This window comes from Muntiacus reevesi, chromosome 3 (genome assembly GCF_963930625.1).
Source record: "Muntiacus reevesi chromosome 3, mMunRee1.1, whole genome shotgun sequence".
In the NCBI taxonomy this organism is placed as follows: domain Eukaryota; kingdom Metazoa; phylum Chordata; class Mammalia; order Artiodactyla; family Cervidae; genus Muntiacus; species Muntiacus reevesi.
In genome coordinates, this window is record NC_089251.1 from 9,024,011 (window position 1) to 9,166,140 (window position 142,130).

Genomic DNA, 142,130 nt, shown 5'->3' on the forward strand with positions numbered 1-142,130 from the left:
CCCTGGGTCGGGAAGATCCACTGGAGAAGGAAATGGTAACCCATTCCAGTACTCTTGCCTGGACGGAGGAGCCTGGTAGGCTACAGTCTGGAAGGCTACAGTCCATGCGAAGAGTTGGACACGACTGAGTGACTTAACATCACTTCACTTCAATAGAAGTTTGTGGGTTTATCCCAGAGTGTTGGCCTGAGCCTGCCCCATGCACTTCAAGACTGCAACCCTATAAACATGTTTCTAGGGGACCAGCAACCCCCTAGATAAACTCAGGTACAGGTTCTGGACTGAGACAGCATGGGTCTTAGTCTTGACTCTGCCACTGGTTGGGTTGGTTCTGCAGTCTTGAGCAACACATTTGATTTTCTAAACCTCAGTTCCCTCATCTGTAAAATGAGGATAATAATAGCATCTTGGGATTTCTGCTTTTGGCAAGATGGTGAACTGGTACTCTGAAAGGCCCTCCCACTAAAATGCAACTAGATTCTGCATAAATTACAAAAATAAAGCAAAATGGACCATTGTTTTTAATGAATGCATTGCCGGGTTTGTTAGAAAGTAAGGGAAATCTCTAAAGACCAAACATTGTCTGCCAAAAAAAAAAAAAAAACCGAACAAGGCAATGAGGAGCTAAAACTAAAGCATGACGTTGTTACTAACAGGGAAACAGGAAAGTCAAGTTAAATGTTGAGATAAGCACTGTGGTAGGCAAATTAAGTTTAGGGCAGAGGCAAGGTGAAAGAACTTAACTTGAGATGCCTGCATTGTGCCAGGGTCTCCTAAAGGTGCCTAAAGCAGTTTGGGGTTAATAGCAGCCCCAAATAAATGCAAATACCTTCAGTAGGAATGTAGCTCCAATTTAGGCCCTCAGGATTCCCACAGATTAAATTAAAAATGAGCTAACAGTGATGGCCATACTACAAGAAAACAAGCCACTATGAGTGTTAGTCAGCAATACAATAAGCAATATGCTGAGACATACTGTTCAAATATTTTAAAATATTAAATATTTAAAAAAATCCAGCTGTGTGTTGTCTATAAAAGTCACTCCTAAAAACATAAGGACAGTAAAAGGCTGAAAATAAAGATATCCAAAATGATACATGAGAAAAAGTATCAACCAAAGGAAAGTTGGAGTGGCTTCATTAGTATCAAAAAATAGTCATCAGGTTAAATATTACTATAAGAGATATAGAGAGTTCCTAATAATGATTAAAATTTTAATGAACTTGAAAGATAAAACAATTCAACTCATAAAATAGCATCAAAATATACAAGGGAAAAATGAATAGAACTACAGAGAAAATGGATAAATCCATGATTGTTATGGAAGATTTCAACATATCTCTTATAGTTCTTGATATGTCAAGAAAAAAATTAAGATATAGAAGATTTTAACTACATAATTAAAAAACTTGAACAAATAAGTGTAGGTAAAATCCTAAATCCAACAATGAGAGAATACAAAGGGTTTCATCCATACATGGGAAATGTGTAAAAAGTGACTACATGCTAGAACATAATACAATTCTCAATACATTATAATAATCTGGTATCATACAGATCATGTTTCTGTAACCTATAATGCAACTAGATTAGAATCAATGATAAAACAATGCATAAAAATATTTCCATGTGTTTTTAAATTAGAAAAAAAAAATCACACTGGAAAAGTTTAAAGTCCTTATGAATGAAAATATTGCATAGCAAAACTTTTGTAATGCAGTGTAAGTGGTAGTTTGAGGGAAATTTAGAGCCTTAAATGCTTATATTTTAAAAAAAGAAATCTGGAAATTAGCTAAGCATCCAACTTAACAAAAATAGAAAAAAAAAAAAAGAAATAAAAGGCCTCAATGAAAGTAGAGGAAAGAACATCATAAGTTAATAAAATAGAAAAATAAAGATGTAGTAGAAGGACTCAACAGGCCAAAATTAGTTCTTTGAAAGACTAATAAAGTAGATAAACATCTGGCAAAGTTTAAAAAGAATTTTTTAAAAGGCATAAATCAATAATATTAAGGATGAGAAAGGAAATATTTCTACAGCTAGAGCAGAGATTTAAAAAAGAATGCACTATACAGCTTTGTATTAATACATTTAAAAATAGGTAAAATGCACAAATTCTTTGAAACACATGACTTATCAAAATCAGCTTAAGAAGAAAAAAAAAATCCTGAACAGTCCTATAATCACCAAACATGATTGAATAGGTTTGCTAGTCCCACATAGAAAACATTAAGCCCAGGTGATTTCAAACATGTGAAGAACAGAAATTACAATTTTATGCAAATTCTTCCAGAGAATAGAAAAGAGGGAACACACATCAATTCATTTTGAGAAACCAGTGTAACTTTATTACCCAAACCAGGACAACTTTATTCGTGTAACTAAATGCAAAAAATCAAGAAAGAGTAGAAGACTGAGTCCAACAAAATATTTAAAAAATCACGACCAAACTGGGTTTATAGGATGAATGTAAGGAGTGGTTTAATATTAATATATACCATATATTAATACAGTATTATTGTTATTACCATATTATAATGTTACATATAATAGATACTTATTACATACTAGTATGTATTATATAGTCTATAATGATATTAATGTATATAGAATTGTAAATATGTGCAGTGACATTAACAGGTTAAAGAAGGAAATCTATGGAGAAAGATCATTTAATCACAATCAACATTCTTTCATGATTAAAATTCTTACCTTCCTAGGAATATAAGGGAATTTTCTTAATTTGCAAAATTTAGCAAAATCATACTTATTAATTAAAGATAAAAAGCATTATACTTAAGAAAACAAGCTAAGGATCTTAATATCTTCCTAGTCAACATTTTAGTGAAGGTCCTAGCCAATGTGTTTAATATTTAAAAAGAGCAAGAAAGAGAAGAAAAGGAAGGAAAGAAGAATGATTAGAAAGAAACAAAACTATCACTTCTAGGTGAGATGATTATCTACATTAAAACAATCCAAAATGATATACCGAGAGATTATTAGGATTAATGAGTTTTCAAGGTGGCAGAATATAAAGATAATATTCAAAACGAAACTGCTCATCTCTACACTTGTTTATAAAACAATTCAGAAAAGACAACATTTAGGATAGCAACAGAAAGTAAGGGATCTGAAAACAAATCTAATCAAAGATGTGCAAGACCTGTTGCAGAAAATGATATAACTTTACTGAAAGACAACAAAGAAGACCAATAAACAGGGAGATTTATCTTGTTCGGGACTTCCCAGGTGGCTCAGTGGTAAATTCACCTGCCAATGCAGGAGATGTGGGTTCGATCCCTGGGTCAGGAAGATTCCCCTGGAGAAGGAAATGACAACCCACTCCAGTATTCTTGCCTGAGAAATCCCATAGACAGAGGAGTCTGGTGGGCTACAGCCCATGGAATGGTAGAATCATGACTTAGCGACTAAACAGCAGCAGTTATTCTGTTTAAGGAGAGAAGGACTCATCGTCCGTATTTTACAGTTCTCCCATATCGATCTACGGAGTGCTTGTCATTCCAATCAAAACCCTAATAAGATTTTTTTAAAATATTTTTTTCAATTTTTTAAGCTGTACCTTGAGTCATGTGAGATCTTAGTTCCCAACCAGGGCTCAAACCTCTGCCCGCTTCAGTGGAAGTGCAGAATCCTAACCACTGGACTGCCCGAGGATTCTCCCCAGTAGAATTTTTAAAAATACTTTACTAACTGACTGTAAAATATAAGTGGAAGATCAAAACCCCAAGACTAGCTGTATACTCCTGAAGAAGAAATAGTGGTTAAACATGCCTAAATGCAACCAAGACATATCAAGTGTTAGGAGTTAAGATTGTGTGGTATTGGCACAAGATTAGACCCATAGAACAATACAACAGTAATAAAAGTTCACATGTGTAGAACCTGATATGTGATAGAACTGGCTTTTCAGATGACTGGGAAAGTATTAACTATTTGATGTAAGGTGCCTAGACTCTTGATTATGGAAAAATATAAAATTGGATCCTTATCTCAACCTGCACCTCCAAATGAATTCTTAATGGATTAAAATTTTAAATGTGAAAGTCCAAACTTTAAAATTTAATAAAAAATATAAGAGAATACCTTTATGACTCTGGTAGTGAAGGATTTTGTAAATAAGGTGCGTACGCACACAAAAGCATAAACCATAAATATATGATGGATCAGACTACATTCAGTCGGTTCCGTCACTTAGTCATGTCTGATTCTTTGTGACCCCATGAACTGCAGCATGCCAGGCTTGTCTGTCCATCACCAACTCCTGGAGCTTGCTCAAACTCATGTCCATCGAGTCGGTGATGTCATCCTACCATCTCATCCTCTGTTGTCCCCTTCTCCTTCTGCCTTCAATCTTCCGCAGCATCAGGGTCTTCTCCAGTGAGTCAGTTCTTCTCATCAGGTGGCCAAAGTATTGGAACTTCAGCATCAGTCCTTCCAATCAATATTCAGGACAGATTTCCTTTAGGATTGACTGGTTTGATCTCCTTGCAATCCAAGGGATTCTTAAGAGTCTTCTCCATCACCACATTTCAAAAGCATCAAATCTTTGGCACTCAGCTTTCTTTTGGGGCTTCCCTTGTGGCTCAGCTGGTAAAGAATCTGCCTGCAATGTGGGAGACCTGGCCTCGATCCCTGGATTGAGAGGATCCCCTGGAGAAGGGAAAGGCTACCTACTTCAGTATTCTGGCTTGGGGAATCCCATGGACAGCATAGTTCATGGGGTTGCAAAGAGTCAGACATGACTGAGTGACTTTCACAGGTTTCTTTATGGTCCAATCTCTCACATCCATACGTGACTACTGGAAAAACCATAGCTTTGACTAGATGGATCTTTGCTGGTTAAGTAATGTCTGCTTTTTAATATGTTGTCTAGGTTTGTCATAGCTTTTCATCCAAAGATCAAGCATTCTTTAATTTCATGGCTGCAGTCACCATCTGCAGTGATTTTGGAGCCCAAGAAAATAAAGTCTTGTCACTGTTTCCATTGTTTCCCCATCTATTTACCATGAAGTGATGGGACCAGATGCCATAATCTTAGTTTTTTGAATGTTGAGTTTTAAGCCAGCTTTTTCACTCTCCTCTTTTACTTTCATCAAGAGGCTCTTTAGTTCCTCTTCGTTTTCTGCCATAAGGGTGGTGTAATCTGCATATCTGAGGTTATTGATATTTCTCCCGACAGTCTTGATTCCAGCTTGTGCTTCATCCAGTCTGGCATTTCGCATGATGTACTCTACATATGAGTTAAATAAACAAGCTGACAAGATATAGCCTTGATGTACTCCTTTCCCAATTTGGAACCAGTTCATTTTTCCATGTCTGGTTCTAACTGCTTTCTTCTTGACCTGCATACAGATTTGTCAGGAGGCAGGTAAGGTGGTCTGGTATTCCCATCTCTTGAGGAATTTTCCACAGCTTGTTGTGATCCACATAGTCAAAGGATTTAGCATAGTCAATGAAGCAAAAGTAGATGTTTTTATGGAATTCTCTTGCTTTTTCTATGATCCCGTGGATGTTGGCAATTTGATCTCTGGTTCCTCTGCCTTTTCTGGATTTAGTTCAGGTTGAACATCTGAAAGTTCTTGGCTCACATACTATTGAAGGCTAGCTTGGAGAATTTTGAGCATTACTTTGCTAACATGTGAGATGAGTACAACTGTGTGTTAGTTCGAACATTCTTTGGAATTGTCTTTTTTGGGGGATTAGAATGAAAACTGACCTTTTCCAGTCCCGTGGCCACTGCTGAATTTTCTAAATTTGCTGGCATATTCAGTGCAGCACTTTCACAGCATCATCTTTTAGGTTTTGAAATAGCTGAGCTGGAATTCCATCACCTCCACTAGTTTTGTTCGTAGTGATGCTTCCTAAGGCCCATTTAACTTCACACTACAGGGTATCTGGCTGTAGGTGAATGATCATATCATTGTGGTTATCTGGGTCATGAAGATCTTTTTTGTATAGTTCTTCTGTGTATTCTTGCCACCTCTTCTTAATATCTTCTGTTTCTGTTAGTTCCTTACTGTTTCTGTCCTTTATTGTGCCCATCTTTACACGAAATGTTCACTTGGTATCTCTAATTTTCTTGAAGAGACCTCTAGTCTTTCCCATTCTATTGTTTTCCTCTATTTCTTTGCATTGATCACTTGGAAGGCTTTCTTATCTCTCCTTGATATTCTTTGGAACTCTGCATTCAGATGGATATATTAAAGACCATCTATTCCATAATTAAAGAGCTTCTATTCCATAAGCTAGAAGAAGTTATTTGTAGCACATATAACTAGCAAAGAATTTGTATCTAGAATAGAGTTTTTACAAACAACCTTAGAAATAAATACACCAAAGACAAACAACCCAAAAGAAAATTGAGCGAAAGACATAAACAGGTATATCCCAAAAGAAAATACACAGATGTAGAATGCACATTTGAAAAGATGCTCAACCTCACTAATAGTAGATCCTTTGGGGCAGATCAAAATGGGTAAGTACTGTCAAGGATGTGGAGCAATGAGAATTCTTCTTTATTTCTGTTGAAAGTGTAAATAGTAAAATCACCGTGGAAAGCACTGTCTGACAAAGCTGACCCCATGCATATCCTGGCAGCCCAGCAACTCCCCACAAGGTTATGCTCTTGAAAGACTCTAGTATGTGTGCATTAGGACTTATGAAGATGGACACTCATTGTGGCTCTGTTTATTTTAATGAAAGATTGGAAAAACCCAAATATCTGCAATAGGAGAATTCATAAGTGGAATATTGTATAGCAATGAATAATGGCCACATGCAGTAATATGGATGAATGTTGGCAGCAATATTGTATAAAAAATGGAACTAGTAGAAGACTGTACATAGTATACTACTAGTATAAAATTCAAAAACATAGAAAACTGAAAAAAACCCACAATTTTATGGGATCAGGAATTAGTTTTTTTTTAAGCAAGGCAGTGATAAACACAAAATACAAGATAGTGGTTTTCTTTGGGATGAGGTATGGAGAAAGTTGGCTGGAATACACAGGAAGGCTCAATGGTCTTGGGTATGTCCCAGTTCCTGTGTTTGGTAATGCCCTAGTTGGGTTCATTGGTATTTATCTTATTACACTTCACAACTTATATCAGTTATAAGTTTTGTGTGTATATAAAATATATCAAAAAGAAAAATGAAATCCAGTTGTATATTTAAAAAAATAAGGAATAACAATGACAAAAAACCCCCACCAAATATTGTAAAATAAAGGGTTGGACAGAGACAAAGATATTAATAGAAAGGGAAAGACTAGAGATCTCTTCAAGAAAATTAGAGATATCAAGGGAATATTTCATGCAAAGATGGGCTCAATAAAGGACAGAAATGTTATGGACCCAACAGAAGCAGAAGATATTAAGAAGAGGTGGCAAGAATACACAGAAGAACTGTACAAAAAAAATCTTCACGACCCAGATAATCACGATGGTGTGGTCACTCACACTCACCTAGAGCCAGACATCCTGGAATGTGAAGTCAAGTGGGCCTTAGGAAGCATCACTACAAACAAAGCTAGTGGAGGTGATAGAATTCCGGGTGAACTATTTCAAATCTGAAAAGATGATGCTGTGAAAGTGCTGCACTCAATATGCCAGCAAATTTGGAAAACTCAGCAGTGGTCACAGGACTGGAAAAGGTCAGTTTTCATTCCAATCCCATAGAAAGGCAATCCCAAAGAATGCTCAAACTACTGCACGATTGCACTCACCTCACACGCTAGTAAAGCAATACTCCGAATTCTCCAAGCCAGGCTTCAGCAATTCGTGAACCGTGAACTTCCAGATGTTCAAGCTGGTTTTAGAAAAGGCAGAGGAACCAGAGATCAAATTGCCAACATCTGTTGGATCATCGAAAAGGCAAGAAATTTCCATAAAAACATCTATTTCTGCTTTATTGACTATGCCTAAGCCTTTGACTGTGTGGATCACAATAAACTGTGGAAAATTCTGAAGGAGATGGGAATATCAGACCACCTGACCTGCCTCTTGAGAAACCTGTATGCAGGTCAGGAAGCAACAGTTAGAACTGGACATGGAACAGCAGACTGAGTCCAAATAGGAAAAGGAGTACGTCAAGGCTGTATACTGTCACCCTGCTTATTTAACTTATATGTAGAGTACATCATGAGAAACGCTAGGCTGGAGGAAGCACAAGCTGGAATCAAGACTGATCGGAGAAATATCAATAACCTCAGATATGGAGATGACACCACTCTTATGGCAGAAAGTGAAGAACTAAAGAGCCTCTTGATGAAAGTGAAAGAGGAGAGTGAAAAAGTTGGCTTAAAGCTCAACATTCAGAAAACTAAGATTATGGCATCTGGTCCCATCACTTCATGGCAAATAGATGGGGAAACAGAGGAAACAGTGGTTGACTTTATTTTCTTGGGCTCAAAAATCACTGCAGATGGTGACTACAGCCATGAAATTAAAAGACACTTACTCCTTGGAAGGAAAGTTATGACCAACCTAGACAGCATATTAAAAAACAGAGACATTACTTTGACAACAAAGGTCCGTCTAGTCAAGGCTATGGTTTTTCAGGTAGTCATGTATGGATGTGAGAGTTGGACTATAAAGAAAGCTGAGCACCAAAGAATTGATGCTTTTGAACTATGGTGTTGGAAAAGACTCTTGAGAGTCCCTTGGACTGCAAGGAGATCCAACCAGTCCATCCTAAAGGAGATCAGTCCTGGGTGTTCATTGGAAGGACTGATGTTGAAGCTGAAACTCCAATACGTTGGCCACCTGATGCCAAGCGCTGACTCATTTGAAAAGACCCTGAAGCTGGGAAAGATTGAGGGCAGGAGGAGAAGGGGACGACAGAGGATGAGATGATTGGATGGCATCAGCGACTCAATGGACATGGGTTTGAGTAAACTCCAGCAGTTGGTGATGGACAGTGAGGCCTAGCGTGCTGCAGTTCATGTGGTCGTAAAGAGTCAGACACAATTGAGCGACTGAACTGAACTGAAAGTACACACACACACACACACACGTGTAGAATGTAGGGGTACCAACATTATAATCAATGCAGAATTCAAGACCAAAAGCCTTAAACAGAGCAAAGAGGAACATTAGCTAATGAAGAAAGCTACATTTCCTGAGAAAGATAATCATAAACTTTATTGTATCAAGCAACACAGCGGCCAACTAATATAAAGCAAAAACTGCAGGGGAAAAGCCTCCGTAGTTTGTCTTAATGCTCTTCCTGCTCAGTGGGAGGAGAGTTCGCTCTTCCATGGTGCTGGCGGCCAGGCCCACTCCTGAGCAGGTGGCTCTGAGGAGTCACCACAGGTGCCCACCTTTCCGAGGGATTAGGAAAGGGTTCAGTGAGTATGGCCAGGCTCCCAGAGATCCCGGACCAGCCTTCAGCTCAGCTCCTCTACCTGCTTCTCTATTGGCCTCTCCCGTGGATGACCCCTACTTCTTCCTGCTTCTTCTCCTGACCTGCCTGATACTCATCAACTTTCTAGGCCCCTAATCTAGACTGGCCGTGTGAATTTAGGGAGTGGCTGCACCACTCTGAGCTCTGCTGTTCCCTTCTGGATAGCATGAGGCAATGATGCATGAGACAGGTCCTGCCTGTGATAGACGGACCAGCCATGAGAGGGACGGTGGCTTTCTAGTTGGCAGTCTCCGTTTCTCCCTGCTTCTCTTGTCCTGGCCTGTCTGAGCCAACCTGCAGGCCAGCACCTGGGAGGCAGCTTAGGACGGGCCACACCTCACAGCCCTGCTGTTGAGTCCTCACTCCTATTGTCCTGGGACACAGCCTCCACCTCTGTCTCTCTGGCCATTCCAAGGCACTCCTTGGCTTGGAGCCTGGTCTGGTGAAGTCCGCCCCACCCCCTCAGACGGGCAGAGTTGCATAATCTTTGGGCTTTTTCTGTCTGTCCTGGTTTTCCTTGTAGGCAGAGTTGCTTGTTTACACTGCTGAGTTGCTCTCAGGATCTGTCACTCACCAGTTCTGTGAAGTTGAACAGGTTCCACCTGTCAGAGCCTCAGCATCTTCATCTGTTGAATGGGGATGATAATACTTTGAGTGAAAATGCAATGAGATCATATCTAGAGGCACTGGCCTGTGATAAGTACTCAGGACTCAGCAGCTATCATTATTGTTCTGGTTATCATCACTGTTAGCATTATGACTTATTGTTGGCAGAGTATTTTTATAAGCAAAAAAGACCTGTTGCAGTTAAGTTGCTTTCTTCCAGAGTTGCAGCTTCACTTTGCTTTGCAGAGCAGGTTTCTGCTCATGTCACAGTCACTCTGTTTGTGGACATTTTTCTGATGGGTATAACTTGATTATTTGCTCATTAGTAACTCGGCACCAGTAACTCACTTTTTCAGTTGAACGCTGTTGCTTATGAAGTACCCCCACTGCCTGGCCCTGCGGCACAGCCATCCGGTTCCAGCTGTGGGTAAACCGGAGAGGACTCCCTTCCGTGTGTGTGGGACCAGAGGGGACCAGGCAGGCACTTGTGGCCAAGAGCTCAGATGGCATAGCTACCAACATCCCTGTAATTTGTGCCTTGAGGCTCAGGCCTGGCTGACTGGCAGGGACAAGCTCCCACTGACTGTGCCCCGATGCCTCCTCTGGCATGGTCCTGGGGGCCATGGGAGGCCCAGGCGTCTGTCAGTCTCAGAGCATGGGGAAAGGAAGGCTGGTGTCACAGGAAGCCCAGCTCCTGGAAGCCTCCCTGTCTTGCCAGGCCCCATGCGAGAGCTTTACACTGAAGCTTTAATGGGTAGGTGGAGCCTTGCCATTGCAGTGCCAAAGACCACGCCACATCCACCTCTTTCAAGGGCTTCCCTGGTGGTTCAGATGGTAAAGAATTTGCCTGCAATGTGGGAGATCTAAGTTCAGTCTCTGGGTTGGGAAGATCCCCTGGAGAAGGGAGTGGCAACCCACCCCAGTATTCTGGCCTGGAGAATCCCATGGACAGAGGAGCCTGGCGGACTACACAGTCCATGGGGTCACAAAAAGTTGGACTCAACTGAGCGACAAACACTTTGACTTTTCAAGGCCCTCAGGCCCCTCTCGGTTGAGTGTTCTGGGCTGAGTTAGCTTCTGGGCTAGGCAGAGGGAGGGGTATCCATGAATAGCCAGCCCCACTGTTTGAGCTCCTAGGGTGGGCTGAACACTGTGCCTGGTTCACTTGCTCATGTGACCCTCACGATGGCTTATGCTCATCCCTCGGTTCACAAAGAAACCAAGGCTGGGGGGTGGTTAAGTGACTTGCCCAAGGTCACGTGGCCGGCAAGTGGCAGAGCTGGGACTGGAACCTGACAACACTGCACTCACTTCCCATCCTCTGAAGCTGGATGGGGTGGGGTCCCCTCAAACACCAGAGCCCCAGGCACCCACCAGAACAGTTGCCCCTCGTTGGTAGACCGCAGGAACTGAAATGATCAGAATGAAATACTGACCCTCACATCCGGGGCTCCCAGCTGTGACCTGCATCCTATGTTCTGGAAGCATCCACAAGAGTCATTGCACACTGAGGGTGGAGCTGGATCTTGCCCTGGTGAGGGGGTCCCCTTCGTGTTCCTGTAAATGAGGCTTTCCTGGGTCCTGAAGGAGGGGTGCAGGGGAAGGGGCCCGGCGGGGCGGTGGGGTGCTTGGCAGTCCTCCCCTCACCCCTGTGCTCCTCCTTCTGGGCTCAGGGAGGGTTGATTCCCCAGGAGCCAGGGCACTGAGGATGCGCAGCTCGCTGAGCCTCCATTTCCTTATCAATAAAATGGGGGTAGTGCCAGTAGGTGCCTCGCAGGTGAGTGTGAGGAGTCAGACAAACAAGACTGGGAATCTCTGAAGCAAGAAGATGCTGCTCTTTCCCCCTCCCTTTCCCCTCATTTTCTCCTCTTTTGTCTCTGTCACTGCCCCAGCTCTGGTTCAAATCCCAGTTCTGCCATTTCTGAGCTGTACTGGCCTCAGGAGTGTTCCTTAACATCTCTGAGCCTACTTTCTTGTTCTATAAAATTAGAATGCTGAAAAATGCGTGGTCTCGTCCATGTAAAGCTCTCAAATGGGGTTTGGCATGCAGAAACGTCCCAGAAGGAGAGTTTCTTCCCTCCTGCCTTCTCTGGCCATTATCTGAAGCCTGCATCATCTCTGGAACCTAACCCATGCTTCAGCTCTCACTTGCCTGACTCCCGGTCGCCACCTCGTGGCCTGATGGATGACTGCAGGTTCAGAAGAAAAATTCAAATGAGCTTCCAGTATGTTTTGGGGATTTAGTATTCAATAGCAAAGTACCCCCAAGGGACTTAAGGAATGAAAGCAGGGTGCTGCCCATAGAAAGGCGCCTGGATATTCTGTGCGGACAGGAGATCTGCATGAGGGACTCCTGCCCTTTCTTGCTGTTAATAGAATTTGTGCTAGGAACTTCCTGAGCGTCATTCCATGGTTGATTTGGCTTCGATTGGGGCAAGAGTTTTTCAAATGAAGCAATAGGGGTTTCTGGAACAATGGTGGGGCACATCATGGTCTCCAAGGAGTTGAAAGTTATATCTTCTTTATTGAAGGAATGGGTCCAGAGGTTTTTCGCTTTTATGATCCCTCTTTAGGCCACAAATAGGCTACTCCAGTGGCTCAGAGGTAAAGAATCTGCCTGCAATGCAGGAGACATGGGTTCGATACCTGAGAGAGGAAGATCCCCTGGAGGAGGGCATGGTAACCCACTCCGGTAGTCTTACCTGGAAAATCACACGGACAGAGGAGCCTGGCGGGCTACAGTCCATGGGGTCGCAAAAGAGTCAGACGCGACTGAAGTGATGGAGCATGCATGCCAGATACAGGTACTCCCCATATACCCTCTCCATTACTCAAGTTTGCTCATTTTATTCTCAGCTAAATCAATGGCGTGGGATGTGTCAGGCATCCTCCCACTGCCAAGGGGCTGACTGCCCCTGGCATGCCCAGCGAGGGCATCTCACCTCCTGTCATCTCTGGCTTTAGGACCCTGGGTATGCCCCATCGCTCTGAGGTTCCCACCTCTGAGCACTTGTTCTGCTGTTCCCTCCTCCAGGAGTCTCCCCCTGATTTCCCAGGCACAGCTGATGAGCCCCCTTCCCCCAGTTTTGAGGCCTTGGTGCTTCTCTCCGAGCTCCTTCTTATCTTCTTCCCAGACGGGCATGGGTCCTGGGAGGGTCTGCCGTGCAAAGGGTGAAGACCAAAAGGGATGAGCAGTCTGGGGGCTGTCTCCAAGCCCCAGGGGCTGCCCCGCAGTCAAAGCCATACATAGAGCCCCCTGTCCATCCATCAGTGCCCAGGGTCAAGGTCTGCCTGGCAGGGGGTCTGGGACACTCAGAGGCCAAAGAGAGCATCTGAGGAGAGAAGCGTTGGCCCGGCAGGGTGAGAGGAACTGCAGAGAGCAGAGACTTCACTGTCAAGTGGACTTGGCGATTGCTCCCACCCCATGGGGCTTCGAGGAGAAGGTGGAACAAGACATGTGAGGCTCAACACAGTGTGGGGTGCACGGCGAACACTCCCAATGGCTACACTCAGAGCATTGAGTGGAGCCCCTCGGTCACCTAATCCTCTGCTTCAGTGCCCGCCGAAACTTTTAATAGGTCAGCCATGGGCAGGCAGGCAGGGCAACTGCATTGCCCGAGCCCAGGGGGCGCCCCTCTCATCCTGGTGGGGGGCTGCGGCCACTCTCCTTCAGACCATCCTCCTAATGCCTATTGGACCACGCGTCTCACCACCCCCCTGTCCTGGTGGATTTGCATTCTACCAAGCTGTTGCCCAGACCTCACCCACTCCAGTCCAGGCCTCACACCCGAAGTTTTCTCAGGGAAGGTGGCAGTGGTGAGCTCCAGAGACAGGACCCAGCTGGGCCTCACACCCTTGAGGACCAGCTTTGTAAGGTGCATTCAGAATCACATTCCTCTCCTGGGACCACTCCTCTCCTCGACTCTAGACCCTCTCCAACCCCAGGTTCCTGGGAAGAATCACCTTGGAGCAAGTTGCTGCTCTCCAAGCCTCAGTTTTCTCTTCTGTACAATGGGATAAGAGCTGTTCTGGATTGTGAGGGTCAGTGGGCTGAAGTCTATGACGGCAGTGGCACAGACTTGGCTAGTATTGGTCCTCTGGAAAGAGGGGCCAGGAGAGAGACCTTGTCTCACACCCTCTCTTGTCTCCAGACCAGGCCTACATTTCCTCCCTCTCCCCTGACTTCATGTTCTGGGCTGGGGGGAGAAGACAGGCAGGCGGTGGATTAACACAGTCCCCTGTCCACCCCCCACCCAAACATTTTTTAGTGACAGGATTTTAAACGATTGCTGTTGGCAAGATAGCTGTCAGCTCACTGCTGGGGGGTGGGATGGGGGAGGGGGGCTGGGAGGCGCCTCTCACAGAAGCCCAGGCCTGGGACTTGGGTGGAAGACCCAAGTTAGTCCTGCCTCCATGCTGTTGCAGTCTGGACCAAGCGACTCGATTTCTCTGAGCCTCAGTGAGGCCATTCAGAAGGGAAGAGTTTTCTGGGTCCCTGGGCCTGACCTTGGAGGACCAGGTTGCAGGGCCAGAGTGTGGGCCTGGGGAGGCAGCCGGGGTGGTGTCCAGGCCGTGGGTTTGCAGCCGAACCTGGTTTTGAGCGATTTCTGCTGCCCCCCATTTGCTTTGTCGTACTGAGCTAGCTGGTCATCTCCTCCTTCTGAGCCTTGCATTTCCCTTCTGAAAATAGGACCTTGGAGGAGTCAATGAACAAGCCCAGAAACCCGTGGGGCTGCGGGTCGCCCGAGGCTGCAGGAGAAGGGGGGGTGCGGCCGTCCCCGGGGGCGCTGGTGCCCGTGGGCAGAGAGAGAGACGCTCCAGGTGCTCCCAGGTGCTCCTGGCTGCGGGAACAGGGAGGGGACTGAGAAGGAGCAGCCAGGTGGTGGGGGAAGGAGCAAAACATCGGGACTTCAGGTCTGCGGACTCGGGGCCTCCTGGATGCACAGCCAGGCAGAGATGTACGATGATACACCCAGGAGTGGATGTGCAAATGTCTTCACCCCTGCACAGACACAAGTCTGAGACTCCTGAGCCCGTAGGTAGATCTAGGCAGCCAGTTGCACACCAGACAGTGATCGTCTGCAGGCACCCAGCTTCCTGCACAACCTACCCAGGCAAACCGACCCACGGAGCCAGCATCGGCACGTGCTTGTGCATGCGCACATGCTGGTCTTCCCCAAGGTACTCTAGGGAACCTCGAGTCCTCAAGGAATATAGTTTGAAAACCAAATTCCTTGAGTCTCTGCCATCTCCACACCCCACCCGACCCCACCCTAACCCCCAACTCCCCTGGATCCCAGGGCCATGTCAGCCCCGTGCCCTCGTGATTCCTCAGGATTTGGCCTCAGCTTCATTCTCCCGTGTTGCAGTCCCCCGAGCGATCTCACCCACCTTGTGCCTCAGTGACCATCTACCTGGTTGTTGAACACCTGGATGCTCAGGTCTGGCCCCTTTGAAGCTCGTGGATGCCCCAGAGACCCTCAGCTCCCCGTGCTCCAGATCAGAGTGCTCCAGGTACCCCTGTCCCAGCGATCTAGTAACCTCAATGTTGCCTTCACTCCCCTCTCTCACAGAATCTCCAGGATCTTACTTCTTTCTCCCATTACCACCCTAGTCAGAACCGTCATCATCTGTCGCCTAGGCAACCCATTGACTCCCATCTTTGTCCAGTCCACCTGACCTACTTGGATCCATTCTCCACTCAGCAGCAAGACCCTGGATGGTCTGGCTTTGCCTCTGGCCTCATTTCTTCTCTCCAGGCTCCAAACTTAGCTATTCTTGCAGTTTAGGAGAGTCACAAGATTCTGCCGGCACCTGAGGTGTTTGCATAAGCTTGAAGAACTTGCAGACACTCCTCCTCCTCCTCACCCAGTCCCCTTACACCAGCTAACTTCCCATCTCAGCTTAATATGCAGTTTCTTCCAGGAAGCCTTCCATGATGCTCCGCCCTTCCAGATGAGGTTGGGTACCCCTGTAACAAGGCTGAGCTCACATCACATCATCTATCTCCGTGAGGCAGGGACTAATCCCCAGTTCTCAGCCTAGTGGCTGGCACTTAAGGGGCCCCTGTAGTGGTTGGTTGAGTGTCTTGGGGAAAGGGATGATTGAGACGGGAGGGAGGCATTTGTTTCAAGGATGGAGATGTGTCGGGGTTGGGACAGGACAAGGATGGGGAGGTGACGATTATAGGATGGAACAAGGGAATGTGTTGGGCAAGACCAGGTACCCCAGGCTCTCCCTTCCTGACCTGCTGACCCTGGCACCCACTGAGAAATCTGCTGACGTCTCAGGCAGGACTGGCTCAGGCCCCACACAGCCCCTCCCCCAAGGAGAGGCACCACAGGCGTGTACAGGTTGGTTTATTTACAAATATACTGATGTCTCGTCTTTTTCTGTTGTTTCCATTTTCTGCTTTCGTGGGAAGAGGCAGAAGGTGAGAGTGGAGGGCAGGGTGGGGGTGGTGATGTGGTAAACGCTAATAAATAATTTAACAATGACAAGTTATTAAATAAAATGTGTCTGGGGATGGCGGGTGGACAGTGAGAGTCTGTACAAGGAGAACAGGAATGGCCGGCGGCCCGGTCCCCACACCTGGCTGGGCTGGGCTCCCGTGGGACGCCGGTGGGGCGGCCGCAGCAGAGAGGCCCACTGGCAATGGCGCCGTCCAAGGGCCAAAGGTTCGAGGGTCCCTCCTGCTCCCCCAGCCCCCAGGCGGCGTGTCTGTCAATGTGGGTCTGTGAGCCTTCGTGTGTGTCTGGCTGTGTGTGTGTGTGTGCGCGTATCTGTGAGTGTGGATCTCCCCCTTCCCCACAGGGAAGAGTGAGCCCCAGAGCTGCAGGTTCTCCCAGACGGGAGGTGAGAGTCCCATCCCAGGTGGTGCCCAGAGCTCAGGCTGGGGCCTGGCAGAGGTCAGCCAATTCTCCTTCCCCCGAGCCTCACTGCTAGGGCCTGCTCATCTGGACATGGTGGACTCCCCACGTCACCGCCTCCAGGAAGCCTCCCGAGATGCCCAGCCCACCAGCACTGGCTCCTTCTCTATAGCCTCTGCTGGGCCCGTGATCTGACCCTTAGAACCAGTGTCCCTCTGTGCGGCCTCCCTGGAGGCCTCCATGGTGAAGGTGGTAACACTCCTCGTGTTACCAGGGGCAGATTCCTTCCTCCCTCTGAGCCTCAGCTTCCCCACAGGGAAGCATAACTCCGCTTTCCTCTGACACTCCCCTCCATCCATCACTTTCTCCCTCTTCCTCCAGAGAACAGTCTGTCACATCCCCCTTCCCTTGGGCCTCCCACCCAGGCACCACGTGATGGTGGTCCCACATCACGGCAGGGGTGGGGGTGGTCAAGGCCACTCACCTCCCCCGCCCCAGGTCAAGGCTGTGCTTTCCTACATGAAGTGGACAGAACCCAGTCATCTCAACTCGCCCCAACCCCAGCAAGCCTGACTGGTCCCATGTGCTTCTGCTGGGTAGCCTGCTCTGAGCCTCAGGTTCCTCATCTGAGAAATGGGTCCCCAACAGTGTCTGGAAAAGCTTGGGACAGAATGTGTATGTCTCTCCTCCCAGGAAAGAAGTCCTCAAAAGGGGCCCTACATCTTGCTCATCTGTGTCCCGACACCGAGTTGGGCAGAGTGGTCGTCAGAGCCTGGGGGCAGCAAGCTGCAGGAGAGCGAAGGAGTTAACCTAAACTGGCTGGTGGGGTGTCTCTGGCATGGGGACCTGAGGGCCCTCTGGCTTTGACAACCCGCGGGTCATCAGCACGTGTCCTGTACCAGCTCCTGGCAGGGGGCAGTGTCATGGCAGAGGCAGAGCCCAGGCTGGACTTGGGGTTTCTGCGGACCCAGTGGGGGGCAAGTCTCCAAAGAGGAGTCACGCATGTCCCCCAACTCGGAGGCCGTTCACCAGGCACAGAGCACGAGGAGCTGGCGTGGTGTCCCTATTCTCTGCCCCAGCTCTGTTCCTGACTAGCGGAGAGGCCTGTCCCGCCCCTCTCCTGGCCCCGTTCTCCAGCTGCGGGATAACGGGCAAACGAGTTGATCCATTCCTGAGGTTCCTTTCAACATAAAGAATCTGGGAGAGAAGGGCCAGGTCTACTGGGCAGGGAGCATCTACCCCAGACCTGTTCCAAGTGCCCCCAGCATGACTTGACTATATGGGCCCAAGAGGAGAAAAGGGACCAACCCTCAAAAGGACAGAGTGGCTGCCTATGGGACCAGTGGAGACCCAGGACCAAGGATGGCCCAGAACCTGGGCCGGCTGAGGCTGCAGAAGGACGCGGGACGTCGGCTGAGACCCTGTGGAAGTTTGTGGAACAAGAAGAGCCCGGAAGAGCCAGGCTGGTTGATGATAGTGGGGAGACTGGGTTATGTCTGTTCTACATGTTTAGAGGGGAAGCTGGAGCCAGGCTGGGGGGATAGGGGTGGGGGCTGGGGTGGTACAATTTTAAAAGGAAGAGCTGGAAAAGGAAGGGCTTTTAAAAGGAAGCCTGGCTTCGAGAAGTGAGGACAAAGCCTGAAAAGGGACAGAGATGAGATCAGCAGAAAAGGCAGCTGAACTTGGGGCCTGATGAAGTAGTGAGCTCCTCGTCACTGGAGGTGTGCAAGGAGAGGCAGGAGCAGTTTGGGTGAGAGCCTAGCATCAGATGGAGTGCCAAGGGGGTGGCTTCTGAGATGTCTTCCCACCTGGAGGCTGCCAGGTGGCCTGATTCCGCCTGGTCCTGGGCCCCTGACCGCCCAGGCAGTCCCCATCTGGGAGGAGGCGAAGATATATCTGCATCCATGTGCTCTGAGCTCACCTCCTCTGCCCTTCCGCCCGCCCGTCCTATTGCTGTCAGAGGGGCTCCCTGCCCCACCCCGCCGGCCTCCTTCCCTTTCCTGACGTGGCAGGGCTGACCCACAGAGGCCTCTCCGTCTCTCAGCGTGTCTAGTTACCCGTGTGCACATCCGCATGGGTGTGCCTTGAAGCATGTGCATCTGCATGTATGTCTCCATCCCTTTGAGTCGGCCTGGGCTCAACCTTCCCGCCCCCGGTGCCCCCGTGACTCCCCCTTCCCCAGGGGAGAGCCGTGGTGGGCCTGGCCCACCTGCCAGGCCCATCCCCACTCCCGCCCCAGGCTCCAGGTAGAAGGGGTGATCCTAGGCTGGTGGGCCTGCCCCCAGAGGTGGGGGGAGGTGGGTGCAGTGCAGGGCCCAGGGTACATGGGTTTCTCACGCCATCGTCTGGGGCATGCACGGGGTGGGGGCCTGCCTTGACCTAGGCCTGCGCCATGGAGGTGGCCTGGACACAGAGGGAACGTTTAAAAAAATAGAGAGAATTTAAGCTTCCCATAAAAGAGATGGGGAGGGGGAGGGAGGCGATGGAGGCCAAGGTGCGGCTGGGAGGCGAGTGGCTGTCCGAGAGTTCTGGGTCCCTGGGGGTGACATGGTCTCTGGGGGCAGGACACAGTCCCTGCCCAGGCTGCGCCTGTCTGCCTGTCTGGCTGCGCCCGGTGGGCACGTTAGCCAGGCCCGGTTGGCCGAGGGGAGGGCACCGTATGGCTGTCTGCAGAGTCTGTGCAGGCGGTGGGGTTGGGGGTGGTGAGGCAGCGACTGCGGCCAGCGGCCCCCTCTCCAGGACCCTTGCCCAAGCGTCCGTGCCGCCAGGCTGGCTCTCAGGAGGCGAAGTAGGAACTCTGCATGGAGTAGAGCCTGTCGATGGGGTTCCCCACGCGGGCCTGCAGGGAGCCCACGTCCGAGGAGCCGAGAAAGCAGTCGCTGAGGCTGGTTAAGGAGGTATCGCTGTCGATGTCGTGGAAGATGGAGTCGTTGCCTGGGGATGGGGTGGGGGTAGGCAGAGGGGGTGGGCGTCAGCACCGGGGGGTCCAGGAGGGGACTCCTGGGGGCCCCACTGGCCCTACAGGCCGTGTGGCTGGAGGTGAGGGAGGGACAGGATGACTGCCGGCCGGCGGGGGGTGTTCGGGGGCTGTGGGTGGGCGTCTCCAGGGTGCCCCCTTCCCGACAGGAGAAGGCAAATGGGCTGTGCTGGAAGGGCCTGCCAGGTCAGGCTGTGGGGGCAGGGGCCGTGCTGGGCCGTGAGGGGTGGGGCAGCTTACCATAGGGGTTCATGTGGTCACCTGGCATTTGGGGCGGCGTGAGGCCCTGCTGGAAGGGGTCGCTGCTGCCGTAGGGGCTCTGCTCCATGGCCACGATCTGCTGCTGCGGCGGGGCCAGCGGCGTGTAGGAGGCCATCATGCCCTCCATGCGACTGGACAGGACCTCTGGGGAGAGAGCACGCCCTCACTGACCGCCCAGGTTGTCCTGGCCTAGAGAGTACCTCACGGATGTGCCCCAGGAGTCCCCCATGGCTTCCCATCCCACACCACCCCCACCCTGCTACCCAGTCCAGGCTGCCTGCTGCCGTCCCTCTGACCACCTCCTTCCCAGCCCCTCCCCCTGCTGAGGTTGCCCGTGACCGTCCAGGGTCGCTGAGCCTCGATATCTGACCTGCCCCCAGACACACACACACTCCAGCGCCTCTAGCAGAACTAGTTTATCCAAAGTCAGAAGATTCTGGTAACAGCCAGGAATGACTCATTACACGTGGGTGCACTGAGTGCCCTGCACCTGCCACATCAAGGTGGAGCCTGCACCTGGGTCAACAAGGCTCAGGGAAGGAGGGCTCCCTGGAGGAAGGGGCCTTCCACCTCCATGTAACTTCAAAAACCAGCAGAGGGTTTGACCAGCCTAGCTAGGAGCAGGATGCCAGGCTGAAGGGCACCAAAGGCAGAGAAGGGAGAAACTGCCCGGTGGGAGCAGGGAGCCCAGTCTACGAGGCTGGACATGAGGACAAGAGAAGGTCATGCCTGGGGAGAGAGATGGTTCCCTGGGGACCCGAGCTGAGTCAGGGGTGGGGTGTCCCTCAAGGCTGTAGGAAGCCAGTGGAGGGTCTTGGCTGTGGAGGGACTGCGGAGAAAGGCTGGGAGGGTGGAGGACAGAGGCAGGGCCCATCAAGAGGAGACAGGTGGGGCGAGGGGCTTGGGTCCCTATTAAGGTAGATGCAGGAAAGTCTGAGAGGGGCATGAGGGACCTGGGAGAAGAAATTACTGCCCAACTGGGTGACTGAGCAGATGCAGTGCTCATGTGACAGGACAGGTCAGCGGCGACTCCCGGGTTTCTGGTGTGGGTACTGGGTGGGTGGGTGGGGCAGGGGTGGGGAGCAGCAGGGGGTGTTGTGTGCACGTGGTCCGGGAGCAAGGGCAAGAAGTGCAGTGTGGGCTGTGATGAGCTAGAGGGGACCTGGAATGTTCTTGGGGAGGCTGCATCCAGGCGGCAGCTGGGACCCCTGGAGAGCGAGACACAGTGTAGGAGCAGGCTGAGACGCCCACGGCCATGGTGGCAGCCCCCGAAGGCTGGGCTGTCTCAGGAGAGGGGGCAGAGAGAAGACACGGAGAGCTGGGCTCTGAGGACACCCGTGGCCCTGAAGCCCTCAGAGTCCTGGGCTGCCCATCAGTGCCCTGGCATCTGCCTCAGGGCACTCGTCTCCCGTGGGAGCAGACAGCAGCGGCCCCCACCCCAGTCCAGCAGTCTCAGGGAACACCTGGGCCCCCCTCCAAGGCCTAGAAGGCTCCACCGGGGTCCCGCCGGGGTCCGGGAGGCCAGCCCCAGTCCAAGATGTGGAAACAGCATTTGGGCAAAGCTCAGTCTACCCTGGACTCCTCAACACCCTGCAGACTTTCTCTGGAGATTTCTCTGGAGGCTTCCGCTGAATTCTGTGTGGGCAGGAGGGTGTGTGGTCATGTTAAAAGCACAGATTTAGGCTCCCGAAAGGTACTTCCCTGGTGGTCCAGTGGTAAAGAACCTGCCTGCCAATGTAGGAGACATAAGAGACTCAGGTTCGATCCCTGGGTTGGAAAGATCCCCTGGAGGAGGGCATGGCAGCCCACTCCAGTATTCTTGCCTGGAGAATCCCACGGACAGAGGAGTCTAGAGGGCTACAGTCCATGCGGTTGCTGAGTGGGACACAACTGAATAACCGAGCATGCATGCAGGAGCCCTACACTCAGGGCCAAAGCCTAGCTTTGCCCCTTACTAGCTGAGCGATCCCCGCGAGTCCCTTCGTCTCCTGAACCTCAGTCTGCTCATCTGAGAGGTGGGCGGTAACAATGCCCCTCCTCTCCGGGATCTGTGAGTTAAGTGAGACGGAAGCTGTTGAATGGTGAGGACCGTGCCTGGCACACAGAGAGGGTGAGTGCGGAAATTCTGTCCCCGCTCCGGGCCGCCTCCCCCGCATTTCTCCTCCTCCTGCGTCCCGCGGTCCCCACTGCCTGTCCGCTGACCTCAGCAGGTTCCCAGGCACCGGCTCCCTGAGGTCTGACCCCCGGGGTGGGAGAAATTTCCTGGGAGTCCCGTGACAGACTGAGCCCCGCGCTGGGCCCTTGGCTCACCTTGGCCCAGCCGCTGGGAGTTCTGCTGTTCCTGCTGCTGCTGATGCCGCCGTGCCAGCTTCTTCATCTGCAGGAGACATGGTGCGTGCCAGCCCCGCCTTGGCCCCCACGCACTCCCGCCCCCCCCCACCCTCATCAGGCCCCCAGCCTTCTGCCTGCCCGACCCATCCCTTGCCCAGCAGGGTAGCCGGTGGCTGGTCCTCACCTTTGCTCTTTGGTTCTGAAACCAGACCTGGACCACGCGCACGCTGAGGCCCGTCTCCGCCGCCAGCGTCTCTCGGACCTGCCCAGAGAGAGGGAGACGGGTCAGGCCCGGGGGGTGGGCAGGCGCTGGGAGCTGGCAGGTCCGGGGCGCTGGGCGGGGAGGTGCAGGGACCCCCAGGTCCCCTCAGGAGTCTGGAAAGGCAGCGGGTGTGGGGGTGTCAGCCCCCGCCCCACCCCGGCCGCCCCTCACCTTCCGGCAGGGCTTGGAGGAGACCTCGAAGGAGGCCTTGAAGGCTCTTCGCTGCTGCGTCGTGAGGATGGTCCGGGGCCGCTTGGGCCTCCGTGGGTCCTTCCCGTCGTCCCCGCTGCCCTTGCTCTGGCTGCCCTGCCCCTTGGCCGGCTTCATGTCCCCGTCTTCATCCTCGCTCTTCACTGTGGGGACACGATGCAGCGGGTCAGCCCGTCTCCTCAGGAACCCGTGGCCTGATGGGGTCCCGTCACCTCCTGCCAACACCTGGCCCGACCCACCTGGGCCCTCAGGGTAAAGACCGCCCCCTCCCCCTGGCCCACAGGCCGCGCCTCGTCTCATCTCTCATCCCTGCCCACCCACTGCCCCACCCGGTCCGGCGTGTTCCCTGCCTCAGCAAACGGTCCTCGGTCCTTATCTCAGCTCCCTGGGGAGACCTGAACCAAAGCCTCCAGACCTGCCCTGCTGACCAGACAGGCAGAGGAAGGCACCCTGGTGAGCAGGCGTGCACACACGCTGCACACTCAGATGCACACGCATTCAGAAGGGCAGAGAGACAGGCCCACATGGGGACAGGTTCGGGCACTGCAGAAACACACAGGTGCACACGTGTGGCTGGCACACGGAAGGGAGCACAGCTACGCGGACGCTCACAGGCGGCCGACCTGCCATCAGGCCCATGGCCCTCCTGATGAGGGATGCTGGCAGCTGTGCTCAGTCTGGCCCCGGGCTTCCCCTGACCCGACCTGCCTGGGCCTCCGGTCCCTGGGGGACCCCAGCCCAGCATGCCGGCCTTCGGGAAAACCAGTTCCCATGGTACTAGCCCAGCACCGGCTGGGCCTGGGGACCCAGAGAGGAGACTCCAAGGAGCTTCCAGGGACTAAGGATTGACGAGCAAAGACACACACACTCCGGACGTTCTCACTCGGGCGTGTTTGTGACCCTGACGTGTGCATGCACTCACACACACATGCATGCAAGTGCATGCTTGCAGGCAGGGACATACAGGCATGCACACGTCTGGACACACACATATACCCGCATGCAGAAGCATGCGTCTTCACCCAGCAACACCCACACCCACTTGCATGCCTGAGTTATGGGTCTCAGAGATGCTGGCCCCAGGCAGACAGCAGAGCCTCCCCCACCCCACATGTCTCCTGCTGCCCCCAGCCCATCTTCCTCCGAGCATGAGTCCCTGTGGAGGGGGGCCTCCCTCCGAGAACCCCTTCCTAGGCCTGGCAGGAATGTGCCAATGGCACCTGGCTGGCCCCCATTCTCCCTCAGGAGCCCAGGCAGCCTAGCCACCACGGTGCCCTGCCCAGGGGCGGGCAGAGGGACAGAGCATGGGCAGCTCATACCCCCCTCCAAGGGCTCTGGCAGGGACATGGTGCCTTTGTGCGGACAGGTCCTCTGACCATGGGCTCCAGGTTCCCCACAAGGGCCTGGCAGACCAGGGCACCTCCTCCCCACGCCCCCTGCTCCAGTCTGTCTTTGCCACCCCCAGGAATGACCAGGTGCCAGCCTGCTTCCTGACTTTTTCCTCCATATTAACTTGTTCCTGGTTGGCCCTGCCCTTCCTTCCAGGAGAGCTCCAGACTGGCAGTCTTTGGGGGGCTGGAGCAGGGTGGAGAGGGGCCTTCACCCCAGGAAATGGAGGATTTCCCTCCACCACCAAGGACTCCAGTCCCCCCACTGCTGAAGACTTGGGGGGGTGTGATGGAGACAGGATGCAGCAGAGCAGATGCCTGCAGACTAGGTGCTGGGAGAGACCCCTGTGAGGTGGGACTGCGGTGGGGTCACAGCAAGGGAAAGAAGAGGGGTGCTGGGCCAGAGAGCAGGGGGCATGCGTTCACGTGTGTGCAAACCACAGTACATGTGAGCACATGGGTAAATGTGTAGCCAGATGCTTACTGCACGAGTGTGCTAGGGCACGTGTACACATGTGTGTTTATATGGGTGTGGGCTTTGGCATGCTTGGGCATGCAAGCACATGTCTGCACGTGGACACGCATCTGTGTTTTTAGATTCCTGGGCGTGGGTATCCACACACACGTTTTATGTGCTTGTGTGTGTGCCTGTATGATCACATGCATCTATACCTGTGCGTGATCATGTCCAGGTGCGTTTGTGGGTCTGTGGGGCCGTGCACACGTGTCTGTGTGTACCCCACATGTGAACACCTCCATGCATGTATGCACTGCACTGTCTGTCTGGGGTACGGGTCCCAGGGTCAGGAGCGGGTTTCTCCTGTGGGGCAACCCTCCGCGGCGTCCTTGCCAAGCTCCCACCCACCACCAGCCGCTGCTCACCGGAGTCGGACTCGTCGGGGCTCACGGAGCTGAGCAGATCCTTCTCCTTCTCGTAGTCACCCTTGCACAGCAGCTGGCCCTCCTTGAGCACAAACTCGTCACCCTTGCGTAGCTGCCGCTCACACACGCAGCAGCAGAAGCAGCCCAGGTGGTACACACACTCTAGCGCCCGCATCACAAACTCGGTGGGGGCGATCTTCTCCATGCAGCCGCTGCACTTGGCCGCGAAGAGTCTGTGGGTACACAGAGGAGGGGCATGTTGGCTGGGCTCGGGAGTCCCTCCCAGAGGCACTGCCCACAGAGCACCTCCTCCTGCCACCCAGACCCCCCTGGCCCAAGCGGGAGAGGCCCTCTCTGGGCACAGAGCCAGATAGTGAGAGCCCTACCCCTTGGCTGGCAGGGTGCCCGACGACCCCAAGATGGGCACTGGGCATCCTGCCCAAAGATGTCAGCTCAAGAGCCTGCCGCTCAGAGACAGAGTGGCCACTAGAGGGCAGAGTGCAGGGCCGGCCTCCACCTTCCCTCAGAGTGCAGGGCCGGCCCTGCCCTGAGCAGAAGGACCGGCAGCCCACAGGTCCCATCTGCCCTCTCTCCAACACCTGTGTGTCTCCTCCCTGGTCCCGCCTCTCCCCCACATCCAAGTGATCCCCAGCCTTGCCCAACCCATCACCCAGCCTGGCTCCCTCCCCTCCTGCCTGAGGGACTGCCCCAGTGTCCTCCCTGGTTCACAGCCTCTCCAACCCTTCGACTCACCCTCCAGGATGAGAACCAGAGGGGTCTGTCCCAAGCACACATGTGATCACACTGCCTCCCTGCCCCAGACTCATCCCTGGCTCCCTTGTGCCCTCAGGAGAAACTCCAAGTTCCTGAGTTTGGCCCTCAGGCCCTTCACAGTCCCACCTCCCCTCTTAACCCCTGTACTCCCAGAAGCTGCAGCTCCACGGAACAGCCTGAAGCCCTCCAGGGCACCATCACTGTGGCCCTCTGGCATGCTCTTCCTCTGGCCCTTGCCTGGGCCACACCTGCTTATTTCTCATTTCAGCCTAGGAATCTCCCCATGAACAGATAGTCACAGAACATGTGTGCAGTATCAGCCGCTCTTCTAAGCGCTCTGTGTACAGAAATGCATTTCATCCTTGCAACAACCCTACGAGGCTGGAAATATCAATCCCATTTTAGAGATAAGAAAACTGAGGTGCTGGGAGGCAGGCAAGTGTTCAGGATCACGTGGGTAGTAAATGATGGAGCCGGGTCCTGATCTGGTCCCTCCGTGACAAAGAGGATCCATCTTTCATCTCGGGAGACAATGCTAGGGGTGGGGGTGGGGGTCTTCGTGACTCTGGCGAGTGAGTACAAGGGTCTGAGCAGGACCCCGCCCCGGCCTGCACCTACTGACCACTCCTCCTGGCTCCCCATCCCTGTCACGTGCCCTGCTCTGTGGGAACTCAGCCTCAACAACACTTTGATGGAAAAATTTATGAAGAATCAAATTATTGCTGCTGGGAGGGAATTAAAACCATTTTTCATTCCCCGCGTCCCCCGGCCACGTCTGCGGGCGCCACCTTGGGAGCACTGCGCGCATCCCATCCCTCTTTATGGCCCGCCATCACAGGCACAGATTACAGCTGCAATTCTCTACTAATCGGTTCTGGAACAGAAACGGCCATAAATGCGAGGCTCTCGGCCTGCCTCCCTTCCCGGGGCTGCCATCCACACCACCCACGGTGAGCGGGTGGGACACAGTGGGCAGGGCCAATCCCAGCTCTGCCTGCTGCCCTGGCACCGGCCAGGGCACTCAAACTGGGGATGCCCCAGCAACCCCTGCCAGCCACCTCTAGTCTACCCAGCAGGCTCCTACTCATCCTGCAATGCCCAACTCCGACGTCACCTCTTCTGGGAAGCCTTCTTTGATGCCCCAGTCTGGGGGAGGTGGCCTCCTCTGTGCTCACCTCCAGCCTCAGTTCCCTCTACTGTGAAACAGGGATGTCAACATGACTTTCCTCAATGGCTGTTATCAGGACTCAATGGGGCTGAGCATGTAACTCAATGAATGAGTCCCACATCAGAGTGATGGCGCGTGGCCCTGTCAGCTCCCAGTTCCACGGAGGTCCACCTGATCCACCAGGAGGCCTCAGTGTCTGCAAAGCCTGTAAGTGAAGGCTTAGCTCAGGCAGGCAGGACCCCATTGGTCCACACAGCACATGGCTTCACCAGGGGAACAAGAGCCAAAGTCAGCTCCAATTTGGCCCTCTGGCTAGAGACCTTTGTTCAGGCTGCAACCCACCCAACTGTCCATGGCGCCCTAAGCAGAGGCCCCTAAGAACCGGGCTGGCCCTCCAGCTCTGCCAAGGGGCTAGGGAAGAAGCCAGGTTTGCAGAACCTGCTGCTCTGACATGGGGAACACTTCTGTCTTGCTCCTCTCACTGCCTGTCTCTCCCCCTCCCCACATTCTACCTCCTGACCTAGGGGCCCAACAAGGGCTGCAGCCTGGCCTCTGTGGCCCACGGGCGGAAAAGTGCGGGGGCATCTCTGGGTCCACCTGGGGCCCCAGGCCAGGTTGGCACGCCTTGGGTGGTTCCCAGAGAAGAAGCCCTCTGAGTCTGGGGGAGGAGGTGGCGGCAGCGGTGGGGGGGTGACCTGCATTTGCAGGCGCTGCCACCACGCAGGCTTCGTTCAGAACAGCCGCACTAATGCCTTGGCAGCAGGGGGTCGATTGCTACTTTCTCCAAACTCATCAACACAATCTATTATTAATACTTCTCCAAAGGCTCGGTGCCGCCATTACGGAGGCAGCGCCAGCCACTCGGGGCATCATCTGTTATCTAGATTGCAAAAACTCGGGAAATAAAACAAACTGTGCACACTTTATAAACGGAATGGGCCATCCGTTTGGTCTCCAAGCATCTCTCCACCCAATAAAACATCGGGGGGGATGCATGAAATACTTGCTCCCAATTATGGGGCTGCCTTTGTCTACCATGCCAGGGTGAGAGCTACAAACAGCATGTGTGGGAGGGGCTGGGGTGCCAGCGGGAGCCCCTCCTTTCTATGAGCCCCTACTCCCTCCCTGAATCCCTCCCATCACACAGGATCCGTGGAACCAGCCATTGAGAAGCAGCCCCAACCAGAGGCGGGTGGCAATGGAATCAGATGGACTCAGGTTCAATGCCTGTTTCTGCCGCTTGCTGGCTTGTGAGTAATTTCCTCCCTCTAAGCTCGCTTATCTGTATAATGGACTCAACAATGCTGCTGGTTTCTCAGTGTGAAAATGCAGAGTTGTCAGGTTAAAGCTGTGAGCACAAAGGGAGTGATGGGGGGACTGGGGAAGCCGCTCTGTGAACACTGCCTGGAAGCTGCAAATATTGACTGGAGACAGAATAGCTAGGGCTGAAAAGCTCCGCACCTCCCCGCCTCCCTTCCCCTCCTGCCCCAGAGGCTGGCATGAGGGGCCCCCAAAGCAACAAGGGCCGTGGGTTTGGAGCCTTGGACCTGCTCTTCCTCCCTCCCAGCTCGGGGACCCTGGGCAAGTCTGAATCTCACTCATGTCCCTCCTCGGTAGGAGCAGGGCTGGGGGCCCCAGATGGGTGCTTCTGCTTCCCGCACTGGGGCTGCAAAGCCTGGATGCAGCAGGGGTCACGGATGGTGGGCGCTGTGGGGCGGCTCCAAAGCTCTGGCCACGGTAGAGTTACCTGTGACTTCCCCTCTAGCGGTCATGCCCTCTTGGTGCCAATCTGCCTGCCCTGGCCCCTCCCCCAATCCAGAAGCTCCAAAGCTAGACAAAGACTCACTCGTGAAAGACTTGGGGCCACATCACTTGCTGCCAACCCACACAACCTCTTCCCCATTTTCCACGTAAACCACCTATGCTTTCCACACGCTGTCCCCACAACCTAGAAGGCCATTCCCCCCACTCCCAACCTTTGGCTGGCAAACACCTGCTAATTTGAAAGGATTTAGCTTGGGCATCCCTTCCTCCCAAAGCCCCCTCCTCCTTTCCAGTCGCAGACACACTTCATGTATTTCCAGGTGCACCTTCCCCCGGGCCACCTCTGTGAGCCCAAGTCCCCGAACCCACTAAAGGTAAGCAGTGAATGTTTGCTGAATGACCGCTGAACCAGCCAATAGAGTGCTGTTTAGCCTGTGAGGCAGGGCAAGCCCCACCCACCTGCCCTGGGGAGACAGGGCCCCCTGGGAGAGGAGCTGTGTGGGGAGGTGGGGGTGCTGAACCGGGATCTTGGTGTTCCCTCCTGTCTCCATAACTTTTCCCTGTGTGACTTTAGTCAAAACATTTTAATCTCTCTGAGCTGCAGTTTTTTCATCTGGAAAATGGGAATGATGGTACCCGCCCATGGGGCTGCTGGGAGGGCCAAACCCATGTAAAGTTCTCAGCCCTCTGCTGGCACTAAAAGGCATTCCATAACAGCTGGTGTCTGCCCTTCTCCTGTTCTGTGTGAGTCCAACATGCTTTCCTGAATTGCCCTTGCCAGGATCTCCTAGGAGTTCCTGGGAGCAGGCTGCCTGACAGATCCTAACCATGCTTCCTCTCATCTCCATCCTGGATTCTGGATCCGTCCTTCTAGCTTCTGTCTGGAGGCTGGACAGAGCACTCCTGGCTCAATCCTCTGGCTGTCTCATTAGTATCATTGATCTCAATTAACATCTAGCTGCATCACCCCATTAAGTCCTCACAGAACCCTAGAAGGAAATCACTGTTTCCATCTCTGTTTCACAGATGAGCGCGGGAAGGTGCAGAAGGCAGGTTCAAGGTCCCGTGGCAGCATCACTATACACGCCCTCTTCGCACTGTGCATCCAAACGTTTCCGTTCATCAAGTACCCTGGCCTTTTGCCATGCCCACGTCTGTCTGCCCTCAAGGCTCTGAACACTCCAAGTTTTTATCACTTGACATAAGCCCAGCACCTACTAGGTGTGGCTGGGTGTGTGTATGTGTGCATGCTAAGTCCCTTCAGCTGTGTCTGACCCTGAGCTACCATACAGACTGCAGCTCTCCAGGCTCCTCTGTCCATGGGATTCTCTAGGCAAGGTGGCTGGCTGGGTTTCCCTTAAACCAAATTGAATATCTCCCCCTGCAGCAAACATATCCCCTTCCCCCAGGATCATCTATAATTGCAAAGTAAGAAATTGTAATTGTAAGAGTAAGGACACCCTTTTCAGGATGTCCTTCCCTTAAAGTGTCTCAGCCTAGGACAACACATCTCCACCTCCTTTGAGGCTTATTTGTTTAATGCTCAATGTATTAAGGTCATAAAGCTAATGAACAAAACTAAAAAAAACCATTTTTTTTTCGGGAGCAAGTGAACATAGATTACAAATCTGATTGATTAATTTCTCTTAAATTCTTGATGGACTTTCCTGACGGCTCAGATGGCAAAGAATCTGCCTGCAATGCAGGAGACTGGGGTTTGATCCCTGGGTCAGGAAGATCCCCTGAAGAAGGGAATGGCAACCCACTTTGATATTCTTGCCTAGAGAATCTCATGGACAGAGGAGCCTGGCGGGTTATGGTCCCTACAAAGAGTCGGACACGACTGAGTGACTAACACTTTCAAACCATTGATACCTGCAGAGATGCATGCAACACAGGTGATTGTTTTTACCTCTGATAAAACTGGTTTCCTAATGTCCCAGGGTCCCTCGGGGTTCTCCTCCTGGGTCTTCAACCCCAGATCTTAGAGGCCACACAGCATGCACTAGGCTTGGAATCCTGCTTCTGTCATTTCCTCGCACTGGAATCCCACACAAGTCCCTTCTCCTCTCTGAGCCTCAGTGACCCCATCTGTCCAGTGGGGTCACAGCTGGGCACACGAGAAAGGCTTGATAAGTGCAGATCACGATCACTGTCATCATCTATCCAAAGCTTTCTAGCACCAGTTCTCTCTCCTTGGTGAGGAGAAGGTCCTCTGCCTCCTCACTGTACTGCTATTCCCGGACCCCCGTCACTGCACTACAGTTTATGTAGTGCTACATAAAAACAGGGCTACAGTTTATGTAGCCCCTCGCTGGGTTCTCAGTCCAAGAGCTCCCAACAGTTTTAGAAGAAGCCCAAAGATCTAATCATGGCATTCAAGGCCCCCACTCTACCCTGCCACACCTGGCCTTCGGTCCTCTGCCCTAGCTGCCACGCTTCTCGTTGTTCCCAGAACACAAGTCCCTTCCAGCCTCCTTAGCACCTAAAATTCCATCTGACTCTACGATCCATTTTCTCAAACCCTTCCCTTTTTTTCTTGTTGAACTCATCTTCAGACTTCAAGACACAACTCAAAGCACCACCTCCTCTCTGAAGCCTTCCCTGATGCCTCCAGATCCAGATATTTGTGTCTCTGAACTCCCCACTGTTTTAGAAAGAGGGAACTAATTCAATCCCCTACCCTTTGCTCTGGCATTGAGCTGGTGGGCAGTGACTATTTGTCCAGTGAATGAATAACCCTGGGAGAAATGAAATGGGCAGTCATTTCAAGGTAATAAGAGAAGGACAAGAGAATATTGGACACTCTGTTTTTGGGGGAGTCTGAGAACACTACCAGGAAACAAGAGAAGTTGAACTTGCCCTCATGTGCCCCCTTCACAACCACACAACCTGGAGTCCAGTGTCCCAATTTTTTATTAACAAAGTTCCCTACATGCCTCCTGTTAGGCTGGGAGTCTTGCAGTAACAACTCCTACCCCTGCATGGCACCTCCATCCATGGTACGCATGAAAAGCCCTATTGGTATAAAATGACTTCTCTGACCTTAAGTGATTGGGCCAAGCCTGGACACCTGACTCAAGGTGGGCCAATTGGACCCTCTGTCCCGTGTCTCATCCTTCTTCCTGCTCATTCAAGGGCCCTTTTAATGTCCCCTCCCCCCAATCCTCAGCCTTATCCTCAGAAGTGTGGCTTTCCATGACTTCAACACCAGTTATGTGGCTTTGAGTCATTTACGTTCCTTCTTTGAGCCTCAGTTTCCTCTTCTGTAAAATGGGGGTGTTAATCCCTCTGTCACCTGGTGATGTGAAAGGGCTGAGCCCAGAAGGCATCTCAGGAGGTGTGTGCCCCGTCTCTCTCCCCAGTCTACATCTCACGTGGTGCCCAAGGCAGCACTGGAACATTCTCTTCTGCCCTTCAACTTCAGTCTGAAGCCCCCATCACACAGTTGGGTCTGAGTTCTCCCTGAGGTATGTGCTTCTATGAGACCCTCACCCAGGTCACACTGGGGACCAGGCAGCATTTGAACCTGGTTTCCCTTAGAGCAGAGGTCCCCAACCTCCGGGATCTAATCTAATGCCTGATGATCTCAGGTGGAGCTGATGTAGCAGTACTACAGATAAAGGGCACAATACATGTAAAGCACTTGAATCATCCTAAAACCTCCCCCCACGTCCCGCCAACCCCTGCCTCAATCTGCAGAAAAATTGTCTTCCATGAAACCGGTTCTGGTGCCGAAGAGGTCAGGGACCACTGCCTTAAGGGCCTCTCCAGGCCCAAGTCCTACAGTCCCTGGAAGTAGTCCCTCCACAGGGACCAGGAGGCCTGGCACTTGGAACTGAAGCCCCTCTGTCCCCCCTTCACGGAGTCACCCAAGCAGGCTGACTGCCAGGCTTGTGCAAGATGCTCTCCACCGGTGGGAGCTGGCAGAATGCGACATGTGCTTTGATGGGGTACACTCAGCAGGCAGGGGGCGGGACACAGAAAGGCATGCTAGCCAATCTGGAGGAGAGCTGGGGGCTTCCTGGAAAAGGTGATATGACAGCTAAAAGTACCCGGTCCTAGAGGCAGAAGGAACGGTCTGAAGAGTCCCAGTCCCAGCTCTGCCTGACCTTGGGGCTCGCCACCTTTCCTGTCTGAACCTGTTTTCCAGTCTGAAAACTGGGATCACAGCCCCCGCCTCACAGGTGATCATGACCCAGTGTTGACCCCTCTGTGCCACACCTCCACGGGCTGGGGTAGGACCCCAGGGTGGACCCGCCACAAAGCGCCAGGACAGACCCCAGGTGCTGAGTGCTCAGTAGGTGACTCCTGTCAGAATGGCTCCTGGGACTGTGGTGTCCGTCTGGGGTGAGCTGGTGTTCACAGGAGCGGAAGGGACAAGACCCTGGACACTCTCGGGCCGGGCTGCGGATGCTGGAGGCTGCCTGGCCCTCGGAGGAGCTGATGGGGTGGGAGCAGGCAGGAGGGGTTGCCTGACCGCCTCCCTCCCCGACTTGTTGACATCTCCCCCACGTGCCTGCCGCGTCCTTATCATTCCGGGCGTAGCTGTTTTTTATTTTGAGACAAAAAGGGGCCTGTTGATGGGGATCCAACTCAAACCAGCTGCAAACATCTGCTTTGATGCGGCGGCGGCGGCGGGCCAGGCGGGCGGCGGCGGGAGCCGCAGGCGGGGGCCCCGGTGCGCGCGTCAATCACGAGGCTGGAATGCTTGGCGGGGCCGGGAGCTGGGACCCGCGGCGGCGGCGGCGGCGGAGCGCGGGCCTCTCCGCAGCCTCGCCGCGCCGGGGCCGGGCCTGCCGCGAGGGCTGCCCCGGCGCTTCCTGCGGGCGCACAGACCCAGCTGTGCGGGGCCGCCGGCTTCACGGCCCTTTGATCCCGGCCCGGGGCGCTGTCGGGAGCCCGCAGCCCGGGCCTGGAGGTCAGGGGCCAGGGGCAGGGAGGGACAGGTCCAGCTGGGAGCCCGGGGTACCATCCGGGGGCCAGCCCGAACGGGCCTGCACACATTCGGTGACTCCACACATTTATGTGGCACCTACTACATGCCAGGCACTGTCTGGAGGCTGGGGTTGTGCAGTGAGTCAAAGGGACGGTCTCTCCCAACCATCCACCCCCTCCTCCCCCTCTACCCCACCTCCAGCTTCCAATTTGAAGAGTGAGGGGACAGACAGGAGATACATCTCTAGCAGAGTATAACAAATAGTGACAATGATGAATCACAATGAAGCAAAGAAAAGTGAAGGTGGTGGCCAGGGGGGTTCTCAAGAACAGTCTCAGGCCTTACTAACATATCTGGGGGAAAGAGTTCCCAGCAGAGGGAATAGCAAGTGCAAAGGTCCTGAGGCCTGAGTGTACCTGAGGTGCTGGAGAGAAGGCAAGGAGATGATGTGGCTGGACAGGTGAGCAAAAGGGGAAGGACTAGGAGGTGCAGAAGCATTGGGGTGGGGGAGGGAGAGGCAAGTCACCTGGTGTTTTGGAGATAGGGTCTTGAGCAGAGAGGGGTTGTGATCTGATTTGCATTTTAACCAGGTTCCTCAGACAGCTGTGTGGGGGCCCAGAGATGCTTTGGGAGTTCATCGCAATAATCCAGGCAAAAGATGGTGTCGGCTGAGACCAGGGAAAGTGCTGAGAAGTCACCCTTGCTGGGGTGCATTTTGAAGGGAGACAGGGACACGAGAGGACGTGAGAGAAAGGATAGAGGTGTGGGTGAGTCCGAGATCCGGAGGCCTGAGCAACCGGAAGGATGGAGTTGCCACTAAATGAAATGGAGACCAAGGCAGGGTCGGGGAGGGTAGCCTCAGGAGTGAGGTTCTGGACCTGTTACCCCGAGCTGCCTTCTGATGGCCATGTGGCCGTGTCCAGAGGGCAGAGGCCCGTGTGATTCTGGAGTTCAGACAGAGATCCGGCCTGGAGATGCCGTGTGGAGCTGCCAGGATAGACACACACACACACTCATCATCTGATAACTAGTCTCTCACCTCTGGGGCTCTGACCCCTGGGGGACTAGGGGCAAGCCCCAGGATTTTTTTTCCATTTGAGGACACTGGGGCTTCTCTGGGGCCCAGATCTGTCTTGGTGACATCCGAGAGAGACAGTCAATGGTGCAGGGCAGGTGGAAGGTGAAGCATCATGTCCTTCTGACCATGCCCCCCATCCCCACCCCCACACACTTGCCCTCCAGCCAGCGCCTAGTGCATCAGGGGTCGGTGTCCTCCAGGCCAGGCCCTTGGATTGATGATCTTTCCTCTCTTGTCTGCCCTTCACTGGCAAATCGCATTCATCTGATGGCTCATTTATTTACTCATCCACCTAACATTCACTGAGCACCTACTACGAAACAGGCCCAATGCCTTATCCTCCACCTGCTCATCAAACCCCCCTGAGCTGATCCCATGTCGCCTTCCCCCATTCTCACTGAGTCACCAGTTCCTGGCTGCTAAATCCAGCAGCCATTATTATTGTTATTATTCCTTGCTAAGATTTATTAAGTGTTTTCCTACATCCCAGGCCCTGTGCCTCATTTGCACACAGACTCCTCCCCTATAAGACCCCCGAGCCACAGGCTCTGCCACTCTTTTCACAAGACAGGGAAGCAGTGCTTGGAGAGAGTACCACCATCGCTCAGAACTGGCAGAACTGGGTTCTAAGCTAGGACGACGGTCTCCCTGCTTGATGCCTGGACCTCCCTGAACCTCCCTGTGCGTGAGGCCCTCTCTTGCCTCAGCCTCATCTTCCCTGCCTGACACTGCACTTACTCCATCAGCTCAGAGCTGTGGGCCCGTGACCTGGGCTGGGCCTGGGGGAGCCGAAGGTCCAGAGGTGAAGGGCTGACAACACAGGTGCAAGATGAGAAACCCCACCCCACGGGATGGAGAGGCCTTTAGGATTTCTCTCCAGGGTCCCGTGTTGCCAGAACAGGCCGGGCCCAAGGCTGTGTGCCTGGGAAGGGCTGAGTGATCTAGGACAGGGCCTGAGAAGGTGTAAGGTCAGAGGGGTGGGGGGCAGGACTGGGTGGGGGGGCTGTCTTCCTGGAGAAGGGGGTTACAAAGAGTGCAAAAGGCTGAACGGGGCAAGTGCAGGCTGGGACGGCAACATGACTGTGTCTGATTCCAGAGTCTGGGCTCTCTGTAGGCAGCGGCAGAGGAGCAGAGAGGCCATTCTGAGAGGGAGCGGCTGAATAAAAGCAAAGGCAAGAAGAAAACGGAGGCCATTTTCAGGGTTAGGGAGACAGTGGGTCAGAAAGGTTGCAGCGTAGGTGAGAAAGGAGAAGGGTCAAACCAGAGGCCTTAAATGTTGGGCTAAAGAAGAGAGAGAGGTCAGGTTTCTTTTGTTTTCATCTACTTGTCCTTCCATCTAGCCATCCACCCACCACTCACATAGCCTCTCAGCCAGTTATCCATCTATCCACCCATCCCCCACCCATCCACCCTCTCAACCATCCATCCCTCTGTCCACCCACACACATCCGTGCACCCATGCATACATGCACCCATCCATCCACCTGCTGGGCTATCTGCCCATTTCCCATCCATCCAACCATACACACACATCCATCCATCCAACACATACTCAGGCATTCACTCTGTGCCAAATACTGTGTCATGATTCCTCCTCTTGAAAGCAGAAAGTGCCTTTTAAGGCCTTACTGTAAGGCTTGTTGATTCTGTAGTGAAAGTTGCTCAATCGTGTCTGACTCTTTGCAACCCCATGTACTATACAGTCCATGGAATTCTTTAGGCCAGAATACTGGAGTGGGTAGCCTTTCCCTTCTCCAGGGGATCTTCCCAGGGGATCGAACCCAGGTCTCCCACATTGCAGGTGGATTCTTTACCAGCTGAGCCACAAGGGAGGTCAGTTGATTCTGTAAGCATTTACCAAATACCCACAAGGACGAAGCACCATGCTAGGGGATGAGAAATCCATGGGGATTTCACTTCCTCTCAGTGAGCTCCTGGTGTCATGGGGAACAAGGTTTTCCTGGAGAAAGGAGCTCTCGGAAGGAGAAATCCCGGGTACCACTGGAGAGCCTCACAGCTGGCCACGCTGCCGGTCTCGCCCCATTGTTCGGACCCCAAGGATTTGGACTCTCTATAAACAGACCACAGCATTTTAATTAGGGTTATAACAACATTGATAAACTTCCTTTGAGCAAGTGTTTTCCGGAACAAACTCCATTAAGGCAATTTAATTTTTTGAACAATTTTCTTTCTAGTGCAGTTAAATAATTTACAACTTTTTCCATTTCCATTTTTATTTTACTAAAATTATTTTCATTGAGATAAATTATTCCCCATGAAAAATTTTCAATAATGGTTTGCTTCATTGTCAGCTTTGTGCTTGTAGTATATCCTACTGATTATCAGGATTTGACTCTTCGGTTAATTTGTAGCCAGTGACATACTTTTACCAAGGGTTGTTTCACTGCTGTCAGTTGTATTTTGTACTGCTTAATTTACCAAGTTAAATTTCCCCCCAGGCTCAGGTAGGGTGGTTTTTAATGTTAACAACAAAATTTCCAAAGTTTATGACCACAGATTTTACCAGGCGGCCAATGAAAACCCGCTCAGGGTCAAAACCGTGGGTCAAGACAGCCTTGTGGTGTCATACAGGGAGGGCGACTGTCCAGCTTCAGCTGGGATCCCACAGACCAAGTGTTCTCTTTCTCTCTCAAAGACCACGACCCCTCCCCGACACCTCCCTCTCCCACTTAAACTCGCAGCCTCTGCTGGCTGTCTCTACACTCCGGACATAAGTCTGAGTTTATCAAAACAGCCCTTAATCAAGCTGGTACCCAGCAGCGCACTGCTCAGCACAGGCCTCCAGGGGCAAGAAGAGCCATCTCCTCCCTTTTTCCCTACCCTATACTCCTTGATGCAGCCAGAGAGAACTGTTAGCTCAATCACGGAGAGCCTCACTGCCCAGTCTCAGGAAATCTGGACCAAATCCCCTCCTACTCCTCTCTGTCTCACACACCCGTGCGCTCCTGCTGTCCAGTTTCTGAACCACACCCTGGCATCTGTTCCCACTGTCACTTTCAGGAACCAGGGCACCCTGTGCTCAGGGCTGCACGCATAGGGGCCTCCCCAGTGCCTCCGGACCCCCCTCGGAGGCGGAAGTCCCTTCCTTAGGTGCCCCAGCCGGTTGGGTAGAGCCAGGGCCCCGTGCCAGGCAAGCCTGGCTGGTAATCACCCCTGCCCTCCTGGGAGCAAGGGCCCTAGCGTTTGGGAGCCTGAGACCTGCTCCCAGCCAGCGGCCCGGCTCACTCTGCAGAGACACCGCCCCAGTGCGGGGGCAGAACGGGTCCGGGGCTGAAGGGCTTGAGCGGCCTGAGAAGTGGGTGGAGGAGCAGACCCGGGAGGGGGAGCAGCTGGGGCAGGTCGGAGGGGATTTTTTCTGGGGGAGGCGGCCCTTGGGGGTGTGGGTGGCGTTCATCCCCTCTGCTCAGCCCGGGCCCCTCGCTAGGGAGGAAGAAGAGGCTCCGGGAGACCGCCTCCGCTCCCGGGGCTCCGCGCTCGCTTGGGCGCCGAGGCCGGTCAGGGCTCCGGTCCCCGCCGCGCACCGCGCACCGCGCTCCGGCCCAGCCGCCCGGCCGCCCGTTTAGTGGGTAACTGATCGCCCCGCGCCCCGCCCTGGCCGCGCGCCGCCCGCCCCAGCCGCTTAATCACCGCCCGCCCGGCCGCATTAGCATAGTAATGGCCTTTAAATTGAGCCTCTTTGTTTTTTAATTAAGCTCCCAGCAGGTACAGAGAAGAGCGATTATTGAGGAAGCTGCCAGCGCTAATCGCCCGCAGTCATTTGACAATTAAAAAGCACCGGGCTTTAACCCTTTCCCCGCGCCCTCTGCCGTTCCCTCGGCATTTATCGAGCGCCGACTGTGTGCACGCCTTCCCCTTGGGGGTCCGCGGGCTCCGCCCCTAGAACTGCAGAAGGACCCCCGCCCACGTCTGGATGTAGCTAAGGGCTAGTACACTGAGGCGCAGAGAGGGCAGGTTATCTGGGCCAACACACACAGCTCAGCCTGGGGACTGGCAAATCGGGTGCTGGAGAGAGAAATTCGGCTGCCTGGGCTTTGCGCCCAGCAATGAATGCCCTCTGCTTGGTGCAAGGGCCCCTTGTCAGTCCTGCGGAAATCCTCCTGCTTTAAGGCCCAGGTGGAGCACCTACCAACTCCATGGCAACAGCCCTCCCTTTGGCAATTAATTTTTTTGTTGGAGTATACTTGCTTTACAATGCTGTGTTAGTTTCTGCTGCACAAGGAAGGAAATTATCTCTGTGTTAGTTGCTCTGTCGTTTCCGACTTTTTGCGACCCCATGGACTGCCAGGGCTCCTCTGTCCATGGGACTCTCCAGGCAAGAATGCTGGAGTGGGTGGCCATTCTCTTCTCCAGGGAATCTTCCTGATCCAGGGATCGAACCTGCGTCTCCCGCATTGCAGGCAGAATCTTTACTGTCTGAGCCAACAGGGAAGCCCAAATCGGCTATATGTATACATATATCTTCTCCATCTTAGATCTCCCTCTCACCCACCCACCTACCTCCTTGGAATTCCCAGAACACCCTCTCTCTCCTCCTGCTATTTCACCCTTTCCCCAAATACCGATGTGGTACCTACTGTGTGCAAGACGCAGTGCTGGGTGCTGCGGACAGCTGTGGACAAGCCAGAAGTGGGTTCTGCCCCACACGGACCTACAAGCCGAGAAGGGAGGCAAGTGAATAGGAAGACGGCACGATGGTCCAAGAGCCAGCCCAGGCTGGGGGCGTGTCAGAGAAGGCCACTCTCTGGAAGACAGAGGTATGAGCCAGGGAGGAAGGAGACTCAGCCAGGTGAGGACGGGGGAGTGATGGACAGTTCTGGCAGCAGAGGAAACAGGGCATGCAAAGGCCCGAAGATAGGCCAGCATCAACCAGAATAAAAGTCGCGGAGGTGGAGAGGGGGTAGGAGACTGCAGAGTAGCAGGAGCCAGTGTGCAGGGTCTTGGAGACCACTGACTTTTAAAATTGGGGGTATTTTTAAATAGTTGGACGTATTTTTGAATAGGTAGCGCATTGCATGGTTTCATGTTCAAATCTAAAAAGAGTGTTCACTGCAGTCTCCACCACTCTGACCCTAGTCCCTAGCGGTGCAGGTCCCCTCCCCAGAAACCAGCCCAGTCTTCTAGTCAAGCCCCCTTCCCAAGACATCCCACACAAGGAATACACAAGCGCCAGGAGGATCCATCATTCCCCTCCCTCCACTTTCTTAAAAAACGAGGACTGGCTGGGGGTTTGGCTCAAATTTATATTTTTTACTACACACTGTAGCCCTGGTATCTGCGCCACCCCCCCCCCCCCCCCCACACACACACCCTCTGGAGAGAACATCCAAGTCTTGGCCTGGAGTACCTCCTTTTACAGCTGCTGGATACTCTATTGTACGAGCAAACCCTGATTTATTTAACCCATGCCCCGTTGATGGCCTTGTGGGCCATTTAAAGGATTTTTGTCTTAATCTCAAGAGCCACAGGAAGCCATTGAAATGTGTTAAGTGGGGAGTGGCTGGAGCGATTCACATTTTTAAAAGATCATTTTGGCCCCTGAGCAGGGACCCAGGGTCGGGGGAGCACAGAGCAGGAGCAGGGAGACCAGCTAAGAGGATCACTGTGGGTTCCCTGCCAGTGAGAGGCGCAGGGGGGCCTCCCAGGCCAGGGGGTGCAGGAGTGTGAGAAGGGAGCGGGTTATTGTGAGAGAGTGATGTAGGACAGGAGACGGACTGGGTTCTGGGCTGGGTGGGAGGGGCCCGGGATGGCCTCCTTGCCCCGATCCTGCCAGATGCCTCCTGGATGCAAGAGATGGGGTTGGGGACACGTAGTGGTGGACAGGGGACAGCACAGAGACGCCAGGTCTGAAGGCACCCTCGTCTCGCAGTATGAAAAGCCGGCATGTCTGATTCATCATGGGGACTGGGATCTCCCTCCATGGCAGGCTTTGAGGACCCCCACAGCCAGCCTCGCATCCCATCTCTGCCTGCTCTCACTTTAGACAGGCATGCTGCTGCTGGTGGCCCCAAACCCCCCTTGCTCTGCGCCAGGCTGAGGCTGTGTTTGTAGAGGCAGGGCAGCCCTGAGAACGCCCGGCAGCTGGCCCCTAGAGCAGGGGTGTGGGGGTGAGGCAGAGGGTTCTGGATAGTTTCTGCCCCTGGTCACCACTGTGGGGGGGCGGGGACACCCTTTTCCTCTGCCCTTGGCTTCCTGGTGGGAGTTGGGGGGTAGACTCCATGGCCTGGAGCCCGCTAACCTTTTCCATGACTCGGAAGACATGCTCCTAGAGGAGCTGAGGTCAGGGCAGCCAGAACCACCCTCTGCCACGCTTAAACCCCATGGAAGGAGGCAGTGAGCACTGCAGACAGCGAGGGGTTAACAGTCGGCCCACCCCCATCTATCAGCCAGCATCTCCCAAACAGACGGACAGACAAGGCAGCTGTCCAAACAGGCCTGTGTACCTGGCCACAGTCGCAGAGAGGACAGGGCAGTGGCTGTTTACTCTGCTTCCCTCCCCCAGTACAGTCACACACACACACACACACACACACACACACACACAGATGGCCCTCCACCCCTGCCCTCCCGCCACCCTGGAGAAGATTCCTAAATGCAACCAACCAGGAGAAAAGGATGTCCTTGATCTGGGTGGAGGGGCTCCAGGAGTCGGTGGCTGAAATGGTAGCCCCAGGCTCCACAGACACCCGGGGCCCCACAGAACTCCGTCCCGGGCGCCCACTCTCTGCCCGGGAGGCTCCTGGCAATGCTCCCCAATGCCTACTTTCTCGCCCAGAGTGTTTCTCAGGATCTGGAGACTTGGAGAAGCTGGTGTGTCTGGGGAATCACCTCCTCAGATCGCCTACCTGGGGACACGTCTGCCCGGGGTGGGCTCCATAGGGTGGGCTCTCCAGGCATCTGGGCCCCACACCAGCCCTGCCCTCCGCCCCGATCCTCACAGCTCCTGGGCAGCCCCAGCCCAGGGTCCCAACCCTGATTCCTCAGAGGCCTCAAGAGAAGCTGACCTCTCTTAACTGGCCTCCAGACGGGCGTCTCCAGCTCCCCGAGGCCACCCCCAGCCAGGCTGCCCCTCCACCTCAGCGACCCCTGGGTCCTCCCTCTCCCCTCACACCTGTCACCACTTCTGATTCATCATCAGGCTCCGTGTGGCTCTTGAGCGAACCCTCCCGACGGGGGGCCAGGGGGCGCTGAGTTGTTTAGGGGACTCGGGTGTGGCAGGTGCCCGGGGCGGGGGGTGGCGCTGGCCACCGGCATGCCACGCGCTCCTCTTACTCTCCTGACGGCCTCACTCACTGCCTCAGGTCCCCTCAAATGCCCATCCTCTTGGGAGGGGGCCCCGCAGGGTCAGGCTCTCCCCCTGCCTCGGCACCAAGAGCGCTGTGTGCTGAGTACCTGGGTGCATGCCTGACCCTGGGCCACATCCACGCATTCTCTCTCACTTCCCCTCAATCCTGTAAGGCGGGGGAGATGACGACCCATTTCACAGATGAGAAGACTGAGGCCCAGAGAGGCCATGTGCCTTGTGGCAAGCCTCACAGCTACAAAGTTGCAGAGCCGCAAATAAGAGAGAAGGTCTGTGTGTGACTTGGCAAAGGACAAAAAGAGCCGCGGGCTTGGTATGTGAGCAGAGCTCCTGGCACTGTGCCTGGCACAGGCGGGCAGTAAGATGTGCTCAACTCTGACAAGTCCCTATTGCAAGGTGCCCCAGGGAGAGGGGTCTGTGGATCTCATCACATCAGGTCATCACTTGACACACAGCTGGCATTACTGGGGTGGAGGGGCGCGTGATAAACACACACTCCCGCTTACCCCGCATGTTCTGTGTCCTGCTTGACTGAGACCTCAGACAGGAAGCTCTTGTCCGGGCTCATCTTGCCAAACACGGTGCTGCGGGGACTCTGTCCTAGGCTGTGTGCCCCCACCCCACCCCCGGAGGCCAGGCCCCGGATCCCTCCTCGGCACCCCCACCCAATGTGACATCTTTACGGCACATGCCGGGCCTGCGAAGGCCTGGATGGGGTGAGGGGGGAAGGCAGGACACCTCTCAAGTAACGGATTGTAAATTCCTGGGCCCCGGCTTCCATCTCTAACAACCTCCTCCCGGGGTTCACAGCGCCTGTCCCTTCGCAGCCAATTTAAATGAGGGGTCCCAGACCTGGGCGTAAAGCATTCCAGACTCGGGAGAGGGGGCAACTATTGTTTCTCTAAGGAAAAAAATAAAATAAAATAAAATCAACTGGGTCTCTGCAGCTTCTAATGACTCTCACATGTGTTCCCGCCGAGGACAGCCCTCTACAGTGTGGGAGCCCCTCGGGGGCACAAACCCTGCTCCTCCCCAGAGTCTGGGAAGGAAGGGCCCTGATCCCCATTATACGGTGGAAGAGACTGAGGCTGGGGGAGGGAACAGAGATCCACTGGGTCCTGGCCACCCACTCACAGAGGGGACCAGGGGACAGCTCGCTCAAGGTCACCAGCCGGCGCATGGACGAGCCAGGCCCCCGTTAGGCCGACAGGCCCCCATGGGATTTGAACCGCCACCCTTCCGGCCTCAGAGCTGGAGACCTTTACCCTGCTCAGAGTGGCATCCCCCAAGACCAGGAGCATCCGCTGCCCCCTTGGAAGGGGCCTGGTCCCCACAGCCCTGCCCCGGGCTTGTCCCCTTGCGGCCCAGAGCTGGGGCCTGAGAGCATGAAGGCTGGTTTTTAATAAGGAAGATGAATTTTCTTGGAAGCCCGGGTTTGGAAGGAGGGGGCAGCAAAGGCTGCGACTGAGGCTCTCCCGGCCCTTCTGGTGGGAGGGCAGTGGAGGCCTGGCCCGCTGGGGGCTTCGGCTGTGGGGGGCCGCTGCCCCGGGCCCGGAGGGAGCTGGCTCTGAGCGGCCTGAGCTCTCTCCTCGCGTAAGCCCACAGGATATTACACTGCCTTTGTGTGCCTGGTGACCCAGCTGCTGGTTATTGAAAAATTCCACCGCTCGGCGCAGGGCAGGCCCGCTGACCCTTCATCCCGGGACGCGCCTATCTTTCAAAAGATACGGGATTAGAGGAGCAGACCCGACCTGGAGCAAAGCCCCGTCTGGGGTGTCTGTGTTTTCGTGGCCTCTCGGGATACTGACTGGAGTGGGCTCTTGGCGCAGGATTTAATTAGTTGGAATCAGCCTGCGATTACTGCGGCGACTATTTACCCAGCCACTCTGCAGTCTGAGCCCTGCTCGGAACAAAGATGGGCCCCTCAGCCCCACTGGCCCGGCCAGGGGCCCCAGCTGAGCCCCGGCCCAGCTGCTGGGAGGGGAGGGCAGCCGGCCTGGCCAGGCCTTCCGCTGGCGCACCTCATTTAGCTGATATTTGTGGGTTTTCGCAATGCAAAGCATCTACGTGGGGCTTTTAAAAAATTAAAGCATCTCGAGAAATTTATGGTTGATTTCCGCGCGTGGTCCCCTCCCCCAGCTCATGGCTTGGCAGCGGTGGTGGAGCAGAGCTGGGTTTACCGGGATGGGGCTGAATCCTGCCAGTTCGAGGGTGAGCTGGGTGTGGACGTGGGCCCGGGATGTCCGGCTCTGGGACTGTTGGGGAGGTGTCCCTCATCCCCAACTTTGCCACTGGGATGCCCCCCTGGTTACGTGTCTGTCTGTCCTGCACTCCCCACCAGACAACCACCGTGGCAGCAGTGAGCTTGGTCAGGGAGAAGAGGTCTAAGTCCATACAAGTCTCCTGTGAGCTCAGCTGCCACCATGGAACACAGGACTCCACACATGTACAACCCTTCCTGTATACACCCTTGTGCACATGCCTGGGTTGCATGTACCAATAGTCTACGGTGCCCCTCCCCCCATATCCATCTCCCTAAGCCTGACAACATGGATGTGCATGTTGGCACTACATGGGCACATCACATATCCGTACACGTGCACACACAGCCACTCACAGCCACCTGAACATCTGTGTCCACCCCACTCTGCCCTTCACACACGACTTCACACACACATGAGTGTCTGTGCCCCGGTGCACACACATACTGTCTGCACAGATTTATATGAACACTAACATGTGCCTTCTTTTAGGCCTGCACACCACTACATCTACAGGCTGGTCTCTGAGCATGTTCACACGTTCCATTATTGAGTACAGACGTGGATGCACGTACATTCCCACAGAGGGGAGACATTGTGTAGGCGTGTCTAGCTGCGGGAGGCGGTCGGGGCTGTTCCAGGAGTCTGCCCTGAGCGGGCTGTCACCAGATTGAGGGCCAGTTCTGCTGGCCTCCGTTCCAGGAGGTTGAGGCACAGGCCAGAGGTACTCTTGGGAATTCAGATCTGGGAGACCTTCCAGTGGCCAGTACCTGGAAGAGCTGGCAGGCTGGGGTCCCTGTCAGTTGGGCAGGTCCTGCCTGCAGCTGTCAGCAGTCTCGTGCCCAGGAGCCCGGCCCTCAGCCTCCTCTGCTGGCTTCCTCCCCCTCACCGGCCTCCCTCACCTCTGCCAACGTCTAGAAGGCCCTGGGGAGGTTGGAGGCTGTCATCCTGGGGGCAGAGAAGTGGACTACCCGGTTTCCAAGGGACTCTGGGCTCCCTTTCTGCCCTACCCTACATATAGCTGAGTCCCAGCTCCAGTGCCACAAGGCTTCACAAGTACATAGACACACACAGACACACACTCATAACCCACATACATACCTACAGATACATACATGTGGACACAGTCACACCTAAGGTGACTGAAATGCCATCTACTTGCACAGGGAACCCTGTGTGAACGCACAAAGGCATACACAGGCATCTGAAGACACAGAGTGTGCATAGACACACACACAGGACACAAAACCCCAGGCATACACTAACACACAGGAATATAAGAGATGCTGGACAAACAAGGACACAGACAGACACATGAAAACAAAGACACACCAGCCCACACAGGCGCCCAGCGACACACCCAGACATACTGGAATACACTTTTATACACACACTGTAGGCCCAAGTGAAGCTCTTTTTTTAGGAAAAAATGTCTAGGAAGCTTTGGCTCTCCTGAAAGTGGCTACAGGGATAATGCTGGGTGGGACGGGGGGCCCGACAGCGTGGCTGGCCCGCAGGCCAGGCTGGTGGTGGGTCCAGGGCCTCAGCTTGCTGACTGCATCCTCTCTGCCCGGGGTTCCAACCTTCCCCATCCGCATACCCTTGCAATTTCTGCCCTCATCCCCATTTCTGCGCTCTCGGTCCAGCACTGGTTAGGCCTCCCTGCCCTCCATCTGTCGCCCCTTGGCCCAGTCCCATCGCAGGCACAGGGGGTCCCGGTCCTCACAGGAACCCTGCTGTGCTTTCCTACTGCTCCTTGCACACGTGGTCACTCTCCGCCCTTCACTCCTGCCCGTCTGCTCCCTGGAGTGCCTGCCCACCTCCGCTGCTGTGCGGGCTGCACTCTTCCTCCCCATCCCTGCCCTCGGCCTGCGGGGCCAGGGCTGCCCAGTGCTCGAGGTGTCCAGAGGGCCCCCTGGCTGGACCAGACTCCAGGCCTGTCACCATCTCTAACTCATTTCTCAATGGTAAACAAGACCAACTACATCTAGGTTTTTTACTCAACACAGCATCCACGGTAGTCTAAGAAAGGAAGAAAGATGCAAACTCACTCTGTGGGTATAGGGAACTGGCTCCCTGAGAGCTCCTGGCTCCCCACGGGGGTATCACTCCCTGCTAAGCATCACCCCGGGAGGGCCTGATACCGGGTGAGAGTTGGGGGCACAGAGGTGGGGGCTTCTTTGGAGCCCGTGGGTTGTGGATTCATCTTAGCTTTGTGACCCTGAGCTCATGACTACCTCCAGAGACTCAGTTTTCTTCTCTGTAGAATGGGAGGTTGTAATCTGCCTTTGCAGGGTTCTGGGGAAGATACAAGGAGCGTGTGAGTGCTGAGAGCTCAGTGCTCAGGAAGGAACCACCACACCCAGTCCAAGACCCAAGCCCCCAAGACCCAAGTATTAGTACTGAGGTTCCTGTGGGTCCCTGGCCCCAAGAAGAGCCCTGTCCCTGAGCCCCAAACTTCCTCGGCTTCTCTTCCTCTCCCTCCCCGTCCTAACCTGCCAGGACACTCAGCCCTACCCCTCTACCACCTCCTCAACCTACCCACCTCTCCCCATCCCTAGCCAACCAGGCTCCAAGGAGACTGTCCACACATAGCCTGGTTTCAGCTTTCTCCACTTGTGCCAAACTACCACTCAGATAAAAGCACACAACACCTTCTAGACTTAAGGGTCTCACTCATTCATTCCTTTAACCAGCCAGTGTTTCATGAGCAGCTTCTATGTGCCAGGACTATGCAAGGCGCTTGACAGCGCCCTCAGCCTTTTACGGTCAGCCATCCCTTTTTCCTGGGAACCGTGAAGGCGCATGGTGCTGGTCCCCAGCGCCCCCCAGCCCGCTCCCACATCTGCAGGTTTCTGGTTTTCCACCTGCTTCTAATGCCAGGACCCCCAGGGCTCCGTCCCTTTCTGAGCTCGGTTGTCACTGATGCCAAATGCCCTCAAGCCACCACCTCCAGTTCTGCAGCACTGACCCCTCCTTCAGGCCCCCCTCCTCCTCCCCTGGGCTCCAGATCCCGTCACCCACCTGCTTCCTGGGCTGCTCGGAGCTGGTGCCCCCGGGGCAGCACCGCCCAATGTGTTTACACCCCAGTTCCCGTCATGTGGCACATGTGCAGAGAGATCTATGTACCAGGATGTTTGCTGACGTATTGTCTGTGTGACAGCAAAGCGCTGGCTGCAGCCCAAGGGGCTGTCAGTGGGGGAAATGGGTCAATAAATCAAAGCTCACCCATTCCCTGGACTGTTAAGTCGTGGTTACAAAGACAGAGGTAAATCCACACACACTGACACGGGCAGATGTCCTCAGCATGTTGCCAAGTGGAGCTGGCAAGGTGCGGAGCATGGCGGAGAAAATATGGATCCCGTAAAAATGAAAGCCAACCGCATGTGCATAGGACAAGCTCGTGCATTTGGAGGAAAGGTCTGGAATGTTCCCCATCAGTCACTGACCTCCTCTGAGAAAGGGGTGGGGGAAGGGGTGAAGACTGTCCCACTTTGCTTGACTTACCTGTGCTTGGTTGGGATTTACTGATCAAGCAAGAAAGACTTTTATAACATAAATAAGAAAAAAAAAATGCCCCAACTCCATTTGTCTTTCCCCCAAAGCTCATTTCATTTGACCAGCTCTCCTGGAGGTGACTACTGTGTTCCCAGGGCTCCCCATATACCCATATATGTCCCCATATACCCACCCTGCTGGGCCTTACACTGGCCTCCTGGCCCTCTCTGCCTCCTCTTGGCTCTTTGGGGATGAAAGTCAAAGGGTGTCATGATCCTCAGAAGCCCGCAGTCTGAGCATGCCACTGACGTCCTCCTCAGCCAGCCCAAGCTCTCTGTCTTTTTTTTTTTTTAATATTTATTTATTTATTTGGTTGCATTGGGTCTTAGCTGCAGCATGCTAGATTTTTTGTTGCAGCATGTGGGATCTAGTTCGCCAACCAGAGATCAAACCCAGGCCCACTGCCTGCGGAGTCCTAGCCACTGCACCACCAGGAAAGTCCCTGCCCGTGTTTTTAATACGTGAAGCACCCAGAGTGGTGCCAGCTCAGAGAAAAGGCCAGACACCTGAGCTAAGGTCCTCACGGTCGCGGCCACTTCAACAACTTCTCTTTCCCACTTCCAATCGTCCTTTTGTCCTTTCTTTCTTTGCCCTCAGTCTTCTGCCCTCTCTCTCCCTCTCCTTTCTTTCTAGAAGTGGACCTGAGGCTCCAGCTGCACAAAGGCAAGCTCTCCCTGATCTGGCCCTGCTCGCTTGATCGGCTTCACTCTCACAGCTACTCCATGCTCTGAAATCCCTGCCAGTCGGCCTCACTCACCGCCTGTGCTCCCCACATCCCTCTTCTTGGCCTGGCGGGACCCCTCCAGGATGGTCAGTTGAATGCTTTCTGTCCTTCACGACTATTCAATGGGCACTTCCTCTAGGGAGCCCACCCATGCCCCTGGCATCCTCCTGTGGGCTGTCATAACAACCTGGGCCCCCGGGAGGTGGGGAGCCAAGCAGCCCAACTGGGGTTCAGATCTGGTCTCGCAAACCTCAGTTTTCCCATCTGTAAAATAGGACAACTCTAGTAGCTACCTCACAGGTTGTCAGGAGGGTTAGTGAGCTCCGATGCAAATGCTGCCTCTCCTCCCATCTCTTTTTCACCAGCACACTGCAGCCTCTCAATGCATGGCTCCCTCTGGGTTTTGGTCAACACTTGCATTAACCCTGGAGACAATGGTGCCGCCCTCAGGGAGGGCCCACGCCCCCCTCATTGGGCATGTGGGGGTCTCTGTGCAGGGGACACAGCTGAGATGCCCCAGGCTGGCATGACCTGGCCCCGAGAGGAGGCGGGCTGCCCAGGGGCGGGGCAGGGGCAGCTGGTGCCTGATCTGTTCAAAGGCCAGCGATTCTCCACGCTGGTGATGGGTGGTGGGGGGTGCTGGGCAGGCCCACTCCTGCTGAACACACACCACCTGGGGAGGGGGTGATGGGGACCAGAGACTTGGCGACCCCGCCCCTGCAGCCCAGCACGGGGGTGGGGGGTACACCGAAGGGGCCTTTGTTTCTCTGGAAAAGAGGGGCCGCCTCCCTTCTCCAGACAGCCCTCCCGGAGCAGCCCCACTGCCGGCTGCCGCACCGCCCGGAGCTGGTTGAGCCTTTTTTTGCCAACACTCAGTAAATACTCAATACTGCATTAAAGCAATAAATAGTCATTTTAAGGAAACCGAGACTCAATTTAGCCACCAGAGTCAGGAGCAGCGGTTAGGAGGGCTGCGGAATGTCAGCACACAGCTGGCAGCCCCGCCCCTGCCGACTCCCCCCCCCACCCCGCGCCCCAGGGTGAGGGGACACTGAACAATGGGCTGTGCCAGGCTGTGCCGCCCCTCCCCCATTAGGTTATGGGGGAGGGGCGACAGGGGCGGGGTGGGGGGTGGTGGTGGATGTGAGTAGGTGGGTAGGTGGACTGGGCTCAGGCAGCCCCTGAGCTGGAGGAAGCCAGAGAGGCCAAAGGGCCTGGTGGGAATACCCCCTGCCCCCAACCTGGGGAAGATAATATTAAAAATGGCATAGGAGCAATACCGCTGCAAGAAAGCATCCTCACAGAGTGGGCCCTTGCTCAGTGACAAGCACCACGCTCAGCACTGAAGAGGCAACATTTTATGCTTCATCCCCTCTAATAAGATGGAGACCTTTATCCCCATTGCACAGGTAGAGAAATTGAGGCTCAGAAAGGCAAATTACTTTGGTCAAGGACTGGAAAGATTCTGCACAACTTGTGCATTTATTAAGCACCTAGTATAGATCCCCTGGAGAAGGGAATGGCAACCCATTCTACTAGTCTTGCCTGGACAATCCCATGGACAGAGGAGTCTGGCGGGATACAGTCCATGGGGTCGCAAAGAGTTGGACACGACTGAGCAACTAACAGCATAGGCCATGTCACATGTTCTATCTCGTGACACATCCTCATTCTACAGACAGGGAAGTGAGCCTCCAACGGGGGAAGGGACTGGAAGTGATGCAGCTCAGCTCCCCGATCCACAGGAGGAAGAATGTGCTACCCCCCACTCTGAGCTGGTCCATCTGATCGGGTCGGGGAGTGTGCTGGGCTGAGTGGGGGACTTGCGGGGGGGGCTGGGGCTGTGACATGGTCTCCAGAGTTATGCGGGCAAAACAAACAAGGCTCCTCTGTGAAGGGCTAGGGGATTTGTGTTCATTGCCGTGGAAACCACACAGAGCGTTGGGGGGAGGGGAGCCGGCGGGTGCTGTAAGACCCCCACAGCCTCAGACCTGGGGCCAGCTGTGGGTGGCCTGGAGGCCGCTGGAGGCCAATGAGAGGTGGCTGGACAGGTGTCTCTTCCACCTGGTGTCTCCTGGGCTGGGTGGGAGGCAAGACCCTGGCACAGGATTCAGACCCGGTTCTGTGGGCGCTGCTGGCACAGGTGGGTGGAGGAGCCCCGTTGGCCAGGACGTGCCAAAAATACCAGGAGAGATAAGAGCAGCAACTTCTACTCACCAGGCTAAAAAGAGGCCCACGCTGGGAGGCAGAGAGGCTGGGAGGGGATTTCCCCACAGACGGCCTGGCCCGCTGCCCCTGCGATGTGGGTGGCCTGGTCAGGGATGAGCCCATTTCATAGGCAGGACGACCGAGGCCAAGGCGAGGATCAGGGCCCTGGCATGTGGTCTCAGAGAAGGCTCTCTCAACGGTGAGGCCTGGCTCTGTGCCAGGCACTGCCTGGCAAGTGATCTGCAGGTCTGCTTTCATCCAAAACAAATCGGGGTGATGAGGATAACAGCACCTCAGTTGTTACCATTTACATTATCTGCCAGGCACCCTTCTCAACATCTCATGTGTTTCATCCCATTCTAGAAATGAGGAAAAAATTATTCCCACTTTACAGATGAGGAAACTGAGGCTCACAAAGGTCCCTTTCCCAAGGCAAAGTGACAGGTCTTTCTGACTTCAGAGTTGTTAAACCTTAGGTTGTTCCCTTGAGGTCACTGCGTCTCAGAGACTGGCCCCAGGTAACACAGCCACAAAGCCAGGATTGGAACCCAGGGTTTTCTGACTCCCAGGTCCAGGACCCTTCTTCAGGTCCCAAGCGGGTCACCACAGCAAGCACCGTCCTCCTTGCCAGCAGTGTGTGAACTGTGCCTGTTTGTTTTTCCCATGTGGCAGCCCTGCCCGCACCCCAGCCTCCTCCATCCGTGTCTTTGAGCTGAGGATGCCAGCCTCGCTGCTCGTCCCCTATGACACAGCCCCGCCCAGAGGGAGGCCAGGCCAGGGCCTGGGGCTGCCCCCGTCTAGACACTTCTCGAAACTCTCGAGGGCCTGGCCTGGCCGGGCCCAACAACAATGGGTCCTCTGTGCCCAGCGCAGGGCCTGCTCTAACAGGCCGCCCACCGGCTCCCGGCCCAGCCCCAGCCCCACACACTTCCGCAGAACCTCCCCAGGCCCCCGTGGTGCCCACCCTGGGAGCAGGCATCCTTCCCCCTGAGGGCAGGGCGTGGGAGTCGCACGGCAGCGAGACCAGGGAACTGGTTCTGCAGAATTCCCAGCGCCGTGCTCCCAGGCTGGGAGCCAGGAGGTCTCCAGGGACAGGAACCAGGCCAGACACCATGTGCAGGCTGGGACATTTCAGTCCCTGCCACGACGCTCAAGCCAAGAGGCTCCTGGCCCCACTTCACAGCTGGGAAAAGTGAGGCTGAAGGGAATTCTCTGGCGTGGTCACTGGTAACTATAAATAAATGCACATTTCCTGGGCAGGTATGTTGCTGTTTTGCAGCTCAGTCGTGTCTTTGTGACCCCCATGGACTGTAGCCCTCCAGGCTCCTCTGTCCGTGGGCAAGGATACTGGAGTGGGTTGCCATTTCCTCTTCCAGGGGATCTTCCCAACCCAGGTAGAGTATTATTATTAGTAGTAGTATTAGGCTCCCACGCCCTGAGCAGTCACTCATGCCAGGCCCCCGCTAAGCCATCTCTCTCAATCATCACAGTCTCCCAACACAAGATTCTATATGAACGCCATTCACCAAAACACAAACTTAGGTAAAGTGACCCTCGTAAGGCCATACAGTAGGCAAGGGATGACTGGCAGTGGTACCCAGGTCTGTCTGACTCCGGGCTTCTTTAACCCACAAGGTGCTGGGGGGAGGCGCCTGCGGGTGGGGGAGGGGAGCAGGGAGCCCGCAGGTACCGTCCCTCCGCGCCCAGTGGGCCTGGTGCGGGGAGAGGCCTGCTTCCAGCCCTTCTGCCTCCACAATCCCCACATTGTTGATTCATTAGGTAATTTCCCTGGAAGCACCAGCTGTTCGGAGGGTGGGGAGATGAGTGATTGAGGTGGCTGGGGGCTGCAGGGCCACTGGGCCGGGCTGCGCTGCAGGCCTGACCGGGGGAGGGCAAAGGTCGCGGCTGGCCAGGTGTCCTCCTCCCGGCTGGGACGGCCACACCTTGCAGGGACCCCTCCTAGGATACTCGGAAGGACGGGCCAGCCCCTCTCACCGGGGCCTGGCATTTCCAGGTGCCTGCTCAGGGCTGGGCCACAGCCCCACCGCAGGCTGGCGGGCGGGGAGGGGGGGCAGGGACCCCAACAGAGCCCCAGGCCCCGGCGGCCCAGCTGAGTTGGGGCAGGCGGGGCGGAGGGATGGGCGTCCCAGGGCTGCCTCTCCATGGCCTGCGGGCTGGCCCATTAAACCTGCTCTGCTGCCCAATAAACAGACAGCAACCATGTGCTGCGGCTCAGCTTCAGCGCCTCCCACCCGCCAGCCCTCTGCCCACCCGCCAGAGCCGCTGCCCGGGAGACGACTGACTGACGAGCTCCTGGCGAGAAGCCAATGGAACCGCAAAGGGAGCTCAACTTGGGGTGTCCACACCCCCAGAGGTCACCCTGCTTGGTGTCCACACTGGCCTCAGAGCTCCCTCTGGGTGGGGTGTCCACATTGGCTGCAGAAGCCGCTTTGGGTCAGGGTGTCTACACTGGCCTCAGAGATTGTCCTGTATGGAGAAGTTTTTTGACTCTTGGTTCCCTGGGCTATTTCCTTCCCAGGCTAGATCTTAGATCCTGGTTTTTCAGGGACATCGGTGGGGTCCCTTGACTGGTTCGGCTCTCCTGCTGTGACTCCACAGCACCTGTGTGTCCCCCGTGATGACACCCACCGAAGGCCCCGACACTGCCGGTTTCATTGCTTGTGTCCCCATCCCAACCCGAGAACCACAGCGGGCATGGAGCACAGCTGGCTGGCTTGGTTACAGCTGCAGCCCCGGCCCACGTGAGATGCTCAGACAAGATGAGCGTTAGATGAAGGAAGGAAGGCACAGGTAGACAGATCACCTGAATGCTCACACGAGCCAGGAGATCACTGTGACCTCTAGGATTTCAAGTCCTGCTATGGTGCTGACTGTTTTCTAGACTTTGGTACAAGCGCTTTACAAACACGAACCCAGTTAACCCTCACATTGCCCTGTGGAGGCAGGTCTTGCTACCACCTTGATTAGAGACTTGAGTATAGATAAGAAATCAAGGACTTCCCTGCTGGCTCAGACAGTAAAGAATCCGCCTGCAATGCAGGAGACTCAGGTTCAATCCCTGAGTCAGGAAGATCCTCTGGAGAAGGGAATGGCAACCCACTCCAGTATTCTTGCCTGGAGAATCCCATGGACAGAGGAGCCTGGAGGGCTACAGAGTCAGACACGACTGCGTGGCTAACACTGCTCCTATAGATGAGACAACTGCGCCACAGAGAGGTTAAGTAACTTGCCCAAAGTCTCACAGCGGTCAACCTGGGGTTTGACCCAGGATACCTGGCTCCAGAGTCTACGCTAATTGCTTTATTATTACACTGGCCTCAGAAATTCCTTCTTGGGCAGCTCCAAGAAGGTCTACACTGACCAGAGAAAGCTCATATTGCCTTGGCCACACCAAGACAACCTCTAAGGTTAGTGGAGGCGTTCACAGAGAGGACAGCCTTTGAAGCCAGTGTAGACGACCACGTAAGACGACCTCTGAGGCCAGTGTAGACACCCACACACTGGACCATCTCTGAAGTCAGGCCAGTGTCTGCAGCCAGATGACTGAGCAGGCCCCTGCGCTGACCTGAACGTGGAGGAGGCTGGCTGGGCCAGGGCCCGCACTGCTTGGGCGGGGAGGAGGGGCGGGCGCCCGCAGGCCTGACCGGTCGCTGGCCCAGCTGGGGCGCAGGAGGGCCTGGGTAGGGGGGGTGGCGTGAAATTACCATTCGTCACTGAGGGGCTGCTGCTGGAGGGAGCCTTCCGGGCCCAGCTGGGAGGGGGTCAGTGGGCGCCCCTGGATATGTCCCGCCCGGACCCGGGTCCCTCCTCACCACCTGCCCAGCACTGGTGGCCAGGACAGGAACCAGACAGGCCTGGGGCACGAGTCGCCTGAAGCTGTCATGCTCTGCAGGGGCAGGGAGTCCATTCAGACCCGTGACAGGCCCTTCTGGGACCAGACAAAAGGCACCAACCAGCTCCCAGCAACAGAGAGGGAGGAGCGTACGTGTGTGTGTGTGTGCGTGTGTAAGAGACAGCATGTGTTTGCACTCATCTGTGTGTATATATGTGTATATCTGTGTGAGTTCTGTGTGTATAGGGGAGAGGAGGCCCCAGCAGACCCTCTCTAACACCCTGGCTCCAGCCCCAGGAAGCACAGCCCCTCGGCCCCCTGAAAGGCTCCTGCCAGCCCCAGGTTGGGCAGGCCCAGCCCATGGTGACACACCTCTAGGTGTCTCCAGCCCCCAGTAGAGACTTTCCCACCCCCGCCAGGAAGCGCTCGCTCCCCATTCTCCAAACTAGGCTGGAGAGGGGCAGGGGGGCTCCCTGGATTGGGACGCCTGGCCTTTCCTGCTGCAATTAATGCAAATGACTTTCCAAGGTTTTGGCTTGATAATTTGATTATTTGTTCGGCATTTATCTTAAGCAAAGTGGATGACAAATAACTGCAAACTAATGTGATAAAAACCATTTATAAAGCTGCCTGGTTCGGGGGGCCTTCCCCTAACTATTTATGACAAGGTAATAACGCTGCCGCGTGCGTCCGCCTGGCTTTAAATTGGTTACTTAGAGGCATGATGGATGAGGGGCGAGGCCACCTTCTTCTGAGGAAAGCTCCTGATTTCTGATCTCATTTCTGGGGATAATGAATTATATCTAATTAGTCCTTCCCAAATCTAATCAGGAGGTGGGAACTTGGACCAGGGGGAGGGTGCTGGTGGGCGGCAGGGAGGGCAGAGGGTCAACAGGCAGGGTGCCCCCAGGCCCCTGGAGGCCTGGCTGCCTGTGGGAGGGGGGCAGGCCAAACTGGAGGATGGCTTGCTTCCAGATCCCCCCCTCCCCTTCCCTCCCCACTCCCCCCATGCCCCGGCCCAAAGGATCTCGAGCTGACAAGTCCCGCCCTGGCTGTAGACCCTTCCCCACTCTCCCTGGACTCCAAACCTGGCACGCGGTGCCCTTTGCAGGCTCAGCACCTCCTGCCCCCATTGGCCTCACTGCTCACCCCTCTCCCAACTCCTCCAACCCCTCCACCCTCTCCTTAGAGACAGTCTCCTTATTCAGGCCTCCCTGACCTTTGCACTCACGGGAGCTTTCCCTCCATGCCCTCCACATCTAGGACTCTGCAAGGAGGCTATCATGTCCACATCAGGTCCCGTAGCCCCCTCTTCCGAGAAGACTTCTCCTATCCCACCGTTCCTTTCCCCCAAGTGAAGCTGCAAGGCCCCTTGTCCATCCCTCCTCTGGACTGCTGGCCCACGCTGGACCTTGACACTAGATGAAAGTGGCACCCCTTCTTCTGGCCCTGAACCCGGTGGAAAAGTGTGAGATACATGTCAGTCTCCTAGTCACCCCCTTGCAGTGAAAACCACCTGTCCTAGCAGTTCATAAGCAGCCATGGGGGCTCTCACAGCACTCAGAAAACAGCCTCGCGGCTCCCTGGGCTGTCTGACATCTCTGGGTGTCCCACGCCTAACATGGAGACTGGCACACAGCGTGTCCTCACTGATGTCTTGCTGAATGGATGGATGCATTAAGATCCTCCCACTTCCAGAGTTCTGGCTCCAGAGCTGCAGGGTGTCCGTGCCGTGAAGTGAGAAGGGCTCCACCAGGAGGACACCCTGCTGCTCTGCCTCGAGAGGCTTCTGGGATCCAAAGCCCACGGCTCACTCCCTCTCCCATGTCCCCAGCCCTGCCCACTCCAGGCAGGCAGCCCCTGGTAACCCGTCCCAGCTGGGCAGCAGAGATGAGCAGAGTTCTGTTTGCAGAGAACTGAAAGTATGGTCAGGTTTCCAAGCACGCTTTGCCTCTTCCGGGCCTTTTGTGGGTCATCAAATACCTGCCCAGTCTTTAAAAACGCCCTCCAGTGTTTCTTCGGCACTACCTAACCGTGCCTGTGTTCTTGAACATCACTATTTTCCTTCACAATCAGACAGTCTCTCTTTTGGCTTGAGGGATCACCGACCTGGGACCGAACCTGGGCCCCAGGCAGTGAATGCACCAAATGCTAACCACCAGACCGCCAGGGACTTCCCACAATCGGACAGTTTTTGGTCCACTTGGCCAAACTGGTCATGCCTACCTTTGTGAGAAGGTTTCTTCCAACTAGTAGCAGCGCTTTTATTTCGACCATTTCCCACTTGTTTTACTTTGTGTTTATTTATCTATCTTTTGGCTGTGCTGAGTCTTCATTGCTGTGCGGGCTTTTTTCAGTTGTGGTGAGCAGGGGTTACTCTCTAGTTGCAGTGAGTGGGCTTCTCATTGCGGTGGCTTCTCTTGTTTCAGAGCACGCGCTCCAGAGCATGGCCTCAGTAGTTGTGGGGCAAGGGCTCAGTTGGGATCTTCCTGGATCAGGAATCGAACCCATGTCTCCGACACTGGCAGGTGGATTCTTTACCACTGAGCCGTCAGGGAAGCCCTTGTTTTACATTTTTTTTTTTTAAAGCTCAGAACAAAGTGTAATAAAGTAGTCCCTCCAAAATGCATACAAGCTGATTAAAAGGTGGCAGTGGGGCCAGGTGAATGGCTGGGAAGTGACCAATGCCACTTCACAAGAGTGTGACTCCTTCTCCCATCAGGTGATGGGCAAGAGTTGGATCAAGGATGGAGGGTAGTTTTGGGTACCAGCACACCACATCTCCAAATGCGGCCACAACAAATGGGAAGGTCAGAAGGTCTGGCGTCCCTCCGTCTCAGTGGCCCAGTCAGGGGTGATTCTTCCTCCCCAGGGGACTTCAGCTATGTCTGGAGGCGTCTTGGATTGTCATGGCTGGGGAGTGGTGATCCTGGCATCTCGTGGGTAGAGGCTAGGATGCTGCTGAACTTACGGGACCATCCCCCACAGCACAGAGCAGCACTGCCCAGGCTAAGAAACAGCCTGGAGGCCTGACAGCCGAGGGCATGGAGGCCCCCACCCTCCTGCTGGGTCATACCCCTTCCTTGCCTGGCATACGACCCTCAGAAAGGCCTTCTCTACGCAGCTTCCTCGCCATTTGTCCTTGTCTGTTTGACACTATGTGATGGGGGGTAGACAGTCTCCTCTGGAGGTCTTGGTCAGTATTTCACTTCATCAAAGGAGCCTCTGATGGGCAGGCACCAGGCAAGGACTGAGGGCTTGACACCTGCCCACTTTTCATTCCTCATACAAGATACCTGCAAAAACCGAGTTTGTTAACAGGAAGAAAAAAAAAATCTCTCCCAATGAATTTATCAGCCTCTTGTGGTCAGACCTCGGGGATTCTCTACTCCATCCTGTTTCCCCTTCTATCTCAGCTGCCAGGATGCTCAGAGCTCAATGGAATCCTCTTCTAGGGAAAATATAGGCTTGGGTGCTTAACTTCCCCTGCATTCTCCAGGGAGCTGAGCCACTGCTTTTAAGAAGCTGGACGCCTTTGAGGAAGTAGCAGGTAAGCGTCATAAACAAAGAGACACAGCCCTCTCCCTGAGCAGCCAAGCCAGTCACTCTGTGGATCACTCGCCCCTCGGTATCACATTCAATGACTGGAATGGCAGCATCCAATCTTGTGACTCTGCTAAAACCCGTGGATTGCGCGCTTTGAAATGGTGGATTTTATGTCGTGTGAATTATATGTCAGACAAAACAGCAGCAAAACCATTTCCCACTGAGGCTTAGAGAAGTGACGTGATTTGCCCAAGGTTGATTCAGTCATTCAACAAATAGTTTCTGAGCAGCTTCTGTTCTGGGAATGAGGAAACAGTGAACAAAACAGCAAAACCCAGGCTTTGCTGGTGGCTCAGCGGTAAAGGGTCCGCCTGTGAATGCAGGAGACACAGATTTGACCCCTGGTCCGGGAAGACCCCACATGCTGCCGGGGCAGCTAAGCCCGTGCGCCACGGCTGCTGAGCCCGAGTTCGGGAGCCTGGGAACCACAGCTCCCGAGCCGGCGCACCGCAACTACTGCAGCACCCTCACCTCGAGCCCGCGCTCCGCAACAAGAGGAGCCACCACAGTGGGGGGTCCGCGCACCGCCCCTGGAGAGCAAGCCCCGCTCACAGCGAGAGGAGAGACCCGCGCAGCCACGAAGACTCAGCACAGCCAGAAATAAATCAATGTTTCTGTTGTTCTTCAGTCTCTCGTGTCCGACTCTTTGCGACCCCACGGACTGCAGCACGCCAGGCTGCCCCATCCGTCACTCTCTCTCAGAGTTTGCTCAAACTCACGTCCATTGAGTCGGTGATGCCATCCAACCATCTCATCGTCTGCTGTCCCCTTCTCCTTCTGTCTTCAATCTTTCCCCAAAAAACAAATAATTAAAAAAAAACCATAGCAAAACCCCTCCTTCCAAGCTCCTTCTGCTGCGCAGAGCTTCTCAGCTGGTCGGAGGCAAAGCCAGGATTCCTGTCTGGGACGTCAGTCAACCCTGGAGCCCCCCTTCCATCTGCCTGTCTTCTCTCCTGGGACGGAATTACCTCGCACTGGGGAGGTGACCCACAATGACTGGCGCCCTCGGCAGCCCCTCAGCCCCACCCACCAGCACTCCATCTTGCTTGTCCCCTTCAAGAGAACCAGCTGGGTGTCTGGGGCAGTGAGGGCACTTAGACCTTCCTATCAATGGGGGCCACATGTGAGTGCTGGAGGGCAGGTCTGGCACGGGTCCTCAGGGCCGAGCTGGGGACACCCTCCAGGTTCTGACTCCAGGCCAGGGCATCTTTGGGAGCCTCCAAAAAGTTAACTATCCCACGACGAAAGCACAGCTTTAGCCCATTCGTGCCCACTGCTCCCCTGGCCCCTCCGGGGCCCTGCACAGAAGGTATTGTGACCCACCGTTTCACAGGGTGAAGGGACTTGTCCATGGTCACCCAGCAGGCAAAAACAGACCCAGGGCTGTGGGTCACAACTGCCCCTACTCTTCCATTGGCCTGCTTCATTTCCTGGAGCATGCTCCCTGCTCGGCATCCAGAAGGCACTCAATAATTTACTAATCTTTATTTCCTTCTCCAGAGACAGCTGCTCAGGCCTTGGCCCTCAGATCCCAGGTAAGAGTAGTCACGGGGGAAGGCCCGCTTCTGGGACATATGGCTACAGTCTGGCAAGAGCAACTTTCTCCCTCCACTGGCTACCATCCCCGGCTGTCTGTCCCCACCTGGGCACCTACGACCACCCACCCACCCATCCACTGATCATTCACACAAGCTCGATTTGGGGGCCTGCCCCTAGCCATATAGACACCAGGCTCTCAGCACCAAACCAGACACCAGGTCTGCCTTCAAGTTATTTGCCATCTCTGGGGAAGACAAGTGAGTAAACAGATTGTGACAATACATAGGACGGGGGCTGAAGTCCCCCAGCCAAGGGACAGCAAACCCAGGCGGAGTGCCGGGGAAGGCCCCCTGGATGTGGCCCTCCAGCTAAAACCTGCAGGAGGGGCGTGGTTACCTAGGAGAAGGAGGCAGCAGTGGGCGTGGGGTCCCAGCAGAGGGGAGGGCTTGGGAGGGTGGCATTTCGGGGGCCGGCGAGTAGCTCAGAATGAACACAGAGTGCAAGAGAGTGGGAGCCGGGAGGTGGGCAGGGCAGAGCCAGACTGTTTCATGTTCTTATGCTAACAGTGGGGCTGCGGGACCTCTGGGAAACGTGGTGATGGAGCTGATGCTGTGGTGGAGAAGGAGGGCCTAGTTACAGCTGCCACTGTGGGTTGGTGGGCGGGCAGGGCCCAGCCCGGAGCAGGAGAGCCCAGCTACAACAGAGAGATGGGGCAGCAATGGGAGAGTGATGGAAGGTTGGAGAGAAGCGGTGTGTGTGTCAATCACTCAATCGTGTCCGACTCCTTGAGACCCCATGGACTGTTGCCCACAGGGCTCCTCTGCCCATGGGATTCTCCAGGCAAGAATACTGGAGTGGGTTGCCATGCCCTCCTCCAGGGGATCTTCCGGACCCAGGGAACAGACCCAGGTCTCCTGCAGATTCTTTACCGTTGGAGCTACCCGGAAGGGAGAGTTCTAGAAACGACTGGGGTCAGGTGAATGTCCAGGCCTTGATGACTGGATGCACAGGATGAGGAGTGGAGATGAGGGGCACCAAGACAATATGCTGACTTTTCCGTGCGGGAGCCTGGTGGACAGAGGGGCCATTTTTTTTAAGAGAAAACAATGAACCCCGGGGAGTTAGGGAGTGGGGGTAGGAGGGAGACTGACGTGGCTACAGAAGGACGGTGGGAGGCATCCTTGTGATAGAATCGGTCTGTGCTTCATCTGAGGTGGTGGATTCGGAATCCGCGCTAGTGATCAGACTGCCGCGAGCTCAGTCGAATGCAGGTAACGCCGGGGAGATGGGAATGGCACTGCGGTCCATCTCCAAGGCTGTACTTCAGTGGTGCACAGTCACCACTGGGAGGAACTGAGTAAAGGGTACAAGGGATCACTCTGTGTTATTTCTTACAACTGCCTGTGATTCTACGATTATCTCAAAATAAAAAATTAATTTAAAATCATCTACTTAAAAAAAATAAAACCAAAACCAGGGGATCAGGGGCTTGGGATGCGGGATGGGTCTCAAGCTAAGTCAACTTCCAGCACAAAAGGACCCAGGCCCCATGACACCCTTGGGCCCCCTGCTCTGCCCCAGCCTTCAGGCAACCTGGCCCTGCAGCTGGTTTCGCTCTTCAGTCTTCCCTGGCCCTGGGCTGGACAGTCTCCCGCACCTGATTTGGCCTCTCCCTGGGGTTCTTTCCTCTCCATAAACGTGTCCAGGGCCACACCTCAGCATCGTGTGCCTCCTCGCTCCCCCTGTCCTCGCTGTACCCATGTGAGCTGGGACGCCACCTACCTACCCACCCCCTGGTTCCCACGGGAGGGTGCAGATGGGCGACAGCATCACCGGGGAAGCCGAGTCCCAGGCGCAGACCTGAGCCCCTTCCTTCTGTGGTCTGTGCAGAGCAGGTCCGCACCGTGCCCACCCGCGTGCACAAAGTCACATACGGGCGGGAGGCGTGCACAGAACCACGCACAGCCGTGCGCGCACACACAGAGACACGGAGACACACAGGGCACGCCAACCTACGCACGCAGAGACAGCGGAGGTGCGGAGAGATGCGTGCACACCCATGGAGGAGCAGTGCGGACCCGCGCAACCCTGGAGCCCAGACCCGCCCAGGCTTCATCCCCCCGCCCCCCCCCCCCCACCTCACCTGCAGGACGGCTTCCCTGCCAGGTGCAGTATCACGCCCCAAACAAATCCCAGCTGATAAGGACACTGCCTTTGAACAGGAGCCCTCCCCTGGGCTGTGATCAGATAAGCGCACGGGGAAGAAAGAGAAAACCCCCTGCTCTTTCCTCAGACTCCTGCTGCGCTGCTGCTCCCCGCAGAGGAGCTGCCTGCGGGCCTGCAGCCCCTGCCCCCCCTCTCAATCATGCGAGGATCACAGGCAGGTGACAGGCCGCTCCTCCGGTTTGGGTTTCAATCCAGGGGAGCTGCAGCCTTGGGCAGCCTAGCTGGGGCCCCTTACACCTGGGTCTGATGGGCCACTGGGGGGGCCTCTGTGGTGAGGACCCTGCCTCAAAGGTTCTGGCTCTCAGGGACCCCCAAGCTTCAGGCACCCTGGCTTGTGGCTTTGTGGTGTTTTTTTTTTGTCTCAAGGGCCCTGGTTTATAGGATTCCCCTATTTTGTGGGGTCCCCTAAGCTCACGCCTTGGCTTGTGCAGTTTCCCGTTCAAACTACATTGTGGGATCCATCTGAAACTCTGGCTTGTAGGTCCCTGCCCCACCCCGAGGGGGCTGGTCTGCGGGACTTGTGGGTGTGCACCTGGCCTTGTTAAACCCTCAGCTCAGGGCCTGGCTTTGTGGGTCCTCATCTCCGAGACCTGGGGAACTCGGTCCTGTTCTCTGAGGCTCTAATCTCTGAGCCTTCATCTTTCAGGAGCTAGGTCTTCAGGATCCCGTCCCCCACTGCACCCCCCCACCCTGCCCCGCACAGCCAGGCGCTGAGACCCAGGAGGGGCCAGGGGGAGAGGGGTCAGGCGAGCAGGTTAAGGGGGCAGTGTTCCCACGGCCTGCCTGGGGCTGCGGCATAATTAGAGGTCTCAGGTGTGTGTGTGTTGCGGGGCGGGGCTGGGCTGGAAGGGCCTTCGTTTTGTTTATCTTTCACAAAGACCCCCTTCAGGGGGCCACTGTCCCCCTTGAGACAGCTCTGCCGCTCAGCTCTGGGTTGCTCCCAGTTCCCTGCGCCCCCTCCTCACACCTGCCAGCTGCCGGCAGGACAGTAGCCCTCGGGGGTCCAGGGACCTGCATGGGGTCTGTGGCTAACAGGCCGGGGCTGCCCTGGAGCCCAGGGCGGTTCCGAAGCCTCTCCTGATGCTCCCAGCCCTCCTTCCAGGTGCCTCCCCCACTCAGCTGACTCGACAGAAAACCCCATGATTTATTTCTGCCCAGGAGCAGCCTCTGCCCAGGATACAGATGGAGGAGGATCCATCCATTCAGGCCCCGGGAGGAGAGGGAGAAAGGAGAGTGGAGAGGGGGAGACAGAGAGACACGCACAGATACACGGAGAGGGGAGCAGGCCTGTCTCCGCCCTGGAGTCCCATCCGGGCCCCTGTCCCCATGTCCCCACATCCGAGTGCATCCTCCCCACCCCCGCCTCATCTGGGCCTTAGCAGACCCAATTACTTATAATAAACAATTCCGTTTATCTTTATCAGAATCATTATCTAAATTGGCTACATGACACATACTGTTCTCTAAGTGCGCCCCGGGGAGGAGGGGCCATAAAAGCCGGGTTCTGCACTCCGTAATTATCCCTCGATGGGCCATAAACCATCACACTGGTGTTTAAAATAGGTATGGCGAGCAGTTTCCCGCCCCGCAGAGGGCCGCCCAGGGCACCCACGGAAAAGGATGCGCTGGAAGTTTTGCTGCAGCCACAACTTCCAACTGCATGTGGCTCCCCACGGGGCCCCCCCCAAGAGGCCGGCAACCACACTGTCCTGGGGACCCCCCGGGCGTGCCAGGCCAGGCCCGAGCGCTGGGCAACCGAGCGGCCAGCCAGGAGGCTGCGCCACAGGGCAGTGTAGGGGCTTTCCCGCTGCCTTCCTGGCATAAAGAATGTTCTCTTTTCAGGACCGCTGGCCTTCTCTCCCCCGCCGATGCTGACTTGGGTTTTCCTCACTGTTTGCAGAAGCGCCTCCACGGCTGGCGGGGCTGGTCTCCCCCTCACCGTCCCCCGGGGAGGCCCACGTCAGCATCTCGCTCGTGATTAAAACAAAACACTGGGCTGTCCCCCTGGAGCCCCACCTGCCTTTCAGCTGACCGGTCCGAGTTGTGGCTCTGGCCTTGTCTTCCCAGAGGCCTCTGTTCCCTCTGGGTTCCAGGAGGGCTAACGAGGGTCTGCGTCCCCCAACACACAGCCTGTCCCCCTGGAAGCCAGGTTCTGTGCTTGACCTGCTAGCACAAGCTGCTCTGATGCTTGAGCAGGGCAGAAAGCCCATTATCTGAGGCCTGGCCCTCCTGGAGACTCAAAAGTGGTCAGACAAGAGCTCCCGCTGTGTGGACCAACACGGATAAAGGCCACTGTGAAAGAGGGCCTCCTGGTGGACCTCTGCCTGGGGACATGGAGAGAGGATGGACTGGGGCTCACCAGGCTGAGAAGAGAAAGAAAAAACACTCTCATTGGCAGACACGGCAGGTGCAGAGCTTTGGAGTCAAGAATGAACCTGATGTTTGAGAACAATTGAAAAAAAAAAATGTGCCTAGAACAGTGGTTCTCAGGGTGAAGTTTCCAGAACAGTGACCGCAGCCTGGAGGCCTGGAACCTTATTAGAAATGCAAAATTCTCAGGTCCCACCCCCAATGTATTGGATCAGAACCCCTGAGGAAGTGTTTTAACACACTAGCTTGTTGGTAGTTTGTACAAACTATGGTTTGTGGTTATTTTAACAAGTCCTGGGCGGGGTGGTGGGAGGTGGAGGGGTGGTTCTGACACCTGCTCTGGTTTGAGAACCCTGGTGCCAGAGTATACACAGGAGAGGAGCTGGGGGGAACGCAGGGAGGTATAGCAGGTGAATGCCTCTAGGGGTTCCCAGAAGGTCTCGAGTCCCTGGAAGGGTCTTGGAGAGCAGGGAAGGGTTTTAAGTGAGGGAGTGATAAAGTCAGATGACATTTTAAAAAGCATGCTTCGGGGCGGAGGGAGCAGCTGGCAGGCAGGGGGCTGAGGCAGCTGTCCGGGGTGGGAAAAAAGAAGGAAGGCCTGGGCTGGAGATGGCCAAGGGGACAGAGAGAAAGGCAGAGGTCTGAGTGTCAGGAGGTCAGACGGCCAGGATGTAGGAGGTGAGGGAGAAGGAGGCATCATGGAGTGCCTCTCGTCGAGGCAGGAAAGAGGGGTTGATGAGTCAGGGCAGGGGCCACGACTTCAAAATCAGTGGTGTCTCAGGGCCCTGCAGACCCTCCTGTGAGGAAGTCAACAAGTCTGACACTCTGTCTTGCGGGGGAGCTCCGGGTTGGGAAGTTGCTGATGTGCAGAGGGGCCTGGAAGTCACGGCCCCCCTCCACCCGATTACTCCCCATCCCTGTGGTTGCAGCCTCCTCATGGTCCTAAGCAACCTGCTGGCTCCCTCCCAGGGCCTCCACTGGCCGCTCAGCATCTCTCCACCCAGTCTAGCATCATCTTTAGCTGGATAGTCATCCCCTTCCGCATCTGAGCCCCTGGCTGGCTGAGCCACCACCCAGCCCGTCCCTGAGTTCCCGACTTCACAATCATTCACACTCCCTAAGCGAGGGATGATGAACACCATTTTACAGATGAGAAGAAACTTAAGACTGACAGAGGTCAAGTCACCGGCCCAAGGAAGCACAGCAAACAGGCTCGAGGCGTTCGGATCTGAACCCAAGCCCAGCCCCCACCACTCCACCCAGATGGCACCTGTGTTGCTCCTCAACAGAGAGTCGCAGACCTGTCCAGTCCTCCCAGGGCAGAAAGGAGCTAGTGCCCATGGCGGTGGGCAGAACCGAGGCGGGCTGGGACCTGCCTTCGAGGGAGGCATGGGAGCCTCGAGGCCTTCTTAATGTGCCCATAACTCATTCCCTGGGTTCACTAATGTTCCCGGCTATTAGTGCTGAGCACAGCTAAGCAAACTACAAAATATTCCTCTGACTCAACAATCAATTTCCATATTGTTACAAATGGAGTCCATGCCTGCCACGGTTCATTTTTCTTCAAGGGCCCTTTTTTTTTTTCTTTCCCTTTCCTTCTCTTTACCCAGTAGAGTGAGGAAGTCATTACCGGGTGTTATGAATTTCACAACATGCTGAAAAAATAGAAATGCATACGGCATCGCGTCAGGGCCACGCGCTGGAAAGCTGCCTTTCCCATCACCCAAGGAGGTGTCAGGGTCAGGAGAGCAGGCAGGGGAGGATGGAGATGACAGCTCCCTGGGGACAGCAGGATGGAGAGGGGGAGATAGCTACTGGCTCTCTGGGGAGAGAAGTCTGTGTCCCCAGGAACTCAGCCAGTCCATTCCCAAGACTGCCCTGGACTGGCCACTCTGAAGGACAGAGCATGGGCTTGTGAGGCTAGGCCTGACGTATGAGATCTCTGGACTTCCCTGAGAGCCTGGCATCCCTATGCAGGGGCAGAGGCTGGAGAGACCCAAGCAGGTGCCCCAAGCTCTGAGCCTCCTCCCAGTGCAGTTTCCTGAGTGGATCAGTCAGGTCAGGGATCCACCCCTACTAGGCACCCCCCCGAGCCACTGACTGGTCCTCGGACCAGGCAGAAGCCTCTCCACATCTATGGGTGTTTGCCTTTCCCCTCCGGTCCACCTGGTGGTCCCCTACTCTCCCAACTCACGGCCAAATTCACTCATGCAACTGTGCAAAGCTGTTGTGCAGGGATGTTCACTGCGGCAGTGTTTGTAATAGTGAAAACCAGATGCAAACCGCTTGTTAATCATTAGGGGCTGGTTAAAGGGACTCTGGGAGCTTTCCCAATAGCTCAGTGGGCAAAGAATCTATCTGGAATGCAGGAGACACAGGAGACGTAGGTTTGATCCCTGAATCAGGAAGATCCCCAACCCCAGAGGAGAAAATGGCAACCCACTCCAGTATTCTTGCCTGAAAAATTCCATGGACAGAGGAGCCTGGTGGGCTACAGTTCATGGGGTCACAAGAGTCAGACACGCGGAGTGACTAAGCATGCATGCACGCAAAGGGACCCTGGGCCAGCGCGCAGTGACAAGGGGGTACCGATAGGAAAGGAACTGCCCGGTAAGTGACAAATGCAAGTTGCCAAAGAGTATGCGCAGCACGATTCCACCCTGTCCCAGTCCTGCATGCAGAACTGAACGGAACTGTGGAGCAGTGTCCGGAGGAATTGGTCCCACCTCTAAAGGAGTTGATCTCCAGAGGGAGCAGGCAGAGGGTGGGAAGAGAGCTTTCACTTCTTTGTTTAGACATTCTATATTTTACTTTTTCCTAGCATGTATCACTTTGATGATGATAATAATACTTTGATGATGATGATGATGATGATGATGATAAAGCTAAAAGGATAAGAGGATATCTGTTCAAAAGAGTATGTTCATTTGTTTCCTCTTACCTAGACCCTCTCTGATCCAGCAAAGAAAGACATGCTTGTCCTCTTAGCAGACCCCAAACCTTGATTTGGAGCCATCAGGGCTGTCTGTCTGTCTGTGTCTCCCCGTAGACTGTGACTTTGTTCAGTTCAGCAGTTGCAGAGCCTGCACAAGGTGTGAGCACGTGCTCCTCCTCCCCCGCCCCACGGGCAGGGACCATGCCTGCAGTATCCTGGCACTAGGGCAAGATCTGGCACAGGGCAGGAGCTCAAGAATTATGCGTGGACTGGACCAAGAGTTTGATTCTGGGGACACTGGCTCTAAGAGCTGGACTCTGCTCACCTCCCAGAAACGGAACCCAGCAGCCAAGAGACTTGTCTTAACAGATGTCCATACTGGCCCTGGCCTCACGGGACTGGAGACTGCTGCACCGAGTCACCTGACAACTAGTCTGTGTCCTCCTTGGACTATGAGTCCATGAGGGCAGGCTACGCCTGTAGATTTCACTCCCATGTCTTTACTTGTCCAACATGGAGTCTGGTATAGAGTGGACTCTCAGTAAAGAATACATGGATGGATAGGTGAGTGGGTACATGGATGGATGGATGGAAGGATGGACAGATGGGTAGATAGATAGGTAGATGGTTGGCTGATTTGATGGATGGATGAACAAATGGATGGATGGGCAGATGGGTAGACGGTTAAATGGATAGTGGGTGAGTGGCTGGGAGGATGGATAAATGAGATAAGAGGGGTCAGTATACCTTTCTGCTTTTCTAGGCACTCAGACATTCCTCTTGACACCCACATTCGACTCTGGGGGCTCACCTCATATCACAGGGGAGCAAACTGAGGGTGTCTTCTATTCAAGAGGAGACGAGAATTCAGCCCCATGGTTTGCCCTGGTAGCACTCCCAAGAAGCCAGAAATCTTTGGCCTCAAATGACATGAACTGGGCCAAGACTCTTAACGCTCTCTTCTGGGTAAAAAATCCTCTCAGAAAATACTTAGCAAGTGCCTATTGGCCAGGGACAGTATTATGCGCAGAACAAGCCAGGGCAAACCTTGCCCTCGTGGGACTGCCATCCCAGCGCTAGTGTTTTCCTAACTCTGCTCCTTCGTCAGCACACCCTCCTTGAAGCAGCTGGGGCACTACTGCTCCCTTGCTCAACCCCCCTCTGGACCCTAGAGTCAAATCCAACGCTTCACCACGGAATCTGAGGATTCCAAGGACAAGCCCACTTCCCCTCCAGGTCCCCTTGGAGCCATTCTCCACCAACATCATCCCCTGCCTTCCCCTCTGTGGGTTCAAGGGCCCTTGGAAGCACAACTCTTCCACTTTTCAGCCTTGGGAGTGCCATCTTTGACTCAAAGAGTCTATGTAATCGCCTTGCCCATGGACTTTGCCTCCATGGATCACCCAGGCTGCTTTGTACACAAGTGTAGACTGTTCACTGAACAAGATACTCCTCAAAGGGGTGGATGGGTTGAAATTCAGTCTCCGTATACCTGTGTGGGAGGGCTGGGTTGGAAGGGGTTCTGCTCCCTGTAGGGCCTGAGGACATCCCTCGAGCACAGCAGGGGTTACCCTGCATTTGGTGTCACCAGTGTCCATCTCTCTCCCCAGTCAGACAAGGACTCCCTGAGGACAGCACCCAGGTCCCAGGTCCTCCCTGTGTTCCTCCACAAGGCCAACGGGGCCCAGAGGCGGTGCCGGGGAGGGGTCTGCCTAGGGTCAGGCGCCGAGTTCTGGATAAAGGTGCCCACTGGTTGTTGGGGGGGGAGGTCTGTTTGACAGGTGGGCTCCCTGGTCTGAGGAAGGCTCTTCAGCAGGACCTCCAGCGGGGTGGGGGCGACCCAACCACATGAACACAAATATGGAGCGGGTCGGAAGAATGCAACGAGGGTGGATGCCTGCTGCCACCGGAGGCAGGTGGGAGAGGGAGGCAGAGCACCTCTTTGGGGGGTGACTGACAGCAGGTGGGCTGGGAGGGCAGGAGAAGCCTTTGGTCCCCCATCCTTGTCAACTCTTGGCAGGGATTCCGAGGAACTCAACTGCTGAAAGGGCCTCTCTTGCTCCAGAGAATCCCAAGTGAAACCCCCCACCCGGTCTCCACCTGACTCAGGAAGATGCGCCGGGAACCGCCCTCCACATTGAGCCCAGCCAAGCATGCATCTGAGTCACCCAGTGCCCTGCATGGCGGGTCATGGTCCCATTTTACAGAAAAGGAAGCTGAGACTCGGGGAGGGGCAGGGTAGGATTCCCACTCAGTTCAGCTGGAGGGCAAAGCCACTCTCTCTCCTGCCCTGTCTCAGCGAGGGCCCTACCCTGCCCAGGTCAAGTGCCGTCCCGTGATGTAGACGATGGAAACAGGGAGCCTCCTGTGTAGGGAACAACTGATTCCCAAAGACAGCTTCCCTAAGGCCGTAGAGGCATCCCCACCCCAGGGAACCCAAGCAAGTTACCCAACCCTAGGGGTAGGGGGAAATTACTATCTCCCTCCCCACTCTCTGCACCTGACCCAGCTGACCCACCATCCTCTGTCGCCCATTAAGTTTAAATGGTGACTTGGGAGGCTTCCTTCCAGTCAATCAATAGCTCACCCAACAAACAGGTTTTTCACAACCGCAGTTTATAGATTTCTCTCCCCATCTCATTCTTTAATCCTGACAGCTGCTGAGCTGACGGGGGAGACCCTCCAGCCGGGAAACCAGCTCTGCAGATGCCCAGCTGGCCGGACACCGAGGGTCTGGGGAGGCCCGTGCAGGCCCAAGAGCTGGCAGCCCAGCCACCTGGCAGGGCGAGATGGCTCCCACCTGGCCTCCAGATGGCCCTTTATCAGCCCAACCTCCCCTCCTCCCTGCTGCTCGGGCAGACCTGGTGGGAACATGGTCAGTGCAGTCCAGTGGTTACATTTTCACCTTGGGAGTCAACCAGACCTCCTTGCGGGCCCTGGTTCTGCTCCTTCTTGGCCGTGAGACCTTGGTAAGTCACTTGACCCCTCTGAGCCTCAGTTTCCTCATCTGTAAAGTGGGCATAAAAGTGGTACCTATCTCATCAGGTTATTGAGACAATCTCATGAGAAAACACGGTGACAGGCATGCAGTAAGTGCTCCATCAATGTTACATAATATTGTTTTTAGCTAATCCCAGGAGCCCTTTGCCAATAAGCACTAGGGAACGATATGGGAGCCTAATGGCACAGCTTGAGATACCATGTTCAGTTGTGTCCGACTCTTCGTGACCTCATGGACTGTAGCCCGCCAGGCTCCTCTGTCCATGGGGATTCTCCAGGCAAGGATACTGGAGTGGGTTGCCATGCCCTCCTCCGGGGTATATTCCCAACCCAGGGATCAGACCTGGGTCTCCTGCATTGCTGGCGGATTCCTTACCATCTGAGCCACGAGGGAAGCCCAGGGATACTGGAGTGGGTAGCCTATCCCTTCTCCAGCAGATCTTCTCGATCCAGGAATCAAACCAGAGTCTCCTGTATTGCAGGTGGATTCTTTACCAGCTGAGCTACCAGGGAAGCCCATTTTTACTGATGAGTGACCATATATCCCAGGATGCCTGGGAGGGTCCTGGTGTATACCTGTGGTTCCAGCGTAATTATTAATAACATCCCCTTTCACTCTGCAAGTGGCCTGATTTGGCCAGTGAGTGGCTTGGTCACCTACATTTTGATTTGTTTAGCTGTGGCAGGGTTAAACAAGATGTCACTAAGTCTGGTCCACAACCCAGGAGTAGGAATTGTACTCCCCAGTTACAAAGTAGCAACTGCGGTTCAGAAAGGGTGTGCGATTTTCTCAAGAGCAGGGCACTGGAGAGTGACTGAGCTAGACTCACACTGACCCCACCGAACCGCACTGCGGGCATTCAGCCCTTCTCCCGGGCTCTGTTATGGGATGCAGTTGAAGGCTCAAGGATCAAAAGCTGGTGCTTCTGGGGGCAGACAGAGCCCTTGGGACCCAGTTTCTCTTGCCGCTGTCTCCACATGTACACACAGCCCCTGCAGCCCTCCTCAGGTGGGTTATGTACAGAGAGCAGATCCAGCTACCTGGAGAGCTCCCCCCAGCCAAGCACACAGGCAGCCTGACCCAGGCAGCCTGACCCAGGATAACAAGCTGTGAAGATCTTATCAGGCCCCTGATGGCTAATGCTGATGCTAGCAGGCTATCCTCCACTGGCCACCAGGCCTCAGCCTCCTCCCCGCCTGGGGAATCCTGTTTTCTTTCCTAAGTGGAACATCAGATTACTCAGGTCTGATTTCACTACTGATTGGGGCTGGGAAGGGGGGAACCCACTTAACACTCAGCTCTAAGGACAGGGTGAGGCCAAAGCGCGGCTGCTTATCCATCACTGACTGATAATGTCCTGTCCACACTTGAGGCCAACAGAGTTTCAATCCATTTTCCCTTCCATCGGACAAGCAGGGGGCCAATATGTTGTCAGCTTCCAGCCTGGGCAGGGCAGTTACCCGAGATGACCCACAGAAGAAGTGCTCCTTCTCCTTGTTTCCCTGTTTTATTCATTGATTCAACAGACCCTCCCCCATGGCTGTGCGGTCATGGGAGACTCTCCCTCCAAGCAATGCCAGGGCAGCAGGGGACAGTGGCAGAGCCATGTGATGAGGGCTGGGGCAGCAGAGGTGCCCAGTGTAGGCAGGGCAGCCTTGCAGGGCACTGCAGAGACTGTCAGGCAGGGGGGCTGACCCCGGAGCTGGGTGGTGCAGGACGGGGATGAGTGACATCTGCCTGGCAAGGTGGGGGGGAAGCTATTTGATGGAGAGGACAGTGTGGACCCGGGCACAGAGGCACAAGGGAGAGGTGGGTGTCTGGGGAAAGTGAGGCTTGGAGGTGAAAACTGGGCATCTGGAGTGGGGCTGAGGGGCTGGCAGTGGGACCTGAGGGGTAGGGAAACCGTGGCACCTGGCACCCAGACTGGAATCTCTCCTGAAGGTGCCAGGAGGTCTTAGAAATCCTGTAAGGAGAGGTCAGGAGTACGGGCTCTGGGTCTTCACTTGTTCATGCATTTGTTCAACAAGCTTTCTGGCATCTGGGGGGTACCAGGCCCTGTTACAGCAACAGACAGACTATGAACAGGACAGACCCCACATAGGCCTATTGGGCCTTCTAGGCCGGCTGGAGGCACATGCGTGCTAAGGCACGTCGGTCGTGTCCAACTCTTTCCGACCCCACAGACCAAGCGCACCAGGCTCCTCCATGGGACTTCCCAGGCAAGAATACTGGAGTGGGTTGCCAAGTCCTCCTCCAGGGGATTGTCCAGACCCAGGGATCAAACCTGCGTCTCTTAGGTGTCCTGCACTAGCGCCACAAGAACACAAACTGCCACGGCTTTAGGTGGCATGAGTCACACAAGAAAGTAATGGGGCGATATGAGTAACTGTTCTAATTGTGGGGGTGTTGGAGGGGGAAGCTTTGAGTTATACTAGTCCCCTAGCAGGAATGCGTCCTCTCTAATCCTCAGCTTCCTCATCTGTAAAACGGGGTAACCATGGTCCCTGCCTCATGGAGTTGTGCGAGAATGTGTGAGAAGTGCTCACCCAGGGCCTGGTCGGAGCAGGGGTTCATGAGTGTGAGCTCTTACCGTGATGGCTTACATATTTAAGAGGCCAAGAGGCTGGTGGGGCTGGTATTGTGAACAGCAGCTGTGCAGAAGATGGACTGGACACAGCAGAAACCTGGGAGAGGTGGCAGGGTTAGAATCCCCCAGGAGGAGGGAAGGACAGCCATTCCTTTTCAGAAGGTACAAAATCCCCCCCCAAGACAGAACCCACCCACTGTGCCTGAGCGAGCAGTCCTGTGGGTTATGGGGGTAGCCTGGCCCAGGGACAGAAACTAGGGTCAGCTCTGCTGAAGAGGATGAGCAGGAGGAAGAGGGGGACCCCAGCTAGGGGATGACATCTTTCCCCATGCAGGCATGCCCAGCCTGGCCCTGGGAAGAACATGTTACAGGGGTCCCCAACCTCTGGGTGCAGACCAGTACCTTCTATCAGATCAGTGGTGGTGTTCAATTAGAAATAAAAGTGCACGATAAATGTAATGCTCTTATGCGTGCATGCGTGCTTAGTCACTTCAGTCATATCTCTTTGCGACCTTGCCTAAGAACTGTAGCCCGCCAGGCTCCTCTGTCCATGGGATTCTCCAGGCAAGAATACTGGAGTGGGTTGCCATGCTCTTCCCCAGGGGATCTTTCTGACTCAGGGATCGAACCTGCATCTCCTGTGTTTTCTGCATTTGCAGGAGGATTCTTTACTGCTGAGCCACCAGGAAAGCCCGTTATGATCTTGAAACATCCCCAAACATCTCCCCCCACCACTCCTGGTTCATGGAAAAAATTGTCTCCCAGAAATTGGTCCCTGGTGCCCAAATGATTGGGGACCACTGTACTATCAGACACATGGTCAAGAGCAGCATCTCTGAAGCTACCCACATTTGGGTTCCTGTTCTGGCCCCGCCATTACTATGACCTGAGGCAGGTGTTGTGAAACTCCTAGAGCCTCAGTCTCTGTCTCTGTGAAATGGTCCTGCATTTCCTGGGGCTGTGACAAGACGACACACGCCAAGTGCTCAGCACTCTGCTCGGCACACAGTGGGTGTCCGGTAAAAGGCAGCCAGATTCACTCTGCATCCCCAGCAACTGGAATCCAGGCTTACTTGTGCCAGGAAAGGGCACCTTCCAAACCAGAACATGGGGTCTGCAGGCCACAGAAATACCAGACAGACCCTCCTGGAAGGCCCGAGGCTGAGTTTCCTCACTGCTCCCCGGGCTGGGCTGCCCAGGACAGAGGAACTCGGTTCACCTGCTGAGGACCATTTCCTCGATCACTTCCTTGCAGGCCACTTGGAAGAAATTCTTGAGCCTTTCTGGACCCTTTTCCCCAGAAGATGTTTTAGGAAATCGAGAGCAATTGCTGGTAGACTGGTCCGAGCTGTCCTCCATGGGTGGGGGGGCACAGCGTCCCAGAGTCCTCCACGGCCGTACCCTGCTAATCAAGGGCAGAAGGTCCCTCGTGGCCAGAGCCTGGCCTATGGACTCACTGTCAGGAAACAGAGTGGCTCCGCTCAGGGAGGCTGCCCCAAGGTGGTGGGGGTCCTCCACCCGGCTCTGTGGACCTCGGCTTCCTCTCTGTTCTAGTCCAGCCTGGGAAAGAACCAGCACAGCCTCCAGGAACCCAGGTCTGGGACACGGAGCAGCCGGGGCCCAGCCTGGCCACACCCCCACACTTAGCCTCCCTGAGCAGGCCAGGAAGGACAGGTGCATGGGGGCAGAAGTGGGGCCCGCCCTGACCCGGGACTTGGAAGTGGACACATTTGGTGCATGTGACTGAGGCCCCATGAAGACATGTCACACTGATGACAGGCAGCTCATGAAATCACCCCTGGTCTCAAAGGCCCACAGCGGGGTGTATCCCCTGCCCTCAGATGCAGGCCACAAAAACTGGCGGCAGTGCGAGGGCTGGCCTCTCTGACTCTGCAGCTGCTCAGGACTGAACAGGGCAGTGACCTGACAGCCACTTGGAGAGGTCTTGGGACAAGGCCAGCAGACCATGGGGCTCAGGACAGAGGGAGCAAGGAACTGCGTGATGCAGCAAGGAGTCACACCAGCTCCCCGGCATCTCAGTCCCAGCTCCCTACACCAGCCAACAGAGGTCCCCACCCCAAGGCAGGTAGGCACCTGGGCCCTGCTGCTCAAAGGGAGCACATCCTTCAATGGACACATCCTTAAGTGTATACAGGGTGTGATCTTCTTTTTTTCTCTCTTCTTTCTATACATTGGGCTGTAAAAATCTGGGCCAACCCGCCACCCGCATTAACTGCGTTAAGGAGGAATTATAAAAAGAAATCAAATTTCCCATAGCATTTGAACGCCATTAAAATGCCAAACAATAAACTACCAGGCTGCAAATTAGATCAGTGGAAATATCAAACACATTGAGGTATAAAATCCATAATTGCATTTAGTGGCAGCCGTCCCTGGAGAGGCCCTGCTAAAGATCATTACAGCCCCACATATGAGAAGCTATTGACAGAAGAATAAAAATCGACAGGCCAACCAAATAAACCGCGCTGGGCTTCATTAAATATTCAGCAATGGAAATTTGACTATCCCAGGCCTCTCCCTTTGGTCCCATTCTGAACCCTTCCCTGCTCAGCTGGGGGCTCAGCCCCTGGCCTGCCCCCAGACACTACCAGCTTGCGCAGGCAGGACAGGGGGGTGGGAGGGGGTCAGGTGGGGTTGGTGGGAAGGGGGGCTGAAGCTACAGCAATAACGGGGTGGGGGAGGGGGCTCCACCAGGATTATTATTGTTGGGAGGGTGTTATTAGCTTTCACCCTGGAGTAGGTGGCCCTGAAGTCTTTAATTAGGTCATTACAGGGGTAATTTCTAGGGAGGTTTTTAACTCCTTAGGAGCTGAAGAGCCTCCAGCTTGAGCCCACATGCCCACCGGGGTTTAGGGCTTGGCCCTCGGGTGGGTAAGGAAGTGGAGAATGGTCCCCGAATCGGGGGACAGGCTTTGTTGGGGATCCCTGGGGGAGAATCGGGTTCACCTGCCCACCCACCCCCCTCCCCCGACACAACAGAGGAGCCTCGCCTTCCCGACTCTGGCGGGCGCGCTCCGGATTCAGTGGGACCCTCATCCGGCAAAGCAAAGCGGGACCCCAGACCCACTGGGCTCCAGCCCACCGGGACCCCGCCCCCTGTAGGGTGTGGCTTGTGGCTCTGGCCCCCGCCCCGCCCAGCCGGCCCCCGGCTCTCCCGCTGGTTCCCTGCCTTCCACTTCTTTCCCAAGGCTCTCGCCCTTCCCCTCCTCTCCTCCTGGCCCCTCCCAGTCCCTTCCTCTCCTCTCCGACGACCCTCCCCTCCTCTCTCTCCCCTCCTCTCCGCACCTAGGGGCCCCCCTGCCATGTATAATGCATGCAGTGGAAGCACCCAATAGGATTAGGCACCTCCGCCCGTCTTCGCGGAGAGAAAGTTTATGTAAATGACTGATGACAGCGCTATTGTGTGAGGAATATCAATGGAGTAATTACAGTTACATCGGGCGCCCGCGCCGCCGGCCCGTGTTAATTTTTCACCGGCTCCCCCGGGAGAGATCGGAGCGCGCTCCGAAGAGCACAGCTAATAATGGGAGCTCGGAGCCGCCGCTGCGCCACGCGCCCCGAGGTCTTTCTGAGCAGACTGCTAAGCACTGGCTGTCTCCCCGGAGAGCCGAGAACAGAGATAAAATGATTAAAAACTGCCAAGCGGGCCTGGCAATCACTCGCTCCGCTGTCAGCCCCAGACAAGACAAATCTCTGCGATTTTTCTCTTCTCTCCTCTCCCTTTGTGAGCCCCCGAGCTGGGATGTGGGGGGCCGGGTGGGGTCGGGGTCAGCTCCCTGGGGTGGCCAGGCCGCCGCCGGCGGGGGTGGGGGGGCAGCAGCAGCGGCGGGAGGGTCCTGGCCTCCCCGGCGGAGTGGGTAGGGAGGGGGTGACACCAGGAGCCCTGGAGGCTCAGCCACTCGCCCTTGCAGGCCCAGCAGCCGGCTCCCCTGGCTCCTCCCAGGGAAACTGGGGGCAGGGCACACCTGTTGGGGAACCATGGGCTGGAACACACCTGTGAGGGCACACCAAGCGGACACACGCGCTGGTGCACACCTGCCGTGCCCCACCTGCTGGGAACACCCGCAGAGGCCCGCCCACCCCCTGCCTGGGCACGGGCCGTGTGACCCCTTCTCTGTGTCCTTCCAGGCCCTGCAGCGCCAGCCTGGGCACCCTGGTGAAAGTCCTTGACCACAGGCCCAAAGCAGACCCCCGGTCAGGGCCATGGGAGAGGGGCGGGGAGTGTTTGTCTCCTCCCAGGGTCTGAGTCTGACCTCTCCCCGCATCCACACATTTTGGCTTGGAGCTAAGCCTGGGCTCAGTACCTGAGAAGAGAGAGGAGGGAGATGAGAGGAGGAGGGGCAGGGGAGGAGGGAGGGGAGGAGCTGCCAACTGTTCCCACCTGGGAAGGGAGTCGGGAGGGCGCTTGCCTGCCCGCTGCGCGCGGCCCCAGAGTCGCATCCTTCATCACACCCCGCCCTCCACCCTCCTGACCATGATGAAGGTGAGAGGAAATTCTTGCCCACACCTGGGCTGGGCTCTCCGAGCCATGGCCATGGACCTCACAGACCAGGAGGGGCCATCTGCTTCTCCGCCCATCACACCTATTCCCCGTGTCCAGACACATGTACACACAGGCATGCACACACACCAGTGCCCTCACTGACACGTGTGTCCACCCTCCCCATGCCCTGCCGTATCAGCCTACAGAGGCCAACACTCACACCCACACACGGCCTCCCCACACGTGACATGTGCACACACCCTTCCGTCATGGAAGTACTCGTGTCCACACACACTGGCAGCAGCACACCCTCCCACGCTGACACACATAGACACAGGCAGACAGGTACAAATGTGCGCGTGCATCCTGACACCCGCGCTCACTGACATGGTGACAGGCAGGCACACTCGGTCACGGGCACAGGGGGTTGATGTCAGGCGCACACACACCTGCAGCGCGGCATGTCCAGGCACACAGCGGCCTGTGCAGGGACACACACGTGCACACACACTGACACATACACCGACACAGGCACTGTCCCTCCCTGCTGCCCGCCCTCCATATGCACTGGCATTCAGATGTGGGAGAATCAGCCAGGGTCCCCAAGGAGGCTCGGGGCTTGCCTCTCCAGATGCTGTCTGTTCCAGAGCGCTGCACCCGCCACCCGCCACCCGCCTGCCATCAGCTCAGCTGCAGGGAGCCAGGCAGGTACTTCGGTGGTGATTAAACTGTTCGGGGACGATTTACAGCAGCGATAACCCCCTCAGATGACGAGGCACTAAAGCTCAGCAGAGGCGGAGCTGATAGCCGCCGGCCAGGGTGTCGAGACTGGGTGGTATCCACCCAGGCTGGGCCGGCCCAAGGCGGTAGGGGCCTCTCCCAGATAGCAAGGTTGGACAGAGCTGCCACCTCACAACCTGCCATGTGTACAAACACACAAACAGCCTTGGAAACACACAGGGACACACCACCGTCACTGCTGGACTCACGCAGATGGATGCCAGGTACATGCACACACACGGGGATGTGTGCGGTGCCTACTGACATACTCACTGAGTCCCCACCAAGAGCCAGGCCCTCATGGAGCTCAAGTCCCGTGGCACGGACACAGATGCCGGCACCCACCTGTGCTTACAGCCATGTGCATTCAGGTGTGCACACCTGAACAATGCCTTGCAGGGCCCCCTCCGCATGTGTACAACTTCCTCTCTGCCCTCCCTCTGCTCCCCCTGCAATCCATGGTCATCAGAGTGAATTTCATCACTCAGATATGACCAGGACACTGCCCTGCCTAGAATCCTTCCAAGGCTTCCAGTGGCCCCCAGAGTAAAGGCCAGACTTCCAGCATGGCCTTCAAAACCCTATTTGATCTGATCTCTCCCTGCACCCCTACCACGGCCTGCCTCCAGATACACCTCTCTGCCCCAAAGCTGCTCCCCTCCTCTCTTTAGCTTGATAATCCCTCAGCTCTCAGTGTGGACAGCTCTTCCTCCAGGAAGTCCTCCTCCACACCCCCTAGTCTGGTAGAGGAGCCCTTTCCCCAGGGTCCACAATGTCCCATGCTTCCTCCATCAGTCTTCCAAACTCCTCATCTCCTGCACCTGTTCCTGGGCCATAGGAGTGAAATGCCTCCCCCTGTCCACCACCGAGCGGCTGGCAGCCCACAGGGTAGGTACTGGCTCAGACTGCCAGGGTTCAAATCAGGCCTTGGGCTCGCCTCCCCTCCCTTCCCTAGGGAAGCAGCAGCCCACAGCACCAAGAGGGACAGTCCTCAGACCCGAGTCCAAACCACCCACTTCCTTAGCTGGGTGACCTCAGAGCAGCTACTTAACCTCTCTGAGCTCCAATTTCCTCAGCTGTAATGTTCTGAGACTTTCATTACTATTATTATCATTATTGTTATTACTGTTATTATTACTACTTTAAAAATAGCAGCTACCATTTCTTCATTTGCTGAAAATCCTGATTTGGGGTTTTAGATTGCCCCATTCCTAGGCGAAGGAATTTGATTTAAATGGCAGAAAGGGATGAGACCAAGATAGGGAGCACCAGGCTCTGAAACACACTCACTCCTTTGAACCTCCAAGGTCAGGGCGCTTGGGTCGTGTCATCAGCCACGTGAACAGAATTATTGGTATGACCGGGGCTTGCCAGCCTCTCTGCCTCTGCCCAAGCAGTCCCCTCACCCTGGAGCACCCTTACTCTAGCATCTCTTCTGCCTGCAAGTGGGTTTTCGGACACACACTTCCTGTGTATCCACTTCTGCCATACCTGCTCCCAGTCTCCCCCATCCCAAGGGCCCATACCCTTCCTGTGTGAGCCCCAGGTGACATGAGGGTGTGGGCAATGAGCAAGTGGATGACAAGCAGTTCACTAAAAGGGGAGTGGGAGGGGTGAGGGAGGGGCTGCAGTCAGATCTGGTTGTGATGCAGCTGTGTGACCTTGGGCAAGCTGCCCACCACATCTGGGCCTCAGTCTCTTTATCTGTAAAATGGCCATGATAATCACACTGACCTCTCAGGCGTGTCAGAGGGCTTCACAGGGGTATGTGACAAGCTCAACCAGAGCCTGGCATGTAGCGGGTGCTAGACCTTGAATTGAATCTGCCAGGCCACACTGATATCTAAAGGAAGGGCAGCCAGGGACACAGCGGGAAGGGATGCGGAAGGAGGGGACACTGCTTCTCCTAACAGGCCACAGTCTTCCACGCATCCAGACCTTGGCTCTCACCATTCCCCGAGCCTGGAAAGCACCCCCACCTGCCTCTCCCAGCTCTGTCCAAATGTTCCCCACTTAGTAAAGCTTCCCACCTCCCCAGGCAGCGTTTCCCACCCCTTCCTCCATATGCCCCTTCCCTAAGGACCCTCCCCTCGTCACAGCCCTCCACCCACAGGATTAAATTATGCCCACCATCCCCACCTTCCCCCACCCCCCACTCTGTCCCCTGAGAGGCTGGAGCAGCAGCAAGGTGGGGACCAGCTGAGTCACTTCGGCTCCCTGTGCGGGGCTAGGGGTAGGGGTGGAGGCAGAAATGGGGGACCGGGCTGGCCCTGAGAAGGTGGGAGGGAGGAGAGAAAGGGAGGTCAGTCCCTGGAGGGTTCAGAGGGGGTGGACTGGCCTTCCTGTGGTTTATTAGAATTCTTGTTGATAACAAAAATAACAATGACCACCAGAAAAGTTGTAAAAGAAACATTTCTTTGTTCTATTTTTTTTAAACGTTTATACCTTGTTTTTTTAAAAAAATATTTATTTATTTGGCTGTGCCGGGTCTTAGCTGTGGCACCTGGGGTCTTTGATCTTTGCTGTGGCATGCAGGTTCTTTAGTTGCAGCATGTGAACTCTTAGCTGTGGCTTGTGGGATCTAGTTCCCTGATCAGGAACTGAACCCGGGCCCCCTGCATGGGGAGCTCAAAGTCTTAGCCACTGGACCACCAGAGAAGTCCCTTTATTTTTGAGCGATGAACTTTGTGCTAAGGGCTTCACGTCCTCCTATGGTTAATCTTTCCAATGACCTAGAGAGGAGGAATAGTTGTACCCATTTTACAGGTCAGGAAACTGAGGTTCAGAAAGATCAAAGGACTCATCCAGGACAGCAGCTCATAGTCATGGCATTAGTGAGGGCCTGGAGCCTGGCCCTCTCAGGTACTGATTAAGGGGGCTGTTGCAGTAGGTGGACAGCAGAAATGTCATGGGAAAGGTCCCTGAGCATCTGCTAGGTGCCAGGCCTGCTCCTGGCACCTGTCTTCTCTTGGCTGGAAACCACCCAACTTAGTTCCGCAGGGCCTGTCTGACTGGATCTTCTTCATGCTGTCTGCTTCCTGGATCATGAACCCCCGCCAAGGGCAAGACTTGCATCTGTCTTGCTCGTCAGACCTTCCCAACCCTACACGGGCCTGGCATCAAGGGGGCTCCACTCAAGACTCTGGGATGCCATTTTTGTTTTTTTCAGACTTTTGATTTTTGTATTGGGGTATAACTGATTAACAATGTTGTGATAATTTCAAGTAGAAAGCAAAGGGACTCAGTCATACGTATACATATATCCATTCTCCCCCAAAATCCCCTCCCATCCAGTCTGTTACAAAACATTGAGCAGAATTCCATGTGCTACACAGTAGGTCCTTGTTGGGGGACTAAGGCAGACTCCTGTCCCTCTTACGCTCCTTGGTTTTTCCTTTTAACACATTTATTTGCATTTTCCATCACAGTACAAACTCCATGGAAGCAGAGACTTGAAAGCTTTACTTCCTGCCACCTCTCTATTGATCCATTTTAAATATAGCAGTGTATACACATCCATCCTGAACTCCCTAACTATCTCTTCCCACCATCTGTCCCCCTGGCAACCCATAAATTCATTCTCTGAGCCTGTGAGACTCTTTCTGTTTTGTAAGTAAGTTCACTTGTATCATTTGTTTTTCCACATATAAGGGATGTCATACGATACTTCTTCTCTGTCTGACTTACTTCACTCAGTATGACACTCTCTAGGTCCATCCATGTTGCTGCAAATGACATTTCATTCCTTTTTAATGACTGAGTAATATTCCACCATATATAGGTACCACATCTTCTTTATCCACGGAATGCCATCTTTGGCACGGATTCATCCAGGCCCCTTTGACAGAGCCCTGTCACCACTGGGAAAGGAGGCCTGCCGGGTCTTGGTCCTCTACTGCAGAGCTTTCTGAATGCACCCGTCCCGCCCGTCAGCTGCTTCTCCTCTGAGTTCCTCATGCTCTCTATCCCCAGACACGCCAGGTTGCAATGCTTCAGCTCACCTTGGGTTCCAGCCCTGCCTGGAGCAGGAGTCTTTCCAGTTAGATAAGGGCAGGGAGGCTTCGCTGAGCTTCCTTCTACTCTCCCTCCCTTCCCCAAATACTCACTGAACACTTGCTTTCCTGGGACATCATGAACAGGAGCCACAGGGAGATCAGACGTCTCAGAGGCCAAATGGTGGAAAGGCTGAGCTAAGCGGTATGGCCTTGGACAGCTGACTTTCCCTTTCTGTGCCTCAGTTTCCACATCTCTGAAATGGGATACTAACAGACCCTGCTTCATGCACTTGTATGGGTTTAATGAAACAGTGCAAGTCCTTAACTCAGTGCCTATGCAGTATAAAGAAACAAAGTGATTATGTGCAGAGGGAACCACACTGGGAACAGATGGCCCTCTAAGAGGAGGGGGAGGGGAAGGGCTCTGCCTATCTCCTGTCTCCTAGAGGGCATACGCGACACCCAGAAGGCTTCAGGGAGAGGGGAAGAACCCTGGCCCAGCCACAGTCCCCAGGATGGGTCAGCTGATCTCTCAACCCTCCTCAGACCCACACTTGCTCCATCCCACCACCATCTAGAGCCACCCACTAATGCCATTCCATGCAGGCCCCAGGGAAGCTGTGCACAGCAAGAGGACAAGACAACCACAGCTCATTCACTCAGTACACAGAGCATCTAGCCATTACCAGGCCCTGTGCTTGGCTTGGGGGTACCTGGGGCAGAGATTCTCACACCTCAGTGTGTATAGGCAGCCCTGGGGACCAGCTGGGACTGCAGATTCAGAGGCTTCACCCTGAGGGTCAGAATAGGAATCTGCATGTTTATGAAGCACTGCAAGACTGACCCAAGCCTCAGTGGTGAGGAGGATGGGGTGGAGGGCCAGGGACACTGTGTGGTATTGGTGACTCCTATGCCAGGCCTTCAGAGGAGTTTTCCTGGAGAAGACAGAATGAGAGAAGCCAGGGAACAGAGCCTGCAATCACCAGGACAGACTGAGTAAGACCTGGACTCGGACAAGGGTCTGTGTGGGGAAAAGCAGGTGAGCTGGTAGCTGAGCTCAGAGGAGACGAAAAGAGGTAGGGTGATGGCAGAGCATTAAACTGACCTAGGAAGGCTCTGAAGGCCAAGCCGGGAGGAAGAGGCTGCCTTAGGACAAGCCTCGGCTCTGTGGTAGAGAGGGAGGTCTCCTTAATTCCTGCAGGCCTGGTTCCACCTTGAGCTCTCCCAGGCCTCCATTCCAAGAGCCCAGAACCTGAGACTCAGGGACTGGGATCAGCTACATAATTTTGCAGGGCCCAGCACAAAATGCAAACACAGGGCACTTGTTCAAAACACATTAAGAATTTCAAGAGGGTGATGGCAGAGCATTAAACTGAGTACAAGAGCTCTTCTAAGGGGAAGGCCCAGTGTGACTGAACAGTCCACCTGCCCATGAAGCTGGATCTGGACAGCACCTAGCCAAGTGGCCCATCCTTGCTGTGTCCAGCCCAGAGCACTCAGAACCTGGGGTTTGCAGTCACCCCAGCTCCAAGCGCCAGGTCCCCATGACTCTCCCTTTGCCCTACCTCCTCCCCTCAGCTCTCAGTGCTGCCTCAAGTTGGCATGAACCTGTCCCGTCTCTAGTCCCCGCCACTGCCCTCGCCTCCTCCTGCCTGTCTCCAGTCTCCAATCCTGTGCATACGCCGCCAATGTCATCTCCATAAAGTGCCTCTCCAGCCCTGTCACTCCCCCATCCAATAACCTTCAATGGCTCCCTCCTGCCCACAGGATAAATCCACACCCCGTTGCATAGCTACTGGCCCTACCCACCTCTGCAGCCCCATGTCCCAGCAGCCCCCAGGCAGTCCCTCCAGCCAGACTCACTGTCTCAGCCCACTCTTCTCGGCCCATCACTTTAACCCCTACTATTCCTGCTACTAGTGTCCCTACCTGGAATGCCATAGATGATCCTGCACACAGACGCTGTCTTGAGTGATTAACAAGACCCCTGCTCACGGCTCTTTCTCAGCAACAAAAAGAGCTCACATCTACCAGTATGGTTCTCTGCGTGCATCATCTCATTTAACACAACAACCTGAGAAGCTAGGCTTTTTGATTATCCCTGTTTTAGTAACAAGGGGACAGAGGCTCAGAGGAGCAGAGGAACTCGCCAAAGGTCACACCTAGAAAGAGGCTAGAAAGAGGCTGAGCCTGAAATCCAGGTGAGTCAGCCTAGCCACAAGCTATCCCTTCATACATTCTTTCAGTACTAACTGGATGCCTATTTTATTATATGCACCATGCCCTGTTCTAGCCGAGGCAAGAAACACACAAAGAAGTCTGGCAAAGAGCCTGCCTGACACATGTACCCAGAGCCAGGTGCCCGTTCAGACCCAACGCAAAGGACTGTGGGAGCATCAGTAACAATATCAGCAAGAGCCATACACATAGCTTTGACCCTTTCACCCACTTTTGCCTTTGAATTTCATCATTACCCTGAGGCAGGTGTTTGGGTCTCAACAGACTTTGAGGGACCTGAGGCATGCGTGCCCATGTGCTAAGTCACTTCAGTCATGTCCGAATCTTTGCAACCTCGTGGACTATAGCCCTCCAGGCTCCTCTGTCCATAGAATTCTCCAGGCAAGAATACTGGAGTGGGTTGCCATTTCCTTCTCCAGGGGAATCTTCCCAACCCAGGGATCAAAGCCAGGTCTCCTGCATGCGTAGACAAGTCCTTTGCCACTAGTACCACCTGGGAAGCCCCGGGGGAACCAAGGCACAGACAGGTAAAGCGCCTAACCCAAGGTCACAAAGCCAGGAAGTAGCAGAGCCTAGATCGAACTCCAAACCCTGCAGCTCCACAGCACTGGCATCTTTTCTTCCGTCTACCTAAGAATCTGGAGAAGTTCTCAGCCTCCCATGGAATCAGTTCTGGGGTCACAAAATCAGAGAAGAGGCCAGCATTTCCAGGCACAAGGACTGCGCTACCATGATTTCTGCTGAACTCTGCCCCACCCCCACCATACCAATTTATCCGGGAGCTCTCAGAGGGTAGGATGGTTCTGCCCCATCCCGGCCCAGTTTAGCCAGGACCTGGCTGAACAACTGAAAGAGGCCCCCAGCTGCGCTCCTGGTAACAAGCTGCCCAGGTGCACCCGTCTCTTACCTACCAGCCCTCCTGACTTCCTCCTGCTGAGCAGGCTCCAAACAGCACGTGGCTGACGCCATGATGCTCCCTGTGCCCCAGGGCGAAAGGTTTCCTTTTATAAGTTATCATTATTATTACGATCATTACTGATATTTTAATTTAAATCTTTGATGTTTGGGGAGATGTTTCTCTGCAGTCACCAGGGCCTGTCTGTGGAGGATGCCACCTCGGTGACCGGCCTGAACTCTCACAATGTGGGATGGTTGGCCCAGTGGGCGGCCTGCTCCATCTTCCTCCAGGGGTCTGCCGCTACTCACTTATCAGGCTGACATCCCACAGGGGGGCCGCCGCCCTGCCCGCCCCTCCGGCTCCAGGCCTGCCGACTGGAACCAGACCTGGAGGGGTGGGCGGGCGGGGGCACATGGGAGGGGGCCGGGCCCTCACCGCAGGCCCCTCTGCAGTTCAAAGTGACAGGCTCAGGAGGCTGTCCCCCTTCAAAGGGCAGACAGCCTGCCCGGAGCTGCCATACTGGCAGCCGGAGCCCGGAAGGCAGGGCAGGAGTCAAGGCAGCCCTGGGAGAGCTGGCAGGGCTCCCATCCACCTCTCTCATCCACCGGGGAGCGGCTGGCCCCTGCTCCCCTGTCCCCTGGCCCAGAGTAGATACACCCTGGCTGGCTGTATCTTGCAGGGTGACACTGGGAAAAGCACCCTCCCTCTGGGAACTACCCTGCTGTCACTGTGTGTTTGCGAAGCACTCAGAAGGCACTCGAGGATGGTCACGCATGATGTCAATGATAGAAGTGATGAGTCAGAATGTCTCTCTGAGAAACACAGCCCCAAAGCCAGAACACTGGAGCGGGACTCTCATTAGCCGCTCACTAGCTGTGTGACCCAGGGCGAGTCACTTAACTTCTCTGTGCCCTGCTTTCCCCATCTGCAAGGGGAGGCTAGGATGGGATGATGCTGTGCCTACTTGGCACGAGGCTGGACACAGACATGCTCCTCCCGTCAGTTCCAAAATATGTCCTGCTTCCTGCCAGGACAGTTACTCATCCCAAGTGAGACCCACCATGAAGGCTGGTCCCAGTGCTCCCCCAACCCTGAGCCCCTCAAGGCTGAGGAGTGGTCCAGTCTTGGCACCTACAGATGCTGGTGCAGCTCTGTGCTGGCTGTGTGACCCTGGGAATGTGTCTTCACCTCTCTGAGTCCCAGTTCTGTCACCTGGAAATCTGGGTCAACAACTGAGCTTTTCAGAACTCTTCCTAAGATGTGGGGTGCTGAGGTCTTAGCCCTGAGCCTGGACATAACAGATGCCCAGAATACATGGTAGTTCTTACAGCTGCCACCTGAAGCTGCATGGGAAAATCACTGCACCTCTCAGGTCAAAGTTGCAAAATGGGAGATGATAATCCCTGCCCCAGGGTGGTGAGAAGATTCAATGAGCTAATCCCCATGAAACCCTTACCACAGTCAGCACACAGTGAACACTGGCCTTTACTTACGAAGTGTTCATTCAACAAATAATGTTAAGTTTGGTGCCAGGCCACCACTAGAGTACAGAGCCCAAGGGGCTGGAATTTGCCTCCTATGGGATCGCTGAAAGTTTTCTCCTGACAGAATGTCTGGGCTCCAATCCCAATTCCATCTGTGTGATCTTGGGTAAGTCACTCAACTCCTCGGTGCCTCTTGCCTTATCTGAAAATGAGAATAATAAGAGCACTCCTTGGAGCATGCATTCGTGCTCCATCGCTCAGGTGTATGACTCTTTGTGACCTGTGGACTGTAGCCCACCAGGCTCCTCTGTCCATGGGATTGTCCAGGTAGGAATACTGGAGTGGGCTACCGTTTCCTCCACCAGGCGATCTTCATGACCCAGGGATAGAACTCGCATCTCCTGCATTTGCAGGCAGATTCTTTACCACTGAGCCACCTGGGACACCCACCCTTTAGAGCAACACCTGGCAAACCCCGGCCCCTCAGTAAGCATCGGCTGTGATTAGTACTGTTGCTGCTGAGGTTGTGTGCTGCTGACCTAGATCTGCCCATCAGGAAGCCCCTTGCAGCCAGACCCCCTTCTGCAGCTCCCAAACTTGGGAAGTGTTAGCCCCTGAGAGGCGCAACGAGTACCCTGCAGAACAGAGGCTTCTATGGGCTTCCTCCCTGTCTGTTTCCCCAGGAGCTGGAACACTTAGGGGAAAAAAGCTCCAAGCCCACTGGGCTTGTCAAAGCAGGGCCAGATTTACTAAAACCAGGTTTGGACGGTAATTTTGCGGTCATAACAACTAGTTTCTTTACATACTGCTATAGAAAGGGGAACCCCCGGCTTAAAAAAAAAGAATCCTAATTGAAGACACCATTGAGCGTAAATATGCTGGAGTTTTTAATAAAAACATGATGGAGGAAAACATTCAAAGCTCAATAATCAGAAGCAATTTGCGTTGTGAGCGGAGATGTGTCATTCCAACCCCCCACCCCCTTGGCTGGGCTCAGTGCGGGACCGGCAACATTAGACCTATGGCAGAAATAATGAACAGCAGCGAGGTTCAGAGATAGCCTGAAAAATATCCTGGAAAAGAAAAACATATGCCAAAGAGTGTGGTGCAAAAGTCATATTTCATGCCTGACTTTAGAGAATGTTAATAAGGATTAGAACCATACTCCAACAGAACAACTATCAGTCAAGGCGGGTAATTAATTTTGCTTCAGATCTCTGCTTTGGAAAATGAAAGCGGGAAGTGTTACTTCACAGCACAGAGATCCCACTGCACTAGAAAAACTCAGGGAACTTCCAAAGCCGTGTCCTGTGCCCAGCTGAAAGAAACCTGGCTGATGCTGGCGGGTTCCCCTGATCTGTTGCCATGTAGATTTGGGGATCTTTTCTCAATCATAACAATATCAAACATTTTTACATTTCAGGATTGGTTAATAAATATGATTAAGATAACACGTCCCAAACCACATGTCCTCTGCTCGGCCTCCAACATGTGGAAGACAGATGTGTCTTCTGTGCACAGATGACCCAGCCGGCTGCTCCCCCGAGGCAGGGACCTTGGGAGACAGAGCCCCGAGAGGTCCTGGCAGCCCAGTGGCCCTCTGTGGCCCTGACCAGGCGGCTGGCCTCCCTGTGACCTGCTGTAGAGAGGAAGGGCCAAGCCCAGGGGGTCTTGGAGTCTGACACTTGGGGGACAGAGAGATAATGGGATGTGGCACTGTGCCACCTGGCTCTTGTCCTTTGGTGTCCCAATTTAGAAGATAAAATTCCCAAACCCACACAACCCCATGCTATCCAGAAAGCTTGCAGAATCATTTCATCATAGAAGCCTGTTACCCCCTCTAAGAACTGGAATTGTAGGACCTTTCCTCAGTGGTCTGCCTGAGGTCACTGCCCCCCCCCCCCCGGCCCCGGCCTCAGTGGCCTCAGCCCAGGGGAACAGACAAGGTCACTGATAAAGCCAGAGCCTGGAAGAGGGTTCTAGAAAGAACTGTGGAGTTGGCACATAGATCCCTAACTGGGCAGTGGAATGAGGTTCCTGACTCTGATCTGCTACCACTGATGCTGGGCTACACCTGGCTACACCTGGGCCTAATTTTCCCATTTCTACAAGGATCTTAAAGAGGCCCTCAGCTGGGATACTCTAAACCAGCCCAAGGTCTCAGCGGCAGGTGTGGTCCTGGTCCTCTGAGGTCCTGGGAGGCCAAGGAGAAAGCCAGGTTCTGAAGACCAGGGCAGGAAAGCCTGGGAATGCCACTGCCTATGGCAGGACTCCACTTCTGGGGTGCAGGTGCAGCAGGTTCAGAGCCAAGGCTGGTGTGGGTGAGGACCTCTCACACCCCAACCAACCAAGGCCCCGCCCCCAAAGCTAGTTTATGGGCCAGCCTGAGAGCGAGCCTCTGTCTTAGGTTTCCCCAAGAGCTAGGAGGGAGGAAGGAGTTTGCCCAGATCAGGCAGAAGGGCTAGATCCTCAGAGAGGAAGGGCCTTCTACCTTAGTGGTAGAATGAATGAACCCGTCACAGCAGGGCACCTCCTGGAGAGGAAAAAGGCCACTCGTGGTCCCCAGAGAAGGGGCACTATGACCTGGATGAGCCCAGCTGCCATAGGGCAGGGGAGGGTAAGTCCCGGCCTCCTGGCCGCTTTGGGAGGGTCTCCTTTGGGCATCACTCAGCTCTCAGAGGCTACCCTGGAGGTCAGGCCCCACCTTAGCTGGATGCAGTCAGGACTGCCTGGTGGAAAAACCCTGTCACCGGCTGCCTCGCCTTCTTTCAGCTGTGACCCGCTGGTCACTGCTGCGTTGCTGGCCCCCTATCACCAGCTGGGGCCTTGGCCTCCCTGGAACACCCCAGGCCTCTCCCCAGCCGGAGGAGTCCAGGCTAGCGGGCAGACACTGCGAGCCCAAGGCTGGCCCGGCTGGGCTGATATGAACCATCTGCGTTGTCTTAGGCCGCCCCTCTGCCCACTGTCCCTCTGAACTCGGCCGGTTCCCGCGGGCCGTTTGATGCCTCGCAGGGTCACAGACCCCCGCGCACAAATCACCGCCGCGGGGCTGGGGGTGGGGCGGAGGCGCTGAAACCTAATCCGCAAAGTTTGCTCTGCCGCCGGCGGCTCGTTCCTTCCCCCGCTCGCTCGACCACCAACCCCCCTTTCCAAACAAGGCTTATTTTTCTTGCCAAAAAAACAAAGTTGGTATCAAGTGTTTCGAGGGAGAAAGTCTCTCCCCCACCCCCGGCCTGGGAGGAAGGGCCGGGGTTGCTGGCTTCAGCAGGCACGCAGAGGGGGCTCCGGCGGAGCGCGGGCAGGAGGTGAGCTCCGAATTCCCAGATCCGCTGGTCCCCTTCCGAGTTCCGGCCGGTCCCCATGCCCTTCTTCACAGCCGCAGGCCCGGCTGTTTTTCTGACCCTGCCTGGTTGTCCCCTGCTCAGATGGGGCTCCCTCCTTGGGGCTCTCTGTCCTAGAGTGACCAGAGATGGAAGCATCACTTCCTGCCCCTTCTCCCTCCCCATAAAACAGCCCTTGCCTGTCGCTTTTACGAGGTGACACTCTGCTCTCAGCCCGATCCTCCCCATGTCCCGGAGCCTGGGCTCGAGAGGGAGGAGACTGCATGCAGTCAGGCGTCTCAAGAGCGCTCCCAGGGCGCAATGGGATCCCCGGGAGGCTGCCCCGGAGCACAGCCTAAGAGTTTTAAAAGGAGGCCAAGGAGCCGGGTATACGAGAGACAAATTCCTTCGAAGTAACGCTCCCCCCACCCCTCCCCGCCCCCGCCGCCAGCTCCGCTGACTCTGGGGCTTTGGGTCTGAGATCCTAGAAGCCAGGCGGGAGGTCGCCGGCCTGGTCTCCTGGAGGGGCGCTGGGAGGAGCCCTGGGGGGCGCGGGGGTTTCGTTTGCTGGGTGTTGGTTTTGCTTTTGGTGTTTTTCAGCCTGTGCAGCGACCCGGAGCCGTGTGCCGCGACTTCTCGGAAGCCCGCGGCTTCCCACTGCGCCCCGGGGCGAACGCCAGCGGCTAAAGTCCGCAGCCGAGCCCCGGGTGTTGGGCTGGAGATCTAGCTGGTGGCCAGGGCTCAGGCAGGGTGGCGACGTCGAGGGCCCGGTCAGTCGGTGGACCTGGCTGGATCTGGGCGGCCCGAGCGCCGCTGAAAAGATCTGCATACTGTGGGACAGGGTTGGCGGCGGCGGTGGCGAGGATAAAGGCGCCACTGGCCCAGCGGAGAAGCAGGTTTCCGCAGGGGTTGAACAAAGGAATTCGCCCTCGGAAGAAAGGGGCCCAGCGAGTAGGCTGCGAACGGTCAACCCTGAGACTCTCAGGGGTATCAGCTTGGCGACATCAGTCCCAGGGACCCAACGAAATCCTCCCCGCGGAGGGCCCCAGCCTGGTTATCTCCCTCCGGCCTCTCCCGGCTTCTCAATCCTGCTTTACAGGGGATGGTGGACGTGCACTGCCCAATGCCACCTATCCTGGGAAAAGACAGACGGGGCCTGTGTCCTCTGTCAACGGAGGCCAAAAAAAAAAAAAAAAAAAAAAAAAATCCCACCAACTTGTATCCTCTGGTCCTGGGGCCTTTGCCCCCATTTTCCAGAAGCTGACAATTGAGGCTCCGGAAAAGCATCCCCTTCCCCCACCTTCGCTGGAATGCCTGGCGGGCTCCGGAGACCCAAGCGCAATGGGAAACGAAAGGCGCCTGGGGGTGGGGTGGGGGGCACAGGGCTGGAGCCCCCCTCCTCTCTCCGCCCTCGGAAGGGGTGGAGGGGACACGGTTGTAAGGTGCTCGGCTTCTTTTCTCTGCCTGACATGAATAAGGGGATTAGGACGGCAAGTTTCCGTCGTTCACTCCGTCGGACAAAGGGCCCCGCGGTTTGAGCGGCGCAGCCTCTGATTAAACGACAGAGCCCTGTCACTCAGCACCATCCTAGGTACTTGTGTTCGTGACATAATCTTATTAGAAGATAAAACCGGCGAAATCCTTTTCATAATGAAAAGTTACATTTAATGGCTGGACTCGCCCCCCACTCCCTCCCCGGACCCTGCTCGCCTCCCCCCCGTTGCTGTTGGATATGGCTCGCCTGTAATTGGCATTTAAAGCACCAAGTCCGGGAGAAAAACGGGGTTTAGGGTTTTTGTAATCCCCCTAAACTGTCTTTGTTCGAAATCTCCACAGATACAAGTCTGTTAAGAGTAAATATTTGTGGATTGATACAACCCCATTTCCCCCCTGCAAACCAAATCTGAAAAAAAAAAAACCCGCTCTCCCGCCGTGCTTCGGCCGGGGGCACGGGAGGGAGGGCGCTGGGTCGGCCCCGCGTGGGCCCCGGGGAACTCGGCTATCGGGGCGCCTCGCACGTTTCTGCGGCGGGAAAAAAAGGTCTTAGACGCTTTCTTTTTTTTTTTTTTTTTTCCAATTTTCTATTCCCTCGATAAACAAACCTGCTGATCTCGCTGCTTTAGGGCCTGCCCGAGGGGGTCGATGGAGGGCTTGGGGAGGGGCGAGGGCTTTGCTCAATTCCGAATGAAAACGCCAACTCTCTCCACCCGCCTCGCTCCCTTCCAGGGGGTTTCAGTGGCTCGGAGGGAAGTCCTGGGCCGCGGAAAGCCCCGCCCGGCAGGGCTCCTTGAGTCCAGCCCAGGAGAACGCCCGGAGCCGCCAAGGGTCCCCGCTAGGAGAAAGAGCCCGAAGGCTGCCGCGCGGGCCCCGGGCTCCCGGCTCCAGCCCAGCCCGTCCCGGGATCGGGTTCCTTCATAAATCAGCGGCTGGGTGAAAGGGCTGCGCTTTAGAAAGGGCAGGACCGTGTGCGCGTATTAGAGCGCGCGGTTCCCAAATCCGGGCTAAACCCCTGGTGACACCGAAATTCATCAACCGCCGCTGGCGCCCCGTGGCTCGGCCAAGGAGTCCGGGAACCGAGGAGCCGGGGAACCGAGGAGCCCGTGCACCGCGCTGCCCCCACTCGGGGGTAAAGGAGAATGAGGAGCAGGAACTCTCCGAGAGGGGGGCCTGAAGGAGAAGGCGGACGGAGACCACTGAGAGCCGCCCCGCCTGCGCGCCGAAGGGGGGCGCTGAAGGCAGCTCTGCCGCCCCGAGAAAGGCAGTTTTCTAACCTCTTTCCTTCTCTGGCCAGGACTGGCCTTATTGGGGCATTCCGGTGGAAGAGAGCAGTGATCCACCCAATTCCACCCCTTCTAATCCTCCGGCGGTGACACTGCTCCCCCACCTCCCGCTGGGTGCTCCAGGGAGAGTCACAACGGTTCAGGGTGGGAACCTGAAGCTTCCAGAAGTCAGGAGTGAAGGGGTGCAGGGTCCCTACCGCTTTGGGAGTTAGCCCCATCTGGGGAAGAATCTGCTACAGAGTCACTCCGGACTTGGGGGAAGTTATTAACTCTCCCAGCCTGGGTTTTCTCACCAATACACAGCTGCAGCAAAAAACGTGAGTGTCCATCCAGACACTCAAAAAACACCCGTCGCTTTCCTTCCAGATGCACTACTGTGGCCTGATGCTCTGGGGTTAGTACAGCTAACCTACCTTAGTAGGTGTTAGTAACACCTACCCTGGCAACGCCAGGGTCTGCTGGGAAAAACTGGGAACTTAGGTGCTTCACCCACAGTAATGAGGGCCCATCCGCAGGCTGCTGACTGCTTGCCTCCAAGGACCAGCTTCTGATGGCCAGCCCTGTGCCAGCTTTGGGTTTCTGCAAGGGGAAAACCTCCAAACACCAGTCCAGACCCGGGTGAGAAGTAAGAGGGGGGGCAGGGCTGCTCTAGGAGGTCGGTTTAGGAGGCTGCGCTCCTTGGGCATCCCACTCGGGCAGACAATGCATCCCTGCCAGGCAGGGCCCCTCGGGGGCTTCCATCCCAGGCAGGCAGGCAGGAAACATACATTGACTAGATGCCGAAGGTAGGCTGGCATCTTTGGGTTTGTTTCACTTTTCCTCTGAGCGACCCAGTGAGATTGGAAAGATCACCCCTATTACAGAGAAAGAAAACTGTAGCTCCAGAAGAGGCATCAGCTTTCCTCGATGCCCTTGGCCTGTGTTACTGGGAGCCGGAGACATTCTCTAGCCCCGATCTGTAACTGCGGTCTTGCTCTTTCCTTTGAGAAACTGTGTCCCAGTCGGAGGGCCCGCCTTTTGGAGGAGGTGGCCCCAGAGCACCCTGGTTCTCTTTCCGTCTCCACAGGCTTGGGCAACTCCAGGCCTGGGCGGGTGCCCACACCCCGGCAGCCCAGTAACTATGGCAATCCAGGAGTCACATGACAACAGTTACCGAGTCCCCCTCGAAAGCCGAAAGCCGGAGATGGGAGAGCGGAAGGGCGGTCACACCCAGCTTATCCAGACCGGTGGTGATGTTGCGCCTCTCCTCTCACCATCAGAGCTGGGCATCATCAGCAGAGGCATCTGGGGTTGGGGGGCGCCCTGGCAGCTCGATGTTCCAGCATGCTCACTCATCTTCCTGCACCTAGCACGGTGCTCAGTGGTCTCCATACACCGGCCCCAGTGGGCACCTCTGTTGCTCTGGACAGCCTTCAGCACCCTCCCCGGCTGGCACCCACCTCACAGTTCCTGAGGAAGCCTCTGACAGCATGGCCGGCCAGAAAGCAAACATCTTTGTTTCTCCTGGAACCCGATTCCAGGAACTGGGTCCCCACCCCCCCCCCTCCACCACCGCCCCCAGTTCACCAAGCACCAGGCCAGCCAGGTGCTCTGCCTTCAGCCGCACACTTGGTCCTGGGCTGGGCCTGGCTCCCGATTGAAACAAAGCACCCTCCCTCCCCAGTGTGCACACACGCGTCCCCTGGACCCTGAGACCCCCCTACCTCTTTTCAGGGCCCCAGGGTCCACCAGGCAGATCCAGCAGCTGCCAATCAAAAAGCTGAACAGAAATGGATACAATATTGCCCTGGGAATTACAAAGCAAGGGCCTAGGCAGAAATTTATTTTTACTGATCAGGCGACCCAAAGGTAAAGGGCAGCGAGGAAGTGCTGTCAGCCAGCCTGAAACTCAAGAAAGTTGCCATTCCGAGCACAGTGGCCCCTTATACCCCTCCACTCCCAACACCGCAGTAGTTAAAGCAAACACAGGCCCTTCACTGCCCTGTCAGTTACACCTTCCCCCCAAAATTACACAAACTTTGAAAGATTTTTCTGAGAGGAGATGGATGCTTCAGGAGACTTGAGGTCAAGGCTAGGCTGTTTAAAGTATATCATTAACAAATAAACATTTACTGCAAAAAAAAGAAAATGGAGAAAAACCCTATAGGCCACCGGGGAACCAAATCATGTTGCTTTTGGCTTCAAATGACAGGAGACATTTATGACATGAATGGAGAACACCAGCCGGCCGATGAAATGGCAAACATCTGCCACTTTGCTTCCTCTGCCTTCGTGAATCAACTTTTTCAAATATGGTTTTCAGCCTTGCCCTCCCCTCCGTACCACCACCTCCCCACTTCTGACTGCAGTGGCAATAAATACATATAATTTTGGTTTTGCTCTCTGCTGCCATCAGCACAGAATCTGGAGGTTGGAGAAGGCTGGGTCAGCCAGAGAGCCAAGGGCCTTGGGTCCTCCAGCACCCTCCGCTGACTGACAGTTCACAGGAACTCCTTGGATGAGTGGACCATCCCTCCCCTAAACCTGAGGCCTGACTGTGGTGTCCAACAAATTGGAAGTTATAACTCATGTCACTGGGAGTATCCTCCATTCTTCCACCTAACTAATGCCAAAGTAGGACTGGGTGGTTGTGAGTGAGTGGTGTGTGTGTTTTTCCTTTTCTGTTTTAAAAACCTCGTAGCTTGCAGGATAGAGGAAGTTCCCTGGGGAAGCACTGCCAGCTTTTTATGGACCAAAAAACCTCCCTGGGCTGGAAGAGCCTCCTGACTGCCTGGGCTGGTATTTCTCACCTGAAAAATGTACAGATCCCTGAATCTCTCCCGCACATACCCTCTCTTCGGAATCCCCCCTGCAGCCTGGGAGAAGTCGGTTGAGCTTTATTTTCTGTCATTTGAATCACAAGAGCAAATGAACGTGAATAGCTCTCCAAACACTAAATTATATTATTGAGTGTGCTTTTCCAAGTTATATGTAGACCCTGGAGATTCCAATAGAAAGATCTTTGATTTAGCCCAACCTCCACGCACTGCCCACCCCCTCCCCCCACAAGAAGGAATAAGCCAGGCCCACCCTGCTGCCCCCCTGCCCTTCTTGACAATGCACAGTTGGCATTTGTTTTCACTCATGTAATCAGAAGCTTTTCTGCCTCTATGGAGGTTCAGGAGAGGATAGTGGATCCCATGAAGTATGGAACATTTACTGAAGCTTCCCCACCCACTTGGGGTACCCGGTGTAATCCTCACAACCTCCATTGTTCTGTGGATGGAGAACCTCTGGCTCAGAGATGGGCAGCCACTTGGCTAAGATCACACAGCTGCTGAGTGCTGAGGCTGGGAGGTGAACCCAGGTCTGCCTCAGTGTCCCATTCAGGCAAAGGGAATGGTTTTCCCAGGGGCATCCCTCATCTTTCCTTATGGCAAGCCTAGCATGCCAGCTGCCCTCTCTTTGGCATGGAATCCATGGGTGGTATGGTGCATGGCCTCAGAGACAAGGCATTCCTCTGATGGTGATAAAGCAACAATAATAATTTCCAGAGTATTAACAATGTGCCAGGCAAGATGCCAGGTCCTCTGGGGCATGTTATCTCCAATCCTCATAAAAATACTTCTCCCTTCCCAGGTGGGTATGTCCCCCATTTTACAGAAGAGGCTCAGGTAGGTGTCGGGACTCTAAGGTCCTAAGCCTGGCTCCAAAGGACACACACAGGCGGGAGCTGAAGGTCACCAATCACATACCCCAGAGGAGATTGTCATAGCCTGCTTTCCCCACTCGGGAAAAACCCAGCAAACAAATTAGGCTACACCAGCCCAGAGCCTGGGGAATACAGGGTGAGCCAGGAGTCAGCTGTGAATAATGCATCCGTTCAGCAGTGGAAGACTGCAGCCTCAGGAAGGCCCTTGCTTACCCTTCCGCCTGCAGCCAAGTTGCTGGGGTTAATCGAGGAGGTGCCCTCCCGGGGGCCAGAGGGTCCCTAGATTTGGGCTGGCAGAGGGAGCCCCTCGGCCCTTCCATGTCCAGGGAGAGCACTCGAGAAGTCTTTCAAATAAGGCAAAGCGCTGGCTCTTCCTTCTAAGGAAATCCGTTTCCAGGACAGGCCCACTGCTCTACCCCAGGCTGTAGGCAGGGATGTCACAGCTTGAAACTAGTCTGCTGGGAGCCATGCCAGCTGGGGTACCCACTGGTGCAGGGGATGCTCCTGGTGTAACTGGCACCCTCCTAAAGGAGGCCTCCCAAGCAGGGAGAAGCAGCCGCCAGCAAAGGCTGGGGCCTGACTTTGCTCTCCCCATGCGCCACACCCGGTGCTCAGAGGTGAGGTGAATCTCCCAGGAAGGCCCTTCCCGGTGTAAACACTTCCCAGGAAAGGAATGCGCTGGGGAAGACCGGGGTTGGGCCACTGGAGCCACAGTCAGCTGGGGTAAATTAAAAAAAAAAGAAGAAAGAAAATCACCCCAGGACTCAGACAGCTTTTTCGTGAAACTCAAGCAAAGCCTTCCTGCCCCACTCTTGCCGCTGTGGGGGCATCCTACCTGGGCAGGCGAGGCCCAGGGGCCCCGCGCGGGCTCCACGGCGGAGGGATAAGGCCGCCCGGGCAGGCCCGGCAGCAGAAGGGCGCCGCGAGCCCTGGACGCCGAGGTGGGCGCACAGCTCCCGCAGGCTCCCGCTAGCCGCACACCGACGAGGCTCGAGTGGCCAGATCTGGGAGCTGTCTTCCAAGCGATTAGGCTCCATTTTGTGACAGATTTTTGGATGCTGCCAACGACCCTCCCCCCTTCCGGAGCCTCCTCCCGGAATTCGCCATCTCCTCGGGATAGAAAGATAGAAACCCTTTCCAGACTAGCGACAGACGGCAGGAAAAGAGAGTTACATAATTCTATTTGGCTAAGCGGCAAAAGAAAAAAACAAAACGAGGAGGTGGGTAATGTCATTTTTTAAAAGTGTTCTGGGGTGGAGGAAGGAGGGGGTGTTTGTGTTTGGAGGTTGTGGGTCTTCCCGGTTTCTAACCCTATTTTCTACCCGCAACGGAGCTCTCGCTGCCGAGGGGCCAAAGCCTGGGGCACAGCTGAACGATCCAATGCTTTTTTTCTCCCCTGAAGGAGACCCCTCCAAAACAGGTAAGTGAGAAAAAGAAGACTTCGAGTGATGCGTGAAAATGCCCAAATGCCCGTGGCCCGCTCTTCACTTTGCAGGATGAGGATGTGCGGCTGGATTTTTATCAAACGTTATTAAATGCGCCCGAACGTCAATTAATCACCCCCGTCGTGCGTAAAATAACGTTGTGCCTCTGAGTGTCCCGGACCCTTAAAATAAATCGGAAGGAGGAAGAGATGCTTAATAAAAATAGGAACCTCTTTCTAAGGATCCAGCCCTGCAGCTCCTTTCAAGGCGAAGAAACAGTTTTCAAAAGTTCTTTTTTTGGAGGGGGGTATGTTAATTTCCCGATACCGCTGAAGCACAGACTACAAAATCAAGAAGGCACGTTTCTGTGCCCACTTGCCTGCATTCTCGTCTGAAAAGCATTTACGCACAGATGCAATAAATATGCATCTGCGATCCTCAAAGAAAAAAATAAATCGTGAAATACATTTTTATTGTGCAAAGAACATCTCTTCCCAGTGAGCCCCTGTGCTTGCCTCTCTGCCCTTGCTCTCCCAGAGAAAAGCTGATGCGAGATCCACCGGAGGATTTGTCCCCAGAATTGTCTTGATAACAACCCCTCCTTCTGCCCCCTCCTCCGCCGGCCAGTCTAACAACCCCTCCTTCTGCCCCCTCCTCCGCCGGCCAGTCTAGTACAGATACCTAATTGGCATTATTGGAAGAAAGAGGGGACAGGGAAGGAGGAGGACACCATGAGAGGTATGCCCGCCTACTGCCCACAGGACCTAGACTCTGCGCTGGAGATTCACCCTGACCCAAAATTCACTCGCAAATACACCCCTACTGCACTGAGGGAGAAAGCTCTTAGGTACTTTTTTTCTATTTTAAACAAATATACTTTCGGCAAAGCAATAGTTGTCTAACGCTTAATTGTTTTGTAAAATGAGGGAGTTGGCCTTTCAGCTTTAAAGGATCATCCAGCTCAAATTGTGTGACTTTACAATTCCCTGCTCTGAAGAACCAGGGGGGCACCCTCTCCTGGTTTAAAGAAAATTGCTATGAATGACTGGGGTGTGGGGAGGAGAGGATGGGCAGATGGGTACAGGAGGCTGGAAAGAGTCTTTACAAAACGTTAAAGGAAAAAAAAAAATTTTTTTTTTTCAAAAACTTGCACAAATGATTTGAAGGCCCATTTCCAGTTTTCTGGGCCTCCGGCCCCCACGTGTTGAGTTGTGCAGGCTGAGCTGCCCTGGGCAGTGGCACCGCCAGAGCCGTGCTTGGGCGGGCAGAGACCCCAGGATGTCTGTGGGCTGGAGGCTGGTGAGCCCCGCCGAGGCACCAGTCCCTGGGGCCAGCCCAAAGCCTCTGATCGCACCTAGCTCCCACTACTTTCCTCCTTTTCTTTATACCGCTCTATGCCTGCCTGTGGCTGAGCTGACTGGTGGCCTCACCTTCTTCTGGAACTAGAATCATATCAGTCTGGAGCACAGCACAAACCCCATGAATGGCAGTGTGCCTAACCCGGCGTGCTCCAGAGAGAGGGGCAGTCTTTGGGGACTACAGAAGAGCCGACTCAGGACAGGGCCCCAGTTCCTGCCTGCAGAGCCCCCCAGCTGGCAGGAAGAGCCAGGCACAAAAAGCAGCTCCTGCTGGGTCCCTGGACCAGGAGAGCACAGAGTAGGCGCTAACGGAGGGCTCAGCCGGGGTCTAGAACCTGATGCCCTCTCCAGGGCTCTGGCCTGCAGTCCCACCTATTTCCAGGTCTCAGTCAAGCTGCTCCCCTTCCCATCAAGGCGTGGATTTAAGGACAGTCCCTGAGCAGAGCAGGTAGGCAGCCCTTGCTGTCGATACCAAGCACTGGCCGCAGTGTCTTTTCTCAGAGACTTGGGCACACACAACCCCTTCTGAGCGCCACACCACCTGAGCAGCCTACCCACCCCATAGCCCTATTGGAAATGGTTTTCTGGGCGTCACTGCAAAGTTCTCACGGGCACCCACTAGTCGCTGCCCTGGGCATCCCCTTGGCCCTCTTCCTGCTGCTGCTCCCCTCCGCCTGCCTCTTAATCACACCACCAGGCACAAAACCCAGAGGATCAAAAGAAATGAAACAAAACAAAAACCTGGATCTACTCTTATCTACCCCACGCCCCCTGCCAAACAAATCCATAGTCTCAGCTAAAAACAAAAGCCAAGCAGGTAGGGCTCAGCCCAGTCTCTGGCCCCAACCCTGAGAGGCTTGGGCTGCAGGAGGTCAGAGCAGGCCAGCCCTCCCCAACATACACACATTGCAAGAAAGAGGGCCTGCTGGGGAAGGCTGACTTGGTCAGCTCCTCACCCCATGGGGAGCCCAGATTGTGGTTTGCCACCTCTTAAGGTCCTCTTCCTAGACAGCGTCTTCAGCCAACAATAATTATGTGTGCAGGATTCCCGCATGGAACGGCCTGGGGAGGGTGCACACCCTTTTCTCTCCATCAGGGACTGAAAAGGCAGCAGGGAACCTGGCACAAAGGGGGCATGCCCCACCGCTCCAGCGCTTCAGCATCCTGGCACTCCGCCCCCTTGCTTCAGCAGTCCCCAACCAACACAAACCCTGCCTTGGGGCTGGGGAAGCACACCGCCAGGGCCCGGTTCCCTAAAGCACTGCTTTCGTTTAAAAAGCAATTCTCAGTCCCCAGTGCAGGCCTCCGTGAAGCCAGGCCCTGGTCCCGCGACCGCAGCATCGTATCCCCCACTCCGCTCAGGGCCTTGTCCCGCGCACCCCAACGGGAGCAGCCCAGCGCAGGTTTCCCGAACAAAAAAGATGGCATCTAAGGGCTCCCGGAGGGTCCCGGCCACCCCACCGGGGTTAGCCGGGCCGGGATGGTTCTGCCCTGCAGGGAGACGCGCAACCCGCGGAGTTCTCTCTGGAGTTGACGGGCCCAGCGGCGCGCGGGGCCGGATGCAAAGCGTACGCGGGCCCCGGCCGGGCAGAGGGCGGCCGGGCTTGAGTGCCGGGCGGCGGCGGGGAAGGAGGAAGACGCGAGGCGCTTACTGTTGGTAGTCTTGTTTGCAGTACAGTTTCCGATCCCGGAAGTAGCAGCTGGTGGTGAGGGCTTGCTGACACGCCGCGCACTGCAAACATTCCTCGTGCCAGGACGACTCGTTGACTCGCATCAGGAAGCGGTCGGAGATGGGCCGCTGGCAGCCCTCGCACACGGCGGGATGCGGGCAGTCGGAGCCTGCAGCGCACAGGGCGAGAGCCGGGCCGTCAGCGCCGACCAGCCCGGCCCAGCGTCCCGATCGCGCTGTGCCCGCGGCCCCCGGCCCCAAAGGCGAGGGCAGCCCGGGAGCGCCGCCGGCCGCCGCGCCGGGGGCCGGGCAGCCTCAGTGAGCTCATCCCGGTCGGCGGACTCCGGCGCCGAGAGGCCGCGCGGGCCTGGAGCCTCAGTTCGGCGCTGCGCGCTCCTTCTCCGGAGATCCAGCGCTCGGTAGTAATACAGGAGAGGAGGAACGAACACGGCGCGGGGCAGCCGGCCGGGACCGAGACAGGCGAGGTGAGGTCTCAGGCGCACGCCCCACGGTGGCGTTCCTTGTCTTCTCTCCCACATCTCCCCCCAAATCTGTAATCTGGGTGACCCGGGGAACATTTCTCTCTTAGACACGGCCCCTCCCCAAGTGACCCGGCACCACTCCCAAGCTTGCCAAGGTGACTTCTTGTCTTCTCCATCACCCCTGCCACCGCCTCCTACCTCTCGCCTCCCGAGTAGCAGCTCTAGAACTGAGGCCCGGTGAGGATGGGAGGTGGCGGCTGGAGCTGTGCCTGTCCTCGCTCCTCCTAGGGGGTGTCCCTGCGTACCTCTGTCCCCTCAGGATGCCTGTCTAGGCGTGCCTCTCGTCCCTCTGGTGATCACTCCAGGAGTCTTCTCTGTGTCCCCGACACCCCCACGTTCTGCAACACCATTGCCTTTATCCGTTGGCCTGGACCCCCCGTGTCCACCTACAGGGGCCGAGGCCCCTGTCCCCTGCCAATAGACCACTCGGGGCGTCCCGACCCCGCACTCACCCAGCAGCACCCCCAGAGTGGCGGGCCCGGGGCGCAGGGCGTGCTCCTCCATCTTGATGCCGTCCAACATCTTCGCGCAGTCCGTCTGCCCGCGGGGGAAGCACCTCTCCAGCGACTCGGGACCTGTTGCTATATCCATGGGACGCGGGGCGCGCTGCGGACCCCGCCGGCCAGGGTGCTTGCCCGCCCGCTTGCCGGCCGGCTCGCCTCCCGCCGCAGCCGCCGCCGCCGGGGAGCCGGGGAGCCGGGGAGGCGCGGCCCCCGCGGGGTTGGAGCTGCGGCTGGGGCCGCCGGCTGCCCCCGGCGAGTGCGGAGCGGCCACTCGCTGGCCCCGGGCCCCGGCGTCGTGCGGGAGGGCCGGGGCGGCTGCAGCCCGCGCCGCGCTCTCTCCCGGGGCACTCGTGGGCACGCGCGCCGGCTCCTCTGTCTGTCACCTGCCTGTCAGCCCCGGAGCCGGGCTGCAGGGGCGGCGAGCGGCGGCGGCGGACGGAGCCGCGCGGGGAGGAGGAGACGGCGGCGGCGGTGCTGGTGGTGCCGGCGGCGGCGGCGGCGGCGGCGGCGGGCGGGGGAGGGGGTGGGGGTGCAGGGGCGGCCCCGCGGGCTGAGGGGGGGGCGCGCGGGCGGCGCAGCGGGGTCCCGGGCGGGGCGCAGCGGGCCGCGGGCTTCCAGGCGCGCTCCCCGCGCTACCCCAGTGCCATGGTGCGCCCGAGGAGCCGCTCGGTTTAGAGCTGCGGGGCCGGCGGCGGAGGGATACTCCGGCCGGGAGCCGCCTCACCGCTCCTCAAACTTCCTGACATTTGAACTCATTGGTGCGCCTCGTATCCCTGCGCCGGGATGAGCCGGCGGCTCCACGTCAAATAGTGCCGTCGCTGCCCACCCCCCCTCTCCAACCCTCCCCGCCCCCCGGCGGGAGGGCGCCCCGCGGCCCCCCGGCTTGAGCTCCCTGCGCCGCGTTGGGCCCCCGAGTGCGGACCCGGGCGCCCCGGGCCAGGCCGAGCGCCCCGCGGGTCCCTCGTTGAAGTTTGGGTCGCCTTCGAAACAAATCCTTCTGCCCCACCCCCTTGAAAAATTGATTTGGGAGTTGGGGAATGAAAGCTTTTCTTTCTTTCTTTTTTTTCCCCCTCCCCTCTTCTTGCCTTCTTTATTATTAATATTTTGTAAGGCTTCAGCGCTAAGAGGAGTGGCCCTGAGCGAGGACAGACTCTTCACGGACGGCGGGGAGAGCAGCGGCTGCACTAGGGGACGGCGCCGACCCGCAGTGGCCGCCCGGGGGAGACCCCGACCGTCGGCAGAGGTAGGTCGCACCGGGCTGAGTTGGCGTCCCCCCGCCTCCCCCCACCCCCAACCCCCAGCCACCCCGGCTGCCGACGCCTTCCCGGAGCCGGTTTGCTCGGTGGAGAGGGCTGGCTGCCGGGATCCAAGCTCGGGTACCGGCAGGCAGGAGGGAAGGGCTGCTGGCCCAGGACTTGTGAAAGTCCTGACCCGGTGGGGGGAGTGGGATTTGGCTCCACATTTGGGGTGGGGGTACGGGAAAGCTTCAGACGTGGCAGAGAGTGGGTGGAAGGGTGAGCGAAGATCCGAGAAGGGCCCCCGGCAGGAAGAATGGGAACACTGGGGCAGGCCAGAAAGGTGAGGCCGGGCTGCAGGCGACATAGAGTTTAGAGGATGGTTAGGAGTGAGAAAGTGATCGCGCCTAGGGGTGGGGGCAATTCCTGGCCTCGCAGGATTGGCAATGAGGGGCAGGGGTAGAGGGTGGTGGCCCCAGGGTCGCGGAGGACGTGCGTTGGAGCGCGCGAAGGAAACCGGATTGATCGCTGGAATATAAGCTACCTTGGGTGGCTGAGGGACCCTGCCCGGCGTCAGTAGGCCATGCCCGGCAGGGACAGGGCCCTGGCCAATCTGGGCAGAGTGGGCCTCGGCACCGGGAAAGGAAAGGCCGGCGAGAATGAGGGACCGACTCGGGCGCCTGTCCGGCCTGGCCACATTGGGACTGGCACCCGCACTCCGCACGCAGGCCGCTGCGTCCGGCTGCTGCGCACCGCGCCCGGGCCGGCTTGTGTCTTCGGCTCCCGGGGTCCCCACGGAGGCACGGCTCGCCCGGGAGCAGGGGGGCCGAAGCGGCCCGGGGGCAGGCACAGGTTGACCCTGCGCGCCGCTGGGGGCAGCCCGGGCCCCTCCCGGAGCGGAGCAGCGGCGCGGAGCGGGGCGGGGGCGGAGGGCAAGGGAGGCGGGTCCCCTGACCCCGCTGGAGGCGAGAGGGCGGATCGGATTTGAAGCCTGCGGGAGGCTTGGTAAGAAGTGGCCCCCTGTGCCGCGGGGCCCCGCGGAGGAGCCCGACTTTGTGGAGGATTAGAAAGCTCCCTCCCTACCCCAGTACCTGCGTGTCTGTCGGTGGGTATCTGCGCGCGCGCGCGTGTGTGTGTGTGTCTGTGTTTCGATGCTCCCTTCTCTGAGGTTCTTCCATGCCTGTGCACCCGTGTCTCTCTGCACCTAGGATTTCTCTGCGTCCCTACAACTGTCTGGGTTCCGAGTATGTGACTCTGAATCCGTGTCTGATTCCCCCGCATCCGTGTGTGTTTGGATGTGAGTCTGCTGGGCCTTCCATGTCTCCATATCGTTAGCGTTTTTGTAGGTCTTTGTGTGTGCCCCTGCGGGTCTCAAGGTCTTTGAACGCCTCTCACCCTCCGTATTGTGTATGGGATCCTTTTATCTTGATGTCACCTTTGCGTGTCTGTGTGTACCTCCGAGTTTCCGAACGATTCTCTGTGCTCGTGAGTCTCCGAGTTGTGTATGTCTTTGTGTCTCCGTGTTTTTCTTGATTTCTTGGCGTCTTTGTGTGTCTGTATCCAGGACAGCGGATAAGTGGATGTGGAGTTTCTCCCATAAGCCCTTGGTCCCCTGTCCTTGGGCAACCTGGAAACCCCAGGCCTTGAGCTGCCGAAGCCGGGCCTGCGACTGGGCCTGGACCGTCCTCGCCGGGTGACTGGGACCGGGGCGAGGCAGCGGCGGGTGAAGCCGGGCGGACGAGGCTCGGGCGCGCAAAGCCCGGGGCGCAGAGCCGGGCTCAGGGCTGGCGGACCGATCGGGCACATTCTGCCCTCTGCTGGCAGCGCTGCGTTCTTGCACCCGCTGTCGGGCGACTGCCTGTAGGCGAGAGGGTCCTTGTTCCAGGCCCAGACCCTCTCCTCCTTCAGAGCGCACTTAGGAAATTCGCTTCCATCACTTAGGAATCCTCTTCCATCACAGGTCCTGCATACCCACCCCAGACTCCAAATTTCGGGAACAGCAGCTCATCCCCTTCTCCCTGTTTCCCACTCCCCGCCTTCCCTGTGCCAAACCTCTTCTCCACACCTTTCTCCTCCCCTTTGTCAGGATGGAGACCTCTGAGCTTCTGGGACTCTCCGTCTGGCGTTCAGAGTTGAGTCGGGACTGTGCCCAGGGTCTCATTCCCAGGGCGGCTCAAAGGCCACGTCTCCAAGCAGAAGGGTGAGCCGGGGACCCACCTTCGGGTGCATGGCTCACCTGGCCCCCGGGGCGCAGAGAATCCTGGCAAGTCACCCGGGGCTCCTGCCAGCATCACAGCCCACACCACCAGGGCCAAGGCGGGTGCCCAGAGCTGTCCGCAGCTGCTGAGATTTGGGCTTGGACCCAGGCCGCAGGCTGCGCTCTCTGATCTGGGAGCAGGGTTGCTCAGGCCACGAACCTGGTTTCCCATCTCCTCCTCCTCCTCCTCCTGGTTTGCTGCACATTAATTCCCCACCCCACCCCCACCCTCTGGATCAACCCATGGGTCCTGTCCTTGCCTTTTGTCTTTGCTCCCCCTCTCCTCCAGCTGAGTCTGCGGCGTCCCGGCTCCTTCGCACTGTGCGCAGAGGCCCCAGGTCTCTTTCAAGCCCAGTCATGACTCCTGCTCTCCCGATGGGCTTCCCATGCTGAAGCCTTGGCGGACAGCACGGTAGAAATGGGGCCTCGGCCTGAAGTTGGGTACTACGGGTAGTCGGCGAGTGCTGTCTTGCTCAGAGCAGCCGACAGAAGCCGCCGATTCCTCCCCAGGACGACCCCGGCCCCTCATCGATCAGGCGATCCGGGATTCTCCTGGGCTCGGACTAAGTGTCAGAAACAGCTTTGGGTTTTCTCCACCTAAGGGAAGACCCAGTCGACTGTGTGGAATCGCTTGGGGAGAAGCAAGAACTGAGATGGAAGCAGTAGGGCGGGAGTCTTAGCTCCCCAATTCTACTGACGCGTCATTTCCACGGAGCCCTTCTTTCTACCTCCTTGCTCCTTTCCTTAGGCCTTAGAGCTCCCGGCGCCTGCCTGCGCTACCAGCGGCCCACAAGCAGGGCCCTAGGAACCCCACCCTCCCGGCAGTGGAGCCCTATCTGTTCCCCCCAGCCGTGCTTCTGACCAGAGCCAGCCGTGGGTCCCCTCACAGTTTACAGCCCCAGCTGGAAGCCAGAATCCTGGGCAGGGGAGGAGGACAGGGTGCGGCCCAGCCGGTGCCGCGCCGCTTGGAGGCGCGGGCTCAGAGCTGTGCGGATGGGAGATTCCGCTCTGCCAGCCAGGGGGAGAGTCAGGGCTGCCAGAGCACCCAGGCCCCTCCTGCATTGCTTACCCGCCACTGGCCCCTGAGATCCTCAGATGTGTGGGGGCAGGGAGGTGGGGGGAGCCAGCCTGGACCAGAGCTGTGGCCCCCAGCCAAGACCTGGGCTGCTCATCCCAGGACCTAGCCTGGGCTCTGAAGACCTGGGTGCTCAGGAAGTGAAGCGGGCAGGCACTGAAGGGCTCGAGTGTACCGGCCTCTGGAGCCAGATGTGACCACCCTTGACTCCTTGGATCACCAGCTGTACTTGACCCCTGGGACACAGGGGTCAAAGGCTCAGGTCTCTTCTCAGCTAGCAGAGAGATGCATGTGTGTGATAAGTAATCCGGTCATGTTCCCACAGCCCAGGGAAGAGGGTCTGTGGTCTTCCCGTCTGCAGAGAGCTCAGAAACGCTGAGTCCCGTGGAGGTACCCAGAGGAATGACTGGGGGGGGGGGGCGGTGTGTGGGTTCCAAGTGTGTGTGGGGGGGTCCCCCTGATTCAGGACTGGGAGCAGGCCTCACTCTCCCACCTGGGGTTTTCTAGAGTCAGAACTTGCTGGTGAGGCACAGTGTGTGTGGCTCCGAGGCTGTGTGCTGGTGTGTGTCCGTGTGCAACGTGGGGTCCTTCAGCCCTCTATGCGGCCCAGCCCCCACCCTCACCCAGCTGATGGGGGGCTCTGGCCACAGACTCATGACTTTTCAGCACAAGGTCTGGGTCATTAGTCATGAGATTTCTCCTTGGTGGGTCAGGTCCTGACCCAGGATTGCAGATCGAAAGGCTGCTCTGAGCCCTCAGGGCTGGAGAGGGACAATGCCCCGGCCAGGTGGCCCAGGGCTGAGATCTCTCACTGGCCAGGCAGTGGGTTAGAAGCGGGGTGAAGAGCAGGTCTCAGGGAGTCCCCCGGATCTGGTTCAGGACCTCCAGAAGGCCCTGCCCTCACTCCGTACTGCAACTTCATCTGTAAAGTGGGCGTAATAGCCTGCATTCCCGCAGGGGTGGGGAGACTGCAGCTGCCTCCTTCCCGTCCAGCCAGGGCCTGAGGGGAACCAGACGCACGCTCAGCTGGACAATCTATCTTCCTTTAGGGCAGGTGAAACTCAGGTCCAGGCAGCCGTGGGCTGGGCCCAGGAGACCCCGCGCCCCCCGCCCGGACCGTGCCCAGAGAGCTCAGCTCAGTCTGAGCCTTCACTCCTCACTTTGGCTGTGGAGCCCAGGCTGAGGGGTTTTTCAGATGGCAACAGAATTAGGGGCTTCAACCCAATGCGTTGAAGCTGTCCGTGTGGGACTCCCAAGGTGCCATTTATATTTATTTCCTAAAAGGCACTTTCCTCAAGAATCTTTGCATTTCTTGCCAAATGGACGGGCTGGGGTATTTCAGCAGCTCCTATAGAACCAGGGGCTTCCCCGACGGAGGACCTGAGCCAGAACAAAGAAAAGGCCCAGGACCATATTTCGAGCCATAAAACCCCCATTAGGACACTTAAGAATAAGTCGCAGAAAGACATTTTATATGAATTGGACACAAATTCACAAAAGCAAGAAAGTTCATTGGTCTCCACCCTGAGGGTCCGTGACTGGGGAAGGGGGGCTGGGTGTGATGCGGGTTCCAGCGCCCAGCCTATTTGATCTTTATCTTAAATCCACTTCAAAAGCGGGGGATCGGCAGAGCTGGAGGTTTGCCTCTTCCTGTAATTATTTGGTGTCTAGTAAAGTTTTTATGAGTGTCTGTGCAAATAAATGCATTTGATGTGCATTTGTTTTGGCTAGTGCCGCTTTATATAGGAGGCGTGTGCGTCTTCTGTTGGCCCTCAGAAAAGAACGAGAGTGAAAATAAAAATAAAACCGAGATATCCGGCGCAGGCAGAGGGGCGGAGCCAAGACCGTCCCCCTGCGGACCACCACCCCTCTGCTGAGGGCTCATAGGAACTGGGGATGCCGCCAAATAAGTTTGCAGCCTTTGGGTTTGCTGCATGCAGTTGCCCTGGGCTAGGAGGCGGCCTGGGTGAAGCACAGATTCTAGGAAGACTTTTTTTGGAAACAGAACTCTGCCTGCCTTTTGATTACTGTCCTCTGGGTATTCTTGGTGAAGAAAAATGAATAATAAATAAGGGTGAGTTTTGCGGGTGTCATATTATCATCTAAGTGGCAGGGTAGACCTACTTCTCTGGAATTTGAGCTCAGCAGAATCTGGTGGAGAGGCAGGTTGAATGGACATGTGACTCCCCAGCCTTCTCCGGACAAGGTGACCAGGGTGATGCAGAATGGGCATTCCTCCTGTGTGGCTCGGGGAAGCAGGGGTGCTCCCTAAAGGCTGGGAGCCAGTTCAGGGGGTCAGAGGCTAGGAGCACCTGTGTCCTTGTCTCAGGAGTACACCAGGTGCCCGAGATGCCTGCAGGTGTTCTCAGGTTTGGTTCATGCTGGCTGTCTCTCCTCCCAGCACTGTTGTCTGAATTTATTTGTTCTCAAATTATTTTAGCAATTTTTACTGGAGTATAATATGACTCAGTGGTGAAGAATCCGCCAGCCAAGCAGGAGATTTGGGTTTGATCCGTGGGTCAGGAAGATCCACTGGAGAAGGAAGTGACAACCCACTCCAGTATTCTTGCCTGGAAAATCCAATGGATAGAGGATCTTGGTGGGCTACAGTCCATGGGGTCTCAAAAGAGTCAGACACGACTTATGACTAAACAACAACAACAAATCATATGGAGAAATGCACAATGCATAAAATTACAAACGGGACACACTTATGCCCCCAAGACCCTAATCAAGAGAGGAAATGTTCTGGCTACTCAGAATGTCTCCGCAGCCCCGCTCCCAGGCACTGCCCATCCCCTTCTTGAAGGAAACTGCTATCTGGTTTCTATCACCATACATGAGTTTTGTCTGGTTTTGAATTTTACATGTGCAGAGTCATAGAGTACGTACATCTTAACCATACTTTAATCATGAGGTTTTGCATGAAAATAGGGATTTTTCTCCTGAAAATCCAGAGGTCTGCTTATCTTGGATCCTAATTCCAGTGGGGTGTTGATAATCTGGAGTGGAATTGTGCCCTCCCCCGACCCCTAATTAACCCCTACACACCCACCCGCCTTCCGTTTGTCAGGGAGTGTATGAATTGGTGACTCCTGCTATAAAACCCGTGGCTTCTCCCCTGCTCTTCAGCCCCTTCCCCCAAAGGAATTACTGTGTATACACTGGGGAAGTGGATCCAGAGTCTTATCCTAGTCCCTCCGTCCATATCCAGTATCCTCTGAGATAGAAATCATGAGACCTTTTAACAGGTGAGGAAATCACCTCAGAGAGGTGAAGTCACTTGCCCGGGGTCACGCAGCATTCTAAGTGTCAGATCTTGGATTCAAACCTGGGTTGGCCGTACCCCAAACCTCAGGCTCTTGTCGCCTCCCCACATGGCTCCCCTGGGCATCCAGGCCCAGGCGTGAACAATTCCCCTCTGCCTCCTTCCAGCAGGGAGGAAGCTGGACTTTTTCCAAAGGAAACGCTGGGAAACACAAAACCCAAAACAGAAAACAGGGCAGGGATGGTTCCCAGGCCCCAGCAGCCTAACCTCGGGGGATGCAAGTCTAGTCTGGGAAGGGCTGGTCTGGACTGGCGCAGCCTCCCAGATGCAGCCAGGGAGGGCGGCATTGTGCCAGTCACTGAGTATCCACCACACGCCAGGCACTTCCTGTATGTTGTTCCCGAAGAGTCATAAGGTGCCTATGACGTACATATTGTTATTTAGCCCCACTTTATAGACAAGAAAACTGAGGTTCAACCAGGTCACATGTCTTGCCTTGAACTACGAATGTGTGAGTGGTATGCCTCTGCACCACATTGGCTCAACCCTCTTGTCTGATACCCCTCCACTCTCCTATTATGATGGAGGTGCACCCAGGTGCATCCCCTTGGGTGCACAAAGATTCCTGGAGTTTGCCTGACTTAGTCTGAGGCTTAGTTTCAGGAGCCACGTGATAGTTCGTTAGACCTCAGTTTCTTCATCTAGGAAGTGGGGATAGTTTGACTACTTTTCATTTAGAGGTTCAACAAGACCTATGGGCTTTTGAGTCTGGAAGAATTGGAGGTGGCCTGTTGGGTGGGGAGGGGTGGGGGGGTGGTGAGCAAGAGTGTCACTGGATATGCAAAGGTCCTGAGGTGAGAAAGAACTCGATCCATTGGACGCCTGAATGGCTGGGTCAGAGGAAGGCCATGGCTGCTGGTGTGGACAGGAGCCTGACCACAGGACATCCTAGGTCACGACGAGGAGTGTGGACTTGAACCCAAGGGCAGCAGGGAGCCATGGGAGGGTTTAAACAACATCGTGCCACAGTCAAGTTTGTTTTTTAAGAAGATCGTTCTGGCTGTGATGAGGAGTGAGACCATAGGCGGGAGGCCAAGTGACGAGGCCTTTGGGTTTCAATATCCCTTTTGTATGGAATGAGGTTGGGCGGTCCGCAGAGCAGACCTTATCCTCTAATTTCCCATAGAGGTTGTGTTTCCAGATTCAGGGTTTCATGTTACACAGAGTTATTCTTTCTGGAATGTGTCCCCCGAGCAACCCCGCTGGACCCTCTGTGGAAGGAGGGGCTCTTCTGAATGCAAAATGCACTTTTATGCAAAAAAAGTAGAGCATTGCAGTGCTGGGGCTTGGCGGTGATGTCTGTCCCTGAAACCATCCAGCAACCAACAGATGGAACAGTGTTTTAAGAGTTGGGATGGGCTGCAAACACCAATAAGAACAATAATAGTAATGATGATAACAACTAACCTGTATTGATGACCATTCCAGGCTTTTGTGAAGTCTCTAGCATCTGTGATCTTGTGCGTGCCTGCGTGCATGCTAAGTCGCTTCAGTCATGTCTGACTCTTTGCGACCCTATGGACCATAGTTCACCAGGTTCCCCTGTCCATGGGATTCTCCAGGCAAGAATACTGGAATGGGTTGCCATGCCTTCCTTCAGGGGATCTTCCTGACCCAGGGATCAAACCCACATCTCCTATGTTTCCTGCATTGGTAGGCGGGTTCTTTACCACTAGCGCCACCTGGGAAGGCCCTGTGATCTCATGACATCCTAAAATAAGCCTGTGAGGTAGCTGGCACTGATACCCATTATACAGATGAGGAAAGTGAAGGCCCAGGGTAGGGAAATGCCTTGCTCATGGTTACTGAGTGGTAGAACCAGGGCAGTAGCCACTGCCCTTACACTGCCAACTGTGGGTGCTGGGCTGCCCCAGAAGGGTGGCAAGCTGGGGTGTTGTTGAACTCTGTGGCGTCCAGGCAGCCCTGAGACTGTTCCCAGTGTGCAGAAAAGCCGGAGAATTGCATCCTGGCACCCTGGCCTCCACCTCCACTTCAGCCCACATAATTTGCCTGGCGAAGTTATTCTCCCCGGAAGAGCTTGGCAAGTCAGGCTTTCCAAACTCAGGAAAAGCCTCCAAGTCTAGAATCCTCCCACTGGGCTCTAAGGCTTCTTGGCCTGTGTCCACCCCCTGGCCTCAGCCCTACCTCCTTCCCCTCACTCTGCATTACTCACCAAACATGTTGGCCTTATTTCAGCTTCTCAGACAGCTCTCCTCTCTCCTGCCTGCAGGCTCTGAACAGGCTGTTCCCTTTGCCTGGCAGGCTTTCTCCATTCCGTTTTCCTAGTTTACTCCTATTCATCCTTTTGGACTCAGTGTAAACGTCACCACCTCCCAGAAGCCTTCCTTCACTTCTTGGACTAGCTTAGGTCTTCCTCTTAAATGTTTTCAGCAATGTGTATTTCTTCATCATGGGGTATGGGTTGTCTGTCTTCCCCACTCTTCAACAGTCCCTCGGTCTCAGGAAGGAGCGATGGGGAGGACTTCCTCAATGGATGGGGGTGGAAGGGGATCTGTAAGGTGAAGTGAAGTGAAGTGAAGTCGCTCAGTCGTGTCCGACTCTGCGACCCCATGGACTGTAGCCTACCAGGCTCCTCCCTCCATAGGATTCTCCAGGCAAGAGTACTGGAATTGGTTGCCATTTCCTTCTCCAGGGGATCTTCCCAACTCAGGGATCGAACCGGGGTCTCCTGCATTCCAAGCTTTAACCTCTGAGCCACCAGGGAAGCAAAGTGAAAGTTTCTTAGTCGTGTCCAACTCTTTGGGACCCATGGACTATACAGTCTGTGGAACAGTCCATGGGTATAGGTAGCCTTTCCCTTCTCCAGGGGATCTTTCAAACCCAGGGATCGAACCCAGGTCTCCCGCATTGCAGGAGGATTCTTTACCAGCTGAGCCACAAGGGAAGCCCAAGAATACTGGAATAGGTAGCCTATCCCTTCTCCAGGGGATCTCCCCAACCCAGGGATCGAACCCAGGTCTCCTGCAATACAGGTGAATTCTTAGCCAACTGAGCTATCAGGGAAGCCCAAAGGCTCTTGAAATATAACACGGGCCATATTGTACTTGCTCGGTGGTTGAAGATACATGTCTCCCACATAGACCAGCTGAGGACTCAAGACAAGCAATCACTTCTCATGGCATAAGATGAGGCTGATTGCATTCAATAATTGCCCCATTTTGCCCCTTTTCACTGCCCTTCCCTCTGCCGGGGAGTCCTAAGGATGTAGGAGAAGAAAACTTGGACTCACAACCCAGGTTGGAAAAAACGCAAATGGAGACCCAGGCTTGCTAGATTCTAGGGGAGGGTGGAAAGGTCTGGGGAAACTGAGGCAGCAGAGTTGGGGGTGGGGAGGAGCTTAAAGGCCTGAGGATGGGGGATGGAAGACGGTGAGGTAAGGATAGGCTGTTCTCTGTTTGTAGGAATTCTTTTTTTTTTTCTTTTTTAAATTAAAAAGTATTTTTAAGATTGAGGTATAGTTGATATGGGGCTTCCCTCATAGCTCAGTTGGTAAAGAATCCACTTGTGATGCAGGAGACCCTGACTCAATTCCTGGGTCAGGAAGATCTGCTGGAGAACGGATAGGCTACCCACTCCAGTATTCTCGGGCTTCCCTTGTGGCTCAGCTGGTAAAGAATCCACATGCAATGTGGGAGACCTGAGTTCAATCCCTGGGTTGGGAAGATCCCCTGGAGGAGGGAAAGGCTACCCACTCCAGTATTCTGGCCTGGAGAATTCCATGGATTAAGTCCATGGGGTCGCAAAGAGTCGGATACAACTGAGCGACTTTCACTTCCCTATAGTTGATATGGGCTTCCTAGGTGGCGCTAGTGGTAAAGAACCCGCCTGCCCCTGAAGGAGACAAAGAGACTCAGGTTCCATCCCTGGATCGGGACGATTACCTGAAGGAGGGCTTGGCCACCCACTCCAGTATTCTTGCCTGGAGAATCCCATGGACAGAGGAGCCTGGCGGGCTACAGTCCATGGGGTCGCAAAGACTCGGGCATGACAGAAGCAACTTAGCACACATCGTTGATAAATCTAGGGACTCTTTTATTTCTATTTTTCCAAGTGGGGTTTATTTAATGAGATCTTTTGGTTACATAGGTTAGATATTGGTTTTGTTTTTGTTCTCTGGCCATATAGCATGCAGGCTCTTCATTCCACAACCTGGGATCGAATCCATCACCCTTGAAGTGGAAGCACAGAGTTCTAACCACTGAACTGTCGGGGAACGTCCCTACCTAAGGCCTCTTGATGGCAACCACAGCGGCAACTCCTAGGGGTGCGCTGGTGTCTCACGCAGTGCAAGGGGACGAGAAGAGGGAGCCAGGAGCCTGTTCCCCTTCATAAGCACCCAGTGCATGGTGAGGACCATCAGGATTTCAGCCTTGGGGCCTCAAGCCTTTGTCTGCCACCGCTGAGCAGAGGCCAGATTCCCATGGAAGGAGCTCATTGTGGGGGCAATTGGAGGGTGACAGCCCAGAGGGAACCCCCCCAAAAGGAAAACTGTATTTTCAGGGTATTGGGGCACAAGAGCAATTTAAAAAATCTGTTTTCAACCGTTTCTTTCAGAAACTCATTTCTTTTTAATAAAGGAACATTAAGAAGCATAACACAAACAAGAGCATTTTAGACAATAAATGTTCTCTGTGATGAGGAAGCTCCCCACGGGGGAGACAGAAGGCTTTGTGGGAGTCTTGGGGCCCTGAGCTCCAGGTTCTAGTCTATGTGGGAGCCCAGAACAGTCCAGGCTGCCCAAGGAGAACCAGGCTGAGGGGATGGCGGTGATGGGAGGTGGTTCCATTGTGCCCTGAACACGTGAGAGGAATGGAGAGCACCCTTGTTGTTGTTGTTCAGTTGCTCATTCGTGTCCGAGCTTTGCAACCCCATGGACTGCAGCACACCAGGGTTCCCTGTCCTTTACTGTCTCCCTGAGTTTGCTTAGATTTATGTCCGTTGAGTCGGTGATCATCCTCTGTTGTCCTCTTCTCCTCCTGCCCTCAATCTTTCCCAGCATCAAGGTCTTTTCTAATGAGTCAGCCCTTTGCCTCAGATGGCCAAAGTATTGGAGTTTCAGCTTCAGCATCAGTCCTTCCAATGAATATTCAGGGTTGATTTCCTTTAGGATTGACTGGTTGGATCTCCTTGCTGTCCAAGGGGCTCTCAAGAGTCTTCTCCAGTACCACAATTCGAAAGTATCAATTCTTCAGTGCTCAGCCATCTTAAAGGTCCAACTCTCACATCCGTACATGACTACTGGAAAAACCATAGCTTTAACTATATGGACTTTGGACAAAGTAATGTCTCTGCTTTTTAATATGCTGTCTATGTTTATCATAGATTTTCTTCCTAGGAGCAAGCATCTTTTAATTTCATGGCTGCAGTCACCATCTGCAGTGATTTTGGAGCCCAAGAAAATAAAATTCATCACTGCTTCCACTTCTTCCACATTTGCCTAATGAGAAGATTACCCTCCAATGTTTTTGGCCAATTTAAGTATAGGAGCTCAAGACAATGAAACTTTCAAATGGCTACTTAAAATATTAGTATTATGAGTTGGGTATTATCTGTAAAATTATAATCAAAATTTTTATTATAATTTTGGATGTTTATAGCAGTAACCTAGTAAATGGGTTAAGAAGTGATAATAAATATAAATATTGCTTTTTCTTACAGTTTGTGAGATAGTGTAATTTGAGACTCTTCACTTGACTTTCTTCCTTTTTTATTATTATTTTTAATTGTGTGAAAATTTACCATCTTAACTATTTTTGTACAGTGGCCTTAAGTATATTCGCATTGGTTTTGCCGCCATCACCCTTTTCCAGAACTCTTTTCATCTTGCAGAAGTGAAACTCTGTCCCCATCAAACAACAATTTCTTCTTCTCTCCTTCTCTGACTCCCTTGGCAACCAGCATTCAACGTTCTGTCTCTTATGAATTTGACTCCTCTAGGTATCTCATTGGCACCCCACTCCAGTACTCTTGCCTGGAAAATCCCATGGATGGAGGAGCCTGGTAGGCTGCAGTCCATGGGGTTGCTAAGAGTCGGACACGACTGAGCGACTTCCCTTTCACTTTTCACTTTCATGCATTGGAGAAGGAAATGGCAACCCACTCCAGTGTTCTTGCCTGGAGAATCCCAGGGACAGGAAAGCCTGGTGGGCTGCCGTCTATGGGATTGCACAGGGTCGGACACGACTGAAGCGACTTAGCAGCAGCAGCAGCAGCAGGTGTCTCATTAGGTGGAATCATACGTATTTGTCCACTAACGAATGGCTTATTCCACTTAACATGATGCCCCTGAGGTTCATCTGTGTTATAGCATGTGTCAGAAATCCCTTCCTAAGACTGAATGATATTCCATTGTACGTATATGTGCCACATTTTGTTTATCCATTTCTCATCTGTCTTGAGTTCCTTCCACGTCTTCGCTAAGGCGAGTGATGTGGCTACAAACATGAGTATACAAATATCTCTTCAAATTCCCGCTTTCAATTCTTTCGGGTATAGACCCAGAATTGGAATTGCTGTATCATATGGTGATTCTGTTATTATTATTTTTAGGAACTGCCATACTGTTTTTCACAGTGGCTGCACCATTTTACATTTCCACCAGCAGTGCACCAGGGTTCCGATTTCTCCATGTCATCTGTTTTTGATAGTAGCATCCTAATGGGTGTGAGGTGGTATCATGGTACTTTTGACTTATATGTCCCTAATGGATAGTATGACTGAACAGTGATAACAATGAATAGCAATGCTAAGCATTTTTTCATGTGTTCATTGGTCACTTGTATATCTGCTTTGGAGAAACGGCTATTAAGTCTCTTCCTCTTGTTTGGTAGGGATTGTGGTTGTTGCTGAGTTATTGTTGTTGTTGTTCAGTTGCTCGGTTGTGTCCGAGTCTTCGTGACCCCATGGACTGCAGCATGCCAGGCTCCTCTGTCCTCCACTATATCCTTGAGCTTGCTGTCCGTTGAGTCAGTGATGCCATCCAACCACCTCATCCTCTGTCTCCCCCTTCTCCTCCTAATATTATCTGAATATTAACCCCTTATCAAATATATGATTTGCGAAATATTTCTCACATCCAGTGGATTGCATTTTCACTCTGTTGATCAAGTCCTTTGATACACAGAAATTTTCAATTTTGAGGTTCCATGTATCTATTTTTGCTTTTGTTGCCTGTGCTACATCTGCATTTTTGAGTCTGTGACCTTTGTCATTACAAAGCCACCTTTGAAAATGTCCAGCATCACTTTCCAGAGCACCTCTCTTTACTTCTCTAAGTTGCTTGACAGACAGATTCATGCTTGGTGTGGTAATTATGCCAGGCACAAATACTGATTGGCCACATATTATGGCTCTAGGTTATACTTACTCTCCTTGTAGGTACAAATTCATAATCTGCAGAGCTGCTATATTGCATCGTAAAGTGAATTGTAAAAGGCTTGTTTGCAACAGTATCCAACCCCTATGTATCCCAGGCCACACTCCTGGGAGAAATTCTAAAGCTACATGAAATTACTTTATCTCTTTTAACCCATTTGTCAGCTTACTGCGATTAACATTCAAAATGAGCACCCAGTGAGGTAATTTCAGGCCAATGTGTCTTCTCCAAACAACACACTGTTGGTCAAATGAAATACTTGAGAGAATGACCCGTAATACACCATGCTTTGGAAAGAGGCAAATATAAGGAATAATTTGGTGGGGTGAGCCTTACTTTATATTCTAGCTATAGAATAATTAATATAAAATAGTGGCAATAATAGTACCAGCAGGAATAACCACCATTTGTCATGAGTCACTCCAGCCTAGCACTGAATTCATTGCTTCAGACACATTCTTACATGGAATCCACACACCAGCCTTGCGAGGAAGAGGCTCATATTGTTCCCCATCTACAGACAGAGAAATTGAGGCTCAGGCAGGTGAAGACACATGCTGGGAGAGCTGGGATTTGAACCTATGTTTCAGAACCTGAGCTCTTAATCACTACATGATTCTGCTTTTTTTCATCTTGTGCCAGGCTGTGAGTGCCCAGCACTGTAGGTGACCCAGAGAGGAGCCTGTTCAGGCGCTGGTGGTGGTTAAAATCCTCCTATCTCACTTATGCAGAGCTGGCTGCAGGGCTGGGACCCACACTTGGCTTGGTTCCCTCTGCCTGCTGGTTGGTGGTCCGCCCCCAGGGTGCAGGCCGATACGGGAAGGGGGCATCACAGGAGGTTCCTCCTCACTTCTGCTCGGGCAGGTTAGAACCAACTCACCATCAGACACTTGGAAGATAAAAGGAAGAAAGTCACCACTCAGGTCAGTTTCACACAAAGAGGTGACAACATAAAAAACATCAGAGGCACAGGAGACTCTGGGTTACCTCTTGTTTTGTTAAAAGAAGCTAAAATTTGGTAAGCTTGTTTTTTTATTATGGAAAATTTCAAGCATACATAAAAGTCGAGAGAATAATATACCTATCACCCAGCTTCAACAATTATAACTCATGCCCAGTCTTGTTTTATCTATATTCTACCCCAGTTCCTCTATCCCAGTGGGCTATTTTGAAGCAACTCCCAGACCCTTTAACATCTCAACCATAGCAATTTGGTTATATCCTTCTAAAAGATAAGAAAAATTTTCTTTGACAGAGGAATGGAGAAGGAAGATGTGGTTCTTACATATAATGGACTATTACTCAGCCATTAAAAAGAATGAAATAATACCATTTACAGCAACACGGATGGGCCTAGACACAGTCATACTGAGTGAAATAAGTCAGACAGAGAAAGAGAAATATCCTATGATATCCCTTATATGCAGAATCCGAAAAAGAAATGATACAAATGGACTTATTTTCAGAACAGAAACAGACTCACAGACTCAGAGAATGAACTTATTGTTATGGCGGGGGGGGGGGGGAGGGTGGTGGGAAGAGATAGGGAGTTTGGGATGGACATGTATACACTGCCATGTTTAAAAGGATAACCAACAAGGACCTACTGTATAGCACAGGAAACTCTGCTCCATGTTATGTGGCAGCCTGGATGGGAGGGGGGTTTGGCGGAGAATGGTTACATGTATGTGTATGGCTGAGTCCCTTGACTGTTCACCTGAAGCTATCACAGCATCACAGCATTGTTTTTTTTTAATTTAATTTTTATTTATTTTAATTGGAGGCTAATTACTTTAAAATATTGTAGTGGTTTTTGCCATCCATTGACATGAATCAGCCATGAGTGTACAAATTGGCTTTGTGTGCATGCTCAGTCATGTCTGACTCTTTGTGACCCCATGGACTGTAGCCCACCAGGCTCCTCTGTCCATGGGATTCTCCAGACAAGAATACTGGAGTGGGTTGCCATGCCCTCCTCCAGGGGATCTTCCCGACCCAAGGATTGAACCTGTGTCTCCTGCATCTCCTGCATTGCAGGGGGGTTCTTTACCACTGCACCACCAGGGAAGCCTGCTAATCAGCTATACCCCAAGACAAAATAAAAAGTTAAAAAAAATGGATAACCAACAAGGACCTACTGTATAGCACAGGAAACTCTGCTCCATATTATGTGGCAGCCTGGATGGGAGAGGAGTATGGGGGAGAGTGGATACGTGTATCTTTGCACGTGCAACACGCGTGGATGGTGGGCACTCTGCTGTGCATCTGAAGCTATCACAACATCGTTAATCACCTATACTCCAACATAAAATAAAACGTCTAAAAATAAAACAATGTTTTTTAAAAAAAGATTATAGCCATAATACCACTATCACAACTAGAGAAATTATTATCATCACACATACCTAGTCATTGTTTACATTTCCTTGACTGTCTCGTGAATGTTTTTTTGCACCTAGTGAAAAAGACCATAGATGTCTCTTAAGTCCCTTTTAATCTATAGTCCCCTCCCCACCCCCCTTCCCTCCCTCTTTGCCCTTGTCGTTTATTTGTTGAAGGAACCTGGTTGTCCTGTAGAGTTTCCTTCAATCTGGATTGTATTCCTGTGGGGTCCTTTAACATGTTCCTCTGTCCTCTATATTTTCTGTAATTAGATCTAAGACTTGATCAGATTCAGGTTCGATTTTTGGCCACAATACTTCACAGGAGGTATTGCATCCTTTCATCAGGTGGCCCATAACATCTTGTGATCTCTGTTTCTGTGAAGTTAGCAGTTCATGGATATTCACCACCCGAGTTCACTCTTTCATTAGCGATTGCCAAAGGATGATATTCTAATTCTGTCTTCCTTCTTCATTTATTAGCTAGAAGCCTTGTAAAAGAGAAACTTTCTTCAACTCTTTAGTTACCCCAAGGTACAATACAATATCCTTCATACATATAATGCAGATAGTACAAAGTACTTGACTCTTTAACAGTGCTCAAATAATAAGTTGACTTCCTGACATCCTTGAAGTTATTTTTTAATGGAGTTTTTTTTTTTAGAATCATTATGAACATAGAAATTTAATGTTACTTGGTGTGTTTTAATCCTCTGCAATGATTATTCTTAAGATACTCAAATGATTCCCCCTTGGCCAGAGTGAAGCTCTTTAGGTTCGCTCCTGCAGTCTTTTGACCTTAGTAGACTCTGATACTTTCTTGCTTTCTGGTACAGCAAAATACCCTAGTTTCCCGGATTTGCCTTGGACATTTTCTGCCCAGACCAGAAATCAACCATTTCTCCAAGGAACCCTGGTTTCTTTGAGTGGGGAGTGGCATTTAGAGACTACAGCCAAGGTTTAAGTAATACTTAACACCATCAGACTGGTCATTGTTTCTGGGCATTTTCAGTAGACAGAGCTAGAAAATATATTTGTTTTTTAAAGGTAGTATACACTGTGAGTCATAACTGCCAAAACTTGGAAGCAACAAAGGTGTCCTTTAGAAGGTGAATGGATAAACAAACTGTAGTACATCCACACAATGGAATGCTATTCAACACACACACAAAAATAATAATAATAATAATAATAATAAGGTATCAAGCCATGGAAAGACATAAAGGAACCTTAAATGCATATTGCTAGGTGAAAGTAGTCAATCTGAAAAGGCTACACACCATATGATTCCAACTATATGATATTTTGGGAAAGGCAAAACCGTGGAGATAACTAGATCTGTGGTTGCCAGGAGCTGGTGGAGGAGAAGGATGAATGGGAAGAACACAGGGCATTTTTAGGGCACTGAAACTATTCTGAATGATTCTACAATGATGGATATGTGTCATTATACATTTGTCAAAATCCTTAAAATGTGCAGCGCCTAGGGACTTCCCTGGTGGTCCAGTGGTTAAGAATCTACCTGCCAGTGCAGGAGACACGGGTTCGATCTCTGGTCCAGGAAGATCCCATGTGCCTTGGGGCAACTAAACCCATATGCTGCAACTACTGAGCCCATGCACTGCGACAAGAGAAGCCCCTGGATCACAAACGGAGAAAAGCCGAATGGCGACAAAGACTCAGCACAGCCATAAATAAACAAATGAAATACTTCTGATTAAAAGACAATAAATGGTTCTTTAAAAAAAATGTGCAGCACCTAGAGTGAACCCTAATATCAGCTATGAACCTTGGGTCATAATTATGTATCAATATTGGCGCATCAACTCTAGCAAGTGTACCCCACTCATGCTTGATGTTAATAATGGGGGACATTGAGAGGAGGGAGAGATGCAGCGGTATATGGGAAGTCTTGTACTTTCTGCTCAATTTTTCTGTAAACCTAAAATTGCTAAAAAAAAAAAAATCCATTCATTTATTTTCAAAATATGATTCATATTGACACTTCTCATTCGAAGTCAGGGGGCAGTGTTTTTACTTAGCCTCATTCATTTTACATCTGCATATCCTTTTTCCCATGCTGTGTGTCCTTTCTTCCCAGTTCCCAGTGAAAGATGCACTCGTTTACTGAGTCCTATTTCACATAATGGACTTTCCTGGTGGCACTAGTGATAAAGAGTCTGCCTGCCAATGCAGGAGATACAAGAGAGTGTAGGTTCGATCCCTGGGTCAGGAAGATCCCCTGGAGTAGGAAACGACAGCCCACTCCAGTTTCTTGCCTGGAAAATTCCATGGACAGAGAGGCCTGGTGGGCTACAGTCCAGGGGGTCTCAAACAGTCAAACACAACTTGGCACACATGAGCATTCCAGATAACACTCTCAGATGAGAATACCAGTACCACCCACAATGCAATTACTGTGTTTTTGTCTTTTGCAGTTTATTTTTGCTTTGCCTTCAGGGAATATCTTATTAGGGATGGACAGTCCAAAGTACTGTGTTTTAGTCATTTGGAAGAATTCCTGTCCATGGCTTCATCACCAACTTGCCATAAGTTAGCTTTTTGTTTCTTTGTTTTGCTTTTGTTATTTGGAATTCCTTTTCCAAACATTTAACACATGATTATGTAAAATATTTGCCTGGTTTCCATGTCAGGTCCACAAATCACGCAATGTTACACGTAGTCTACCTTCTGTGTCTGCTTCTCTATGCTGTTCCTCTCCTGTTTGGTAACTTTTGCTGCTTCAAGATTTTAGTTTATCCTTTCATTTAAAAATACAATGCCTCCTCTTTGCTTAGATAGATAAGAGTATAGTCTACACACTCTTCTCCAAATTTTAAACCTAATTTCTTCCTAGTCAAGTTCCAGATACTTGCTGACCCTAGACTTCGTGTTGTTATTGTTGGTGTTCAGTCGCCAAGTTGTGTCCGACTCTTCGCTACCCCATGAACTGCAGCATGCCGGGCTTCCCTGTGCCTCCCTGTCTCCTGGAGTTTGCCCAAGTTCAGGGCCCTTGAATCGGTGATGCCGTCTGACCATCTCATCCTTTGTCACCCTCTTCTCCTCCTGCCCTCAGTCTTTCGCAACCTCGGGGTCTTTTCCAGTGAGTCGGCTTTTTGTAGACTTTGTACACTGTCAGAATCCATCTAACTAGAAATATATTATTTCTGTTCTTTGTTGAGGGCCCACTGTTATTTCCAGTTTTGTATAAAAAGATGCCTGCATGTTAGTGGAGCCTTCAAACAATCCCAGGGAGTAGTTGTTATCCCCCAGTTTTGTGGAAGTGGAAACTGGAACTTAATGAACTAGGATTTGAACTTCTGTCTCCCTGACTTCACCCATTTGTTCGTAAGAATTTACAAAGCTCCTAACTCTGTTTCAGACTCCATCCCAGGTACTGAGATGCAGAGATGACCCAGGCAGATTCCTGTCCTCACAGGGCTCACATCTAGGGTATCATCTGTGTCTGAGCATTTGTCTGTCTGTCTTTCCACCCACTGCACAGGAAGCGCCTCAAAGGCCTCTGTCTGCTCCACTCAAAGCCAGAGCCCCACACAGCAGAAGCCAGTGATGATTGTTGAATGAATAAATAAATAAACAAAGGAGGCTGAAAGAACAAAGCTTGAGGTTGTTATGGAAGTCTTATGTCTCTTATACTCAGAAACCTTTGTTAAAAATTTAATAACTTTTAAATTATGGATATAATATACTTTATTACTATTAGAAAATTATAGAAAATTTAGAAACTATAGAAAAGCACAAATGAGAATATAAAAATAATCCATAATACTAGCCCCTGGAGTTAGTCTTTCTGTTTATTCCTTTGGTCTTTTTTATGTATGGATATCTTTGTTTAAGAAACAGCATTTGGATCTTTTCTATATATGTAAATAGCTCTGTAGTTTGCATTAAAAAATCACTAACAATGTATCATGAACATTTCCTTAATCGAACATCTTTTCAGACTTAAGTGTCTACTTAGAGGTTGGATTTATTTTCACCAGTGATGACTTGCTTTACCACATAAAATAATTATAAACTCAAGACTAAGGTGGATATCATAATGGGAAGACTATTAAGCAGGTGTCTAAGCAGGGTACCGGGCCTCAGCCTTGACTGCACAACATTTCCCCCACAAAGGCCCTGGGAAATGCCTCGAGAAATCAGCTGGAGGCATCAGCCTTGCTTGGCTCCTACATGGCTCAGCATTGTGTTATCAGCACATTCATTCTCTACAGTTCTGATCTCTGCAGGTACCACTAAAATTCTCTCCTGGCTGGTGAGGAGCTGTGATGCTGGCATCCAAGTGTGTGGTTAGGGGCTGGCTCTGGAGTCAGACTCACTCTCAGCCGGCTCCTCCTGAGATGGCTGTGTAATCTCAGCAAGGAGCTTCTCCTCTCTGTGCTTCCGTTCCCTCACCTGAAACCCAGGGCATCACCTGCTCCCACGTCCACCGGGGGTCAGGAGAACACAAGGGTACAATGCCTGGCCCAGGATAAGCCATCAATAAATAGCAGATATTATTATTATTATAACTTGTGTTTGGAGGGTCTTCTCTTTTTTTCCAACCTGCACTGGCCATTCTCTGGTGTCAAGGTTGCTCTTGACAGCTCATCTTGATGGAAGGATGCGAAGCAACTGGATGATTGCCATCTTGGAAGGAAGCATTGGGCACGTGTGTCTCAGGTGCGCTCTGACATCACCCTGACCTTAAGCAGCCAGGCACCCTGAACCCACTGATGGGGGAATTATGACTTTCTTTTGTTTCTAAGTTCATCAAAAAACTACACAAGTAATCCTGGAAGGCAATATCGCATAGTAACTAAGTTTCCAGTCTTTGGAACTAGGCAATGAGTCCCTGCCTCCTTACTTACTATCTGTGTCATTTTGAGATTTTTTTTTTTTTTTGGCCATGTGGGTGGCTTGTGGGCTTGGGGTATCTTAGTTTCTAGACCTGTGCCTCCTGTAGTGGAAAAGTAGAGTCCTAACCACTGGGCCACCAGGGGATTACCCTATCTGTACCATTTTGAACAAACTATTTCCCATCTCTGAGCTTCAGTTTCTTTTTTAGTAAGTTGGAGATGATAATTGCAGTGGAAAGCTTTTCCCCCTCCCATCCACCATCTACTACTCTGTGCTTTTGCTTTGAGAGAACCAATTCTATTCTACTCTGAACTGTGATTTCACTCCCTGGGGCACGCGACCTGGGCTTAAGCCACCCAGTGCACTCATCACCTGACCACAGAGACGGGTTGGTGGGTGGTCATGTGGATCCATGCCATTCCAATGGAGTATTCCTTAGGGTTTTGGTCAACCACTTCTTTTGCATAAAGCCTTGCAGTTGTGAGGGTGTGACTGGCCCCTGCTACGAAGCCATCTTGCTCCCAAATGGGAGTATGCTTCAGGGGAGCAGAGCCAAGAGACACCAGTTGTGGGCAACTTTTGAGTCCCTGCTTGAAGTCAATCATGATTTTTTCATTGACACTTGACAATTCCAAGTGAATTGATCCTCTTTCTTGGCTTAAACCAGTTTGAGTTGGGTGTGCGTATGTGCTCCATCATTCAGTTGTGTCCTACTTTTTTCGACACTATGGAGTATAGCTTGCCAGGCTCCTCTGTCCTTGGGATTTTCCAGGCAGGAATACTGGAGTTGGTTGCCATTTCCTGCTCCAGGGAATCTTCCTGATCCAGGGATTGAACACACATCTCCTGGGTCTCCTGCGTGGGCAGGTGGACTCTTCACCCACTGAGCCACCTGGGAAGCCCTTTTGAGTTGGGTATTTTGTCACTTTCAATGGAAAGAACACTTCCTAGTAAAGATTAGTACCTGTCTCGCAGAATTGTTGTAAGGATTAAGTAAGGAAAGATACAGAAAGCCCTCAGTGCAGTGTGGAACAAAGTATGTGCTTAATAAATGGTAGTTCTTTATATTGTTGTCATTATAATTTTGTAGAAAAGCAAGGAAATTCAGAAAAAGCAAAAAATGTCAGAGAAAAAAGTGTACATTATTCCATTATTCCTAATTTCACCTCTTAGGAATAATCAGCTAAATATTTTTCTTCCAAACATTTCCTATATATATATGTATATGTATATACATATATAAAGTACTTGGGGTTGCAAAGAGTCAGATACGACTGAGTGACTGAATTGAAACTGAGAGACATATGTAAAGTCTTCCCAGGTGGCACTAGTGGTAAAGAATCTGCCTGCCAATGCAGGAGATGGAAGAGACACGGGTTCGATCCCTGGGTCGGGAAGATCCCCTGGAGAAGGGAATGACTACCCTCTCCAGTTTTCTTGCCTGGAGAATCCCATGGACAGAATAGCCTGGCAGGCTGTGGTTCATAGCGTCACAAAGAGTTGGACACAACTGAAGTGACTTAGCATGCACATACATAAAGCAAAATGAGATTTTTCTCTAAAACTGTATTGTAACCTATTGCACTCAGAAATCAAACACATCACAAAAGTGTATCTGAGCAGCACAGCTGCATAGCATTCTATATTGTTGTTGAATATTCGGATTATCTCCAAGTTATTTTTGTAGAAATTGACGTTGTGATGGCATTTTCCATCATCTGTCAATTAGTTAACCTGTATTTTTTTACATTTCATAATTTTCTTTTGATCAGTTTCTAAGACTAAGATCGCACAATCAAAAGTTTTGCAGATTTAAAAACCTACCTTGTAATTTTTATTGGAATGCTTAGTTTTTGATTAAAACATGGCTTAGTGGTTTCAGGCTGCTATAACAGAGTCTGGGTGGCTTATAAACAACAGACATTTGTTTCTTACAGTTCTGGAGGCTGAGCAGTCCAAGATCAGTAAATTTGGTGTCTGGGGATGTGATTCTCTTCCTGATCTATAGCCAAACCTGTGTCCTCACGTGGTAGCAGGGGTGAAGGAACTCTCTGGGGTCTCTCTTTCATGGACACTAATCCCATTTGGAAGGGTGGAGCCCTCATGGTCTAATCACCTCCCCCCAAAGTCCCAACTTCAAATACCATCATGTTGGGGATTGGGCTTTAACATAGAATCTGGGTGGGGATACAGACACTGAGCCCACAGTAATGTTATCAAACACGTGACTTTCTTTTCCAGATGGCAAGGATCCCAGTTCTCTGGACTCCCAGTCTTCCCTGCATCTGACGCTTTTACAGCTCTGACATCATGAGTTCTCATGATACCCCTAGAGGGCAGAGAACGTGATCTTAGAGAGTCTGATTTCATCGGCCTAGGATGACACTAACCAGGATCTTGCTAGTTCTTGGCATCAGTCTCTTCACTCAGGAGACCTTGCACCTTGCAGGGCCCTATCCTTCGAGGTATTTCAGGGAGACCCCGAGGGGTGTGGAACGTGCACCCACAGGTAAGTCCTGGTTGTCATTTTATTTTGAAAAGAAAACATAGCATTGATTTGCTTGCAGATGACATGATCATCTATGTAGAAAAATCCAGTGTCATCTACAAAAAATGCTGCTAGAACTAATAAGTGAGTTTAGTAAGGTTGCAAGATACTACATCAAAATACAAAAGTTAGGACTTCCCTGGTGGGCCAGTGGTTAAGAATCCACCTGCCAATGTGGGGGACATGGTTTGATCCCTGGTCCCAGAAGATCCCACGTGCCGAGGGGCAACTAAGGCCATGAGCCATGATTACTGAGCCCATGCTCTGCACAACTGAAGGACGTGCACTGCAGCTGGAGAAAGCCCACTCGGAGCAACGAAGACCCAGTGCAGTCAAAAATAAACGAATAAATGTATATTTAAAAAAAACCCAAATCACCTGTCTTTCTATAAACTATAAAAAATTGTGAGCAATCACAATTATGTTTTTTCCAACAGCATTATTGAGATACAATTCATGCAAGTCCTGGTTGTCATTTGACAGCTCCTCGCCCTCCCTCACCTATGTCGTAGCCCTGCTGAGCAAAGTTCGCCCCCGCGGCCCCTGACCACGCAGACATGCTGCTCCCTGTGGACTTCTCGCGCCCTGATGACCTGGGAAGGGAAGGGGAGGTTGTTCCTCCCGCTTTTGTTTGGCTAGGGGGCCCGGCAGCAGCGCTGCCTGGGCCCAGGAAGGAGCAGAGTGAGTGAAGTGAAGCTTCCTTCCACACAGTTCTTCCCCCGCCTCGGGGAGCAATCCCATTGTTAGGAGAGCTGTGTCCACGTGGGTGTTAGGATTGCCACACGGAGACTCACAGTAGCCACATCCTGTCCAAGCCACCCTCTGCTCCTCCGTCCCTGGGTTGAGTCTGGCTCTTTTCCTCTCTCCGGGGCCCTCTGCTCCTCCCGGCATCCCGCTCCCATGCTCCCCCAGGCTGTCGCATGTCACAGGTCTGAACCCCCTATGGGTGAGCTCCATGTCCACCCCATGACACTGCCTGGTCCCCAGTGGGCACAGCAGCTGCTGAGCAGAGGATGCGGCTGCCGCTCGGCCGCAGTCCATTCGGTGATGCAGAGGCAGAGACGGACGGGGTTTCAGAGAGCACTGTCCCTGCCCGAGGTCTCACCGCAGGTTAGGATGGAGCCAGAATCTGTGCCACTTCTCCCTGATGCCAAGTTCTGTGCTGGTTCGGCCGGGTCCTCCAGGACTGGCTATTTCCCCTGGTTGGAGAGGCTCTGAGCTGGGAGGCTGGGGTGGGGAGCGAAGGGCTGTGAGAGGCATGGACCGGATAGTGCTCGGTGCAAGAGTAACTGGGCAGGCGTGCAGGGGTGCAGCTTCTCCCACCTGCATCCCTGGACTCTACAGTGTCACACATCTGTCCCCAGGACCACCCCTGGGAGCCTTCTCTTCCTCAAATCCTCCACCAGACCCAGCTTTCTGCCCCTAGGGCTCCTGAGTTTGGGGGCCCTTCACCTACCTGAACCCCCCCGGCGGGGGTGTGTGCTGGGATGGGCTTGGGCGGGGGAGGGAGGCTGGGTTTTGACAGGCAGCTGGGCTCTTGGGCTGCTCTTGGCCGGGCCCCCTCCCCCCGCCCATCCTCCTATCCCAGCTGGCTCCAGAAGGGAAGCGGGGGTGGGGGCAACTTCACAGGGAAACTTTTGTTCTTGCCCAGAACAGACCCAGGCTGGGGACCGAGCTTCCCCTTGGCTGCCACGGAGACCGGGGCCACTTGAGTTCATGTTTATTTTCACAGTGTGGATTCCATGGACATAATCGGCGCTGACAGGGAAGCCCTGGAAGAGGGCTCGGGCCTCTGTGGAGCGCCTACTATGTGCTGGGCCCAAGGCAGGCGGGATTCAGGGAGACCTTCACGCCCCCCCGCCCCCACCAAGATAGGATGCCGAGTCAGCCTGGGCTGAGGGGGAGGCCGCCAAGGTTCAGAGAGGGAAGGCACTTGCCCAAGGTCACACAGCAGGCTAGCAGGGTGCTGGAAGAGGAGGCCACCCGCTCCCCTGGGCTCTTTCTACTTTGTGCCTGAGTGACTGGCAGAGAGAAAAATAGCCTCCCTGGGGCTTCATGGGGGAGGCACCGCGGAGGGCTCCACACAGGCCGGGGTCCCTGGAGCAGGATGGAAAAGAGGGTGGGCGTCTCCTCCAAGGGGCTCAAATCCAGGCCCAGGCCTCAGGCAAACAGCGTTCCCCGAGCCCCCGTCTCCTCGGCGTCGTGGGACAGACACCAGCGTCCGTCTCAGCAGAGAGCCGTGCGGCCGGATGACAAGCGAGAACGCAGTAACAGCCGCTGCGAGTGCTGTTGTCACCGCTACGTCTCGCCCAGGTCTAACCCCCCGGGGCTCAGCGTGGGCCCAGGGGTCTCCTACAAGATGGGTCCATGCTGTTCCTAAATGGAAGCTTTTCCTGACGAGGCTGTGAGGGGTGTGAGGGCGGCTGACCCGTGTGAATCCCGGCAGCAGGATCCATCATCCCTGGGTGCCGACCAGGAATTTCACGAGGAGTCACCTCCCCGGCCCCTTCCGGGTTGGGCGGGCACCCCTCACCCTGCCACGGCATCCTCTGAATGGGGGGGCCACCGAGCTCCCCCTCCCCCAAACCCACCCTCCCCGTTATTTATTTTTCTGTATTTACTTTTCCTGCCCCTTCATTTCATCCCTGAAATACAACTCAGAGCCCCAGATAGACCCAACTCAGCAGCCCCGCCAGTAAGACCGGCATCCAACGTGTGAGGATCCGAGGAAGCAGCCGAATCAAAAACCAAACATGGAACCAATAAAATCCTTAACCTGACACTACAAACTTCCCACAGACTTCAGAGAAATACCTCGAGAAGTGCACGACCTTTTAGTTTCTCCCCAAGGCTACCTCCTCCTCCAGCGGGGTCTTTCTAAAATACAGATTTGACCTTGTCACTTCCCGGCTTCAAAACCCCTCGATGGCTCCGCATTATTTATTATTCTTATTCGCTCACATTTATCCAGGTCCTCCGCTCGCCGGGTCCTGTGGCTGAATGCCTTTCGTGCATGTGTTCCCGTGGGGCAGGGACGGCTGCTACCCAGGTTTCAGGGAAGAGGGAGCAGCAGTGTGTGTTGGGGGGGTGTACCATGGGGTTGCATTGCTGGTGGGTGACAGGACTGGGATGCCCAACCCAGATCAGGCTGCGTCCGGAAGCCCCGGCCTCTCCAGCCCTGCTGGAGTCCTCGGCCTGCCCTTGATGAGCGCCCCCAGCCTGGTGTCACGCCTCTTCTCTCTCTGCCTGCTCCAGGTTGACCCTCCAGCTCATCACTTCTGTCCCTCAGTCTCAAGGCAGGACCCCTCTCTCCTACCATGGCCTCCAGACCTCAACCCTGGTCTTCTCCGCAGGGACCCCGTTGCCTCCAGTAACCCATCAGCTCCCGTGACTCAAACTCCAGCAGCTCTTCAACTGGTCCATTTTGAAATAAAAACCCTCCCTTGACCTGGAGGCTCCTGCTAGCTAGACCACCTTTGGTCTCAGTTTCCATCTCCGGCCAAGCTTTTGCAAGACCAGTGTATGGCCTCCTGTATGTCCGCCTTTTCACCCCCATCCACCCCTCACCTCTCAGCACTCCGCTCCCATGTCTCCCCTGAAATGGCTCTGGGTGAGACTGCCTCTGACCCCTGGGTCATCCAGTCCACTTGTCCAGGTTTTCGTCTTCGTCTTACACCCTTAGCCTCTCTCTCCTCTGGTTCACCACTGCCTCTTCTCCAGCTACTTCTTGGCATCTCTTCCTTTGCTCCCTCTCCTGCATGTTGGTGCACCCACAGCTTTCCCAGCATGGCCCACCCTCACTGGGGAACCTCAGCTCCCAGGACCACTGAGATGCTGCCCAAACCTGCACCCCCAGTTCCGGCTTCGCTCCTACCCACAGAGCCAACTGCCTCCTGGTGCCCTGCTGTCTTCGCTGGGACATCCCGCTGGCCCTCAGACTCAGCACATCCCCACTAGAACACCTAGTGGGCTTTCCCCTGGGCTGCCCATCTCACCAGGGGGCCTCACCGTCAGCCTCCACCCAGGTGTGAAATCGGAGCATCCTGTAGATCCTTCCGCCTTCTCCTCTAGTCACTCCTGCTCCAGGTTGGGTACCAGGTCCTGTCATTTCCATCTCCTGTACATCCTCTTTCCCCATCTTCCTTCACATCCCCCGGCCCACCGCCCTCATTCAGGCTGCCTCATTCTCTTGCCTCCTCACTGCTCTCCCATCTCCAGCCCTGCTCCTCCGAACTCGTCTCCCCACTATTGTTGTTATTTAGTCACTGAGTCGTGTCTACTCTTTGAGACCCCATGGACTGTAGCCCGCCAGACTCCTCTGTCCATGGGATTTCCCAGACAAGCACACTAAAGTGGGTTGCCATTTCCTTCTCCAGGGGATCTTCCTGACCTAGGTATCGAACCTACGTGTCCTGCTTTGGCAGGTAGATTCTTTACCACTGAGCCACCAGGGAAGCCTTCTCCCCACTGTACACAGAGTCATTTTTCTTCAATGCAAATTTGATCTGGTTATGTCCCTTCAATGGCTCCCTGTTGTTCTTGAAATAAAACTCACCTCAATAAAAATTCCCGTGACGTGGCCCCTGACAGCCTCTCCACCCTGCTTTCTCGTTGGGGCATCTCGGATCAGCTTGCTATCCTTTCTTGCCAGTCTCCATACTCGGTATCAACACAGACTATGTGCCAATCCCCATATCTTGAGGGTTTGCTGTCATGCCTTTGCGCATGTGCATGCAATTTTACATGCGCTATTCTCTGTCTTGAACACTCTTCCTCTCTGATCCTCCAGGCAAACTACTGTTCCTTTTCAAGTCTTCTCTCAGATGTCACTTCCCTTTGACCCTCCTACAAGTCTCAGGTGCCCCTTCTCTACGGTCTAATTAAGGGTTATACAGTCACCATGAACTTGAGTACTTAGTATATACTGTAATAGTCTTGTTACATCTGTCTGTCTTCCTCACCCCACCCCACCCCTACTGGATGGGGAGTTTCTCAAGGGTTGGGCTCAGGGAGAATTTAACTCTGGGTCCTTAGTGCTCTGCCCAGGGTCTGGCAAAGAGAAAGAGCTCAATGAATATTTGTCAGATTGCTTCCAATTCAGAAAGGCAAATAAAAAGAAAAGCTAGACTGAATGTTTAGAAGATCACCTGGGTGGGGCTTGGAGGACCAGTAGGCGGAGGCTGATGAATTGAGGTTTCAATCCAGAGCTAAACATAGCTGAGGAAGGTCTCTTGGGCAGTAAAATCCAACACCCCACAACATACATCCTGGGGTGCAGAAAGTTCCACAAATTCTGGGGCTAGAACTGGGCCTTTCAGCTTCATGGTTGAGCCCTGCCTGGGTTCTTGGAGCCAAGCGGATCTGGCTTGAAATTTCAACGCCTCTTCCCAGCTGTGTGACTTTGGTTAAGTCCCTTCACCTCTCCAAACCTGTTCTGCCTCTTGCAGCTCGATGGTCAACTCCACGTGGGGATTACTGCATGGATTCAGTGAGTGATTGCCGTAGGGCTGCTTCAGTGGTGCTGGCACCTACTAGGTGGTCAGGACGTGGTTTTTCATGCCGCCTTGGGGGTCTCCCTGGTGACAACTCCAGGAGATACTTGGCCTGCTAGAGGGTAATGACCATAAAATGCCATCCTTGGTGCCCTACTGCATGATCCCATGCCATCCTCTCCATTTGCCAAAGAGGAACCTCAGGTTCAGAGAGGTCAGGCTACTTGCCCAAGATCACACAGCCAGCGAGGGACACTGGGACTTGGAATCAGGATGACTTCTTAATGGCTGGTCTGGTTTGTGTGTCCCCTCAGGCCAGGCTCGCCCAGACAGCTCCTGGTCCTGGAGAGACCCTGTTTCCCTCGCAGCTCCTAGCCAGCCTGGCTCTCCCCCGCCTCCCCTCTGCCCACCGCTAGATCTGTTTAAACTAGCCGAGCAGGGTGAGGTGGGGAGGCCGCGGAGAAGGTACAGAGATGTTTGTTTTCCTTGGGGGTTTATATCAACATTGGTCTTGACATTTCGCCTGTTATTATGTGTGGTTCTTTAGAGGGTGAAATAATATTTTCTTTTGCTTGAGAAAAGGACAAAGTTCAGACAGAGCTCTTGGCCCCAGATGCATTTTCCTCCTTCTCTGCTTTCCATGTGCCATAGCTACTCCGAGTTCCTCGGAGCCATCTCCACCGGCTGACATCCTCCCATGCCGCAGGTAGCCATGGCTGGCTGCGCGTGCGCCTGGGTGCCGCAGACCGTCCTGTATCCTCAAGACGGTTGGTGTGTGGGGGACGCAGTGGGTGGGCCGCACCTGGTATTCCCGCCTTGTGCGCACACGAGTGTGCCACGGGCTCTGTCTGCATCCTCGAAATTTGTCCGCCTTTCCTTGGACACACGTGGCGAGCTGTTCTGATACACACATCATGCCAGGCGCCAGCCATCACCATCTTGTATGTCCACCCTGGGTTGGTGCACACAGGTGACTCCAATGGTATACACTGCAGACCACCAGTGACTCCCAGACATGACTGGATGTCTAGAGATACACTCTCCCCATCCGTGGAGAAAACCTTCCCACTCCAGACTCAGCCTGGGCCTTCCAGTTGGATGCAGGTGCCCTCAGTGGGGTGAGACCTCTGTGCTCACTGGAGCTGTCCCCTCCAGGTAACGTCGGTCACAGCCGCAGGATGGCTGCAGCCCCGGATGAACTTTCTGGAGCTGCTGTAAAATAGAGCCACACACTTAGGGACTTAAGATAGCCAAAATTTATTCCCTCACAGTTTCAGGAAGCCCGAGGTCTGAAGTCAAGGTGCCAGTGGGGTTCGTTCCTCCCACAGCCCCAGCGAGACCTGCTCCAGGCTCTCTCCTGGAGTGAGGGGCAGCCACGACCCTTGGTGCTCCGTGGCTTGTAACTGCATCACTCCAATCTCCACCTCTGTCTCCATCTGGTCTCTCTGAAGGGGTCTCCCTAGTGCCACATGTCTGAATGTGTCCTCCTTTCTTTTACAAGGACATCAGTCATTGGATTCTGGCCCCACCCTAATTCAGCGTGACCTCATCGTAGTTTAATTAATTACATCTGCAAAGACCTTTGCAGTCGCTGCTCAGTCTTGTGGAACTGTTTGTGAACCCACGGACTATAACCCAAGAGGCTCCTCTGTTCTTGGGATTTCCCAGGCCAGAATACTGGAGTGGGTTGCCATTTCCTTCCCCAGGGGAATCTTCCTAATTCAGGGATCAAACCTGAGTCTCTTGAGTCTCCTGCATTGGCAGGTGGGTTCTTTACTACTGTGACACTTGGGAAGCCTTATTTTCAAATAAAGTCATGGGTTGAGATTCTGGTTGGACATGAATGGGGATGAGGTGGGGACTATTCAACCCAGCACAGCCCCCATTCCATGAGCTCTTTTCACAAAGAACCGAGTTGACCCCTTCTAAATATTATCTCATTTAATCTTTCTGCAACTTATAGCGATGGGTGTTGTCTTCCCCATTTTCTAGTCAAGGTGGCTGAGGCTCAGTGGGGGAGCTTCACTTGCCCAAGGATGCACAGTCACTCAGAGAGGATCCAGGCCTCAGACCCAGTCGGCTGGGGTCCCATTGCCACACTGTCCCATGCAGCAGGAGGCTCAGGGCATGTTCCATACACACCCTGCATCCTCCAACTCAGGGTTTCTCAACTGAGCTCTACTGACATTTGGGACTGATTAATTCTTCATGCGAGGGGCTGTCCATGCTCTGGAGGATCAAGCTTCCTGGCTTCTACCGACTAGCTGCCAGCGCATCCTCCCTCCAGCTCTGACCACCCAAAATGCCTCTGGACGTGGCCAAACATGCCCTGGGGGTGGGGCGGCTAACATTGCCCTTGTAGAGGACCCCTGCTCTAGACACACTTCCTTGGAGTGGACACACTCTGTGTGAGAGGAACAGGGCTTGTGTCTTAGATCTGACAATGAGGGTTCAGTATCATAAGTGGAAAGAATAAAGAACATGAAGACAGTGCATCTATCAGGTGCTCCTCACTTGTTCCCCACCCCATTCCCCGTAAGGCTGGTGAATGAGACAGGACCTTTGCCATTTTGCCAAAGGAAGTCCATGTCATCAACTTCCCCGGGCTGCTCTCTGGACCTTGGAGAAACTTCCTAATATCCCAGGTGACTTAGAAGCTCAAGGCCATCAAGTCTCCAGGGGAGGATTATGAGTCCCCAGAACTGTTCCAAATGCTGTCTGACTGGTGGGTTTCAACATGTGCCATCACCTTCAAGGGCAAGCTCCCCTCTGGGTGGATCCAGAAGGTAAGATCCTGTTTCTCAGAGGAGCAGCATCATCTGTCCCTAGGATGAAGACTTACCAGCTTACTAGGTGTTCTGTTCTCGACATGCCTGACCCATCGGATACATGCAGAGTTTGGGCTTCCCAGTCTAACGAGCTCAAAGAGGACAGTCCGGCTTGGTCAATCAAGCACCAAGTATGCCCTTGGTCTGGTTTCAGATGTTGGGGATGGAACCCCCATGGAGCCTTCAGTCTAGTTGGGCAGAGAGGAAAACACAAGTCAAGCAAATGAAATGAACACGATCATCAGGAGCGTAAAAGATGTGATTTGGGAGAAACAGGGGCTGGGAGCAGGCAGCCAGGGGGCCCTCCATCTTAGCCTGGGCTCCCCAGCAAGCTGGGACTGTGATGAAGTCATCAGTACAAGTATTGTGTTGGCCAAAAAGTTCTTTTGGGTTTTTAAGCTCTTTGGGAAAAACCCAAAGTTTTTGGCCAACTCAATACTTTATGGGGAGTGCGATCCCAGGGAGGGGTGAAGATTGCAGAGTGAATCAGGGAGGAGGGAGAGCCAGTGTGAGGGTCTGTCATCAAGCTGACCTCTGCCATCTGGGGACAATGTCTGCTCAGTTCTATAGGACCAGTGGCAAGAAGGGGAAAGGTTTGTCCACCACACCAGTCCCTCATTGCTCAAAGGTTAACCCCATTCGCTAGTTACTGGTTCACCCCACCAGGCATTATCTCTCCCTGGATGTTTGGGTTGCAAATATGTGGGCTCTGAGTGGATTTCCACTGTGCAGAGCGTGGAGAGAAATCCCAGAGCAGGTGAGCCGAGGTTTGCCCAACCTGAGTGAGGCATTGTTCCACTGGCCCTGGGCATCCAAAGTGCTCAAGGGTGTCCAGATGGCATCTCCAAGGAGGTGACATTGGGGCTGCGACCTGGGATGAGAATGAATCAGCCTTGAGCCTGACCCTCTGGGTCTCCTGTGAGGGAACCTTACAGAAAGAATGTGTGGTTGTAGCTTTTATGGGTTGTGTCTTGACCTTTGGGGAGACCTTGGATCAAGCCTCAGAGCCTAGTTGGTTTCTGATGCCTACACAGAACCAACCCTGGGTCCTGCACAGTTAAAGCCAGTGGGGAGGGCCCGCCTGGGAAGTCAGAAAAGACGTTCAAAGACGTAAACCAGAGCTTGGAACTTTTGTAATTTGATGATAATTGTGGCTACTTCAGTTGCACTGGAGCAGTGCTGTCCAATAGAAATAAATAAAATATAGGCAATAAATTTTTCTAGGAGTTGTATTAAAACAGAAATAGGTGAAGTTAATTTTCACAAAATATTCTTTAGGTATTTCCTTGGTGGTCTAGTATTTAAGAAGCCACCTTCCAATGCGGGAGACATGGGTTTGATCCCTGGCTGGGGAAATAATATTCCACATGCTATAGGGCAACTGAGCCCAAGCACCAAAATTTCTGAGCCCACGTGCTCTGGAGCCTGGCTATCACAACTAGAGAGAGAGAAGCCACCCACAGCAACAAAGCCTGCGTGCCACAGAGAAGAACTGATGCACCCAAAAGTAAACAAATATTAAAGAAATTATTTAATCTGATATATCCAAAATGTTCAACACACAGTCGATATAAAAATCAATGAGCTAGTTTATGTCTTTCATTCATATATGTATTTATAATCTGGTGTGTATTTTATACTGGTCACTTGTGTTATTGTTCCTGGCTGGACCTCAAGTGCTCAGTAGCTACATGTGGCTATTGGCTAGCACTGGGCAGCGTAGCTCTGGAGGTTAGAAGTTTACTTTTTGTGTGTATTCTGATGATGTTTCCATTATCACGAACTAGAAGACAGTGAGTGGCCAACTGCCCCTTGGCAATCAATGGCCCAGGAGTCAACTGGCAAAGGTTAAGATTAGGATAGAGATTAAATTAAACCAGATTATTCATGGAAAGTGTTTAGCAGAATGACTGATGAGGAATATGTGCCCGAAAGACATTAGCCAAGGTAAAGTTATTTACAAAAGTGAATTTGGGTTTCCTATCAGAGGTTAAAGCGTCTGCCTGCAATGCGGGAGACCTGGGTTCGATTCCTGTGTCGGGAAGATCCCCTGGAGAAGGAAATGGCAACCCACTCCAGTATTCTTGCCTGGAGAATCCCATGGATGGAGGAGCCTGGTGGGCTACAGTCCACGGGGTCACAGAGAGTTGGACACGACTGAGCGACTTCACTTTCTACTTTCTAATGTACAGAAAGGGGAGGATGTAAACCTCCAAGTTCAATATCACTAGACATTTTTACCCAGAGATGTCTCCAACTGGGTTGCCCACTGGGAAGTTGGGGGGCTGGATTCAAACTTGGACCTGTCTGATTCCAGGTTCCTAATGTTGCTCCATGGGCCCTGATGTCAGGGGCTGCAGACAGACCACCCGCACGGGCCTGAGGGGTGCCAGGACTTTTAAGGGAGCACCTGGAGCCCATTCCTTGGTTCCTCCCCACCCCCACGCCTACCTGCTGGCTCTGCCCACCTGGCCCAGCCTTGGCTTTGCACCTCTCACTTCTGCCCCTCTGGGCGATCAGATCCCAACCCCTGTGGTGCAGGGCTGCTCTCCTCGACCTGTGCAGGAGCGAAGGGGTGACAGCGCCTCCGCGGTGAGACCCCTGAGCTGTCCTCACTCCGAGGCATTTCTGCAGCCACTAGAGATCGTCATCCATCACACAACCCCATCCTCTGCTGCACCTGCCTGCTGCCCTCAGTGCGAGAAGTGACAGGTCAGCCTCCACGCACCCAGCCCCGTCTCTACACAGGGGAGTCCCTCCTGCCTCTTGCTTTCTCATCGCCTCCCGATCCACTCCATCAGGAAACCTCCTTGGCTCTCCCTTCTGCCCTGGCTTCTGAAGCTGCCTCCCACCCTGGGCGATGCCTCTGGGATGCCCCCAGGTCTTACTCTCCAGTTGGGTCCTTCAGACGCCATCACTCCCGTTAGAGTCATGGAGATGGCAGGGCATCATATGCCAAGGCAACAAGGTTGTACTGTGTGCCACGCCCTCCCTGGCTCCTAACACTGATCATGGGATGCAGGTTCCTCCATCGACTCATTCACACCTGAGAGCCGAACGACTTGCCGAGGGCCCCCAGCAGGGCCAGGTGGAGCTGGGTGACAACCCGGCTGCCATGTGCCAACACCTGTGGTGCGGAGCGGTCGGGGGGACACTTTGGGCTGATGTCTGCAGGTCAGGGGCTACTGCAGGATCTCCATGCCTCTATGTCCCCAGAGCCACCTGCAGGCCACCTTGGCCAAGGTGTAAAGAGGAGGCGGGAGGGGGGCAGGGTGTGGAGATACGTTCAGCTCATCCAGGTTCTTCTAGGTGCTCCAGGGACTCGGCTCCGTCCAGGTTTCTCCGGTGCTCTTTCAGACCCCCATTTTGGGGTCCATCTGATTCTGAAATGTGCGGGCTGCAGGAGTCCCCACACTGTGGGCTGCCCAGGGAGTCTGGGGCCTGGATTTGTCTTCCCACCACACAGGGACCCACCTGGAGCTTGGGTGCTGTCCCCAGGCAAGGGCGTGGCCAGGGCTACAGGGATTCCGACAGGGACGGGGCTGGGATCAGACCGCGGCCGGGGATGCTGGCAGCAGTGGGTACCAAGCTGGTCCCTGAGCAGTGTGTGTCACACAGACAGTGCAGGACGCAGCGGGTCGTGGTGGAGACATGGGTGACGGTCCTGGGAGACACAGCGGTGTGCACAGGGCTCCGGGGGAGCCGGGTCCTCTGCTCCCCTCCTCGGGTCCCTCAGCCCCCCGCCCGCCCTACCCCAGCCCTCCCGGGTCCAGGCACTGCTGCTTATATTCCGCCCCTGCCACTGTCTGACGCGCCTTTGAAATCTTATCTTTCATCTTGTTCTCTGCTTCCTCCCCGTCCAGGCCTCATCTGTCTCCTGCCTCCCACCCGCTGCCCCCCACCTGCTTCCCATCTGTGGTCCCTCCCCCTTCCCAGCCTGGGGGCCTCCGTCCTGTCCTGACAGCCCATCTCTGCCCCTCCAGGGGGGGATTTCAGCACTGTGGATCGGGCCCCTCAGGCTTTCTGGTCAACCCTTCCAGCTCCCTGTTCCCCAGCTCCCAGGGTTCCCTCATTCCTCTGAGTTTTTTTTTTTTTTTTTTAAATATTTATTTGGCTGCACTGGGGACCTTCGATCATTGTGTTGGCATTCGGGATCTAATTCCCTGACCAGGGATCGAACCCAGGCCCCCTGTATTGGGAGCTCAGAGTCTTAGCCACTGGACCATCAGGGAAGTCCGTCCTCTGAGCTTTGCCTGGATTCCAGGAGTCAGAGCTGCCTGGGGTTCTGCTACACTTTAGTTTCTGCAAGGGCAGCAGCAGCTCCACCCTTCGTCCTTTACAGATGGGGAAACTGAGGCTGGCTTGGCGAGCAGCTGTGCTGTCTCCAGTTCTTCACAAGACTAGCCCGGTCCAACCTCCAGGACTCAGTACCAGCGTCACCTCTTCAGCAAGGTTGCCCTGGCAACTCGGTCTACCGTGGTTCCTTCCCCATCCCCATCCACCCATCCTCCATCCCTGCACCCTGATTTCATTTCCTCCGGGGCTTCACCTCCTACTTTACAGAGGAGACAGATCGGAAGCGAGGGCACATAACAGTGGGCCAACCTGGCTGCCCACGGTGCCCTGGGGGCCCCAGCAGACCTCTCTGGCTTCCTGCTCCCCACCAAAGCCAGGCATCCCCGGCCCTGGCCCTGTCCAGGGGTCCCAGCTACCTCTGGGAGCCTCCATCCTGTGGAAGCAAACTCGGAGTGTAGACCCAGTTTGCCTGAATTCAAACCCCATCCCCACCACCTAGCAGCTGAAGGTCCTTTGTTCTGGTCTGCGTTCCCGTACCTAAAGCGGCCGAGGAGGAGGAGGTGCCCATCTCAGGATTGTTGGACATAAGTATCGGCCCCCTTTCCGGGTGTTGTGGACACAGGCAGCAAAAGTACAGGAGAAAATTGTGTATTTGAACCCAAAGAGCCCCTTCATTGGAGATCAGTGATAACCACAACTGTCAATCATTTCATTGCCATGATCTCAGTCCTTCCCGAGTGCCCTGCAAACCAAATCTTTCTGAGTCTTCTCAACACACTAGGAGGTATGGACTTTTACTCCCAGCTTCCAGGTGAGCCAACCGGGACACAGAGGGCAGAGATACCCGGGGCATACAGGATGTGGGACATGCCGGCCAACTGTGGGGCTTGGGGGGGCTGTCGAATCCTGGGTGTGATCTGGCTCCGGCACTTCCCACTGGGTGACCTGGGGCAAGACATGGTCCCTCTCAGCCTTCACTTATCCATCTGTAAAATGGGGATAATAACACAACTAGAGTTCAGAGACCAGTACAGGCTTACTCAGTGATCACTCAGTAAACGGCAACTGACAACAGAACTCAGACTTGGGGTTTGCCCGGCTGTCAACCCTGAGCCCAAGCTTTCCCACTCCAAGGCCTGGCCTTCCAGGAACGCACGCAGCCCCTTCCTACTCTGCCCGGGATCCTCAGGCGTCTGAAACCATGTGTGCTTGACCACGGGTTCTGAGGGATGAATCTTCAGGCCCATTTGGAAGCAATTGGGGCCTGAGTCTCTTGGGCCTGGAGTCCATGTTGAACTTATTTGAGGCATTTGTGTCTTCAAAGTCGAAACCTAAACATGGAAGGGAGGGTAACAGGGTGTTTTGCTGTTCATTCAGATTGTCCTCCTCTGAAGTGTATCGCTGGTTGACATCTCAATGGCTGCATGGCCCAGGACTGTCTGGGTGGGCTGTGAGCTCTCAAGCATGTGCCTGCCACTGCCCTGAACCTACCATGGCTCCCACTGTCCACGAGGACCAGCCAGACACCTCGGCCAGAGGACAGGTCTGGGGCCCACAGACCCGGGCCCCTTTCTGGTTGTGGGACCCCGGGCTTCTGTGCTGTGCTTAATCGCATCCGATTCTTTGTGACCCCACAGACTGAAGCCCACCAGGCTCCTCTGTCCATGGGGATTCTCCAGGCCAGAATGCTGGAGTGGGTTGTGCCAAGCCCTCCTCCAAGGGATCTTCCCAACCCAGGGATCGAACCCAGGTATCCCACATAGCGAGCAGATTCTTTACCGTCTGAGCCACAAAGGAAGCCTAAGAATACTGGAGTGGGTAGCCTATCCCTTCTCCAGGGGATCTTCCTGACCCAGGGATTGAAGTGGGGTCTCTTGCATTGCAAGCGGATTCTTTATCAGCTGAGCTACAGGGAAGCCCCAGGGCCCAGGACTCTGAGTTTCAGTTTCCTCCCCTGGAAAATGGAGACAATGTTCTCCACCTTACAGCTTTGCTCAAAGCTGAGTGCTTCTTGGGATGCAGGTCACTCAGTGCTCGAGCCTGGAAAATTCCAGGCAAACCAGGATGATGAGTTGGTCACTTATAGACTTGCTGTGAGAATAAAAAGAGAAAAATGCATGA

General features: G+C 54.1%; 1 protein-coding gene across 2 annotated transcripts; it reads right to left on the bottom strand.

Annotated features, from left to right (window-relative positions):
• Positions 1-16,391: 16,391 nt before the first annotated feature.
• LMX1B (LIM homeobox transcription factor 1 beta) lies at positions 16,392-102,706 on the bottom strand. Of its 2 annotated transcripts, none has more exons than XM_065927132.1 (8): positions 102,260-102,706; positions 101,249-101,435; positions 25,213-25,445; positions 22,904-23,085; positions 22,655-22,732; positions 22,450-22,516; positions 20,140-20,283; positions 16,392-19,835 (listed from the first exon to the last, which is right to left on the bottom strand). In XM_065927132.1, exons 1-8 carry the CDS (start codon positions 102,396-102,398, stop codon positions 19,678-19,680), a joined length of 1,188 nt encoding a protein of 395 aa, XP_065783204.1. In that variant the 5' UTR covers positions 102,399-102,706; the 3' UTR covers positions 16,392-19,677. The 2 variants fall into 2 exon arrangements, with proteins under 2 accessions (XP_065783204.1, XP_065783203.1); XM_065927131.1 differs by having other exon boundaries at positions 20,119-20,283.
• Between the last annotated feature and the right edge of the window lie 39,424 nt (positions 102,707-142,130).

Coding starts and splice junctions, on each gene's coding strand:
- LMX1B (XM_065927131.1), bottom strand. CDS start 102,398: ATGGATATAGCAACAGGTCCCGAGTCGCTGGAGAGGTGCTTCCCCCGC. Junction 101,436..102,259: donor CACTCTGGGGGTGCTGCTGG/GTGAGTGCGGGG, acceptor TGTGCGCTGCAG/GCTCCGACTGCCCGCATCCC. Junction 22,517..22,654: donor TTCAGAACCAAAGAGCAAAG/GTGAGGACCAGC, acceptor TGTCTCCTGCAG/ATGAAGAAGCTGGCACGGCG.